The sequence below is a fragment of the Manacus candei genome, unplaced genomic scaffold (assembly GCF_025592945.1).
Source record: "Manacus candei isolate 608988 ecotype Guabito, Panama unplaced genomic scaffold, ASM2559294v1 h1tg000048l, whole genome shotgun sequence".
In the NCBI taxonomy this organism is placed as follows: domain Eukaryota; kingdom Metazoa; phylum Chordata; class Aves; order Passeriformes; family Pipridae; genus Manacus; species Manacus candei.
This window is the reverse complement of record NW_026138096.1, coordinates 14,586,238-14,727,746: the sequence shown is the minus strand read 5'-3', so window position 1 is coordinate 14,727,746 and position 141,509 is coordinate 14,586,238. Positions and strand designations below refer to the sequence as shown.

The following is a 141,509-nucleotide window of genomic DNA, read 5'->3' as shown; positions in this document are numbered from 1 at the left end:
TTAAGCTCCTAATTAGCTGCAGGACACCCCAATTCCCGTTCTGGCTTCAAACCAAGAGGGTTGTTTGTCTTCTCCAGGCTCTTTTTGCCCAGCTGGATGTGGTCTCACGGCCTGGGCAGGTTTTTTTTTAGGGCAAGAAGAGGCTTTCCAGGTGCTCAGGGAGGTGTGATGGGATAACAAGGTGTGTCAGGGAGGTGTGCTGGGGACACACGTCCCAAATGAGATGCAAACATCAACCTGAGAGAGAGCCTTGCAATCAGATAAAGGTACTCATTAACAATCCATTGGAATAAAATCCCTTTTAGAGAAGGGTAGGTGAGGAAAGCTAAGCTGGGAGAGGGAGGAGGGTGTTTCCTTGCCCCAGGAAAGGAAGAGAGCCTCCAGGTTGCTTTGTCTCCACCCATCCCTCCCTTCCCAGGCAGCAGGATAGTTTGGAGATCTGGTTTTCCAATGCCCATGGGGATTGCTGGGCACTGGGGTAGACCCTGGGAATGGGCAGGGGGTTGCCTTGAAAGGCTCAAGGAAGGTTGTGCCAGGTCCTGCACATGGGTCACAACATCCACATGGAGCTCCCTGGGCTGGAGGAGGAGTGGCTGGAAAGCTGGGAAAGGACCTGGAGATGCTGGTGGCAGGGGCTGGATCTGATCCCAGGTGTGTCCAGGAGGGCAAGAAAGCCAAGGGCACTTGGTTTGTGTCAAAAATAGTGTGTCACAGGCCCAGGGCAGGGATTGTCCCCAGTGCTGGCACTGCTGGGGCACCTCCAGCCCTGGGGGCAGTTCTGGGACCCTCAGACAGGAGAGACATGGAGGGGCTGGAGCGTGTGCAGGGAAGGGAACGGAGCTGGGAAGGGGCTGGAGCAGCAGGAGGGGCTGAGGGAGCTGGGGGGGCTCAGCCTAGAGAAAAGAAGGCTCAGGGGGGACCTTCTGGCTCTGCAACTCCCTGACAGGAGGGGGGAGCCGGGGGGGGGTCGGGCTCTGCTCCCAGGGAACAAGGGACAGGAGGAGAGGGAACGGCCTCCAGCTGTGCCAGGGCAGGTTTAGATTTGATATTGGCAAAATTTCCTCATGGAATGGCAGGGGTGGAGTCCCCATCCCTGGAGGGATTTCAAATCCCTGTGGATGTGGCACTTGGGGACAGGGGTCAGTGGTGGCCTTGGGGGAATGGTTGGACCTGATGACCTCAGAGGGCTTTTCCAACCTAAACAATCGAGTGATTCCATGTTTTTGTGTCCAGTGGTGCCATCCAACCCCTGTGACTGCAAAGAGGGGGACACCCCTGGCCTGGTGCCTGCTCGGAGATGAATTCATCCAGCAGCTTTTCATTTGTGAGTGTTATTTGCTTCCTTGACCAGCTCATTGCTCCTTCTCAGGAAAGCTTCCAAGACTGTGGAGAGACTCTCTCCAGAATCATTAATCAGAGCAGTATGAAGATTTATTAACTCTCCTCTCCTTGCAATAAAACCATCAGCCTCCAAACTCTGCTTTCTGTGCCATCAATTCTTCCTCCCAAGTAAATTTAAAGGCTGCCAAAGAAGGCAAATCCATCTCCTCAGTCCTCATTTATTGCCCTGTCGTTGCAGTATCGTGATCTCGACTCATCTCCAAAATCCAGGAGTGAAATTATACCAGTCCTTTATTTTTTTTTAGGATTAATTATGTTAATAAAGCTCAGTGATATTCATGGCAAAGGTTGGAAGTGTGTGAAAATTCGTGGAACTTCAAATTAACTGCTTTGGTGGCTCGGGCTGTCATTAGGAAAACTATTAGATATAGTGTGGTGTGTAAGTGAATACAAATTGTACCTATTACACAGCTCAGCTCTGAGAGGAGCAGAATTTGCCATCTCACTCCCAGGAATCCGGCTGCCAAGCCAGGTAAAAATGGGAAAAGTGCCATGGGCAGGGACACCTTCCACTAGCCCAGGGTGCTCCAAGCCCCGTCCAACCTGGCCTTGGACACTTATCAAAGAATCCTGGAATATCCTGAGCTGGAAGGGACCCACAAGGACCATCCAGTCCAAGTCCTGGCCCTGCTCAGACACCCCAACAATCCCACCCTGTCCCTCAGGGTGTTGTCCAAACCCTCCTGGAGCTCTGTCAGCCTTGGGGCTGTGCCCACTGCCCTGGGGAGCCTGGGCAGTGCCCAACCAGCCTCTGGGGGAAGAACCTTTGCCTGAGATCCAACCTGAGCCTCTCCTGGCAACTTCAGGACATTCACTCAGGTCCTGTCACTGCTCACAGAGGGCAGTGCCACATCAACAGGGATTTTAAGTCCCTGCAGGGATGGGGACTCCAACACTGCCCTGGGCAGCTGTGCCAGGGCTGGACAGCCCTTTCCAGGAAGGAATTTTTCTTAATATCCAACCTAAACCTCCCCTGAGGCCGTTCCCTCTCCTCCTGTCCCTTGTTCCCTGGGAGCAGAGCCCGACCCTCCCCAGCTCCCCCCTCCTGTCAGGGGGTTGCAGAGCCAGAAGGTCCCCCCTGAGCCTCCTTTTCTCCAGGCTGAGCCCTCCCAGCTCCCTCAGCTGCCCCTCCCAGGACTGTGGGACAGGGACAGGTTTCCATCCAGCTGCTCTTCCAGGACTCTCTTTGCACAAGACTTGGCCAAGAGCTGCAAAGAACTGAACAAACCCTACAAGACTCAGCAGAAAACAACCTCTTTGTCTCTTTGCTCAGCGTCTGGGGCTCTGCCTGATGGATCCAGTGGGAATCCTGTGTCATTCCACATGGACAGGGCAGGGCTTGGCCCACTGGCTCTGTGACAAAGACACATAAACACAATTGGCTGAAGCATAAAGAGCCTGCCAGGACAGTGCAATGTCTCCATAGAAACCCCTGAGAAGGGAACCTGGCGCTGATTTAACCATGGCTGTAGCCTGTTGAGGCTGGAAACTTCCTCCTCTGAGCTCTCTTTTCCCGTTTTTTCTTTTTGAGGAAAGCACTGGAGACACTGCAGGGGGTGGACAGAGCATCTCTGGTGCTGTGACAGCCAAGGATGACAGACACAGGCTCAGCTCTCCTTTGCTGCTCCAGTTCACAACTAAAAATAAGCAGGAGGAGCTGGGGCTGCTCCAAGGAACTGTGGGGCGATGGATAAATAAAAATAAAAAGTGATGTTCCTGAGAGGAGACATTTCTAAAGCTTGATCAGCCCTTTCAGGGCTGGCCCTTTAAAACTCTGCCCAGGAAAAATCAACAAATCAATGCTTTTTTTTTTTTCTGTGAAAAACAAACATTTCCTTCCTTTCCAGCCAGGAAAAATACCCAGGGATGAGGATTCAGTCAGAACTGTGGACACAAAGTGTTCAGGGAACACGAAGGTGACTCCCCAGATTTGTAGATCTGTATATAGAGAAAAAAAAATCTCATTTCCTTTTTCTTTTTTAATGCTTTCTGCTCTCAGGTCTGACAGCACAGCTCACACTCATCCCTGGCTGCTGTGATTCCCAGAATCTGGGTTAGACTGTACCTCTGCTCCAGACAGAGGTTATATTTGAACTGGGAAACCCTCTGGAAGTCCTGAGTCTCTCCCACTCTCTGGCTCCATCCCAGCCCTTTATCCAGGTGAATCCTGGCCATGCACTGACCTATCCCTCTGCTCCTCTTTATCCCTGAGCCTGGGAGCACCAGGAAGGACATGGATCCACAGGGAGCTCTGACTGAGGAGCTGGGGGATCAGGATCCCACGATAGAAAGTTATCCAGTGAATCCTGTTGCATATTTTGGCCTTTTGAATTCCCACCTGGAATCATCAGCTTTTCCTACAGCAGATTTGAGCTCCAAATCCAATCTGTAATTGCTGGGAGCATCCCTCTCCCATCAGGTCAGGACCTGATGGAGAGGAATACTGTGAGATTTAATTCATTAATGCTTCAGAAGGGTTTTAAAGGGATTATGAGGTGAAAATTCCCTGCCCAGCAGGGGTTTGGCAGGAGGTTGGAACTGGATGATCTTCCAGGTCCATTCCAACCCAAACCATTCCAGGATTCTGTGACTCTGCCCTGCCTCCAAGTTTAAGCAAACACAGACATTTGATGCCATGTACAGTTTAAGGTCTGATTGAATCCTCCTTTCCTCTTTTCCCAGTGAAATAAATGAAGCTGATTCCTCAGGAAATACCCATTTCCTGCATTTCCTGCTTTCTCCTGGGCATATCCAGCTGTTTTCAGGGTCTGAACCCGACCACAAATATTTACTCTTAGCTCTGAAACAACCAATTTTGGTACAGAACACGCAATAGTTTCTATTTTTACTTCCACGTGGCGTTTTCCTCTCGTTTTCCCCCCTCTTTTCAGGCTTCCAATTCCAACACGGATAGTCAAAGCTCTAAAAACCCACAGGGCACTGGAAGCTCGAAGATTTCCAAGGAAGAAACACCGCCTGTGTTTTTCCAGGAGATGAAATGAGGTCACACTTTGCTGTTTTCCCATGAAAGGCTTTGAGGGTGTCACATCACGGGGGGTGATTCGGCACTTTCTCCTCGTTCCCTTGGGTGATTCCAAGCTCTCCTGGCTCCAGCCTCCCCTGCAGTTCATGGAATGAGGGGGGATGAATAATACCTGATGCTTCTCTGATGTGTTCCAGAAATGCCAGCCTGGTTTGCAAATGTCAGGCTCCGGGCCTGGAATGAGCCTGGAATGTTTGTTCCCTGCCCGTCGGGTCTCGCCTCCCCTTTGTCATGTCCAAGCTCATGGAAACTTGGCATTCCACTTCCAATTCCATTGAATCACGGAGCCCTGGAGCCAACAAATTGACTCTCACCGAGGAGCTGACTCATGGAATTGGCTGGTGTTGAGTTGCTCTGCCAGGGAAGACCAAAAGCTGAGGCTTTAACACCCCAGGGATGTGTGAATTCCCATCATGATCTTTGCCAAAACACCTGGATTTGCTTTTCATGGCTCCAGAATCATTGCATTTTCACGACTACAGAATCAATGTATTTTCCTTATTACAGAACAATTTGATTTTCGTTATTACAGAGCAATTTTAATTTCATTATTATAGAATAATTTGATTTTCATTATTATAGGATCAATGTATTTTCATTATTATAGAACCAACGTATTTTCATTGTTTTCTAATAATTGTATTTTTGTTATCATAGAATCATTACATTTTCATTCTCAGAGAGCCATTTTACTTCCAATATTATAGAATCATTGTATTTTCATTGTTACAGATTCATTATGCTTGCAATATCACAGAATCATTATATTTTCAATATTATAGAATAATGGGATGGTTTGGATTGGAAGGAATCTTTAAAGGTTGTTCCAGTCTCCCTGCAATGAACAGGGACATCCTCAACTACATCACCCCAAACTCTTGCTCTATCAGGATAATTTGGAAGGAAAATTAGGAAGTACGTAGGTTAAATGCTTCCTGGGATTCATGTCAGCTCTTGGCACTGGCTGAGAAATTTGCCTGGAGCTCCCACATTCCCAAATTATGCCCTGGAGGCAGCAGAGCACATGTTGATGGTCAGGAGCTGAGAGACTCATCCATGTTCATGGAACATGCCTGAAACTTGCCTTAAATCACACAATCATGGAATGGTTTGGAAGGGACCTTAAATCCCATCTCATTCCCACCCCATGGGCAGGGACACCTTCCACCAGACCAGGTGAACACAAGGAAATAACCAGATTTTCCCAAAGCTGTTTCCCTAAGCCAGTCCAGGTGGATTTTCCTGGGGTAGGTATCTCCAGATTTTATAACATTCCACTTTCTAATCTGGCAAAACACCATTTTTTTCCCTCCCTTCCTCTCCTCATTCCTGAAAAACCACAGAACTGCTTTACCTGCGACTTGATCTCAGCTGGAAAGAGAGACATTTGTCCCGGAAAATTCTCGTCCAAACAATTCCAGTTTGGCAAAAGCTCTGAGCAACTGAAAGGAGGTGTTGGAAAAGGGAAAAACCAGGATGCCTTAATGAACAGAGCAGCTGGAAGCAGCAGCAGATTGTCTGTGCCATGTACAGCTTTGCAGCCGTGGAACAAACTTCATTTTAAACATTTGGCTGCTGGATCAGCAAGATTTGGCCTTTCCCGTGCCTAAAGGAGCTCCAGGAGAGCTGGAGAGGGATGTGGGACAAGGGATGGAGGGACAGGACACAGGGAATGGCTTCCCAGTGCCAGAGGGCAGGGATAGATGGGATATTGGGAAGGAATTCCTGGCTGGGAGGGTGGGGAGGCCCTGGCACAGGTTGGGCTGTGGCTGCCTCTGGATCCCTGGAAGTGTCCAAGGCCAGGTTGGAGCAACCTGGGCTGGTGGAAGGTGTCCCTGCCCATGGCAGGGGGTGGAACTGGATGGTCTTTAATGTTCCTTCCAATCCAAACCATTCCATGATTCCCTGAAGTTCACCTCCCACTTGTCTGCGCTGGGTGGAATTTTGCCTCTCACTTCCTTGATCACTGCCCTGCTCCAAGGCCAAACCCACGGACATTGTGGCCTTTGTGGCTGAATTCCACTTCAGCAGCAAAAGAATCCACAAAGCAGGTGAATTCTCTTCCCAAGGCAGTGGCATTCCAGAGTCTTCTGGAGACCTGTGCTCAGCCAGACCTTTGTTTTACCGTGGAAAATCCCATACTTGGGTCACTCAGACTTTCAAAGGAGCTGCTAAAACCTTAGTAGAGTGGACAACAAACAGCTAAGCCAAGGGTATCTTGATTTCCAGATGGAAGGATACAGAAATCCTGCTGATAAAACCACTGAAAACACCCACAACATAGAGGCCTCTGTATTTTTTTCATTTCCTGTAGCCAAAAATCACAAGTGGAAAAGCAACTGGAGGGGACACAATTCCTTCATTCAGCTCTGTGTCCAAGGATAATGATGTGAGTCTGTTGTGCTGAACCAGCCCCAGTGATTCAGCTGGCAAAAGGGAAGTGTCAGACACTGGGAAAGATGAAGATGGTGGTGGTGGCACATCGTGGGCATGTCCAGGGGAAAGGAAAACCAAATAGGGAAGAGGGTAATGGGATGGAAGAGGAGCTGAGGAGGAGTTGGATGTGGAAAGGGCAACTTCTCAGATAAGGAATGGTCTGGAAGGTGAGAGCAGTGTCAGTCCAGGGTCGTGGATGGGATTTGGGGGAGCCAAGGGTGATGGGCCAAGTCAACAAGGTGGGTAGTGAGGGCTGATGTCCTACAGAGCTGTGGCTCTTAGTTGGGTCTCTCATGTCTTGTAAGGTTCTCATTAACTGACTCCACAAAAATCCTTCCATTCTTGGGACTTTCACAACATCTGGGTCATAAAATCATAGAACATTGGAAGGGACCCCCAAGGACCATCCAGCCCAACCCTCAGCCCTGCACAGGCCCAACCCCAAGGGTCCCCCCCTGTGCCCCAGAGGATCAGCCAAACCCTCCTGGAGCTCTGGCAGCCTTGGGGCTGTGCCCACTGCCCTGGGGAGCCTGGGCAGTGCCCAACCAGCCTCTGGGGGAAGAACCTTTCCCTGAGATCCAACCTGAGCCTGCCCTGGCACAGCTCCAGCCCTTCCCTGGGTGCTGTCCCTGTCACCCAGCACAGAGATTGGAGCTGCCCCCCATGAGGACATTGAAGACCCCAGTGAGGTCTCCCCTCAGTCCCCTCTTCTCCAGGCTGGACAATCCCAGTGCCCTCAGCTGTCCCTCCTATGGCTTCCCCTCTGGACTCTTCCTCATCTTCGTGGCCCTGTGGTTGAAGCTGCTTAGTGGCTCTCACTTTATTCCTTTAAAACGAGGAAAATGAACATTTATTCCTCTAAAAAGAGGAATGCACAGCCACCTAAGCCTTGTTTCCAAGGGAGCCAAGCTCACATAAGCCTGAGATAGCCCAAGGAATTAGGATGGATCTCTTACACCTCTCAGGTGTTGAGTCATAACCCCCACAGTCGGATCGACCTCCCAGACAAAAGTCCACATCACACCTTGTTGGCAGCAGGCTCTGACAACCTGTGTGTGTGTGTGTGTGTGTGAAATACCAGCCTGGAACAGGCATGAAAAGGAATAAAATGCACTTTTTTAAAAAATCAAATCCCCATTTTAGCTTTGTTTCTACATTGAAAGGAGCGGGGGAGAGCAGGAAAAGGTTGAGGCAGCATCACAAAGTGATTCACCAGGGGACTGAGGGTCAACAGGTGGGGATGGACAAAGCCTTGAGTCCCTGCTGGGCTTTCAGGGATGAAAATGAGGAGCTGACACTGCTGGATGTGTGACCCCTCCGAAAGGTTTGCATTTTTGTCTGTGCAACTAAAAATAACAGCTTCAAACCTGAGAAAGAACACGCTTTTGGCTCAGCAAACAGCAGCTGCAGGGGACAATTGCAACTTGTTGGGGGTTTAAAAATAAGTAGCTGAGTCTGTGCTGATGTAAACAGGCCCCGTGTCTGTGGTGCCACACACACCTGATCTGCTCAGGTGGTGGAGGAGGGGAAGGCTGTGGGTGTGTCTGTCTGGACCTCAGCAGAGCCTTGGACACCGTCCCCCATGGCACACTCCTGGAAAAGGCTTGGCCAGGGACACCCTGTGCTGGGTTAGGAACTGGCTGATGGTCAGGCCTGGGGATTGGTGGGGATGGAGCTGCATCCAGGTGGGATCCATCACCAGTGGTGTCCCCAGGGATGAGTGCTGGGCTCAGTCCTGTTTAATGTCTTTATTGATGATTTAGATGAGGGGATCGACTCCACCATCAGCAAATTTGCAGATGACACCAAGCTGGGGGGAGTGTTGATCAGCTGGAAGGCAGGAGGGCTCTGCAGAGGGACCTGGACAGGCTGGGTCCATGGGCTGATTCCAACGGGATGAGGTTCAACCAGGCCAAGGGCCGGGTCCTGCCCTTTGGCCACAACAACCCCCGGCAGCTCCAGGCTGGGCCAGAGGGGCTGGAGAGCAGCCAGGCAGGAAGGGAGCTGGGAGTGGGGATGGACAGGGAGCTGAACAGGAGCCAGAGTGTGCCCAGGGGGACAAGAGGGCCAATGGATCCTGGCCTGGCTCAGGAACAGGGTGGCAAACAGGTCCAAGAAATGATTCTTCCCCTGGACTCAGCACTGGTGAGGCCACCCCTGGAGTGCTGTGTCCAGTTCTGGGCCCTCAGCTCAGGAAGGACATTGAGGGGCTGGAGCAGGTCCAGAGGAGAGCAACGAGGCTGGGGAAGGGACTGGAGCACAAGTGCTGTGAGGAGAGGCTGAGGGAGCTGGGGGGGCTCAGCCTGGAGAAGAGGAGGCTCAGGGGAGACCTCCTCACTCTCTGCAACTCCCTGACAGGAGGGGGGAGCCAGGGGGGGTTGGGCTCTTTTCCCAGGAACCAGCAGTGGGACAAGAAGGCTTGGTCTCAAGTTGTGCCAGGGGAGGTTTAGGTTGGAGATTAGAAAGAATTTCTTTGCAGAGAGGGTGCTCAGCCATTGGAATGGGCTGCCCAGGGAAGGGGTGGATTCTCCATCCCTGGAGGTGTTTAAGGACAGACTGGATGTGGCATCAGTGCCATGGGCTGGGAACCACAGCGGGGTTGGATCAAGGGTTGGTCTTGATGATCTCGGAGGTCTTTTCCAACCTGGTTGATTCTATGATTCTATATTTCAGGGGGTGTGGTTGCTCCCCAGGCTCCACTGCCTGATGTCTGTGAGATATGGGAGCTTGGAGAAATCCAAGTGGGACAGCCACGTGTGGACAAGGAAAATGGGGTCATTTTATGTGCCTGTTCTGTCTCAGCTTAGGCCAAATGACTTGGAGTTGTGTTCCTGTACCTCCAAGCCTGAGGGGAACCATTGCTTTGTTAGACTTTTGCCAGGACCCAAATAATATCAACAATAACTAAAAATACTAATCACAAAGGACTGATCCAGATAACACCACAAGTAGTGATTTTTCAGTCATCACAAGGAATCCAGGACTGAAAATGAGGATTTACTTGATTTGGCTTTAAAGGATTGTCCAAGCTCCCATTTCAGGCTGGTTTCATTTTCCTTGTCCACTCCAGAGGATGGCAGCGGGCAGGAAGGTGATGGATGTGCATGAAGAGACCCCACTCTTTTTTTGGGTTGATGACAGATTTATCACCCAGCACTTCTTCCCAGTTGCCAGTTCTGCCTTTAGACACAAAGCAGGTGGTTACCAAGAGCAGCAGAACCATGGAATGGTTTGGGATGGCAAGGTTGGAAGTGGTCTTAAGGATCAGCTTGTTTCACCTCCCTGCCATGGGCAGGAGCACTTTCCACTAGCCCAGCTTGCTCCAAGCCCCATCCAGTCTGGCCTTGGACACTTCCAGGGATCCAGGGGCAGCCACACCTGGGCCAGGGTCTCCCCCCATCACAGCCAACAATTCCTTCCCATATCCCATCTATCCCTGCCCTCTGGCACTGGGAAGCCATTCCCTGTGTCCTGTCCCTCCATGCCTTGTCCCCAGTCCCTCTCCAGCTCTCCTGGAGCCCCTTTAGGCCCTGCCAGGGGCTCTCAGCTCTCCCTGGAGCCTTCTCTTCTCCAGGGGAACCCCCCCAGCTCTCCCAGCCTGGCTCCAGAGCAGAGGGGCTCCAACCTTTGGAGCACCAGAGCGAGCTCTGAGCGAGATGAAGACAGTTCTGAACATCTCGGAGCAACCACAGCTCTGCCCAACCCGCTCAGGAGAGCCAAGTGTCCCCTCAGAAACTGCTGGATCTGAAGTCTAACCGAAGCAGTGCTGGCAAGAGATGATCCAAACCCTCCTTCCCGCTCCCCTGACCTTGCTCCACACCTGTGTCTCTGCACTCCACGGGGAGGAACTCGCCGGAGCAAAGCGAACTTTGCCTGCAGGGCTGCAGAGCCTGGAGCCAGCTCTGCCAACTTCCCTGCCTGTGGAATGAGGGAGTGATGACAGTGATGTTCGCTGTGGATTCCCATCCACCTCCCATGGCTGTTTTGGGCTTTAATTAATACTTCCAAGCTCCTCAAGAAGCCACATTTCGGAGCTGTTATGTAAGCAGGAGTTATTATTATTATTAAAAAAAAAAAAACACATTACGAGTGCGTTATTAGTCTGACAGATGGAATTATCAGCAGAATTATATTTTTATCAATCATCCTTGCCTTGCCATTCCTCTCCTTTCCTCTCATCTCTCTTTTATCACCCCTCAGCTCTGGGCTGGCAGCCCTAACACCGTCTACGTGGAGCGTTGCATCACCGGATGGCTCTCGATGGCACGGCTGAGTAAACGAGCTCTTCCCAGGCAGGGAAGACTTTCCACGTTGGAAAACTCATCGGAATCCGTCCGTGGGTTGAAAATGGGCACAAAATCATTTAGGGACTGATGGTGGTTGTGGCCCTGCATATCATTTACCTCACCCAGGCTGGCTCCCAGCACGGGCAGAGCGAGCGGCTGCCACCCTCAACCACGGGCTGGCAGGAGGAACCTTGGCAGGAGGCTGGGGACAAAGGGGCTGGAGAGCAGCCAGACAGGAAGGGAGCTGGGAGTGGGGATGGACAGGAAGCTGAACAGGAGCCAGAGTGTGCCAGGGGGACAAGAGGGCCAATGGATCCTGGCCTGGCTCAGGAACAGGGTGGCCAACAGGGCCAGGGAAGTGATTCTGCCCCTGGACTCAGCGCTGGTGAGGCCACCCCTGGAGTGCTGTGTCCAGTTCTGGGCCCTCAGCTCAGGAAGGACATGGAGGGGCTGGAGCAGGTCCAGAGAGAGCAACGAGGCTGGGGAAGGGACTGGAGCATAAGTGCTGTGAGGAGAGGCTGAGGGAGCTGGGGCTGTTCAGCCTGGAGAAGAGGAGGCTCAGGGGAGACCTCCTCACTCTCTGCAACTCCCTGACAGGAGGGGGGAGCCAGCTGGGGGTTGGGCTCTTTTCCCAGGCAACCATCAGCAAGACAAGAGGGCTGGGTCTTGAGCTGTGCCAGGGGAGGGTCAGGCTGGTGTCATGGTTTGAAAGCCCCAAAAATCTAATTCCCTAGTCCAAACCCCCTCCCACATCTCAACCCAGTGTGAGATGGTTTCCAGACACCACACAAGACTCAAAATGGGGGAAAGGGAATATATTACCATGACTCTACAAATAAATACTACAATACATTATATACAAACTTAATTATCTCTACCATGACATAAGTATTTACAATGGATCAAATCTCATCTCCCCTCCAAATGAAAGTCCAGGAGGGAAGAAGGAAAGATCCTTTTCCACTCTCAGAGCAGCAATGTCTCTAAGGCAGTTGGATATTAGAAAGAATTTCTTTGCAGAGAGGGTGCTCAGCCATTGGAATGGGCTGCCCAGGGAAGGGGTGGATTCTCCATCCCTGGAGGTGTTTAAGGTCAGACTGGATGTGGCATCAGTGCCATGGGCTGGGAACCACAGTGGGGTTGGATCAAGGGTTGGACTTGATGATCTTGAGGGTCCCTTCCAACCCAGCTGATTCTGTGATTCTGTGATTCTATAATGGGAAACATTCACAATTCCCCAGCAGGAATTATTCTCCATCAGAACTGGCAAACTGCTGGGATGGGGAAGGGTAATTTTCTCTCTTGTCTTCTCAAGAAGTTAATGGCACTATCACATAAATGTGCTTTCATGAGAGCTACAGATCTGCAGCTTCCTCGGGAGGGGCAGAGGAGGGGCAGGAACTGAGCTCTGCTCTGCGGGGAACAGGGACAGAACCCAGGGCATGGGGAGGGTCAGGTTGGATCTCAGGAAAAGGTTCTTCCCCCAGAGGGTGGTTGGGCACTGCCCAGGCTCCCCAGGGCAGTGGGCACAGCCCCAAGGCTGCCAGAGCTCCAGGAGGGTTTGGACAACGCTCTGAGGGACAGGGTGGGATTGTTGGGGTGTCTGTGCAGGGCCAGGACTTGGACTGGATGGTCCTTGTGTGTCCCTTTCAGCTCAGGATATTCCATGATTTTATGACCCAAATGTTGTGAAAGTCCCAAGAATGGAAGGATTTTTTTGGAGTCTGTTAATTAGAGCCTTATAAGACATCAGGGACCCAACTAAGAGCCACAGCTCTGTAGGACATCAGCCCTCACTGCCCACCTTGTTGACTTGGCCCATCACCCTTGGCTCCCCCAAATCCCATCCACGACCCTGGACTGACACTGCTCTCACCTTCCAGACTATTCCTTATCTGAAAATGTTCTTCCCCCAGAGGCTGGTTGGGCACTGCCCAGGCTCCCCAGGGCAGTGGGCACAGCCCCAAGGCTGCCAGAGCTCCAGGAGGGTTTGGCTGATCCTCTGGGGCACAGGGTGGGACTCTTGGGAATGGGCCTGTGCAGGGCTGAGGGTTGGACTGGATGATCCTCGTGGGTCACTTCCAACTCAGGATATTCTGGGATACTGTGATTGGTGCTGCCTTCAAGGCAGGTTTAGGTATGACAGGAGAACAGCACAAGGTGAGGCTCCAAGTCCCTGTGCTCTGTTCCATCCTCCAGGAGAACCTGATGTCTCCAATGCACTGGTGAGGAGCTGGGGACAGAATTTGTGAGGATGATTGGGAGGATGAACTGAAGGAGGGCAGATATTACAAAGAGGTTCTTCCCTGTGAGGGTGGGGAGGCCCTGGCACAGGTTGCCCAGAGAAGCTGTGGCTGCCCCTGGATCCCTGGAAGTGTCCAAGGCCAGGTTGGACGGGGCTTGGAGCAACCTGGGATGGTGGGAGGTGCCCCGTCCACAGTGGGTGGAACGAGATGGTCTTTAAGGTCCCTTCCAACCCAAGCTGTTCCACGATTTTATAATCAGGAAGAGCTCAAACTGCTCTCACAGTGGGAGTTTGTTTCTCATAGAAAAGGTACTTCCAGTAGGTCAGTGGTGAAGCAAAACTTCACATGAGTTTTCCCACAGCCAAAGCCCCCAGGGGGACGACCTTCCACACCACAGGGCAGTTTGGGAAGTTAATTCTTGCCTCAGTCTTTGGTGGGTAACTCTGTACATCAAAAATCTCCTTCCTGCCCCTGGACAGTGCCTGGCACTTTGTTTCTGCCCGAGGCTTTTATAATCACGAGGTATAAATATATCTTTTTATCATTAGATTTCTGTGGAGTGAATCTGTATCCAGAACTGGAAAAATCTCTGGGGTAAATGTTATAAAACCAGAGGATTTTAGAATGGGTTGGGTTGGAAAAGACCTTAAAGATCATCCAGTCCCACCCCCTGCCATGGTCAGGGACACCTCCCACTAGCCCAGCTTGCTCCAGCCTGGCCTTGGACACTTCCAGGGATCCAGGGGCAGCCACAGCTTCTCTGGGCAACCTGTGCCAGGGCCTCCCCACCCTCCCAGCCAGGAATTCCTTCCCAATATCCCATCTAAACCTTCCCACTTTAGTTTAAAGTCATTACCCCTTCCAGACTAAAAAAAAAAAAAAAAGGAGTCCATGTATAAACATCACCTGATAACATAATTCTAATTTTAATGCAAGGAAGTCCCATTTCCTTCTTGCCTGTACAAGGAATGACCAACTGGGACAACTGGGATCCTATAAAATACATTCCTGGGTCTCTCTTGCTTTGATACCATTCTCCCTCTGCCAAACCATCCCACCTTCATGTGTTTATTATTTGCCACACATTTTCTTTTAATTGCTGTGTTAATTTATGATGCTGTTGCAGTTTAAAATAGAGAACCTGCTTGGCAGCCTGCATTCCCAAAATAATCAACTTCATTAATATGATTAAGAGCAAAATCTTTTACTGCTTCTGGTGCTGGGTATTAAACTGAAGAATGAGCATTTAAACAGTTTCTCACGCAGGTCTCTTATTTTTACAAAGTATAAAAACCCAGCCAATTTTAAGGCTTTATATCCCAAAATAGGACTGTACTGTATTTTAATACTAAAGCAATAAAAAAAAGACCTTTTTCCATGAAATAAGAAAGAAACACAATGTAAAATATTATAAGTTCCCAGACCTCCAGTGCATGACTAATACTGGGATGATGGTTTTTGACTGGTCAGAAACCATGAAATAATAAGAAAATGATGGTGCAGTGAACATGGGGCGATGGTTTATGATTCGTGGGATTTGAGTTACCAGGCTAAATTTAAACCCTTAATTTGCCTAAATGAAAATTGCTCAGTCTGGTTACAGCCTTTTCTCAGCCAAGTCTGAAAATGAGCTGCAGTTGCATGTTACTAGTCTTACTTTGGAGGTTTATAATTATAACTACAGTAATTTAGGGATGATCAGATGGTTAAAACTGAGGTAGGCACTTGTTTCCCCCCAAGGAGGATTTGGGGAGGTCAAGCCTTGTACAAATTCAAGGCTTCTCTTCTTTCTCATGAGAGACGAAGGCCGGGCAACATTTCTGTGAATTCAATAAAAAGAACTATTATTTGTATATAAACTACATAAAAACCCAGTTTATTTTACGGAATATTTATCATTAAAGTGTCTTTTAAGCCCTGCTCACACACCAGGGCGCAGGAATGAAAAGGACACAGGAATAAAAAGGACAGTCTGTGTCTCGCAGAGGTCTGAGGAGCCGGGAAGAAAGAACAGATGGAATCAGACAGATGGAGGAAAGCAAGAAAACAATGATCCAATGTCAGCCGGCGTGACGGGAAGGCAGCTCAGCCCCCCAGGAGGCTGCTGGGCAGTTTTCTGCAGGAATCACAGCAAAAAGCAGGGAATGGCCTGGGAAAGGGTGTGAAGGTGATGGTTTGCACTCCAGCAGCGAGGGACTGGGGGCTGGCGCTGCCGGCAGGGAGCGTGTCCTGAGATGTGGAATCATGGAATGGTTTGGGTTGGAAGGGACATTAAAGATCATCTTGTACCAACCCCCTGCCATGGGCAGGGACACCTTCCACTAGCCCAGGTTGCTCCAAGTCGTCTCCAACCCAGCCTTGGACACTTCCAGGGATCCAGGGGCAGCCACAGCTTCTCTGCCCAACCTGGGACAGGGCCTCCTCACCCTCCCAGCCAGGAATTCCTTCCCAATATCCTACCCAAATCTCCCCTTAATCCATTTCCTCTTGTCCTGTCCCTCCCTGCCTTGTCCCCAGTCCCTCTCCAGCTCTCCTGGAGCCCCTTCAGGCCCTGCCAGGGGCTCTCAGCTCTCCCTGGAGCCTTCTCTTCTCCAGGGGAACCTCCCCAGCTCTCCCAGCCTGGCTCCAGAGCAGAGGGGCTCCAGCCCTGGCAGCAGCTCCGGGGCCTCCTCTGGACTCTCTCCAGCAGCTCCACATCCTTGTGCTGTTGTTCCCAGGGCTGGAGCAGCTCTGCAGGGGGGTCCCACCTCAGACAGGGGCAGAGGGGCAGAATCCCCCCCTGCCCTGCTGCCCACGCTGGGGGACCAGCCCAGGGCACGGGGGAGTCTGGGTTGAGGCATCTCCAGCCTCTCCCCCACCTCACAAAGGAGAGAGAAATATCCTCCAAACTCCACATTGAAGGAGCCACTGGAGAAATAGGAAGATTCCAGAGAAAACCAAGACTTCAAGATCAGTGTAAGTTCTGGAAGTGCTTGATGGGTCAGGGAAGATGAGGATGAACCATTGGTTTTGAGATTTAATTTATTAACATTTTGTTCATTTAACTTTCATGAGAGATTCTGGGATGACCATTTCTTGGGTATTGAAAGAGATGGACACTGGAAGAATCCAGGATAGGCTTGGTATGTCCATCCTCAGAGATATTCAGAATTTCACTGGACAAAATCCTGAGCAACCTCATCCAGTTGGATCCAGCAAGTCCCTTCCAAACTTAAAGAGGGAATTGTTCAATGTGTTCAGTGACCTTAGAGACGGAGAGACAGTCAAGGCTGGGCAGGAATGGAGGTATCAAATGGCTTTCAGAGTGGAGGTTTTTGGGCATAAGAGAACTTAAAGTGGATTATGAGGAGAAATGAGCAGGATGAGGGTGTGAGGGCAGAGCAGGGAAAGGGATAACTGAGTGCAAAGGAGACAGAGTGAGATATTTGGGGTAAGTGTGGAGATGATCAAGAAAATCCTACACTGGTGAGTACAGAGAAGAATGAAAGGCAGGTGGAGGGCAGGGAAGCTCAGGAGGCAGGGAAGGGCCACAACACATGCTGACCATGAATTCTTGGGAATATTAGGCAAGATCCTCTCCCTGGAAAGAGGCAGAGCAAAGAAGACAGGGAACATCAAGGAGTGAAGTGTATTAGGCAGGTAGCAGAAGTTGAGACTGAGTGAATCCATCCAAAGGAGGAATTTATAAAGGATGAAGTCACCCTTTCCCTTCATTGCTGCGATTCATCAGACCAAAGATAGACTTCCAGAGCTCAGATACCTTCATTTCAGCAAGTCACCTTTATAGCTGACACAGAAGAACAGAAGATTTGAGGACTTGCTTCATCTCCTCCTAAAATAGAGACCTAAAAGAGATCAGCTGACTCATGTCCTAAAAGAGTCGGATTTTCCCCCACAGATTACAAAGGGAGCTCACACCCCAGGGCTCAGGTTGGCCTGTGCTGTTGGAATTTCAGTTTTGATAATCCACCCCAAATCCTCTGCACCCCGACCATGGGGCACAGAGCTGGGTTCAGGGATGAGCCCAAATTTGCAGATGACACTAAACTGGGGGGAGTGTTGATCAGCTGGAAGGCAGGAGGGCTCTGCAGAGGGACCTGGACAGGCTGGATCCATGGGCTGATTCCAACGGGATGAGGTTCAAGCAGGCCAAGGGCCGGGTCCTGCCCTTTGGCCACAACAACCCCCGGCAGCTCCAGGCTGGGCCAGAGGGGCTGGAGAGCAGCCAGGCAGGAAGGGAGCTGGGAGTGGGGATGGACAGGGAGCTGAACAGGAGCCAGAGTGTGCCCAGGGGGACAAGAGGGCCAATGGATCCTGGCCTGGCTCAGGAACAGGGTGGCCAACAGGGCCAGGGAAGTGATTCTGCCCCTGGACTCAGCACTGGTGAGGCCACCCCTGGAGTGCTGTGTCCAGTTCTGGGCCCTCAGCTCAGGAAGGACATGGAGGGGCTGGAGCAGGTCCGGAGGAGAGCAACGAGGCTGGGGAAGGGACTGGAGCACAAGTGCTGGGAGGAGAGGCTGAGGGAGCTGGGGCTGTTCAACCTGGAGAAGAGGAGGCTCAGGGGAGACCTCCTCACTCTCTGCAACTCCCTGACAGGAGGGGGGAGCCAGCTGGGGGTTGGGCTCTTTTCCCAGGCAACCATCAGCAAGACAAGAGGGCTGGGTCTTCAGCTGTGCCGGGGGAGGGTTAGGTTGGAGATTAGAAAGAATTTCTTTGCAGAGAGGGTGCTCAGCCATTGGAATGGGCTGCCCAGGGAAGGGGTGGATTCTCCATCCCTGGAGGTGTTTAAGGACAGACTGGATGTGGCATCAGTGCCATGGGCTGGGAACCACAGTGGGGTTGGATCAAGGGTTGGACTTGATGATCTCAGAGGTCCCTTCCAACCCAGCTGATTCTCTGATTCTATTATTAATCCTGGTCATCTGGACATCATGGAAACACTGACTGTGGGTTTATGGTCAACGAGGAAAGAGAGCAGGTTGTTTCAAAAATCACAGTCAGGGAAAACACGTTGCAAATATCGAGTATTTGGCTCCTCTCAAGAGCGCAAAAAGAAGTTACAAGGCTGGAGCTCCTGAAACAGGAGCAGGTGAACATGGGAACACCTGACCTGCATCTGAATGAGGTGTCTGAGCTCCCTTTAGGGTCAATTAAAGTCTGAGGCTCAGCTCTGTTGCCCACACAGAGGCACCAGGTGCTACTTGAGATGCCAGAGGTATCACATCTCCACTTCCACAAGGGCACAGGTCTCCCATAGGTCTGGTGTTGGATTTACTGGCTCTGGATGGATGCCTTGGGCACTCTGCTGCATCTCAGGTGGCTCTGGATGTCTCTGGGTGGGAAACAAGAGCTGATCCCAGTGAATTATAGGAGTGATTCAACTGACCCTGCAGCAGATTCCCACATTTCAGGAGTTTAATGCCTGAGGAATCACTGAAAGCTGCTATTGCAGGAGAATGAAGGACTTGCCCTCCCCTCCAACTTCAGGAAGATTTGGAAGCGCCTTGGACTCAATCACCTGCTAATTTTAGGCAACTGGATCCCATCCTGCATTGCAGAGGGTTTAAACACACAATGCACAGGTAGGAAACTCAGTGTAAAGATGGAAATTCAGGTTTAAGCCACCTGTCAGCTCTATTTGACCCACAATTCAGATACCCTGAATGCCAAGGCATGAGGGCACTGGTGTGATGGGCAGAGTTGTGAGTCTGCAGTCGAAGAAGATGCTGAAAACTTAAGATTTCTCAACTTTTCAGGCATAAACCAAGTGCCTGGGCTTCCACAGGCACAGCCTCAGAGCCCTGATGCTGCTGCAGATTTGGAGATCAGCCTGAAGGAACAGGCAGTCCTGGCACAAAGTGCCTAAAAGCAACTAGAAAAATTATAAAATCATAGAATGGTTCGGGTTGGGAGGGAGCTTAAGGATCATCCAGTTCTAACCCCTGCCATGGGCAGGGACACCTTCCACCAGCCCATGTTGCTCCAAGCCCCGTCCAACCTTGCCTTGGACACTTCCAGGGATCCAGAGGCAGCCACAGCTTCTCTGCCCAACCTGGGACAGGGCCTCCCCACTCTCATAGACAACAATTCCTTCCCAATATTCCACCCAAATCTTCACTTTTACAGTTTGAAGCCATTCCCTGTGTCCTGTCCCTCCACTCCTTGTCCCCAGTCCCTCTCCAGCTCTCCTGGAGCCCCTTTAGGCCCTGCCAGGGGCTCTCAGCTCTCCCTGGAGCCTTCTCTTCTCCAGGGGAACCCCCCCAGCTCTCCCAGCCTGGCTCCAGAGCAGAGGGGCCTCCCCACCCTCCCAGTCAATCAGGAGAATGTGTCTCTGGAACCCTGTGTAGCACAGGAAGCAAGGAATGAATGGGTGATGGAGCACAAACAATCCCACTGTCAGAGCAGCAGCAGCTGAAGGGATGGCACAGACAGAAAATGTTCTGCAGGAGCTGCTCTGCACCTGAGGCTGAAAGAAAACCTCCAGTTTTCCAGCACTGCCAGTTTGTCATTTCTCATCACCGCTAAATTCACTCATTTTCCCGTTTTTAAACTTAGCACAGAGCTCAAGGAACGCAGTGTTTTAAGCCTGACAAGTGGTTTATTCAAGGCAGCTGATTTACCAATTCAAAGGCTACTCCCTGCAGACTCCTACCAGCAATGTTCAGTCGTCAAGCTCGGCTTTAATTAAAGAAAGACCTTCAGACATTATCACAGCTGGAAGATCCATAACGAGCCGTGCATTTTTCTGAGGGAACTTTTTCCCCCCCGATCCGCCCGAAAACCCGGGGAAGGGCTCCACAGATCCATCATAATTCCCTGCCACTTTTCAGCTCAGGCATTAGAGACGCTGTGTGGGCAGATTTAATAGGTTCTCTCTGGCTTCCTGGGGAGGAGAAGGATTGCATAAGATGTGAGTCAAGACACCAGCCCCGGAGCTGTGCCAGTGGTGGTTGCAGGAGCTGCCCTGTCTGTCCAGGGGGATGTCACAGCCGGCACATTTCGGAGCAGGGATCAGCCCACTTTTGGTCACTGGAGAAAGGTTGTCCCAAATGTTCTCCTTTCACCTGAAATCAGGGCTCAGCATCACCCAGGAAGGCACTGGAGTTCCTTTTCTCATCCCAAATGACACTTTCCCGCTCCAAACTGCATCCCGACCCCCAAGAAAAAAACCTTTATTTGGTGACAAGTCCTCTTGATCCCTCTCTTGGGCTCCCTGTTTTTTCCCAGTAACCTCCTTGAGGTTGTTTGCCACCCAGATCCAGAGCTTCCCAACGCAGGGTTTTCAGCACTGTGTATGGAATAAAATTTTAAACAACCAAAGCACCACGGACAGGAAGAAATTCCAGGCTTTCTCTAGGTTCAGGTTCTCAAAGCTTGGGTCTATTAAACCTGATTTTTGACATCCTCCAGGGTACTTAAAGCAGCTGTTTGGTTTTCCTTCTGGGGTCACTGGAAGGAAATGTGTCCCCTCAGGGAGGGGGTTCTTGAGTCATTTTTTACCCTGAGGGTGGGGAGGCCCTGGCACAGGTTGCCCAGAGAAGCTGTGGCTGCCCCTGGATCCCTGGAAGTGTCCAAGGCCAGGTTGGATGGGGCTTGGAGCAACCTGGGCTAGTGAAAGGTGTCCCTGCCCATGGCAGGGGGTGGTTTTTAAGGTCTTTTCCAACCCAAACCATTCCATGTTCCTATCTGTCACTGTGGGCTGTGAGGCAGCCACCATTCCAATTTAAATATCCCAGTCAGGTGCCCGAGGTTTGGCAGAGGGATGCTGAGCCAGAATCCCTCAGATCACTTCATCCCATTAAACTGTTTTCTGGGCTTAATCCTGATTTTCTCTTTTCTGATCAGAAACAGCCTTTAAGCCCTGAATCTGTTTATCCCTCAATCTGATTTAGCCAGAATCAGCTAATAAACCTCCTGTTTTCTCCGACAGGATCCCAGCAATCCCGGAACATCGTCAGTGCCACTGCAGCCAGCAAGGAGAAAAACACATTCCCAGCTTTTCCTCCTTCCCACCCTGGTTCTGTCCCATCCCTTCCATCCTAGTAAACCATGGCCCAGCCTCCCCATTCATACATTTGTTCCCGTGTTCCCCGAGCAGCTCCGACTCCTCAGTGCCCGCGCTCCGCTCTCGGGGAGCTCTACCTCGTTATTATCCTCGTTATCCTAATTCCCGGTTTCATGGCCTGCAGCCACAGCCTGAACTCCTTCCCTTGCACTAATAATACACCTTTCAGCTCCTGTTTTAGCAGAGCACTCCCACTGTCCCTCACTAATTGACTCACCTGCCTAATCACTCTTCTGGTGTGTCAGCACTTTCTCTCTCCTTGCTGCCCACCCCTCTGCCCACTGACACATTTTATCTTCATTTCCTTGCTTTTTTCCCCCCTCTTTTTTTAAAACTGAGACTCTGTAGAGATCACCTGGATCTCTCCCATTAAATCACATCGTTTTTTTCCCCATCACAAACCAGGAAGAAAAAGCTTAGTCAGGTGGCCGTGTCCTTGAGTTGCCTGACACTGGAAGGCACAAACACTATAACAGCTGAGGTTTATTTTCCAGAACAGCTGAACAATCCTGTGGATCAGATCCCAAGAATTATGAGTTTCCAGCTACCTTAGTGCATATAAATCCAACAGCCTGGAAACCCAATTAGATCTGGAACAGGCAGCCCAGAGAGGTTGTGGATGCCCCAATCCCTGGAAGTGTTCAAAGCCAGGTTTTGGATGAGGTTTGGAGCAACCTGGGACAGTGGATGGTGTCTGTGCCCACAGCAGGGGGTGGGAACTGGATAGTTTTCCAAAGCCAAACCATTCCAGGATTTTATGACCTTGTCACTGTTTGTCCTCTCAGGCTGCCTGGTGCCATCAGGTGTGGGGAGGGACACAGATTATTAATTAAGAGGTTGTAACAGTCACAGTTCCAGCTATCTCTGTTATTAATCACTTCCACTGAGTTCACATTCAGAGTCCTCTGTCACGTGGATCCAAGATAGAAAGAATTCCCACGTCGAAAACTTGGCAATTAGCACGTCATTGGCACCAGCCACGACCTGATGTTTAAATATTCATTTTTTCCAAGATCTCTGCAGTCACCAGGAACACCTGTACTTTACATTCTCCTCTGCAATTAGCACATTAATCAGTCCTATATCTTAATACCTCAAAGTTCACCTTTAAAAGCCCTCGGGGTTGACAGAATTTTGGGGGAAGCTGAACCAGGCAGGTCCGTCTCTCTCCAAAAATCCCACTCCCAAGCAATGGCCTTTTTAAAAATTCCCCTCCAATCCTTCATTTCGAGTGACATTTTACTGGAGAGGCTTTTAGCACATTAAACCTCCGCCTGAGTAAGTCTCTGGATATTGTTAGAAAATTAATAAGGAACGTGAACGGCTTCCTGTGCGATGTGTAAGCGATAAACAGGCAGCAAAGCCGCCCTCCTCCCCTCCCTGCCTGCCAATTGCTCGGCTAAAAATAAAGGGAATGACAGAGAATTTCGGGATTGTGTGACAAGAGGAGCCCTTCAGTCACTTTGCAGCCGAGAAAAGCAAATGGCAAGTTTTTCCTCACCGATGACATTTGGATCCGTTATTAGAGCTCCTTGGATTAGTGGAGAACGGCACTGAAATCAGGCAGGCTGCTCCTTGTGCTTCCAGGGAAAGCAAGCATGGAATTGCTGCTGCTTGCTGTGGGATTTACTCTTTTATTCCTGCCTTTTCCTCACCCAGCACCTCATCCCCTCACCTCGTGACGTGTTGTTGTCTTCGAGCCTCGCTCATAAATCACCGGGCGCCGATTTTTAGGGATGTGGTTAAACAAGGACTGGGGAAGGCTGAGCCCGACAAATTTAATTGCATTGGTAACGGGAGATGGGTTTGGATATCAAGCTGCATTCTCCCTGTCAGCATTTTAATTATTTTAAGGAATGTTTGCCTTGACGTCCTCGAGCGCTCGGATTCATCGAGTGCTGAAAAATAACACCCAAATCACCACGGAACCAACGCAGGCTCTGCCTTTTGGGAGATGTTACATGGCAGAGAAACGCTCCGAGCAGAATAAATAACTCAGGAGCCAGGAAATGTGATGGAGGCACCTTTATTTTTCAGTCTAATTCAGCTTAGCTATTAGTAGAGAATAAAAACCGGTGCAGTTATTTATTGTCTGATATCACTGGGCAGTCTGGAGGTATATCCATATGGACAGCTGGATATATTGCTAATACCCACACCAGAAAGGCTTTAATTGCCTTTGAGATGGAGCTCAATAACTTTATGAAAGATTAAACGAGGTTCTGCCTGTAAAACATGGCTCGTGGAGCTGCAGTCGATGACCCTGGAGATTCCTCTCCCTCCTCCACAGTTCTTGATCCATGAGGGAAGGACTGTCAGTGCCGTGTCAGATCAGTGAGCTGCATCTTCTGCTGCTCCAGCTTCAGCTGTCACCTCCTCCTGGAGCTTTAGAGGAAGCAAATGAAATAAGTAAATAAATAAAAAATCGGGATTTTAAGGGGAAATTCCTGCCTTGCCCTTGCTGACAACCAGCTGAAACGTGGAATGTTAAGCAGGGCTTGTAGGGAATGCCTCAGGGAGAGTGTTATCATGGAATGATTTGGGTTGGAAGGGACCTTAAAGCTCATCTTGTTCCAACCCCCTGCCTTGGGCAGGGACACCTTCCACTAGTCCAGGTTCTGGCTGTGCCAGGGGAAAGTGGAGCTCCTCATTCCCTCCTGGCACCTGAAGGGGAGCAACGGAGGATTGCAGGGATCAGGAAGTGATGGAGGATTGCAGGGAGCCCACTGACACCCAGATCTAAAGGTGTTTATACAGAGATTCAGCTCAACTTCTCCACCTGCCCAGGCTGCAGAGCATCTCCTCAAACTCCAGGCTTCTCCTTTTGTCAGCTCTAGTGGGAAAACAGTCCCTGAGAGTCCAGAACTGACCATCTCCCCTGCTGGAGATTCGGAGTGAACTGAATGGATTTCCCTCCTCGGAAAATCGTTTTAATTCCCTGGTAACAACAGCACTGTCTCAAAATGCCTGCTGCGAGATTTCAAAGGATGTCCATCACCAAGCCCCAAAGCTCGGGAATTCAGGGATCTCTGAGTGAGCTGGGACAGAAGAGAAGGGAAATGGTTCCTTGTCACAGGACAAGCTCATGGCCACCAAGCTCATTTGGAAAACCACTAATTTTATAGGAATTTCCTCTCAGTGTGCACCTGCTGAGAACCCCTGGGAGCTGCCTCCAGCCCTGGGAACAACAGCACAAGGACGCGGAGCTGCTGGAGAGAGTCCAGAGGAGGCCCCGGAGCTGCTGCCAGGGCTGGAGCCCCTCTGCTCTGGAGCCAGGCTGGGAGAGCTGGGGGGGTTCCCCTGGAGAAGAGAAGGCTCCAGGGAGAGCTGAGAGCCCCTGGCAGGGCCTGAAGGGGCTCCAGGAGAGCTGGAGAGGGACTGGGGACAAGGCATGGAGGGACAGGACACAGGGAATGGCTTCCCACTGCCAGAGGACAGGGATAGGACAAGAGGACAGTGGTCTTAAGCGACACCAGGGGAGGTTTAGGTTGGACACGAAGAAGAACTTCACAGAAAGGGTGATTCGACATTGGAAGGGGCTGCCCAGGGAGATGGTGGAATCCCCAGCCCTGGAGGTGCCCAAGGGACGACTGGATGTGGCACTTGGTGACCGGGTGACCTGGTGCTGGGTGACAAGGTGGTGCTGGGTCAAACGTTGGACTCGATGACCTCAGAGGTCTTTTCCAACCTAAATGATCCCATGATTCTGTTAAATGGGATATTGGGAAGAAATTCCTCCCTGCGAGGGTGGTGAGGGACTGGAACGGAATTCCCAGAGAAGCTGTGGCTGCCCCTGGATCCCTGGAAGTGTCCAAGGTCAGGTTGGAGCAACCGGGGATGGTGGGAGGTGTCCCTGCCCATGGGAGGGGGTGGAACTGGATGATCCTTAAGCTCCCTCCCAAGGCGAACCATTCCATGACTCCCTAATTACGCTTCCTTAGGACGGGATGGACCCGCTCCCCCCCCCCCCCGCTCCATCCGGGCATTTCCGCCCTCCCCGCCCGCCAAAACCACCACCCGCGCGCGCGCCCTCCCTCACCCGCCCGGCCCCGCCCATCTCCCCCTTTTCCCCCGCCCCCTTTCCCTCTCTCCACCAATCAGCGCGCCGGAGGCCGCCCCCCGCGCCCCGCCCCCTCTCTTCCCTCGGCCAATAGCGGCGCGGCGAAGGGGCGGTCCCCGCGCGTGCGCGTGCGCGTGTGCGCGCGCGGCGGGCGCGAGTCCTTGGCGACGGGGCGGCTCCGGCGCGGCCGCGCTGGGGGGACACCGGGACCGGGAACGGGAACGGGAACGGGAACACCGGGACCGACCCGCCCATGGGGCCGGGACAGGACGAGGAGGAGCAGGAGGAAGAAGAAGAACAGGAGCGGGTCCCGGTGAGTACGGCTTCTTGGAGGCGGGAGCAGCTCCTGCCCGGCCCGAGCTGGGGGGCGGTGGTGGGGGTGTGACAGGCTGGTTCCAACTCGTGTTCCTCCTTATGCTGGTGGGATAAGTGGGCTGAACGCACCTTCTGCCCCATGAAGGGGCTTTTAGCAGGTCGGTCTTCCATCCCAGAGCAAAGGGGGGACGCGGCTGAGCTGAGCCCGCCCTTCCCCTCCTGCTCCAGGGGGGCTGTGACCGGGCTGGTCCTTCCGTGCTCTGCGCTCTTCCCTGGGAGAAGGGTGGACCCTCCTCCCCTCCTGGGAAAAGGGCGTTTGTGTTCTGTTATTACCCTAGTTACGATTTAATAACTTTAAATTAGCAGTTATTCTGTTCTCTTGTTGTGCCCTGGGCAGGGGTGGGTGTTGCTGGCTGGGTCAGTGACCCTTCTGGGAATGCAGGGACAGAGGGGCTGGAATCATGGAATAGTTTATGTTGGAGAGACCTTAAACCCATCCAGTGCCACCCCCTGCTGTGGGCAGGGACGCCTTCCACTATTCCAGGTTGCTCCAACCTGGTCTTGGACACTTCCAGGGATGGGGCAGCCACAGCTTCCTTGGGAATTCCATTCCATTCCAGTCCCTCACCACTCTCCCAGCGAAGAATTTCTTCTTAACATCTAATCTAAATCTCTCCACTTTAAATTTAACTGTGTTTCCCCTTGTCCTGTGTGAAAAGTTGCTGCTCCCCATTTTTCATAAGCCCCCTTTAAGTACTGGAAGGTCCTGGAGCAGTGGAAGGTGCTGGAGGTCTCCCTGAAGCTTTTCCTTCTCCAGGCTGAGCTGGAGTGGCCCCTTGGAGCCTCTCATTCCCTGGAAAGGCTCACACACAGCCCTGTGCACTTTGCTGTGCTCACATCAGTGCTGGAGGCAGGGAAGAGATCTCTGGAGCTCGTGTCCCATCACATCCTGCCCCCCCTGTGCTCTGGAATCAGTGTCTTCCTGCACTTCCCTCTCATGAGAGCATTGGGAAGATCCTTCCCGTGGAGTTGCACTTCTCTGGCACCTGGAGTTGTGTCCTGCTGTTCCCAGGGTGGTTCCCAGAGGTGTGAAGGGCTTGGGGCACCTGCTCAGTGTCCTTGAACACTTGGGGCTGGGGATGTTTGTGGATGTCACATCCATCCTTCTGTGCCAGGGAAGGTGCAAGAGGACAACCCAAAATGCAAATGAGCCTCTCAGAACTTTCAGCCCAGAGCTCTCAAGGAACTCAAGAGGTGCCACAGCCACGTGGTGCCACATCAGCTCTTAGAAACCTTCCTGGGAAGAGCCAGGCACTGGGAGAGGTTCAGTCCTACCAGGGAAAATAACAAAGAGTGGAAAGGCCTTGGGAATAAATCTGATGTGTTAAAGGCAAGTCTGACTTTAAGGAGCATGGGAATTGAGTGCAGAAGGACTTGCCCTGTGTGTTTTCAGGAAGGATAATTTGCCCCAGGACAGCAGGGATGGTTCTTGCTCTAATACTTATTCTTCTATATATTTAGATAGAAATGAAGTTCCTTTAAGTGCTGCTTTACAGACAAATTTCAACTTCATGATTCTAAGCTGAGTGTGATGTTATAAACCAGTGGATTTACCTCCTGCTGCTTGTTTTATCCATCACAAATTGAGTGGTTTTGCTCCTTTTTGGGTGTCAGGTTCTGTTGTGGTTTTTTTTTTTTGGAGGCTGTTGCTTCCTCCTCTGGGTTTGTTTTGCTCTGGGCTTTAAGTGCTGCTCTGACAACCTGAGCTTGGCTCTGGGAATTCCAGGTGGGAGCTGAGCCAAGCTTGTTCCTCCCTGGCTGCTCCTCTGGGGCCAGGGGGTGCAGGAGCAGAGGAACCCAAAAGAATCTTCTGCCTGTTTATAAATTTCAGTTTTATCAGAGAAAACATTTTGCCTGTTCCTTCTTTCAGTTTATTATTGATCATGAGGATGACTTAATGCAAGTTTTTGACTTTTGCATTGAGCTAAACATAAATAATACAAATCAGATCCAGGAGGATCGAGCTTTGGGTTTTCATTCTTAAATGCTGCAAATTGGTGGCTTCATTCCAGAATGTTCATTATTCCTTGGAAATTTTATTTGTTCTAATTGGAAATTAAGCTTGATCAAGGTTCCCTCTCCCAGGAGAGTTTGGACCAAGTGATCTTTGGGGGTCCCTCTTCTTTGACACCCAAAATAATTTGTTGAGAATTAACAAAAAGAGCTTGAATTGCAAAGATGTAATGTGGAAAATTCCAATGGTGATTTAATGTGGAAAAGATAAAAGAATGTACATTTTCTTAACTATAATTTGTGTGATACAAATTGTATGATTTTAAAAAAGAATAAATTAAAAATCAAGGGGTACTCAGAGCTTTCTCAGTGTTCCAAAGCTGAGGATGTGAAGAAATAGTTGAGCTTCTCATTGTATAAAATAATTCAGGAGCACTGTGAAATGCTGATATTGGAGGTGGGATTTGGACAGCAAGGAATTAAGGGATTTTTTGCACAAGAATGCAAATGAAATGGGTGAAACTAAATTTAATTTACAATAAGCAGAGAAGAGGTTGATGCTTGTTACTGGCTTTGATTGTTGGGGTTGTTGAGGTGGCTGTAAGAGTGTTAATTGTTGTAATTGGAAATTAAGCTTGATTAAGGCTCCCTTTTCCAAGAGAGCTTGGACCAGGTGATTTTTGGAGGTGCCTGTTCTTTGACACCCAAAATAAGTAGCTGAGAATTAACAGAAAGAACTTCACTTGGAAAGATTTAATGTGGAAAATTCCAATGGTGATTTAATATGGAAAAGATAAACAAATGTGCATTTTCTTAACTACAATTTGTGTGATACAGATTGTGTGATTTAAAAAACCCTATAAATTAAAAATCAGGCAATACCCAGAGCTTTCTCAGTGTTCCAAAGCTGAGGATGTGAAGAAATAGTTGAGCTTCTCCTTGTATAAAATAATTCAGGAGCACTCTTAAATGTTCATATTGGAGGTGGGATTTGGACAGCAAAAATGGTTCTTGGGGGAGAGTTACTGGCTTTGGTGATTGATTTTTGGTTTGCTGAGGTGGCCTGAACTGTTCTAATTGGAGATTAGGCTTGATCAAGGTTCCCTTTCCCAGGAGAGCTTGGACTGGGTGATTTTTGGAGTTGCCTGTTCTTTGAGACCCAAAATAATTAGTTGGGAATTAACAGAAAGAGCTTGAATTGCAAAGAAATGGGCTGAGCCAGAAGTTCCTTTGGAAGTTCCCCCTCCCCCCTGGGGCACAGGCTGCCATCCACAGGGACCTTGGCAGCGGGATTAATGTTCCCAGAGGAATCTCCTGAGCTTTGGCTGTGGAAAAAGCAGAGTTTTTTCTCCCCGAGGGATGAAATCCCTGCAGGTCAGTGGGGTCTGGTGGCCCCTGGGAGCAGAGCCTGAGGTGCTGGTGGGCAGCAGGGGCAGGGGGGGTTGGCAGTGCCCTCCCTGCAGCAGCCAGGCTGAGTTCATGAGAGCAAGGCTGGCAGCTGGAGGGGAAAGGTTCCTTCCCTCCTTGGCCACAGCTGGATCCTCTGCCCTGGGTTGGGGCTGCCAGGACAAGGGAGGGGCCAGCAAAGGGGCCCCAGGCTGGTGGAGACCACCAGGACAGGCAGGGACTGGGGGGCAGGAGGGGGGTGGGCTGGGGAGGAGGAGGAGGAAGAGGAGGAAGGTGGTGAAGGGGAGGAGGAGGAAGGCAAGGAGAAGAAAGAGGATGAGGAAGGTGAGGAGAGGAGGAAGGTGAGGAGAGGAGGAAGGTGAGGAGAGGAGGAAGGTGAGGAGGAGGAGGAAGGTGAGGAGGAGGAGGAGGGTGAGGAGGAGGAGGAGGGTGAGGAGGAGGAGGAGGGTGAGGAGGAGGAGGAGGGTGAGGAGGAGGAGGAGGGGGAGGAGGAGGAGGAGGGGGAGGAGGAGGAGGAGGGGGAGGAGGAGGAGGAGGGGGAGGAGGAGGAGGAGGGGGAGGAGGAGGAGGAGGGGGAGGAGGAGGAGGAGGGGGAGGAGGAGGAGGAGGGGGAGGAGGAGGAGGAGGGGGAGGAGGAGGAGGAAGGTGAGGAGGAGGAGGAAGGTGAGGAGGAGGAGGAAGGTGAGGAGGAGGAGGAAGGTGAGGAGGAGGAGGAAGGTGAGGAGGAGGAGGAAGGTGAGGAGGAGGAGGAAGGTGAGGAGGAGGAGGAAGGTGAGGAGGAGGAGGAAGGTGAGGAGGAGGAGGAAGGTGAGGAGGAGGAGGAAGGTGAGGAGGAGGAGGAAGGTGAGGAGGAGGAGGAAGGTGAGGAGGAGGAGGAAGGTGAGGAGGAGGAGGAAGGTGAGGAGGAGGAGGAAGGTGAGGAGGAGGAGGAAGGTGAGGAGGAGGAGGAAGGTGAGGAGGAGGAGGAAGGTGAGGAGGAGGAGGAAGGTGAGGAGGAGGAGGAAGGTGAGGAGGAGGAGGAAGGTGAGGAGGAGGAGGAGAAGGAGGAGGAACGTGGTGAAGGGGAGGAGGAAGCGGTGGTGCTTCCCTGCTGGAACAGGGGTGGGAGGAGGCAGAGGAAGGCTCTTGGTGTGCACAGTGATGGGCTGAGCAGCCGTGGGGAGGGGGGACAACAGCAGGAATTCTGAGTGGAGACAAGGAAATCACCTTTTAATGAGGATGGGGAAGTGCTGGGCCAGGACCCACGGCAGGGACACCTCCCACTAGCCCAGGTCGCTCCATCCTGGCCTTGGACACTTCCAGGGATCCAGGGGCAGTCACACCTTCTCTGCCCAACCTGTGCCAGGGCCTCCCCACCCTCCCAGGCAGAAATTTCTCCTTAGTATCCCATTTAACAGAATCACAGAATCACTGAAGTTGAGCCTGAATCCTTGGAAGTGGCCACAAATTGAAGGGATGATCCTAAACACCCCGATCCACCTTGGAATTAGTCCTGCTTCCAGCAGGAGCTTGGCCCAGGTGGCCTCCAGAGGTGCCTGGAAACCTCAGTTACTCTGTGATTACGTGAATAAAACTTGTACTTTGGGCATTAATGTTCATTACAGTGATCAGCTTTGTGTTCCCTGGCTGTGAACAGGGAATTCTGTCCCCCTTTCTTTCCTTGGAAAACCAGGCAGCCTTGCTGCAGGTCAGCATTGCCTAATTCCCACTTACTTTGGGCCACTCCATAAATCTGTTCATGTCTCAAACTCAGCAGTGGAAACTTAAATATTTCAGAAAATCAGAATGTTGTGCTGACTGACCAGTGTCAGTGGATATTGTGTAAAAATCCAGCTTCACCTTCCTTGGAATGTTTTCAGCACATCCCTGGCAGTTTATTGTGTTATTAATCAGCATTTGAGATCTGATCTCTCATGGATTCAAAAGCCCAATAACTTTGGACCAAATAAACCAGGTCAGAATTTACCTGATCTGCTGGTTGGAGGTGCCTTTGTGCCAGGAGGGAATGGTTTGGGTCTGGAAAATACTGGGATTTTACTGAAAAAAACCAAGATACAGCTTAAATAGAACCATAGAATCACAGAATCAGCTGGGCTGGAAGGGACCTCCGAGATCATCCAGTCCAACCCTTGATCCAACCCCGCTGTGGTTCCCAGCCCATGGCACTGATGCCACATCCAGTCTGTCCTTAAACACCTCCAGGGATGGAGAATCCACCCCTTCCCTGGGCAGCCCATTCCAATGGCTGAGCACCCTCTCTGCAAAGAAATTCTTTCTAATCTCCAACCTAACCCTCCCCTGGCACAGCTCAAGACCCAGCCCTCTTGTCTTGCTGATGGTTGCCTGGGAAAAGAGCCCAACCCCCCCTGGCTCCCCCCTCCTGTCAGGGAGTTGCAGAGAGTGAGGAGGTCTCCCCTGAGCCTCCTCTTCTCCAGGCTGAGCCCCCCCAGCTCCCTCAGCCTCTCCTCACAGCACTTGTGCTCCAGTCCCTTCCCCAGCCTCGTTGCTCTCCTCTGGACCTGCTCCAGGACCTCCATGTCCTTCCTGAGCTGAGGGCCCAGAACTGGACACAGCACTCCAGGGGTGGCCTCACCAGTGCTGAGTCCAGGGGCAGAATCACTTCCCTGACCCTGTTGGCCACCCTGTTCCTGAGCCAGGCCAGGATCCATTGGCCTTCTTGTCCCCCTGGGCACACTCTGGCTCCTGTTCAGCTCCCTGTCCATCCCCACTCCCAGCTCCCTTCCTGCCTGGCTGCTCTCCAGCCCCTCTGGCCCAGCCTGGAGCTGCCGGGGGTTGTTGTGGCCAAAGGGCAGGACCCGGCCCTTGGCCTGGTTGAACCTCATCCCGTTGGAATCAGCCCATGGATCCAGCCTGTCCAGGTCCCTCTGCAGAGCCCTCCTGCCTTCCAGCTGATCAACACTCCCCCCAGCTTGGTGTCACCTGCAGATTTGCTGATGGTTCACTCAATCCCCTCATCTAAATCATCAATAAAGACATTAAACAGGACTGGGCCCAGCACTGATCCCTGGGGACACCACTGGTGATGGATCCCATCTGGATGCAGCTCCATTTCCCACCAATCTCCAGGCCTGACCATCAGCCAGTTCCTAACCCAGCACAGAGTGTCCCTGTCCAAGCCTTTTCCAGGGATGTGCCATGGGGGAAGGTGTCCAAGGCTTTACTGAATTCCAGACAGACACACCCACAGCCTTCCCCTCCTCCACCAGGCAGGTCACTGTGTCATAGAAGGAGCTGAGGTTGGTCAGACAGGACCTGCCCCTCCTCACTCTGTGCTGACTGAGTCTGATCCCAAAATAATCCCAAAATAATCCCAAAATAATCCCAAAATAATCCCAAAATAATCCCAAAATAATCCCAAAATAATCCCAAAATAATCCCAAAATAATCCCAAAATAATCCCAAAATAATCCCAAAATAATCCCAAAATAATCCCAAAATAATCCCAAAACAATCCCAAAACAATCCCAAAACAATCCCAAAACAATCCCAAAATAATCCCAAAATAATCCCAAAATAATCCCAAAACAATCCCAAAACAATCCCAAAACAATCCCAAAACAATCCCAAAACAATCCCAAAACAATCCCAAAACAATCCCAAAACAATCCCAAAACAATCCCAAAACAATCCCAAAACAATCCCAAAACAATCCCAAAACAATCCCAAAACAATCCCAAAACAATCCCAAAACAATCCCAAAACAATCCCAAAATAATCCCAAAATAATCCCAAAATAATCCCAAAATAATCAGTGTTTCTCAGCCCTGACTGCACCAAATCCTTGTTACGTTTCTCTGACTGATATTTTTGAAATCTTTTCCTGTATTTTCCCCGATGAACTTCTGGTGCTGAACTGTTTGCAGACAAGAGGATTTTGTTACTCATTTCAGTAGCTGGACTTAAATGCTGATGATTTTCATCCAATTTGTTTTACTGGGCTTCTGGCCAAAAAAAAGAAGAGATGTAAAACCTCATTCTGTACTTGAATAAGACTCGTTTTTTTTTTTTACTCTCTGTTCTGACACACCAGACAGGGTTGATATGGGCTATAAAGCTGGAAATAAATGAAATTATCGGGTTATTATGAAATCCAGTTGCATTTTTGTGGGAGTTTTGGGTTTGTGTGTGGCCTCTGAAGGGCTTTTGCACTGCAGTGGGTTTGCTTTTCCTTGGTTTTTCCTTCCAAGCTGATGATTGCTCCATGAAATGAGCAGGTTGGGATGAGACAACCTGACCTACATTCCCTGTGTTCTGGCTAAATAACATCTTTAATCTTCAGGGACGGGGTGGCCAATTCCCTGTTTTAAGAGGGAAATGGGTTCCTGTTTTTCCATGTTCCTTCATTCCTTGCCCTCAGCTGTGGGCTGGTGACTCCAAGTGGCCCAGGGCTCACACTGCACTGGGGACAGGCCATGGAGGAGCTCACACCTTCCCTGCTCCTGCTTCCAGAGGCTTCCCAGGCCAGGGGGAAAGCCTGGAAAACTGGAATTAGGTATTATTTGTGATAAATGATATATAGTTTCTGAATGATCACCACGTGCAGTTTGAACATAAACTAATGGACAACTGAAAACCAGAGTTTCTTCTCCCAGGGAACAGGAGACAGGACAAGAGGAAACAGCCCCAAGTTGTGCCAGGGGAGGTTTGGATTGGACATTAGGAATAATTTATTCCCTGGAAGGTTTGTCAGGCATTGGCACAGCTGCCCAGGGAAGGGGTGGAATCACCATCCCTGGAAGGGTTCTAAAAACACGTGGATGTGGCACTTGGGGCCGTGGTTTAGTGGTGGATCTGTCAGTGAATGGTTGGGCTTTTCCAACCTTTAATGATTCCATGAAACCACTTGAAATACAATGTTAGGAGAATATTGAGTGTTGAGAATGTTGAAGATTGATTTCAAACCCATTTAATTACCATCTTTTAGAGGGTAAGGATTGTAGGAGCTAAAGGGGTGCTGGACTTGGTTTGTAATGTGACCTCAGAAGGGTTTTTCATCTTGGCATGAACTGGGAAAGACATTCCAGGTTTTGGTGGCTTTTTTTTCCTTGTTCCCATAAAGAATTTTCACTGATGAATCCTGTGAATAGTGAATAATAAGACCTAGAAAATAAACACATAAAGCTGTGCCAGGGGAAGTGATAAATGCTCTGGGAAGTGCTGTCAGAACTGGGAATGTTCTTGGCAAAATAGGGAAAAATAAGTCCTGAATTGTCAAGGTGAAATCTGCCTCGGTCACTGTTACTTGGTCACCTTAATTTGGGGTAAAAACTCCCTGATGTTGGAAAAATTGGTCCTGAACTCCACTGCCTGTTTTTCCAGGGCTCCTAATTCTGCAGCTGCATTTTCAGCTGGATTAGGGAACTGAAACACAGGTTTATATTGAATTAATCCGGCCCTTTAGTCCTGATTTTTTAGGAAGGAGAAAAGAGCTGAAGCCTTTGGAAGAAATTATAGAATATTTCTGATCTTTTGGGAAGATCAGATTGTTGGAGTTAATCATCTTGGAAGTTCTCTTCCCCATGTCTCTAGAAATCTTCTTTTTTTCCTTTGTTCTCCTCGGTTCTATTGTGTGATATTTTTACTGGGATATTTTAGTGGGCTGGGGGGGCAGAATAAAGGAGAACTAACCTGGATGTTTAAACTTTGAGGAGTTCAAAACCAAACATTGTTCATATTTCACAGTCAGAGATCCAAACAGGAGCTGCTGCTCCCACTGTTTAATTCCCTGGCACTGTGTGGGGGAGTGGTTGTGGTTCGTTCAGCTTTATTTTTGTCTTTTATCCCCTCTTTTATGTGTTTAATAGCAAAACTGAACTTTTGAGGTGTTGGATTTCAGGGAAAAAAAGCTTACTGAGTTTCCTTCATTTGGGTTTAATTACATGGAAGCCCTCAGAGATGATTATACTAATTTACTAAATTTTTACTTCTTGCTTGCAACAGCTTCATTAAATACCTGTACCCTGGTACACACAGTGCAGATTCCTGCCATTGTGTTATTTCTTGGATATTCCTCTTTGGAATGAGGATTAAAAATGAAATCCTGAAGCAGAATGTGCTGTTGCCTCTTTGCTTCCTTCCAGCCGCTCCCTCAGGAGATCCCTTGGAAAGGAGGGATTATTTTCTTTTGCTGGTGGGAGCTGCCACTTGGAGCTTTGGGCTTTTGCTTGGGAAAACACAAATTAACTCAGGACCAGCAGGAGAATCCTGCTTGTGTGGGAAGTATTTGACTTCAGGAAGTGATTATCTTTCCTTAAGGATCTGTTTTGGTGGATTCCCCATCCCTGGAGGTGTCCAGGGAAGGCCTGGATGTGGCTCTCAGTGCTCTGGGCTGGGGACAAGGAGGGGATCAAGCACAGGGTGGCCTTGATGACTTTGGAGATCTTTTCCAACCTCAGTGATTCCATGATTCTGTTACTTCAGTCTCTCAAGTGTGGATGGTTTTTGACCCTTTTCAGAGCATAAAATGTGGATGTAAAGGCAGCTGTGGATGTAAAGGCAGTGTTCAGGCTTGTACTCTGGTCTCATATATTCAAACTGCTTTTATATTTCACTGCTATTTATAGGATTTCTTTATAGTCAGATAATCTCCAAATACAGTTTTAAAAGGTTTTCAGTAGCCCTTTACAAAGGTATCTGCTAAGTGTTCTTTAATTATTCTCTCAAGATAAGAGGAAAGACTGAGGAATTATAGGTTAAATGTTGTACTATTTCAAGATTTCACCCCAACTGTGCAGTGAAAGGGACTTTCCTGTGTGGATGTGATGTTATCAGAGACAAATGGAAAGGGATAGGGGATAAATACTTATACAATGTCTAAAAAATTGATGTTTACTCACTTTTGCTGGGCTGGGGCTTTGCTGTACCTGCTGGCCTCTGTTCTGCTGCTTAAACATGAGTTTATCCCCACCTTCTTCCTCCATTCCCATTGATTTTATCATCTTATTTACAATTCCTTACATTTCTCTTTGGATCTGGACAAAACCCAAATTGGAATGTACCACATTAATGTGGATATTCAGAGAGTGATGGAATGGTTTGGGTGGGAAGGGACCTTAAAGCTCATCCAGTGCCACCCCCTGCCATGGGCAGGGACACCTTCCACTAGCCCAGGTTGCTCCAACCTGGCCTTGGACACTTCCAGGGATCCAGGGGCAGCCACAGCTTCTCTGGGAATTCCATGTGGATGGAAATGCAGCTGTGGATATAAATGCAGCTGTGGATATAAATGCAGTTGTGGATGGAAATGCAACTCAGGAGGTAAAGGCAGCTGTGGAGGTAAATGCAGCTGTGGAGATAAAAGCAGTTGTGAAAAAATGCAACTATGGAAGGAAATGCAGCTGTGGAAGTAAATTCAACTGTGGAGGTAAAGGCAGCTGTGAAAAAATGCAGTTGTGGATGTAAATGCAGTTGTGGATGTTGTGGATGTAAATATAATTGTGGAATTAAATGCAGCTGTGGAATTAAATGCAGCTGTGGAATTAAATGCAGCTGTGGAATTAAATGCAGCTGTGGAATTAAATGCAGCTGTGGAATTAAATGCAGCTGTGAAAAATGCAGCTGTGGATGGAAGTGCAACTGTGGAAGTAAAGGCAGTTGTGGATATCCATTAAAACAGGGTTTGGGTCTGGACTTTTCTCTCCTTCATCCTGGGAAATCCTTTTCTCCGTCTCTGACCTTTTACTTTTGCCCCTCCCATGTGAATTCCCACTCTGTGGATCACTGTAACTCCACCAGGCAGTGGATCCATAATTCCTGGTGCAGGTGACAGGGAGCATTTTTGTGTTCCTGGAATACCTGTTTTCCCAGTGGTAATCCTAATAAACCTGCCTGGCTGTGCTGTCTGGGAAAAGCTGTTCCAGCCTCTGTGGCCTCAGGAATGGGATGTCCTAGAGGAGAAATTTCATTCTGAGTTCAGGAACAGCTTCCTCTGGTGCCTCATGGGGAAGAAAAATGATGTTACAGCTGCTTTTCTAGGCAGGAATCCAAGTTAATTTCAATTTCTGCCCTCCAAGTATTGCCTGATTATAATATAGAAGTTAACTGGGCTTGCTTGAAGTTATTTGCATAAGATGGCTTTTAAAATGTAATTTATAACATTGATATAAGTAAGAACATCATTTTAATGAAATAACAAATATTACAATATTGTCATATAAAAATATGTATAAATAAATAAGTAAATATATATATATATATATATATATATATATATAAATATTAGAAACCCAACAACCATTGAATGAACACAGGACAAATGTCAGACTCTGATCAAGGTGATGAATAGTTTTGGTGTTTTGTGATTTATGTGGATTTGGGAACGTGAAATAAATGCCTCAAATGATTGGCTGATGTGCACAAAATCAGGCTCAGATTTTTGGGATCTAAAATGGGGAAGGAGCTGCCCCTTTTAGCAAAGTTTAGGAATCTGGATGGAATTTTAGGCAGCGCCTGAGGATGGGGAGGACCCGATTTTTGGCCTTTGGGGATGACTTGAATGTTTTATGTATTTCATAAGGAGTAAATAAACACACACACACTGAAATGGAAAAAATAACGTGTTTTTAATCAGCAATTAATGCCTTGTAGCCCATTGCCACAACTCCCCCACGCCGGCGCCGGAGGGAGGAGTCCTGGAGCCGAAGCAGCAGCAGCGAAACCCAGGGATCAGCGGCCAGTGGGATCTCCCTGGGAGAAGCAATCCGGAGGAAAACTGCTGCTCATTGGGTATTTGTGCTGAGCTTTGCTGGGCTTGGGGCTGGAAGGTTAATTATGGGATGGAAATGATCATCACAGAATCATGGAATCAGCTGGGTTGGAAGGGACCTCTGAGATCATCCAGTCCAACCCTTGATCCAACCCCGCTGTGGTTCCCAGCCCATGGCACTGATGCCACATCCAGTCTGTCCTTAAACACCTCCAGGGATGGAGAATCCACCCCTTCCCTGGGCAGCCCATTCCAATGGCTGAGCACCCTCTCTGCAAAGAAATTCTTTCTAATCTCCAACCTAAACCTCCCCTGGCACAGCTCAAGACCCAGCCCTCTTGTCTTGCTGATGGTTGCCTGGGAAAAGAGACCAACCCCCAGCTGGCTCCCCCCTCCTGTCAGGGAGTTGCAGAGTGAGGAGGTCTCCCCTGAGCCTCCTCTTCTCCAGGCTGAGCCCCCCCAGCTCCCTCAGCCTCTCCTCCCAGCACTTGTGCTCCAGTCCCTTCCCCAGCCTCGTTGCTCTCCTCTGGACCTGCTCCAGCCCCTCCATGTCCTTCCTGAGCTGAGGGCCCAGAACTGGACACAGCACTCCAGGGGTGGCCTCACCAGTGCTGAGTCCAGGGGCAGAATCACTTCCCTGGACCTGTTGGCCACCCTGTTCCTGAGCCAGGCCAGGATCCATTGGCCCTCTTGTCCCCCTGGGCACACTCTGGCTCCTGTTCAGCTTTCTGTCCATCCAAACTCCCTCATGAAGTGCTTTCTCTGCCTTAATTGAGATCCCACATCCCGACCACTCCCGTCTGCCGGATGTGCTGCCAAATGTTTAATTGCTCCGAGGATTCCAGGAGCTCACAGGTGGTTTGGAAGGACTGAGCTGATCAAGAGTTGTGTTTGTGAACGATTGGAAGAACCTTGTGCAAAACCTGGGGCTCCCACAGCAAAATTCTGGTGTGGAAAAGAGCTTTAAATACCTTCATAGCGTTTCAGACTTTCAGGTATTAAACAGGGGTTGTGCTGGACTTTGATCATTCACTGGGGTATTTTATTGCTTTTATTAGTTTATAATTTTTTTTTACATTAAAAACTGAGTATTTGTATAAGAAATACAACTTAGAATCAGTAATTATGTTGTTTCAGTACTTAGTAATTATTTCCTTTGGAAATTATTTCCTCTTATAAAACTTCCTTGCTGCTGGAGCACTTTTTTCTCCTGTTGTGTTTTTTAGGGAACTGAGCCATGGTTCCAGCTTCCAGCAGAAGTAGATTCCAGCTGTTTAACTGCTGCCTCAGAGATGAAGCTTGGCCTGACTTGTGAGAGGAATGACCTGTCAGAATTCCCTACTCTGGAGGAAGGAATGTTGTCTTTAGGAGAAGCATCCAGAAGACTTTTTCCTGGAGAGCCAGCCCAGGGCTCACTGCTGGGTATGTTCACAGTGACCTTTTTTTAACTGCTCAACAATTAAGATTTTACTGTTAAATCAATCCCTAACCTGGATGTGATTTCTTTGTGTTTCCAAACTCCTTTTGGTGTAATTTTATTGTCCAAACCCACCTCCCAAACGAGACAGAGGGTTTGTCCCTCCCCTGGAACTTCTCTAACAGATTATTTTTGTCTCGGGTAAAACTGAAAATCTTGTTTCTTCCTTTAGAATTAATGGCAAACCTGAGTAAAGTTTGCCATTTTTCAGGTCCTCTCTGACTGAGATGATAGTTCTCTGTATTCTTAAAATCTGTATTCATTCATGAGTCAAAAATCCTTATTTATTCCAAAATGGTAAGTATAATAATAAAGTAGATGTATTTGCATTTATAACATGAAAAACTGTTTGTGTGTTCAGGCTTATACCTTGGTCTCATATATTCAAGCTGCTTTTATATTTCACTGCTCCTTATAGGATTTCTTTATAGTCAAATAATTTCCAAATACAGTTTTAAAAGGTTTTCAGTAACCCTTTACAAAGGTATCTGCTAAATGTTCTTTAATTATTCTCTCAAGATAAGAGGAAAGACTGAGGAATTATAGGTTAAATGTTGTCCTATTACAAGATTTCACCCCAACTGTGCAGTGAAAGGGACTTTCCTGTGTGGATGTGATGTTATCAGAGACAAATGGAAAGGGATAGGGGATAATTACTTATAAAATGTCTAAAAAATTGATATTTACTCACTTTTCCTGGGCTGGGGCTTTGCTGTACCTGCTGGCCTCTGTTCTGCTGCTTAAACACGAGTTTGTACCCACCTTCTTCTTCCATTCCCGTTGATTTTATCGACTTAGTTACAATTCCTTACGTTTCTCTTTGGGTCTGGACAAAACCCAAATTGGAATGTACCACATTAATGTGGATATTCAGAGAGTGATGGAATGGTTTGGGTGGGAAGGGACCTTAAAGCTCATCCGTTTCCACCCCCTGCCATGGGCAGTGACACCTTCCACCATCCCAGGTTGCTCCAAGCCCCATCCAACCTGGCCTTGGACACTTCCAGGGATCCAGGGGCAGCCACAGCTTCTCTACCCAACCTGTGCCAGGGCCTCCCCACCCTCACAGCCAAGAATTCCTTCCCAATATCCCATCTATCCCTGCCCTCTGGCACTGGGAAGCCATTCCCTGTGTGCTGTCCCTCCATGCCTTGTCCCCAGTCCCTCTCCAGCTCTCCTGGAGCCCCTTTAGGCCCTGCCAGGGGCTCTCAGCTCTCCCTGGAGCCTTCTCTTCTCCAGGGGAACCCCCCCAGCTCTCCCAGCCTGGCTCCAGAGCAGAGGGGCTCCAGAATCCTGGAATGATCTGGGTTGAGAGTGACCTTAAATCTTCATCTCCTTCCACCCCCTGCCATGGGCAGGCACACCTTCCACTAGCCCAGGGTACTCCAACCTGGCCTTGGACACTTCCAGGGATCCAGGGGCAGCCACAGCTTCTCTGGGCAACCTGGGCCAGGGCTGTGCTGATTCCCAGTGATGTGTCCGTTCATCCATGGCGAGGTTTTATCCCAGGAATAACCTGATTGAACCCAGGTAGGCATCTTTTCCAAATGTCAGTGTTTTCAATAATGTTGTGCTGCTGCTGAACCTTCCCCAAATCTTCCTTTAATCATGGAATCCCGGAATGGTTTGGGTGGGAAGGGACCTTAAAGACCATCCAGTTCCACCCCCTGCCATGGGCAAGGACACCTTCCACTAGCCCAGGTTGCTCCAACCTGGCCTTGGACACTTCCAGGGATCCAGGGGCAGCCACAGCTTCTCTGGGAATTCCATTCCAGTCCTTCACCACCCTCCTGCTTTGTCCTTGCCTCCCTCCTTTTGTAGGATTGTTTTATTTAATATATTTTGTAGCATTTTTCTCTTCATTATTATCATTTGCAGAACTGTTTAATCCATAAAAACTTCCTGATATTTATCAGGGTTTGTGTTTTCAGTGCAACTGGAATTAAGGAGAAAACATGAAACTTTTATTATGACATATTTTTAATACGATATATATTAATATATGTTTTTAATATGAAATATTTTAATTTGATATATTTAAAATATATCTTAATGTGATGTTTTAATACGATATATTTTAATATGAAATGGTGTAATATGACATATTTTTAATATGATATATCAAATATATTTAAATGATATATTTTTAATATTAATTTTTTAACATATATATTTTAATATGATGTATTTTAGTATTAAAATCTAAAAATGATATATTAATGTAAATTTTTCAAAATATATGTTTTTAATCTGACGTATTTTAGTATTAACTTTGAAAAATATGATAGATTTTCAATATATATTTTAACTATTAAATTTTTAAAATATGATATTTTAATATGACACTTTAATATCATATACTTTTAAGGTTATTTTTAATATGATTTTTTAATATCATATACTTTTAAGGTTTTTTTATATGATATTTTAATATCATATACTTTTAAGGTTATTTTTAATATGATTTTTTAATATCATATACGTTTAAGGTTATTTTTAATATGATTTTTTAATATCATATACTTTTAAGGTTATTTTTAATATGACATTTTAATGTGATATTTTAACATGATGTTTAATATGACATTTTAACATGATGTTTAATATGACATTTTAATATGATTTTTAATACGATTTTTAATACAATTTTTAATATGATCTATTTTTTATGGTATATTTTTTATGGTATATTTTTTTATAGTATTTTTAATGGTACATTTTTTAATGGTATATTTTTTAACGGTATATTTTTTACTGATATATTTTTTATCATGATATAAAGACACAAGAATTCCCTCTCCTGCTGCTGCTTCATTTCTTCCTCTTTAGAGCTGTCCCGGGAGCTCCAGGCTTTTTGTACATGCATTTAATTCCCAAGTATGGGAGGAAAGGTGAGAGGGAAGGAAAAATTAACCTCCAACATCATTTATTTCTCCTCCTCTTCAAACCCATCCCGAATTTCCCTGCAGGAAAGGAGCCTCCCGTGGCACAGCTTGACGAAGGCACCGAGGTTTTGTTTGTGTTTTGCCTTTCCTTTTTTTTTTACCTCCCCCAAATGGCAGCTTGACAGTGGCATTTGGAATTTTCGGCAGGCTGGGAAAGAGAGGGAACATTCCCAGCTCTGCCTGCTCGCTCAACTCGCCTGTGAGGGAGCTTTTGACCTTCAGGAGAGATCCGTGTTTTGACACGAGAGGGATGGGCTGACGTCACTGGCTGCTTTCAGCTCGGAGCAGCTGCTCCTGTGCCTGCAAAAACCCGCCTTGTGGCTCAGCAGAAGGAGCCCCTAAATCATCCCCAGCATCCCAAACGGGGATCACGGGGATCTTTTCTGCCTCCCCCGAGGGGAACGAGTTGCTGAAAGCGAACGCGCGAAGGTCGCGTGCTGGGAGATGGGGGGAAAAAGCTGGAGGAGAAATGTGGGGCATGGCTGGGTTTGGGGGTTATAATATAGGATCAGGGGATCAGACCCAGCCAGCACGGGGTTTAGGAAGGGCAGGTCCTGTCTGACCAACCTGAGTTCCTTTTATGGTCAGGTGACCCACCTGGTGGATGAGGGGAAGGTGTGGATGTGTCTGTCAACTTCAGCAAGGCCTTTGACGCCGTCTCCCACAGCACACTCCTGAAAAAGCTGCAGCCACAGCTTGGCCAGGGGCACTCCCTGCTGGGTCAGGAACTGGCTGGAGGGCCGGGCCCAGAGAGTGGTGGGGATGGAGCTGCATCCAGGTGGGATCCATCACCAGTGGTGTCCTCAGGGATCAGTGCTGGGCTCAGTCCTGTTTAATGTCTTTATTGATGATTTAGATGAGGGGATTGAGTGAACCATCAGCAAATTTGCAGGTGACACCAAACTGGGGGGAGTGTTGATCTGCTGGAAGGCAGGAGGGCTCTGCAGAGGGACCTGGACAGGCTGGATCCATGGGCTGATTCCAAGGGGATGAGGTTCAACCAGGCCAAGTGCCGGGTCCTGCCCTTTGGCCACAACAACCCCCGGCAGCTCCAGGCTGGGCCAGAGGGGCTGGAGAGCAGCCAGGCAGGAAGGGAGCTGGGAGTGGGGATGGACAGGGAGCTGAACAGGAGCCAGAGTGTGCCCAGGGGGACAAGAAGGCCAATGGATCCTGGCCTGGCTCAGGAACAGGGTGGCCAACAGGGCCAGGGAAGTGATTCTGCCCCTGGACTCAGCACTGGTGAGGCCACCCCTGGAGTGCTGTGTCCAGTTCTGGGCCCTCAGCTCAGGAAGGACATGGAGGTCCTGGAGCAGGTCCAGAGGAGAGCAACGAGGCTGGGGAAGGGACTGGAGCACAAGTGCTGTGAGGAGAGGCTGAGGGAGCTGGGGCTGTTCAGCCTGGAGAAGAGGAGGCTCAGGGGAGACCTCCTCACTCTCTGCAACTCCCTGACAGGAGGGGGGAGCCAGGGGGTGTTGGTCTCTTTTCCCAGGCAACTCTCAGCAAGACAAGAGGGCTGGGTCTTGAGCTGTGCCAGGGGAAGTTTAGGTTGGAGATTAGAAAGAATTTCTTTGCAGAGAGGGTGCTCAGCCATTGGAATGGGCTGCCCAGGGAAGGGGTGGATTCTCCATCCCTGGAGGTGTTTAAGGACAGACTGGATGTGGCATCAGTGCCATGGGCTGGGAACCACAGCGGGGTTGGATCAAGGGTTGGACTTGATGATCTCGGAGGTCCCTTCCAACCCAGCTGATTCTATGATTCTATGATAGGAAATAAAATCAGGATCGTAGCGCCTCTTAAATGGAATTTATTGAGCTCCCGGAGGTGCTTCTGCAGGTCATCCCTGCGGCTTCCTACAGGGAGCAAGTGGATTTCCACCGAGAATGGAGCTGCAGGGAATCTCAACTTTCCTCTCTCTTCCTTGGTTTTATGTTCCCTTTTTTCCTCACGCTCCTCTCCTGGCCTTGTCAGTCCTCTGCTGCTTCAAGTCAGTGATCCCCAGCATGGTTCCTCCGAGTGGGAACCTCTGGGGAAGGTGGGAACTGTCAGCCTGAGGCAGATTTATGGCTCAGCGGAATGGGAATGCTCCTGGGAGAAGCCAGGGGAGCGAGTTCCTGAAGGATCTCAGTGTGAGGGGACAACTCTGCACATTCAATCAGCTGAAATCTCCTACTGAAAAGGAAGAGTTTGTTTTTTTCCTTGTCCTGCTTTTCCTGTTAAACCCACTCTGTGAGTCAGGTCACCTTGTTCCTGGAATGTGATGGTTGGATTGGAAATGGTTTGGGTTGGGAGGGACCTTAAAGACCACCCAGTTCCACCCCCTGCCATGGGCAGGGACACCTTCCACCATCCCATGTTGCTCCAACCTGGCCTTGGACACTTCCAGGGATCCAGGGGCAGCCACAGCTTCTCTGGGCAACCTGTGCCAGGGCCTCCCCACTCTCACAGAGAGGAATTTCTCCCCAGTCTAGTTTTCCTAATATAATTGGAGAAAGGCTTATTGGTTCTCTTCTGTGGAACCCATGGATGGTCCACCTGAACTCTCTGGCACGTTCTGTAGGGCCCCATGTGGGTTGGATCCCACGGGTTGGATCCCGTTGATGCCCTCAGGAGGGTCTGATTTGTCCCCAGGTTTGCAGAGCTTTGGTGTTTGATGTTGGATCCTTGTTTGATGGGACCTGAAATGCTCTGAGTGCCCAAATCCCTTCGTGCCCACCTCCATCCAAATGGAATCAAGGCTCCTCAGACTTCTTGGTTGCACTCAACTGATTTAGTTCCAGAAGGTTCTGGTGATGGGAAACGTGTTTGTTCGACCTTCCAGCTGTGTGATCCTCCTGGAACATTTAGAAATAGGGAATTGTGGTCCCCAGAACCTGCAAACACCATTTAACAGCAGAACCAGAAAATCATGGAATGATTTGGGTTGGGAAGGGACCTTAAAGCTCATCCAGTGCCACCCCCTGCCATGGGCAGGGACACCTTCCCCTATCCCAGGTTGCTCCAAGCCCCATCCAACCTGGCCTTGGACACTTCCAGGGATTCCCTGCCCTGTATGGATGCTCTGTGCACTATTTCTTGGCAAACATCTGCCTCATCCATGGGCCTTCTCTGGAAGAATTTAGGAATTTCTGGAGTTTCCCATAGGGCAGGGCCAAGAAGGCTCTGGAAGGGAGTTGATGCAGTGAGAATTCCCCGTTTCCAGCTCTGCTTGGAGAACCCTTAAATCACTTTTTCATCTGTTTGACTTTCTTTTTTTTTTAATACGATATATTGATTTATCAACCAAGTATTGTGACTTATGTTCTGTGTATTTATATATATATATGTGTGTGTATGTGGACATTTATTTTATCAATATACGTCTAGATATATTACAAAAAATAGTCTGGTTTTGGCAGCTTTTTTCCTGTTATTTCCTGATCCTTCCCTCAGTCCTTTTTGTCTCTTCATTCTCAAAGCACACCCAGTTTTTATTGTCTGGAAAAGCCTTTTCTTTAATGGCTCCTGATTTTTGCTTTAGCTGGAAAAATACGTTTTCAAAGTGAAGAAATGGAGCTTAAAATCAGGCAAACTTACTTATTTTCCTTCTATTGTTTAAATCAAATTAAGATGCCAGTTGTGCAAACATGAAATTGGAGTTACAAGAGGAATTTGAGAACTCCAAATAATATTATTTTGTTTTATTATTTTAAATATGAAACAAGAGTTAGGAGGGGGAAAAATCCATCCAACAGGGCTAAAATAATTTAGATTCCAACTTGCTTAAAGTTTTCCCCTCTCCTTATTTTTTTTCCCCACATTCCATGTGTGCCATAATTAATTTTGTCATCCAGCTTTGCTTACCTTGGAACCCTTTGGAATTCCTCTTCTTCTCACATAACTCAGGAGTAGCTGTTTATACCTATTTTTAAAATATATATATCTACATCCCTTTTTCCCTTCCTTCCCCCCTTTCCCTTCCTTCCCCCCTTTCCCTTCCTTCCCCCCTTTCCCTTCCTTCCCCCCTTTCCCTTCCTTCCCCCCTTTTTCCTTCCTTCCCCCCTTTATCCTTTCCTTCCCCCTTTTTCCTTCCCTCCTTTTTCCTTTCCTTCCCTCCTTTCTCTTCCTTCCCCCTTTCTCTTCCTTCCCCCTTTTTCTTTCCTTCCCCCTCTTTCCTTCTTTTCTTCCCCCTTTTTCCTTTTCCTTTTCCTTTTCCTTTTCCTTTTCCTTTTCCTTTTCCTTTTCCTTTTCCTTTTCCTTTTCCTTTTCCTTTTCCTTTTCCTTTTCTTCCCCCTTTTCCCTTCCTTCCCCCCTTTCTCTTCCTTTTCCTCTTTCCCTCCTTTTCCTTCCTTCCTCCCTTTTTCCTTTCCCCCTTTTTCCCTCCCTCCTTTTTCCATTTCTTCCCCTTCCTCCTTCCAGAAAACCATTTTAATCCACATTTAACCAAAACGAATTAAGTCAATTTTAAAATTCAGTTAACTTTAAACTAAAGTTTTATTGTTAAAGTTATTCCTTGAAGTTTTATTATTCCTTGAAATTTTATTGTCCCTTGAAGTTTTATTTTTCCTTGAAATTTTATTGTCCCTTGAAGTTTTATTGTTCCTTTATCTTGAATCCCGAAAGAAATTCCTTTATCTTGAATCCCTAAACAAAATAATCCCGTGTAGCCTTTACTGTAATGGAAATTTATGGAAAAATGGAGACTGGGAAAGTGGATCAGTGGGGTCTCCTGGTTTTTAAGGAAGTAGGAGGTGATGTGGACATTCTCCATGGAAATCAGGATGGGAGGGGCTGACCAGGAGTGGGAAAAGATGGGAATGTGCACAAGAGGAAGTTTCTGGATTAAGAAAGGAAGTTTATGGATAAGTTAGACATATCAGTGCCATGGAATGTTTGGAGATGGATGAGAAGAAACCTGATTTTGCTCCATGACAAGAAACCTGAATTTCCTCCCTGAGAGAACCTGCTCCAGCAGAGGGATCAAGGGATGGCATTCCATCATTTCCCTGCACTTGGAATGGGGTTGGGATGGGAAGGAAAAGCTCTTATTGCTCTTTTATCCTTCTTCTTTCCCCAGAAATCCAGGAAAGTCGATTCTCTCCGTGTCTCCCACTCCTGAGGTGCTCAACAGGAGGCCCAAAGATCCTGGAGGAGTCGCTCTTCCAACCCTCGGGAATGGATTTTATTCCCTTGAGGTGGGAGAAAATGCCATTTATTTCTTTATTTCACCAATAACACCCCGTCAGTAAAAAATACTTGAATCCTAAATAGGCTGAAAAATAGTGACATACTAAGAAGAAACTAATATTCTTATTGTATTTCTTTTTATTATGTATTTTTATTTATTTTATTTAATTTTTATTCTTTTGTGACTGTATAGTTTAGTATATAGTTTACATATACTTTATACATATAATATATGTACTTATTATAATATCTATGTGTAATAATATTTATTACCTATAAATATTATATTTTTATTTTAAAAATATTTATACAAATATATTATAATGTTAACACAGTATTTTACAATCAGTTATAAAATTATCAATTACTGAATAAAATGTATTTTCTAATTAGTTATAATGTTTTAGAAATAAATATGTATATAAAATTATCAGTTATTGAATAAAATTGGAGTATTTTGTAATTAATTATAAAATTAATATAATGTTTTATAAATAAATATTATATGTATATAAAATTTTAAATTATTGAATAAAATATGACTATTTTCTAAATAATTATACCACCAATCTCATGTTTTATAAATATTATATGTATATGAAATTATCAATTATTGAATAAAACAGGAGTATTTTCTAATTAATTAATTATACAATTAATAGAATGTTTTATAAATAAATATATTATGTTTTATAGATATGCATTTTATAAACCTTTTAAAAAATCTATTATTATTTTATAGGGCATTTTTGATATTTCTTTTTTTCCCATTTCTTCAGACTTTGGGCCATTTAGGGGATGTTTTTTTGTGTATTTTGCTAAACTCCAGGTGTTTTTTTTTTAATTCAATAATTGATAATGTTATAACTGATTGTAAAATATTGTGCTAACATTATTTATAATGTATATAAATATACTTTAAAACAAAAATATAATATTTATAGGTAATAAATATTATTACACATAAATATTATAATAATGTTAATAATATTTTACAATTAGTTATAAAATCATCAATTATTGAATAAAATATGAATATTTCCTAATTAATTATAGCATCCATATAATGTTTTATAAATAAATATTAGATGTATATAAATATGCATTTTATAAACATTTAAAAAAATTTATTATTAATTTATAGGGCATTTTTGATATTTCTTTTTTTTCCCATTTCTTGAGGTTTTGGGCCATTTAGGGGATTTTTTTGGTGTATTTTGCTAAACTTCAGGTATTTTTATTATTTTATTAGATGTATATGAATATGCATTTATTAAACATTTAAAAAAATTTATTATTATTTTATAGGGCATTTTTGATATTTCTTTTTTTTCCCATTTCTTGAGGTTTTGGGCCATTCAGGGGATTTTTTTTTGTGTATTTTGCTAAACCCCAGGTATTTGCTTAAGGGAAGTTCTGCTTTTCCCTGTGATATTAGAGCAGAAAATCAGGATATTTGGATAAAAAGGATAATGAGAAATTCACTTCCTTTTCTTACCTCTTCCAGAGGAATTCCTGATGTTTCTGGAGTGTCCCAGGAGCCTTCCCACATCCATGAATGTGCATCCCTGAGTGACACAACCCCTCCCTTGGATGCTCCCAGTGGCTGCTCCTTGTCCCAACATCCCCTTCCATCCGGATGCGCCGCCGATCCCGGAGATGCCAATTTGCCTTCCCAAAACTCCTCATCTGGACAACTCGGGAACCAGGAGGCCAATAAATCCTGGAAAACTGATGAGGAGGCATCAAGTCCCCAAAGGAGTGAAGATCCCACAAACTCGACTCCGGAAAAGAGGCCGAACCAAGCGGGAGCTTCTCTCCCACCGGAGCCCCGGAGCACGTCTGGGAATGATGGACATTCCCCCGGTGCCAACGATGGTCCAGCTGCTGGTGTGGAGCTTCCAGGGAAAGAGAAGGAGTTCCTGAGGCAGGAGGAGTTCTCATCTTCAGGGAATTCCTCCTACAAAACGGCCCTGACGGAAAAAAGCGAGAGGGAGACGCAAAAGGAAAAGGTGAAAGCGGTTGGGAGCGGGGGAGGAGTCCTGGAAAAGCTGGAAAAGAAGGTCCCTGAGCTTGATTTGTCCAATAATTCGTCTGGTGGCTCGAGGAACGACCACTTTAAAAATCCAGGTGCTCCTGATGTTCTTTCTGCCAAGACTTCTGAGCCAGGGCAAGGAATGTCGAAGGGACATGGAGTGGATTTAAACGGCTCCGGAAGCTTGAACTTTGTTCCTGAGGAACTCCTGGATCGTCAGTGCAAACAACCCCCTCCTGCAGTGGGATTTGGGAAAGAGGAGTCACTCCCTGCTGTGATGAACCCCAGGGACTGTGCACCTGGACAACCAGTTGCTGACATGGAGATGCCTCCGTGCAATGAGGAATCTCCGGCGGGAGCGGATCCCGGAGGGAGCGGGAATGAATTAACTGCTTCGGATTTTTCCATACAAAGGGGCCATAAAGTCACAGACATTTCCCCTTCCTTCAACCTTGGAGTTGATGCCTCGTTCTCCCTGCGCTTGGCTCATCCCATCTTTCAGTCCACTCCAGGGATGCTCCTGAAGAAGAATGTGAAGGCGGAAGAACTCGGTGTCCCGGTGAGCCAGTCGGATCTCCAGGTCTCTCCATCATGTTCTGATGTTCCTTCAGGGAACTCACCCCTGTCCCCTGGGAAGCAACATTCGCCCCGACGTGCTCCGAAGGAAAACAAGGAACATTTGGAGCCCTTCCAATGGAAATATCCCCACACTGGAAGAATCCAGTCCCTCCCATCCCTTAGTTTCATGGAGAAGGTTGGATCTTGGAACGTGAGCCAGCCAGAGGAGGTTCCTCATGCTGGGATTCCTAGTGGATTTTCTCCTGGAAGAAAAGCCTCCAGTGCCGTTGCCATTCCCTCCAGCCACGTTTTGTCCCTCCAGAAGAGCAGCAGAGATCCCGAGGATTTTGCTGCTGCTCCCCCTAGGGAGGCAGGTTCTCTGGGAAGTTTGCACTTCCCAAGTAAAAACTTCCTGCTTGTCCCCCCTCTTACGAGATCCCAGTCGGACAACGCCGTGAACGTTTCCAGCAGGAAACGTTCCTTGGCTGGAGTTATTCCACCAGCAAATTCCACAGAGGCACTGCAGTTTCCAGAAGAAAAAAACCATGTTTTAGGAGTGTTGGACAATAATTTAGGAGGCTCCACGATCCAGAAGGTTGTTTCTGGATCCAGTGGTGAAGACGCGGAAAATAACAACACGGGACAAAGCTCAGATCCCGATGTTTTGGTTTCCAGTGTTGCTCAGCTCCTTAAAAAGGATGGAAACTCTCCAGCTGGTGATGGGAAGAATTGGGATGCTCCCGAAAATCGGTCTCTCAGCCTGAATATTCCTGCTGGTCCTGTCATCCTGGACAACTCGGGGGCAATTTCCCCGGATAGTTTGAACGTTCCCGTTAGTTCTGGGGGGAGCAGCCAGGGGGGTTTGGGATCCACTCTGAACTCTGGGGGGGTCTCCAGCCACTTCCCCAGTGCAGGAGGTGATAACTTCCTCCCTGGTGGAGCAACTCCTTTGGAAACTCCGAAGAAACAAGAGTTGGATATTGAAGAAAGGATCCCAGTAAGTGTGGTTTTGGTTTAACCTCTGGTGTCGGAGTTATCCCTTTATTTTTTCAGAGTTATCCATTTTTTTTAGAGTTATCTCTTTTTCCAGCCGTTTCCAGTGCCTAAAGGGGCTCCAGGAGAGCTGGAGAGGGACTTGGAACAAGGGATGGAGGGACAGGACGAGGGGGAATGGCTTCATAGTGGAAAAGGGGAGATTTAGGTGGGATATTGGGAAGGAATTCTTGGCTGTGAGGGTGGGCAGGCCCTGGCCCAGGTTGGGCAGAGAAGCTGTGGCTGCCCCTGGATCCCTGGAAGTATCCAAGGCCAGGTTGGAACAACCTGGAATAGTGAAAGGTGTCCCTGCCCATGGCAGGAGGTTGGAATGAGATGATCCTTAAGTTCCCTTCCAAGCCAAACCATTTCATGTTTCCATGATAGTGATAAAAAAGTGAAATCTTGTGAATAATTTGGTTGTAGCTCTTCCAGCAGATCCCTGATGTGCCATTCCTGAGCTTCCAGCTCCTTTCAGAAGCTCAGGTTATAATTATCCAAACAGGAGGCTGAGACTCGAGTGCTGAGTAAGGAAAGGCAGGAGAACTGAACTCCACACCCCCAAAGCTCTGCAGGAATAGCAAACCCACCCCAGAAATCCTTGGGAATGAAATCTCTTTTGATTTGCTATAAATACCCATTTTTGCTTGTTCACTTTGTTCCACTTTCTAAGGCCCTAAACTCTTTAATTCTTTCCATATTGCTCCTAAAAGACATTCAGAGCCACTTCATACCTTCCCTCCTTTCTGCCTTCCTTTCCTAATCCAGATTTCTTCCCTGCTTTGGGAAGGTGGGAGAGGCTGGAGAAGCAGCCCTGTTAACTCTGCTAATGGCTCTTGAGTGGTGGAGAAAATGAGATGCAGATTTATGCTAATGAGAAACGTGTCATTATCCCCCGAGGGAGAGGCTGCTCCTCTCACAGGGTGACTCCCATAATAATCAGCTCTTTGGGGCTGGGTTTTAAAAGCTTTTTTCTTTTTTTTGCTCTGTTTGCAAAGAAGTGTTGAAACAAATATAAATATTGTAGGGGTGGTGTTTGAAACCAAATTCAGGAGGTACAAAGGTGATTTATGTTTCTGATTGTGATTAGGCCTAGTTTGGAGCCCTGTTTCTGAGGAATTCTGCTCCCAGAAATCACAAGGTAAAGGAGATCAGGTCACTTCTGTGGCTGTTAATATGTAGGTTTAGCATAAAATCAGAGGAAGTAGAGTTGGCCACCATCCATGAAGTAATTAATCTCATTTTCTTGGCATGTTTAGGACGTAGGATGGATGAGTTGAAATGAATTTGCTTCTGCAGAGGATTAAATCCAAGAAAATTTTGGGTTCTTTTTTGAGGCAGATGATTTCTGTATGTAAACTTAGAAAAATTGCTTCCTCAGAAGGTCCTAAACTACCTTTAGTAGGTTCTTAAACCTCCATGAGACTCCTTCAAAATCCATTAATTCAGGGAATGCTGCTGTGTGTGTCTGACTTGACAATCTCCTGGTGTTTTCCCGGGAAAGTTGAGAGTAGGTTTAGGATGGATATGAGGAAGGAATTCCTGGCTGTGAGGGTGGGGAGGCCCTGGCACAGGTTGGGCAGAGAAGCTGTGGCTGCCCCTGGATCCCTGGAAGTGTCCAAGGCCAGGTTGGACAGGGCTTGGATCAACCTGGGCTAGTGGAAGGTGTCCCTGCCCATGGCAGGGGGTGGAACTGGATGTTCTTGAAGCTCCCTCCCAACCCAAACCCCATTCCCTGATTCTCTGATTCCCCACAAAAGCTGGTTCATGATGGTTTTTAACCAGCTCTGACAAAACTGTTCCCAACTATTTACCTCAGACAAACTTATCCTCTAAAAAGAGGAGCTTCCCTGCCTCGAATTTCCAAGTCTAATCCAGTTTTCTGTGCTGTTTGGGGAGGAAAAAAGGTTTTTAACCCAAACCTTTGTGTTCTCCTTCCAGCTGAGAAATGTCATTTTAAACAGGTGAGGCTGAAGTTCCCCAACCTCCCCTGAGTTATCCAACTCCTGCAACGTCCAGAGCACTGGAATAAAAAAATCCTACAACTCCAGAATCCATCCCCATTCTCCAAGTGTTTCTTATTCCTTCTTTTACCAGATATATCTCCGTAACCTTGGCATTGAGCAATCCCCTGGGACCATTTTGGCTCCTTTTCTCCCTCGAGGACCCATCAGGGAAGTTGAGTTTTCCCCCTCAGAGCTCAGGACACTGAAGGGCTCCGTGGACACCCTGGCCAGGATCCCTCCAAAGGCACAAGGTATGGGAAAGGGACACCTTGGAGAACGTGGGAATTCACTCACCTGGCAAGTTACTCTTGGCCTGGTGGTGTCAAAGTGTGTTTTTTCTCTTCCATTCCTGTGAGTTGATCTTCTCCCGTGTCAAATGTGAGATATTTGGTGTTGGGAAAGTACTAAAACCTTGGAAAACCTGCCTCCTCCCTGAGGAATTATGGCCATGGGCCAGGGCAGTGACACTGGATCTTCTTTTCCCCTTTATTTCCCTTTTCCACCTTATTTCCCTTTCCCCCTTTATTTCCCTTCTCCCCCTTTATTTTTCTTCCAGGAAGAAATTTTCCCTATTATCCAATCTAAACCTTCTCTGGTGCAACTTGAGGCCGTTTCCTCTCCTCCTGTCCCTTGTTCCCTGGGAGCAGAGTCCGACTCTCCCCAGCTCCAACCTCTTTTCCCTATTTAACTGGGCTCTGGATAACTTATTGTACTTGAAACTATTAGGACCTTCCTAACCAGTAGTGGGAAACAAACTTATCCATGGTGTGTGCTTTGCCATTTTCCAGAAGGATATTTTGGAAGTACTTCCCCCCCCAGCCCTCCTGTTTTATTCAGGGGTGGTTTTCTAACCCGGGTGTGCATTTGGACATTCAAGCACCACTCTGTCATTTATCTAAGAACATTTATTTCAAATCTAGTCTAAGCATTTATTTAAAAAGAAGTGATTTAAGTCAAGTTCTGTAGTTTCTTTGATATTCATCCAAAACAGTCTAAGAGGTTTCTTCCAGTAGAACAATTCTCATGGAAGTCTGAGCTCAAATCTCATTCTAAAAATGAGGGAAAATTCCAGTATTTGAATTCTTCCCTCTCTCTTTCCAAACCCTTTAGTACAAGAAAAATCAGTCTTTGCTGATGCAGTAAATTAGTTAATGAATGTCCTGTGCCTTTGCAGGTAAATTGTTGCCAGCATTTGAGGTGGTGCCAACGGGTTTTGACTCCGACACTTCCGCTCTCAGCATTTCCATTCCCGTGGAGTCGGAGGTTGGCTCTGATGTTCTGTCACCCCAGGAGCTCTCTCCCAGCTTCCCAAAATTTTTTGGAGACAACCCAGCGAGCCAGTGCAGTGTGTCATGCCACCAGCTGGAGGTGGATGCTCCGATTTCCACACAAGATCCAGAGTGTCCTGCTGTCTCCAGACTTGTTGGAGCGAAGCGGGATCCACTCGACTGCTCTTCTGACACGGAGAGTCCCCTCCTTGTTCCGACCAGCACTCAGGATCTTGCTAAAAACGAGTCCAAAATTTTGGACAGCAGCCTGCAGAGATGGGCTGCTGGTGTTTTGGCTGGAGCTCAAGATGGAGTGGAAGCTGACAGAGGATCCCAGACCTCCAGTGTGGGAAGTGAGAGAAATAAGGAGCAAGGAGGTGATTCTTTGCTGGGGTTGGGTGTGTTGAAGGACATCTGGGAGCTCCTGGCAAAGGCAGAGGATTTGAGTGCCAGGTGGTGTCCTCCTGCCTTTTCCATGGCCTCTTGTAGAGAAACTGGGGAGTCTTCCCTGGTGCTGCTGAGACAGGAGGATGATCCCAAAGATCCCAGGTGGGCGAAGGACAGAACCCCTCAGTTCCAGAAGAGACCGTCGTGGGATGAGGCTGCGACCCGGCCAAGTGTGCGAGAAGAAGGCTTGGGAATAAACCCTTGGAATTCTGACACGTGTAACTTAAGGTGGGAGAACCCTTTGGACATCAACTTGCACCGCAGCGAAGGGATGAAGGAAATATCCCAGGAGTTCAGGGCGGGAAAATCGGCGGGAAGGTCGGAGCCGGAGGGTTGTAGCAGCGTCACCACGGACAGGAACCAACGTGCCCTGGTGGGCCTGGCACAGAGCAGTGCCAGCAGTGAGGGCAGCACCGGGGCAGCCTCAGAGCTGGGCAATCCTCCTTCCTCAGAGCCCCCTGGAAGCATCACTGATATCCCAGGAGCCTTCCAGAGCACGTCCCAATCTGGTGGAGCTGGAAGCAAAGCCGGCGGCACCCGGGAGAGCGACGAGAGCAGCAGCGGAGATTCCCTGGCTGCCCGTGTCAGGAACCTCCTGGGGAATCCTCCCCCCTCATCAGAGCATCCCCGTGGCACAGGAGGATTCCAGAGCATCCTGAGTGGAGTTGGTGGTGCCAGGATCAAGGGAGGAGGGCTGGGGGGCAGCGGCAGCAGCAGCAGTGGGGATTCCCTGGCTGCCCGTGTCCGGACCCTCCTGAGGAGTGGATCCCCTGGGATAGAGGCAGCCCGAATCCTCAGGAATGCAGAGGAGCAGGAGAGGAAAATCCGAGGTGAGAAAACGTCTCTGTTGTGTTTTATTTGTTATATTTTATTATTAAAACGACAAATCTTTATTTAGGTTCATGTTTAAGGGGTCACTTTGATGTGGATATGAAGGGATCTGTGTCTGCTCCCCTGATTTTGGAGGTGATTATATCATATTATAACAATCAGCTTTAATAGGACAGGGCTTAAATGATGGATATTTTTTAGTACTCCTATGTAAAATGGGATAGAATTGGGCTTTTCCACTCGGAAAACCTTTTGCCTGGCATTGATATTTTATTAGCTCGAGAATTCGGGACGGGATTGTGTGGGTGAGTTTTGATTTATGGCTGAGACTACAGGAGGAAGATCCTGGATCCATCTCTCCAAAGAAATGTTCCAAAATCCCATTGTATTCCTGGTCATTTACATTGTAGTTACAAATACATTTACATTGTATTCCTGGTCACTCCAGGAGCTCTGGAATTCCACAGTGGGGCTTTGTTCCCTCGGTTGTGGGAACCTAGAAATGATTTTAAGTTATCAAACTGTTTTCATTCCACAAAATGGGAAAGGAAAACTCTTCCTGGTTTGTTTTGTTTTGACAGCCTGGGTGAAGCTGAGACTGGCCAACAGATCCCAGGAATCTCTGCCAGACTGGGATGAGGAGACCCAGCAAAGAATCGAGGAAATCAAGGCAGAGCTGCTCCTGAGGGCCAAGAAATCCGTGCAGGCCAAGGTACAAACCAGCTTTTCCACATGTTCCTGTGAGGGTTTTTTTAATTGTTTTCCCCAAGTAGGAGTTGGAATCTTGAGGGAGGAGCTGTCTGGGATGTGAGGAGGGGACACAGAGCCGAGGATGTTCCAAAGGAAGGTCTGGAGGGCACGGATGTGCTGGGAAAATTCGTGTTATTGTGACAAAGTTCCTGCAGATTCTGCTCCTGGAGTGGCTCGAGGAGCTCTTTTCCCAAAATATTTATGCAGGTGCTGGTTGTGCCTTGGAAACTCCTCCTCCAGGGAAGGAGCTCCCTGGACAATGGAATATCCTCTGGGCAAGGGGAGTTTTTGTTGTCTTAATTCCCGTGAGATCCTTGGTTTTCAAAGGATCTTCAGGGAAGGAGGGAGGGAATTATTCCTGCTCTGTGTTGATCAGAGGGAAGGGGCTTTTCCAGTTCCTGTTGGAATCCAAACTCCTTCAAGGTAAGGAAAATTCTGGAATGGTAATCACTGGATGTTCTTAAAAGCTTGGGAAGTATCTGTAGGATAATCCAAAGCTGAGCTTCCAGTCTTTTGCAACTCTGTTTTCCTGGGAAAACCTGCCATGTAATTGTCATGTTTTGTGTATCTCCTTGGGAACATTTCTAGTCCATATATTAACATAAATATCCACACTGGAATTTTTCTAACCAGGAGTATTTTACCTTCTTTTTTTCCCCCTTTAAATATCTTTTTTATTTTGGCATTGTCCAGTGTGATTATGGAAATCCCAGGATTTCCAGGGACTGGTGTTTCAGACAAGTGTCCTGAGCTTTAGGAAGAACTTCTTTTCTTTTTTCCCTTTCTTTTTTCCCTTTCTTTTTTCCCTTTCTTTTTTCCCTTTCTTTTTTCCCTTTCTTTTTTCCCTTTCTTTTTCCCCTTTCTTTTTTTCCCTTTCTTTTTTCCCTTTCTTTTTTCCCTTTCTTTTTTCCCTTTCTTTTTTCCCTTTCTTTTTCCCCTTTCTTTTTCCCCTTTCTTTTTCCCCCTTTCTTTTTCCCCTTCCTTTTTCCCCTTTCTTTTTCCCCTTCCTTTTTCCCCTTCCTTTTTCCCCTTCCTTTTTCCCCTTCCTTTTTCCCCTTCCTTTTTTTCCCCTTCCTTTTTCCCCTTCCTTTTTTTTCCCTTTCTTTTTCCCCTTCTTTTTTTTCCCCTTTCTTTTTCCCCTTTCTTTTTTTCCCTTTCTTTTTTTCCCCTTTCTTTTCTCCCCCTTTCTTTTTTTCCCCTTTCCCCTTTTCCCTTCCCCTTTTCCCTTCCCCTTTTCCCTTCCCCTTTTCCCTTCCCCTTTTCCCTTCCCCTTTTCCCTTCCCCTTTTCCCTTCCCCTTTTCCCTTCCCCTTTTCCCTTCCCCTTTTCCCTTCCCCTTTTCCCTTCCCCTTTTCCCTTCCCCTTTTCCCTTCCCCTTTTCCCTTCCCCTTTTCCCTTCCCCTTTTCCCTTCCCCTTTTCCCTTCCCCTTTTCCCTTCCCCTTTTCCCTGCCAGGAGAAGCAGCAGGGGTTGGATTGTTTGTTTTAATTACAAGCCTTGCATTATTAAGAGTGAAAATTAGTGTTTTAAGAGTACTCTGTGTCTGTGTTTATAATTATTTGGCATCAACAGTGTTGGTAAGTGGGACATCAACTTCCAAAAACCATCAGACCAAAATTCCCAGGTATTCCATGTATTGATGGAATCTTTGTCTGGGAAGCTGGGGGGAAAAAAGGACTAATTTACTTATTTTTAGAAATTTACATTTCCTAAAATTCACCTTTCCTGAAGTTTACCTTTCCTAAAATTCACATTCCTTAAAAAAATTCACATTTCTTAGAAAATTCACCTTTCCTGAAGTTCACCTTTCCTAAAATTCACATTCCTTAAAAAAATTCACATTTCTTAGAAAATTCACCTTTCCTGAAGTTCACCTTTCCTAAAATTCACATTCCTTAAAAAAATTCACATTTCTTAGAAAATTCACCTTTCCTGAAGTTCACCTTTCCTAAAATTCACATTCCTTAAAAAAATTCACATTTCTTAGAAAATTCACCTTTCCTGAAGTTCACCTTTCCTAAAATTCACATTCCTTAAAAAAATTCACATTTCTTAGAAAATTCACCTTTCCTGAAGTTCACCTTTCCTAAAATTCACATTCCTTAAAAAAATTCACATTTCTTAGAAAATTCACCTTTCCTGAAGTTCACCTTTCCTAAAATTCACATTCCTTAAAAAAATTCACATTTCTTAGAAAATTCACCTTTCCTAAATTCACCTTTCCTAAAATCCACATTTCTTAAAAAATCCACATTTCTTAAAAAATCCACATTTCTTAAAAAATCCACATTTCTTAAAAAATCCACATTTCTTAAAAAATCCACATTTCTTAAAAAATCCACATTTCTTAAAAAATCCACATTTCTTAAAAAATCCACATTTCTTAAAAAATCCACATTTCTTAAAAAATCCACATTTCTTAAAAAATCCACATTTCTTAAAAAATCCACATTTCTTAAAAAATCCACATTTCTTAAAAAATCCACATTTCTTAAAAAATCCACATTTCTTAAAAAATCCACATTTCTTAAAAAATTCTCCTTTCCTAAAATCCGTGTTTCTTAAAAAAAAATCCACATTTCTTAAAAAATTCTCCTTTCCTCAAATTCACATTTCCTAAAACTCACATTTCTTAAAAAATTCACATTCCTTAAAATTCGCCTTTCTTAAAAAAAATCTACCTTTCCTAAAATCCGCCTTTCCTAAAAAATCCACATTTCTTGAAAAATCCACCTTTCCTAAAATCCACCTTTCCTAAAATTCACTTTTCTTAAAAAATTCATGTTTCCTAAAGTTCACATTTCCTAAAAAATCCACCTTTCCTAAAATCCACCTTTTCTAAAAAATTCACATTTCTTAAAAAATCCTCATTTCCTAAAATTCTCATTTCCTAAAACTCACATTTCTTAAAAAATTCACGTTGCTTAAAATTCACCTTTCTTAAAAAATCTACCTTTCCTAAAATCCACCTTTCCTAAAAATCCACATTTCTTAAAATTCATATTTCTTAAAGTTTACATTTCTTAAAAAATCCACCTTTCCTTAAAAAATCCACCTTTCCTAAAATCCACATTTCTTGAAAAATCCACCTTTCCTTAAAAAATCCACCTTTCCTAAAATCCACATTTCTTGAAAAATCCACCTTTCCTTAAAAAATCCACCTTTCCTTAAAAAATCCACCTTTCCTAAAATCCACATTTCTTGAAAAATCCACCTTTCCTTAAAAAATTCACCAAACCACAAATAAAAATCTGGAGACCTCAAACCTTTTCTTTCCCCACCCCCAACTTTCAGCTTTTGTTTGATGCCAATTTTGGCCCTCAAATGAACTTGTTGCAGTCCAATATTTCCTTTGATGTGACTCAGTGTCAGCTGGGAATTGTTTTATCCCGATTTAGAGAAGGAAAATATTCACCACAGTTTTGCATTTCCAAGAAATCAGTTCAGCAGCACCTTGTGCTTTGATCTCAAAAACATTTTTTCTCTGCAGTGGTTTTAATTTGAGATAAAAAACAGTTTAAATTCAGAGTAAAGGTGACTGAGGTGGGTGGGGTTTTTTTGTTATACTTCAGATAAATATATTTTTTCCCCTCCAAGCAAAACAACACGTGAAAAATACAGATTGTTAAAAACCATTTCACTGGAAACAAAACAAAAAAAATGCAGCCAGAGACAAAATAATCTCCTTTAAATTGAAATTGGAAAGGGGTGTTTAAAATACCTGTTGGATTTCTGGAGCCAAACTGCTGCTTGAAAGAACAAAGATTATGAGAAGATGTTTTCCTTCTATGAAACTTTTTAAGGCTGAGAAAGACAAACTGTTCCCAGCACTCCAACAAACAATTCCTCCAGCGGAATAAAATCTGTTATTTAAGGTGCTGGATGTTCTTTGGGAGAGTTCAAACTCTCGTTTTTTATGGGGCACAGCTCGAGAAATCTCATGTGATATTTTAGTGATATTTTAGTGTTGGAGCTCGTCTGTGAAAAGGGGAAGGAGCAGGACAGCTGGGAAAATTCTTCCCTGGAATCTTTTGCTTGTTGGGATTTTCCATCTTGAGGATTTTCCTGCTTGTCTTGAGGCAGTTGAGGATCTCTGGGAGATGTTTGTGATAAATGCCTGGAAAAGTAGCTTTGTCTGGAATTCTCCAGTTCTGGCTGAGAGGAGTGTTCAGGGAGGGGACGGGGACATGTGCAGGGAAAGGGGCTGCAAATGTGTCCTCAAGCGGCTCAAAAAACATGGAATGTTTGATAGGAACAGGCTGGGAGAGCTGGGGGGGTTCCCCTGGAGAAGAGAAGGCTCCAGGGAGAGCTGAGAGCCCCTGGCAGGGCCTGAAGGGGCTCCAGGAGAGCTGGAGAGGGACTGGGGACAAGGGATGGAGGGACAGGACACAGGGAATGGCTTCCCACTGCCAGAGGGCAGGGATAGATGGGATATTGGGAAGGAATTCTTGGCTGGGAGGGTGGGGATGCCATGTCCCAGATTGGGCAGAGAAGCTGTGGCTGCCCCTGGATCCCTGGAAGTGTCCAAGGCCAGGTTGGAGCAACCTGGTCTAGTGGGAGGTGTCCCTGGTGGAACTGGATGGTCTTTAAGGTCCTTTCCGACCCAAACCATTCCATGATTCCATGAAATACTCTGCTCATGCTCTTACACTTTTCTAATAACTTAAACTTGGTAGAAATGCTTGGGAATAAAAGGCAAACCTGGAACTCTTGACATAGAGGGTTTTTTTCCTGAATTTCCTGCTGACTCTTCCTACAGACCTGAGTTGGCCATTCATGGAAGGAGAAAGTGCCTTGGGCTTCCTCAGGGGGAAAAGGAGCCCAAAGCTGTGGATTTATTAACTACAAATACAATAACTACAATGCTTTGGGATTGTCCTCAGGTGGGTCTTGGGAAACTAAAGAGCAACTGTGTCCTATAAACCTGTTGGTGATGGAGGGAGAGGGTGCCAAGACATTCCTGTGGATTGGAAGCTGTGAGGGTGGGGAGGCCCTGGCAGAGGTTTCCCAGAGAAGCCGTGGTTGCCCCTGGATCCCTGAAAGTGTCCAAGGCCAGGTTGGAGCAACCTGGGCTAGTGGAAGGTGTCCCTGCCCATGGCAGGGGGTTGGAACAAGAGGATCTTTAAGGACCCTTCCAACCCAAACCATTCCATGACTCTATGATTTGGTTGGGAGTGGGTTGAATCCCAGTGGATCTCATTTCTGGGGTTCCTGGTTTTGCAGATCCCTGCCAAGGATTCAGGGAGAGTGTCCCCTCAGTCAGTGTCCTCTGGCATGTGGGTCTGAGGTGCTGAATAATTGCAGGAGGGTGTTTGGCTCCTGTTCTGAGGTGGAGGGAAAGGAGGGATGAAACTCCTATGAGGAAAGGGTGAGAGAATTGGGATTGTGGATTGGAAGCTGTGAGGGTGGTGAGACCCTGTCCCAGGTTGCCCAGAGAAGCTGTGGCTGCCCCTGGATCCCTGGAAGTGTCCAAGGCCAGATGGAAGGTGTCCCTGGGCTAGTGGAAGGTGTCCCTGCCCATGGGTTTTGAGCTGCTAAGAATTAAACCTCCGAATTAAACCTCAGAATTTCCCTCCTAAATTCAGGACTCTGAATTACCCCACCTCTATTTCCTTGGTGCCAAATGCTCCCCGTTGCCTTTCCCTCTCTGCACCCCCCCTTGTTTTCTTCCACTCTCTGCTGTATTTTTCCACTCCTTGTGCTTTCTCACTTCTTCAGGAAGTTCAAGGAGTTGTAGCTCTAAATTTGCACTGCAAACTCCTGTGGATCATATGCCACCCGGCTCATTTTTGGAAGGATGACACATAACAGGCACAATAAAACATGTGAAAGGCTCGGGGAGATGAGTTTAGAGCAACTTCTGTGCTTGCTTTCGGCTGTGGGAGTTGCTCTGTGTTACTTGAGGCCGTTGAACTGGCACGTGGTTTAGGGAAGGGATGTCTTGGGATCATCCCTGTGCTTGGAACAGCTCTGCTTCCATGTCCTTCTGTTCTCCCACAAGCCCTTCTTGTCCATCTCCAGGAAATTCAGGCAGCCAAATAAACTGATTGACAGGTTTAACATAGATAAGGGCACCAAAAAGTGGAATAATGATCCGGCCTTGGCTGGAATAGTTTGCTGCTGGAATGGCATCTGGGATGTGGAAAGGCTGGAAAATCCTGGTGTGGAATTCTTGTTTATTTAGAGGAATGTGTTTGGCTGATTTTTTTATTGCCAAATCCCAGCTAGTTGATGAGGATAAAAGCATCCAGGGAGCTATGTTATTAATGGAATACACTCTTGCTGTTGTTGCAATCTCTAGGAAAAATAAATAAAGCCTAAATTTTGTTGCTTTTTTTTTAGAAAAAAATGAGCTTATCTGGCCCATCTCCCTGGCAGCACATTTATCTCAGATTTGCACCTCAATGGAAGTGCTGGGATTTTAAATGACACTTAAACTGAGAAAATTGTGTCCACGCTTAAAATCCTGGAATCCTTGAGGTTGGAAAAGATCTTTAAGATCATCAAGCCCAACCATCAGCCAGCACCCCTGTGTTCACCACTAAACCATGTCCTCAAGTGCCACACCCACGTGTTTTTTGAACACTTCCAGGGATGGGAACTCCACCACATCCCTGTTCCAGTGCTTGATAACCCTTTCCATGAAGAAATTTTTCCTAATATCCCAACTAAACCTTCTCTGGTGGAAGTGGAGGCCACTTAAGAGGTTCCCTCGTGCTTCCTGGCATGGAGTGTGCAGGATAGTGTGGAATTTTGTGTCAGGGATGGGAATAACTGTGATACCTGTTTAATTAGTGCATGTCCAAGTGAGGGGAAGCTCAGTTCAGGTGAGTCATTCCCTGAATTTGCTCCAGGGCAGCACCAGTTGTGGTTTTTGGATCAATTCTGACATTGATAAATTGCTGTCAGTGGTAACTTCAGGTTTTCTCACATTTATTCCCAGTTTTTCTCTTTATACTCTGAGAGTGGCAGGATTTCTGCATGTCTGGGGTGTGGTTTTCTATTCCCTTTTTTGGAGTGTGGCCTTTAATCTGGAGATATTTGCATTTCTTCTCTTCCAAACCTCTTCCCCTCACCCCAGGCAGGTGAGGTGCTGCAGAGATCCACTGCCAGCACTTCGGAGCTTCTGTTGGAATTAGAAAAGGCTTGGAAGCAAAAGTGCTGTCCATCCCTCCCTGCTGATCCCTTCATGTGGGATTTCAGAATGTAGGGAAGCTCCACATGTACTGCCATCCCAAAAAACCCCTCTGGCCTGGGCTGATCCCCCAGTGTGGGCAGCAGGGCAGGGGGGGATTCTACCCCTCTGCCCCTGTCTCAGCTGAGACCCCCCTGCAGAGCTGCTCCAGCCCTGGGAACAACAGCACAAGGACGTGGAGCTGCTGGAGAGAGTCCAGAGGAGGCCCCGGAGCTGCTGCCAGGGCTGGAGCCCCTCTGCTCTGGAGCCAGGCTGGGAGAGCTGGGGGGGTTCCCCTGGAGAAGAGAAGGCTCCAGGGAGAGCTGAGAGCCCCTGGCAGGGCCTAAAGGGGCTCCAGGAGAGCTGGAGAGGGACTGGGGACAAGGCATGGAGGGATAGGACACAGGGAATGGCTTCCCAGTGCCAGAGGGCAGGGCTAGATGGGATATTGGGAAGGAATTCCTGGCTGAGAGGGTGGGGAGACCCTGTCCCAGGTTGGTCAGAGAAGCTGTGGCTGCCCCTGGATCCCTGGAAGTGTCCAAGGCCAGGTTGGAGCAACGTGGTCTAGTGGAAGGTGTCCCTGCCCATGGCAGGGGGTGGAACTGGATGGTCTTTAAGATCCCTTCCCACCCAAACCATTCCACAGTTCCATGTTTGTAACAACCATCAGCAAAACCCACATGAGCTGATTTGTCACTGAAATGATGATAAATGTTTAATTAGTCCCTCAGCAGATGAATCCCATCCCTTCCTGATGACAGGCTGCATTACTGACAGCTCTCCTCTTCCTCAGAATTCTCCCATCCAGATTTTGGAGAGGGTGGGAAGTTTTCCACACAACCTCTGTGAGCTGTTCTCTGTTTTCCAGGATCCCTGGGTTTGTGGTTTGGGAGCTGCCTCTGAGTGTCTCCATAACCAGGATCAGGACACAGAGCATTTCAAAGCTCCAGGATTCCCAAGTGTCAGACCCCCCCAACCCACCAGGACTCGGGAGCTTTCAGAGCCCAGCTCAGGACAAGCTGTGCTGTTCCATAGATCCCATCCCTCCGATCGCTGCCTGCTGAGGGACATGCAACTGAAATCCTGGAATGCTGCTCCTGGAATGCCTGTGTGCAACCAACACCCAACAGCTGCACCAGGCCATTCCCACAGCGTGGCTGAACTTCACCCACCACTGGAATGGGATCCCTGCGCAACGGGGTCTGAGGTACAAACAGAATTCCTTGTGCCGGCTCCGAAGGTGCTGCCGGTGGAGAAGAGCTCGGAAGGGATGGGAAAGCCGAGCACTTCCATCACCTTCTCATCCCAGGGATGCCTCCAGTCCCCACTGGGTTCCCAGGCACTGGGCAGCAGCCTCTCCAGGGATGGGTTTGATGGGATCACACCTTTGGATGTTGACTCTGCTGCCACTGGGGAACAGAGCCATGACACACAACACTGGGAAGGATCCGGGACTTGTCCTGCAAGTCCAGTGCTGGCTGGCTCCATGTTCCAGGAGGTTAATCCTGCAGATCAAGGCAGGGTTCATCCCATCTCTGCTGACAGGGACAGAGCTGGAATTTATCAGGACACAGACTCTTCGTCAGCTCAGGATTCTGGGATTGTCCATGCTGGGAAAAGACAGACTCCCAGCGCAGAAAAATGTGATTTTTTGGCCCAGGATGTGGGTGAGTTGGGCAGGCAGAGGGACATGGGGTTCAGTCAGGAAAGAAATCCATTCATTGAACCCCATTCCCTGAGCTCTTCCCAGCAGGAGAAGAGCAGCTCTGGCCACATCCAGCTCAGTGAGAGCTTGGAAAGTTCAGCTCCAGCAGAACAAATGGATTTGCTCCAGGGTCGGAGCGAGCTGGGAGGAGAGAGGAAAAGTCCTGCTGAACCACCTCTCATTCCAACAGAGGTTGGGAGGGACCAAGTGGAGGCATCTCACCATTCACCCCCAGAGGAGGTTTTATCCACCACATCTGCAGCTCCCCCTTCACCAACCAAGAAATTCCTGTCCTGTGTCCACATCACCCTCTCCTCCAAGGTCCGTCACGTGGAGCTGCTGAACGTGGACGCGGAAAACGGGGTGAAGGTGGAGGATAAACCCGAAGTTCAGACTCAATTGAAAGCTCCAGAAGATTTAAGAGAAGCTGCTCCTGAATTCCCACCTGCTGACCTTATTCCAGAAGGTCCAAGATCACCTTTCCCAGTGGCTTCAGCAGATCCCAGCCGGGTGTTTCCCTCTGGGCAAGAGCTGGTGCAGCAAAGCAGTGAGAGACCTCAAGTACCTGCTCTGGGATCAGGGGGGGTTATTCCCAAGGATCTCTCCAGCTCTGTGTTTCCTGCAAAACCTGGGAGGAGGACTTCAGATGCTGCCACTCAGATCACCACAGAAGGTCCTGAAAAAACCACCTTTTCAGCAGAAATTTATGTTCATCCCCAAGAGGATGAAGGTGCTGCCCAGAAACCACCTGAACTTCCCAAAGTTACATCCCATAACGAGATTCCCCCCTTCCCAAGGCAGCCTGGTGAGCAAATTCCTGTCTTTTTTATATATATATACTTTAATCTACTCAAGTTCAAGACATTTATAGGTATTAAAAACCAAAAATAAACTCATTTTTTGGTGGAAGTAACGTTTTTGAGATATTTTGGATATATAAAGTTGCTCGTATGGGGGGAAAAAACCCAACCCTTAAACTTGGGTTTTTCAGTTTTGTGGGAAGGGATTTGTATGGATAAAGTTGTGATTCAGATCAGGTTTATCTAGAACTGAGTTTAGTGTGTCCTATAACCTCAGTTTTTTAATTAAATCTGATTTAGTGATTAAATTCTCTGACGTTTGTGTGGAGATAATTTGATTTGAATCACTGCTTGGAGTTTATCAAGAGATAAATCTAATTACTGGTTTGCTCTCTAGTCAAGGTAATACAAAAAATAAGAAGAAAATATGCACAGTCCTGCTTTTAATAAAAAATAGAAAAATAATAGAACAATTTTAATAAAAGAATTAATAAAATAGAAAAATATGCAGCGTTTTTAATCCCTGTGGACAGAGGAATGTGGATGTTGCTCAGTGGTTTTCCACACCAGTGGGAGCTGAGACTGATGTCTCAGCACATTGATTTTATTGACTTGAGAGACAAATCCATGCTCCTTTAAATTTATTTCCTTAACCATGGATCAGCTGGGAGCTGTGTGGGTACAGGAGGTATTTTTTTAAGTCACAAATTTCATATTGAACAGGTAAGAAAGCTGTTTTTTTCGAGGTTAGTGATGGTCAACCTCCTACCTTTGAGTGGGTATTAAATAATTCAATTAATTAGATAATTCAATGAAATAATTTCTCCCCACAGCTCAGCCCTTGCTGGTGCCATACAAACCTTCTGGAAGCACTGGGATGTATTATGTTCCTTTCCTAAAAGGAGGAGCCAAAATGCCTCCAGTGGAGTCAGAAACCAGTGGTGGGAGCTCTCACTCAGGTACTTATTTATCTTGGATTTTCCATGTGTCTGTAATCCATGGATATAACCCCAAGGTGCACAATTCCTGCCTGCTTTGGTTCCCATTCCTTGGATGAAAGGGATGTTATTGCTCCATTCTGGCAGTGGGGAAAAAAACAACCAACAAAGCTTAATATTTTAGCTTGATAATCCTTTCTTTTCCTCTGGGAATTACTGCTCAGTTTGGATTCTTCCCAATCCCTGCCAGTTCTCCCGGATCACTTGGGCATTACAGGTTTTATTTGCAGGTTGTTTTCACTCAGAGCTTTTGAAATATCCAAAGTTATTTGATCCAAATAATATTCAGAGTTCATCTTGGAGATGTCTAGTTCCTGAATTCCTGACAGCTGGAGCCCAAGGGAGTAGGTTGAGACAACATTCCAGCCACAAATCAGGATTGGGATGGTTCAGGTGTCTGTGCTCTTGATCTTTTCCAAGTTTATCTGGTGACACATGTCCAAAATGAGAGAAACAAATGTGATGCAAATCTGTTGTTTTGCAGAAACGAGGATGCCAGATATAAAAATGCCACATGCAAATGAAGCAGTGGAAGGTTCTAGGAAAGTGGAGGGCAGGATTACAAAATAAAACTTGTTTTTCCACCTCCCTGCTGCACTCGGGGTTCTCAACTCGGGAGCAGGAGAGGAAGGAATGGAGGGGAATAAATCCCACCTGCTGGGATTGACAAGGATGAGGAATCAGGGAGGGCAGTTTTAGGTTTCTAACATTATGAGACAGTGATAAAATCATGGAATTGTGGAATGGTTTGGGTTTAAATACCATCTAATTCACCCTCTACCATAGGCAGGGACACCTTCCACTAGCCCAGGTTGCTCCAGCCTGACTTTGGACACTTCCAGGGATCGAGGGGCAGCCACAGCTTCTCTGGGCAACCTGGGCCAGGGCCTCCCCACCCTCACAGTCAGGAATTCCTTCCCAATAACCCACCTAAATTTCCCGTTTTCCACTATGAAACCATTCCCCCTTGGCCTGTCCCTCCATGCCTTGTCCCAAATCCCTCTCCATCTTCCTTGTTGACCCTTCAGCCTCCTCTTCTCCAGGCTTGAAAAATCCCAATTCCCTGAGCCTTTCCTCTTAGGAACCATCCCCTTCCACTATCCCAGGTTGCTCCAAGCCCCATCCAACCAGGCCTTGGACACTTCCAAGGCTGGGGACTTCACAACCTCTGGGCAATGATGTCAGGAAAGCTCTGCTGCTGCTGCTCTCCTGAATTCCTGTCTCGGGGGTTACACAGACCTATTCCAGTCTCCCAGTTGTTCTCCATTGCCATTCTGAGCTGGGAAAACAGACATTTACATCAGGCAGTGGAAATGGCTGGAATTTTCATGGGAGCAGGAGGGAGTCCGGACATTCCAAGTCCTGTGTCTGCTTCCAAGCAGACTTGTTACAACTCATTTTTTTTCTGTTCTTCTCTAAGTACAAAAGGTAAAATCTATCTACTTCTCAGGGAAGAATTTTGTCTCCAAAACCAATGTGAGGCAATCCCTGCTGCTGCTGTGAGTCACTAGGGATCATCATGGAATCATGGAATGGCTGGGTGGGAATGCACCCATTTCATCCCACCCCCTGCCATGGGCAGGGACACCTTCCACTATCCCAGGTTGTTCCAAACTCCATCCAAGCTGGCCTTGGGCACTTCCAGGGATCAGGATTGTTGGTTAGGTGTGGAATTTCTGTCTCTTGTTTTTCCAGCTTCCTGTTTTTCCTCATCACTTTTGCTCTTTCTCTGCAGGGTCCAACGATGCTCCTCCTCCAAGGTTTCTGAGCCACGTGCCTGGTTTGAGGGATGAGAATCCTCCAGGAAATGCAGCTCTCCAGCAGAAAGAAGGATACCACAGTAAGAGGGCCAAGCCTAAGCTGACCTGGGCTGAGGAGCAAAGGATACCCCTGGAAGATTCTGCAGGTACTTCAAGTGTGGTTTTAATTTCACATCTGTTTTCGTGCACGAGAAAGAAATGGGAACTAAACAATTACATTTCAGGATTTGTGATTTCTGATCCTGGGATATTCCTGATGGGCTGCCAGGAAGTACTAAATTTGACTCAGTTTTCTCTTCCTCATCTTTCTGCTTCTCCCTGACTCCCAAAATACAGGTAACACAGAGGGATTGTGGATTTTCCATTCCTGGAAGTGTCCAAGGCCAGGTTGGAGCAACCTGGGCTAGTGGAAGGTGTCCCTGCCCACGGCAGGGCTGGAACTGGATGATCCTTAGGATCCCTTCCATCCCATGATTCCATGAAATACTTGACCATTAGTATTTGTCAGCATTCCAGTGTCTCCAGGGCTTATTGGAGCCCGTGTAAAAAATTCCAAGAATTCCCTGGTAAATAAAATCAGGGATGAATCCATGTTGGGATGGGGGTTGTGTTCCTGCCCACAGGCATCTGATGCCTTGTGATGTCCTGTCAGGAATCTCTGTCACCTTGGTGTTTGCCTGAATTTTAACTGGATTTTCTGCTCTCTGTTCCATCCTTCCATCCATTAACCTTACTGGATGATATTCCTGAGGGATGAAGGTCAGGATTTTCCTCTGGAGTGGCCACTTTATGTGTTGGGAATGCTGACAAAATGGAATTAGTCTGAGCTGACTGGTGGGTTTGACATTTTTATCTCATGACAGCAGCTCAAATTAGTCCTCATGGACACTCTTTTTGTACTAAACCTCAGTTTTGAGTGGCTGATAAAATTCCTGGAATCTGAGCAGGGATGAGGATTTTTATTCCTGGACAGAGAATTGCTGAGTGATTCCTCAAAGCAGCTTTTAATTCCTCAGTGATGATGTTTGTTGCCTGGCACAGCATTTTGATTTTAATTCTTTAATGACTTTGATCATTTTAATGCTTCTCTTCAAGGAGGGGTTTTTTCTTCAGAGCTTTCCTTTTCAGCGTGGAGGGATTTTAGTTTTTCCAAGGATAATTTTTATTTGCAGCAGAAAATTTCCAATAAGGCTGCAACACCAATAGCCTGGAGAAAAATGAAAGGGGGGATGAAGATGCTCCTATAAAATTAAGTAATGTTAATTTTCTGCATTTTTAATGATTAAAAAATATTTTACATTTTTCTTACTTGATGGTCTAAAAGCCCAGGTAAGAAAAGAACTGTAAGGAGAAATAATATTTGATTTAAACCAACCAGTGCAGTTGGAACTTAAAACAGGTTTTCAAAAGACTTGAATGTCTTAAATCTTCCCTGAACTTCTTCAACTGTATTTTTAGATGGTCTAATAAAAGATTACCTCAACCCACAGAGCTTGTCTAGAGCTTAAAATTATCCAAGTTATGTGTTGTTTTTTTTTTTTTTTAAATAAAGTTTCTCTGTATAAACTTCTTTTTATTTTTTGCCTGTTTACATTCCTTCCAGTCGGTTGGGAACTTTGCAGAAGTCCAGGAATAGCAGAATTCTGCCTGGTATTCCCAAGCCTGAGCTCATTTGTCAGGAGGGTTGTGAGGGAAGCTCTTACACAAGTCCATAAACACTGACCTTGTATGGGAAAACAAATTCCAGCGATTCCAGACTTGGTGGGATTGGGAATGGGAACGTTGTCCACGATCTTGACGTTGCACCAGAGTCTCTGTTGGGAAGGGAAGGGATTTTATAATTCACTCCCTTAGACAAAGAACATAAAACACCTTTTTAAACTTTATTTTTTTTATATATTTTATTAAAAATGACTTTTTTTGGAGCATAATGCTGTGTATTCCCAGAGAAGCTGTGGCTGCCCCATCCCTGGAAGTGTCCAAGGCTGAGTTGGAGCAACCTGGGATAGTGGAAAATGTCCCTGCCCGTGGCAGGAGGGTTGGAATTAGATGGTCTTTAAGTTCCCTTCCAACCCAACCCATTCCATGATTCTAAATAAACCCATTTAGTTTCTAAATAAACCCATTTAAAATGTGGCTCAGGGAAATTTCCTGAGGTGTGATGAGATTCCTCCTTTGGATTCTCTTGGATATAATATTCTCTTGTTGAATATTTTATATTCCATTCTATATTCTGCCATTGAAAATGATAAAAAAAAATCATTTATGTGCTTTTAACAATGCTGAAACCTAATTTCTAAGTTTGTTGCACTTCAGGAATGGTTCAGTGATCCTGCTATTAATCCTTTGGATCCATTGGAAAGTTTTAGGATGAAAATCATCCCGTTTAAGACTTGATTACTCCTGGTAATCTATCTGCTTCCAGATCCTGGATCTGCTTCCTGGTCACCTGCAGATCTGGGATTTAGCAATCCCAGGGATGCTGGTGTGGATTTGACTGGATATCGTTCCCGAAATATCTCTGGGGAAGGATAAATACAATTATTATTGGAATTTTCTGGCTGTTTGTCCAGTTTAAATGCTGGAATTATTTGGAATTTTGGGGATTATTTGGTCTGGCTGAGTGTTAGTGGTAAACTGCTTCAATTTAATTAGTTTTCGACTTATCTAAAACCTGAGAATTCCAGGTGAAAACTGGAATTTTAAAGGAGAGAAAAGAATTCCTTCATTGAATTTGGCCATTGCCCTTGGAAGAAGGAATGAAAATATCCTTAAAGAGGGATTTGATGTGGATTTGGTGTAAAATTCCAGAGTTTTGGGGTTCTATAATAGCCTTTAATGCTAAAATATTCAGGAATAAATGAGATTTCTTTGCAAAGAAACAAAGAATTTAAGTGGTTTTTTTTCTCTTTTAGAGCACAGAGACCATTCCAAACCTGGAAAATCCACTCATTCCACCTTCAAATCCACACGGTTCTACCTCCACCATCCCGTACCCACGTGTGACACCAGCGAGTTCTCCGAGGACAGTTCCGGAGTGGGAATTCCTCCCCCTTCCTCCAGCGGTGCCTGGAAAAAACCACACCGGCATCAACGGGTGTTCTCTGCCCATCACAGGAAAAGTGGGACAAGGGAGTTCTTTGCACTCACTGCAGAAGCAGATGAGAGTAAAAACGAGGATCTGAGCGTTGGGAATGAGACGTCGGGGATGGAGCGAGAAGCAGAACAAGGAGCAGCTGGGAATTCTGCTTTGCCACGGAGCCAAACAACTCTCCGGGATGGGAACGTGGAGGAACCACCAAGGCAGAGAACCCACTGCAGTGGGAGCTTGGATGAGCTGTGGGTTAAGTTTCTGGAGAGGCAGAGGAGGCACCAGCAGTGCGGTTTGAGGAGTACCGGGGAGCTGTCCCTGGTGGAACGCCTGGATCGGCTGGCCAGGGTCCTGCAGAACCCCATCCAGCACACCCTGATCCCGGCAAAAGCCGGGAGGAACGTTCCCGAAAGGAAGATCAGGGGAAGGGAGCAGACAAAAACAGGATTGGGAGAGAACAACGCATCCGGGAGCGTTGTCGGAGAAAGAGCGCGGGACGACACCGGGATGGCGGAGCTCAGGGAAAACGGGATGGGAGACACAACCATCCTGGAGGAGCAGCAACACCGTTGGGAATCTCCCAGCGACAGTTCCTCGGAGACGAGGCTGAGCGGAGAGCACGGCACCACCACCACCACCACCACTTCCAGCGGCTGGGAGTGGGACACGCCGACGGAGCCGGGAAGCGCGACGGAGCGGAGCAGCTCCGTGTCCACCATCGACACGGCCAGGCTGCTCCGGGCCTTTGGGCACCACAGGGTCACCCTGTTCCCCGGGGTGTCTCCCAGGGGGTCTCCCAGGGTGTCTCCCAGGCTTTCCCAGCTCTATTCCGCCATCGGCCTCCAGAAGAGCCGCTCGGAAAAGCGGGATGAGGGAAGTGGCGAAGCGGCGGGAGCGGAATATCCGAAGGTCGGCGCTGAGAGAAGCAGGAGGAGGAAGGAGACCCAGGTATGGATCAGTTAAACTAAAGCTCGGGTTTAAATAGTTCTCTAGTCTTAGTTTATTTGGGAATCCTGTAAAAATTCCCAGAGAGTGTCGTTTGTATGGAAAGCTGCTTCTCATCCAAGGAGCACCAACAAATGTCTTCGCTTTTCCGGGAATCAGGAAAAGCAAAATATCTTAAAATGACAATTGTGGGGGTTTTCCCTTTGTTTTTCTTGGCTTTTTTTCCTCTTCCTTTATTTCCCATGGGAAGCAAGATCCTGGAATCTGCTTCCTGATCCTGGTAATCTGCTTCCTGATCCTGGTAATCTGCTTCCTGATCCTGGTAATCTACTTCCTGATCCTGATAATCTTCCTGATCCTGATAATCTGCTTCCTGATCCTGGTATCTGCTTCCTGATCCCTGATCCTGGATCTGCTTCCAGGTCACCTGCAGCTCTGGGATTTAGCAATCCCAGGGATGCTGGTGTGGATTTGACTGGATATCGTTCCTGAAATATCTCTGGGCAAGGATAAATACAATTATTATTGGAATTTTCTGGCTGTTTGTCCAGTTTAAATGCTGGAATTATTTGGAATTTTTGGAATTCTTTGGAATTTTTTGGGATTATTTGGTCTGGCTGAGTGTTAGTGGTAAACTGCTTCAGTTTAATTAGTTTTAGACTTATTTAAAACCTGAGAATTCCAGGTGAAAACTGGAATTTTAAAGGAGAGAAAAGAATTCCTTCATTGAATTTGGCCATTGCCATTGGGAGGAGGACTGAAAATATCCTTAAAGAGGGATTTGACGTGGATTTGGTGTAAAAATTCCAGAGTTTTGGGGTTCTGTAATAGCCTTTAATGCTAAAAAGTTCAGGAACAAATGAGAAATATGAAAATATTTCTTTATTTTTTTTTATTACCAGCAGAAAGTGGTTTTGTCATCATTATTAGTAGCTTGAATTGAAATGAATTATTCCATTTTTATAGGAATAAAATAGGAATAAAAGATCAAAGTCTGGGTGGTAAATGATGAAAACGATTTGAAAATAATTTGGAATGAAAATAACTTAAAAAATAACGCAAATACTTAAATTTTTCCAGGTCAAAAAAATGCCTTAAAAATATTTGAATTAATATTTTTATGACATTTATTTAAAGGTAAAAATAAAGCTGACCTAATTAATATTTTTATTTATGACATTTATCTAAAGGTAAAACGAAACTGCCTTAATTAATATTTGTATTTATAACATTTACTTAAAGGTAAAATGAAACTGCCCTAATGAATATTTTTATTTAGGACATTTATTTAAAGGTAAAATAAAAATGCCTTAAGACCATTCACACTGACCATCCAACAATTAAATTATCCAACATTTCTGGCCTGATTATAATATTCAGGAAATTATTTCATTCCACATTCCATTCATAAAATTAATATTTCAAGGTCTGTTTGCACCTTAAACCTAAATCTGATCTTTTTCTTGTGAGAAAATAAATTGAATTTATACTTCAAAAATAAGGGCTCATTAAAGGCATTGAACCCCCGTGGATTTAGAAAGTCAGATTTTTGTTATCTCCTGGTGGAAAATTAGTTTAAAAAATCCCTATAAAGACCCATGTGACCCAGGAGTGAGAGAAAATACAAGAAAAAATAAGAAAAAAGTAAGAAAAATAAGAAAAAGTAAGAAAAATAAGGAAAAAATAAGAGGAAAAAATAAGGAGTGAGAGAAAATAGATGGAAACCCAGCGAATTTAATTTAAAATGCAAATTTTTCTCATTTCTCTGCCACTTGGCTGGAAAAAAAATCGAATTTTATTCGTATTTTTAGCTGCAAATCTTTGTGTTTTGGAGGCAGAGAACCTTTCCCTGCTCCCAGAGAAATTCCTGCACCGGTTTTTTAGGGAATTGCTGCATTTTGGAGCTGAGTTTTTTGGTTTTGGTTTGTTTTTGGGGTTTTTTTTTTGACAGCCCATTGTCAGCTTTGCTTTTTTTATTTATTTATAGCAGGCAAAGGCAGCCCAGAAGGTTTTTATCTCTCCCAGTTTCTGCCATCTGGTAGCAGGTCCAGAGCCTAAGGTTGTGCTGAAATCATGGAATATTCTCCTCCAAACGGGAATATTCCTGTCAATATTCAGGATTTAATGGCTGCAGGTAAATGGGATATTTGGGATTTTTTTTCTCCCTTATTTTTTTTTACTCCTTTTTTTTTTTTCCCTCTGAGAAAATATTCAATTTTGGTTTTATTTTATAAAAAAAATAATCCATATCCAAGACGTCTCTGGTGCATCTCCCAGAGCTGGGATTGTTTTATGAAATTTTAAATCCTCCAGATTTATTGGAGGAAAAATTTAGGAGATTTCAAAAAAAAAATCCAGGTTTATGAGAGTAAAAATGTAGGAAATTTCAAAAAAATCCGGGTTTATGAGAGTAAAAATTGAGGAAATTTCAAAAAAATCCTGGATTTAATAGGAATAAAAATTAATGAAATTAAAAAAATCCCTGGTTTATAGGAGTAAAAGTTTATGGAATTGAAAAAAATCCCGGATTTATAGGAGTAAAAATTTATGGAATTTAAAAAATCTCAGGTTTATAGGAGTGAAAATTTATGGACATTTAAAAAAAACAGGTTTATGAGAGTAAAAATTTAGGAAATTTTAAAAAAATCCCGAATTTAATAGGACTAGAAATTCATGAAATTAAAAAAATTCCTGGTTTATAGGAGTAAAAAGTTATGAAATTTAAAAAAATCCAGGGTTTAGAGGAGTAAAAATTAATGAAATTTTAAAAAATCCAGCGTTTATAAAAGTAAAAATTTATGGAATTTAAAAAAATCCAAAATTTATAGGAGCGAAAATTAATGAAATTAAAAAAAAAATCCAGGGTTTATAGGGGTAAAAATTTATGAAATTGAAAAAAATCCTGGGTTTATAGGAGTAAAAATTTATGGAATTAAAAATCCCCCGGATTTATTGGAGTAAAAATTTAGGAGATTTCAAAAAAAAAAATCCAGGTTTATGAGAGTAAAAATTGAGGAAATTTCAAAAAAATCTGGGTTTATGAGAGTAAAAATTGAGGAAATTTTAAAAAAATCCCGGATTTAATAGGACTAGAAATTCATGAAATTAAAAAAATTCCTGGTTTATAGGAGTAAAAAGTTATGAAATTTAAAAAAATCCAGGGTTTAGAGGAGTAAAAATTAATGAAATTTTAAAAAATCCAGCGTTTAGAAAAGTAAAAATTTATGGAATTTAAAAAAATCCAAAATTTATAGGAGTGAAAATAAATGAAATTAAAAAAAAAATCCAGGGTTTATAGGGGTAAAAATTTATGAAATTGAAAAAAATCCTGGGTTTATAGGAGTAAAAATTTATGGAATTAAAAATCCCCCAGATTTATTGGAGTAAAAATTTAGGAGATTTCAAAAAAAAAAATCCTGGTTTATGAGAGTAAAAATTGAGGAAATTTTAAAAAAATCCAGGTTTATGAGAGTAAAAATTTAGGAAATTTCAAAAAAATCCAGGTTTATGAGAGTAAAAATTGAGGAAATTTGAAAAAAATCCCGGATTTAATAGGAATAAAAATTCACGAAATTAAAAAAATCTGAGGTTTAGAGGAGTAAAAATTGATGAAATTAAAAAAAAATCCAGGGTTTATAGGGGTAAAAATTTATGATATTGAAAAAAACCCTGGGTTTATAGGAGTAAAAATTTATGGAATTAAAAATCCCCCGGATTTATTGGAGTAAAAATTTAGGAAATTTCAAAAAAATCCAGGTTTATGAGAGTAAAAATTGAGGAAATTTCAAAAAAATCCTGGATTTAATAGGAATAAAAATTCATGAAATTAAAAAAATCCAGGGTTTATAGGAGTAAAAGTTTATGGAATTGAAAAAACCCCCGGATTTATAGGAGTAAAAATTTATGGAATATAAAAATCCCAGGTTTATAGGAGTGAAAATTTATGGAATTAAAAATCCCTCAGATTTATTGGAGTAAAAATTTAGAAAATTTCAAAAAAATCCAGGTTTATGAGAGTAAAAATTTAGGAAATTTTAAAAAAATCCCCAATTTAATAGGAATAAAAATTTCATGAAATTAAAAAAAATCCTGAATTTATAGGAGTAAAAATTTATGGAATTTAAAAAATCCCAGGTTTATAGGAGTAAAAATTTATGACACTAACAAAATTGTCGGTTTATAGGAGTAAAAATTTATGAAATTGAAAAAATCCTGGGTTTTTAGGAGTAAAAATTTATGGAATTTAAAAAAATCTCAGGTTCATAGGAATAAAAATTTATGACATTAAAAAAAATCCAGGATTTGTAGGAGTAAAAATTTATGGAATTTAAAAAATCCCAAGTTAATAGGAGTAAAAATTTATGAAATTAAAAAAAAATCCGGATTTATGGGAGTAAAAAGTTATGAAATTAAAAAAAATCCTGAATTTATAGGAATAAAAATACATTAAATAATAAAATAAAATAAATTAAAAATAATAAAATAAATTTAAAAAATCCCTGGTTTATAGGAGTAAAAATTTATGGAATTTAAAAATCCCAGGTTTATAGGAGTGAAAATTTATGGAATTAAAAATCCCTCCGATTTATCGGAGTAAAAATTTAGAAAATTAAAAAAAATCCAGGTTTATGAGAGTAAAAATTTAGGAAATTTTAAAAAAATCCCCAATTTAATAGGAAAAAAATTTCATGAAATTAAAAAAAATCCTGAATTTATAGGAGTAAAAATTTATGGAATTTAAAAAATCCCAGGTTTATAGGAGTAAAAATTTATGACACTAAAAAAATCGTGGGTTTATAGGAGTAAAAATTTATGAAATTGAAAAAATCCTGGGTTTTTAGGAGTAAAAATTTATGGAATTTAAAAAAATCTCATGTTTATATGAGTAAAAATTTATGACATTAAAAAAAATCCTGAGTTTATAGAAGTAAAAATATATGAAATTTAAAAAATCTCAGGTTTATAGAGTAAAAATTTATGACATTAAAAAAAATCCTGGGTTTGTAGGAGTAAAAATTTATGGAATTAAAAAAATCCTGAGTTTATAGGAGTAAAAATTTATGACATTAAAAAAAATCCTGGGTTTGTAGGAGTAAAAATTTATGGAATTAAAAAATTCCCGGATTTATAGGACTAAAAAATTATGAAATTAAAAAAAAACCAACTGGGTTTACAAGAGTAAAAATTTGTGAAATTAAAAAAACCCTGAGCTTATGAGAGTAAAAATTTATGAAATTAAAAGAATCTCAGTTTTATAGGAGTAAAAATTTGTGAAATTAAAAAAAAAAACAGGTTTATGAGAGTAAAAATTTATGAAATTAAAAGAATCCCAGATTTATAGGAGTAAAAATTTATTCAATTCACAAAAAACCAGATTTATGAGAGTAAAAATTTACAAAATTAAAAAAAAAAAAGGGTTTTTAGGGTCAAATTTGCCTCCTTTTAATATTGCAATAAAATACTGTTTAGCATCGAAGTGGTCCCAGTAAAACCCCAATAAAAGGGTGATAAAGAATCCTCTGTTCCTTTCCATGGAATTAGGAATTACCCCCAGGATCCTAATGGGATCAAGTGGGAAAAAATTCAGTGCCATAACTAAAACTGAAGTTGGCTTTGAAGCCTGGGGAGTTGCTGCCTGTTAATTACTGTTAATTAATTAAACCCCGACCCTCTCCATGATTTATAGACCGGAAAGGTTGGCCACCAAATTCCTGCTTTTTTGAAACGGCTTTATTAATTAGAATTAATTAGAATCAATTCATTTTATCCATTTCACCTCTCTGCTTTCCCTGAGGTTTGAAGGTGTGAAATTCCTGTTTGGCCTCAGCCCTGCTCATTCCACGCTCCTGTTATTCCATGGATTTTTTGGGTTTGATTTTCCCCCACCTTGGAGAACTTGAGAGGGTGGAACTTGTTTCATAAAAACACAGAAACCCTTTCAAAACATGGAATGTTTGGATGCCAACGATCCAGAACTGGAATTCGTTGGGAATTTACAAAGCTACCCTTGGATCTTCCAAGGCAGTTTGTCCCTTTGGAAAAACCTGGCAACCTTGGGAAGGCCTTTGGTTGGAGAGGCCACGGATCCAGGATTCAGTTCAGGTGTTTGTTCTCCCTCTTTCCAAAGCAGGAATATTCCATGGAAGTGCAACAAGTGGTTTGGCCACAGGGAAGGGGTTTTGTTCCTCTGTTGTCCCGTTGACTTTGGACAAGGAATCCTGGAATGGTTTGGGTTGGAAGGGACCTTAAAGATCATCTTGTTCCACCCCCTGTCATGGGCAGGGACACCTTCCACCATCCCAGGTTGCTCCAACCTGGCCTTGGACACTTCCAGGGATCCAGGGGCAGCCACAGCTTCTCTGGGCAACCTGTGCCAGGGCCTCCCCACCCTCCCAACCAGGAATTCCTTCCCAATATCCCATCTCTATATTTATATATCTATTTATATATTTACAATATATATTTAATAGATTTGATACAAAACCACTGCCAAAAATATTTATATATCTATTTATATATTTACAATATATATTTAATCAATAAATTTGGTACAGACCCACTGGCACTGCTGTGGTTTAAAGCCACAAGTGGCACCTGAGCCCTGCTGGCTCCATCCCAGTGGGATTTGGGACAGAGTGGGAAGGGTAGAAGTGAGGGAACCATTGGATTGAGATCCAGGCAGTTTAACAGGGAAAGGAAAAACCACATAAGCAAAACAAGGGATTCACTCCCCAGTTCCAGAATTCTGGAATGGTTTGAGTTGGAAGGGATCCCAAATATAATCTTGTTCCACCCCCTGCCATGGGCAGGGACACCTTCCACCATCCCAGGTTGCTCCAACCTGGCCTTGGACACTTCCAGGGATCCAGGGGCAGCCACAGCTTCTCTGCCCAACCTGTACCAGGGCCTCCCCACTCTCCCAGCCAGGAATTCCTTCCCAATATCCCATCTATATATTTATATATATATTTATATATTTACAATATGTATTTAATAGATTTGATACAAAACCACTGCCAAAAATATTTATATATCTATTTATATATTTACAATATATATTTAATCAATAAATTTGGTACAGACCCACTGGCACTTCTGTGGTTTAAAGCCACAAGTGGCACCTGAGCCCTGCTGGCTCCATCCCAGTGGGATTTGGGACAGAGTGGGAAGGGTAGAAGTGAGGGAACCATTGGATTGAGATCCAGGCAGTTTAACAGGGAAAGGAAAAACCACATAAGCAAAACAAGGGATTCACTCCCCAGTTCCAGAATTCTGGAATGGTTTGAGTTGGAAGGGATCCCAAATATAATCTTGTTCCACCCCCTGCCATGGGCAGGGACACCTTCCACCATCCCAGGTTGCTCCAACCTGGCCTTGGACACTTCCAGGGATCCAGGGGCAGCCACAGCTTCTCTGCCCAACCTGTACCAGGGCCTCCCCACTCTCCCAGCCAGGAATTCCTTCCCAATATCCCATCTATATATTTATATATATATTTATATATTTACAATATGTATTTAATAGATTTGATACAAAACCACTGCCAAAAATATTTATATATCTATTTATATATTTACAATATATATTTAATCAATAAATTTGGTACAGACCCACTGGCACTTCTGTGGTTTAAAGCCACAAGTGGCACCTGAGCCCTGCTGGCTCCATCCCAGTGGGATTTGGGACAGAGTGGGAAGGGTAGAAGTGAGGGAACCATTGGATTGAGATCCAGGCAGTTTAACAGGGAAAGGAAAAACCACATAAGCAAAACAAGGGATTCACTCCCCAGTTCCAGAATCCTGGAATGGTTTGAGTTGGAAGGGATCCCAAAGACCATCCAGTTCCACCCCCTGCCATGGGCAGGGACACCTTCCACTAGCCCAGGTTGCTCCAACCTGGCCTTGGACACTTCCAGGGATCCAGGGGCAGCCACAGCTTCTCTGCCCAACCTGTGCCAGGGCCTCCCCACCCTCCCAGCCAGGAATTCCTTCCCAAATCCCATCTAAATCTCCCCTTTTCCATTGTGAAGCCATTCCCTGTGTCCTGTCCCTCCACCCCTTGTCCCCAGTCCCTCTCCAGCTCTCCTGGAGCCCCTTCAGGCCCTGGAAGGTTTCCCTGGAGCCTTCTCTTCTCCAGACACAACATCCCATATGAGTTGGAGGATCTCAGCACTCGGAGTCTGATCCCAGGCAGGCTCTTCCCTCCAAGAAATAACATCCTTTTCCCTATAAAATGGGCTGCTGGAAGTGCCTTGGTGCACGAGGATGAATCTAAGGAGCCCCTGATCAACACCTGGATAACAACAGGATCAGCCACAACAAGGAAAAAAACCACAACCATCGCTTTTTTTTGCTGTTTAAAACTCACTTTCTGATCCTTTGGGTCGGAATTTCAGGAATTTCCCATCTCTTTCCTCTGGTTTTCCTAGAGCACCATCACCTTCTCCTCGGATTCCACCTGGGCCAGCAGCACCTCTTGGGGTCCCAGCTCTGCCCTCAGCACCAAGAGACGGATCCGGATGTTGAACAAAGGGATCCAGGCGGGTGAGTCCCTGAATTCCCAAATTCCCAGACTTTGGCCAGGTTTTCCTCCTGCCCTTCCTCTCTTTGGAAAACCACTCTCCAAAGTCTGGATGTTTCTGGGGATGGGTCTGTACAAGCAGCACCCTTCAAATTCCCTTTTATTTTAAATTTGCACATATAATCCTTTCTCTAAACTGTTTATTTTCCATCCTTGCTGTGCTTTAATACCCAATTTTCTCACTTTTAAACTCATTAACCTCAGCTTTGGAGCCATTTCAACAACAAAGGTGAACCAACTGTCTGTTTTAAATATTGGTTTTTTTTTTTCCTCAAGACTTCTGTTGCTCCCAGAATGGGTTTTGCTATTTCAGTGTTCCATGTTCTTCCTGCTAATATTTGGGATGGTAAATTCTATTTAAAGCTGATCCTGGCCCTGTGCAGTTCTGCATTTGGGGGTGGGTTTTTTTTGGTGCCAATTATCAGTTTCTTCACTGCTTTCATTTACACACCAACTCTCCATCATCACATTGAGGCATGGCCTTGTTTTATTCATCAAATGTATCAGCTATTTATTTTTTACTGTCTTTTTTTCCCCCCTCTTTGCAAGTGGATTGAATCAGAAAAATATTTTCACGGACCATAGTTTGGATTGAATCCGAAAAGCGTTTTCCTGGCCCGTGGTTTGCTCAAGTTAAATTCCCACTCCCCCATATAAATATATATTTTGCTTTGGGTTATATATATATATATAAGAATATATATAAATAAATATAAATAAATAAAAATAAATATATAAGTAAATATATATAAATAAATATATAAAATAAATATAAATAAAGAGAAAAATAAATAAATAAAAATATATAAATAAATATATAAGTAAATATATAAAAATAAATATAAATAAATAGATAAAAATATATAAATAAATATATAAATATAAATAAATAAAAATATATAAATAAATATATATAAATAAATATAAATAAATATAAATATATAAGTAAATATATATAAATAAAAATAAGTAAATATATAAAAATATATAAATATTTATAAATATATAAAATTATATAAAATAAATATAAATAAATATTAATAAGTAAATATATATAAATAAATATATAAAATATATAAATAAATATATAAAATATATATATTAAAAATATAAAAATAAATATATAAAAATAAATATAAATAAATAAATAAAAATAAATATAAATAAATATATATATATATTTGGGTTACAACACTTTGATTTTACTCTGATTATCCCCCCATAACAATCCCGAGTCACTGGAAACTCTCCTTGAGTTGGAAGTGGGAATATAAAACATTTTGACTTTTGAAGGTGGGAGGGAGGAAAATCAAATTATTGTTCAGCTTCTAATTAAAATTAAGGGTCATCCCCCCCCTCCAAGCGCTTTGTGTGGCGCTTCCAGCTGCTGTTGGGATAAAAAATTCCTGCTTTTTTTTTGGAATTCCAGGAGACCTGGAGATTGTGAGCAGCGCGACCAAGAGGAACACCCGAGATGTTGGATTGACTTTTCCAACGCCAAGATCCCTCCAGGCAAACCAGAGGCCTCGGGAATGCTGGCATGGTGTCCATGGTAATTTTGGGAGCTCAGATGATCCAATCCCAATATATGTTTAATCAATAAATTTGATACAAAACCTCTGGCACTGCTGTGGTTTAAGCCACAAGTGGCACCTGAGCCCTGCTGGCTCCATCCCAGTGGGATTTGGGATAGAATGGGAAGGGTAGAAGTGAGGGAACCATTGGATTGAGATCCAGGCAGTTTAACAGGGAAAGGAAAAGCCACATAAGGAAAGCAAAACAAGGGATTCACTCCCCAGTTCCAGAATCCTGGAATGTTTTGAGTTGGAAGGGATCTTAAAGATCAACTTGTTCCACCCCCTGCCATGGGCAGGGACACCTTCCACCATCCCAGGTTGCTCCAACCTGGCCTTGGACACTTCCAGGGATCCAGGGGCAGCCACAGCTTCTCTGCCCAACCTGTGCCACGGCCTCTCCACCCTCCCAGCCAGGAATTCCTTCCCAATATCCCACCTAAATCTCCCCTTTTCCATTGTGAAACCATTCCCTATGTCCTGTCCCTCCACCCCTTGTCCCAGTCCCTCTCCAGCTCTCCTGGACCCCTTTTAGGCACTGGAAGGATCCTTTCAGGTGCAGATGAAGACTTGCCTGATTTCCCATTCCCAGGAAAGCTGGACTCCCATCATGCCTCGTGGTGACTTGGGAGGGAGAAACACCATCACTCCAAGTGTCCCCCTTCCTTCTTCCCTCAGCTCTGTCAGCTGCTATCCCATAGTCTGGGATATCCTGTGGATCAGTTGGGATGGGCTGTCCCAGCTGTGTCCTTTCCCAGCTCCTTGTGCCCTCCCAGCCTCCTGGGATTCCTTCAGGAAAAGGACCATAGATGGGGATGGATGTTGCACGTGTTTGTCTCCCAATCTTTGTTCTCTCCTGTGCTCTTTCAACAGGGACCTCGTGGTTTGTCCAAGGAGACAACTTGAAATCTGAATCTAGGAAAGAAAACCATTCCAGTGCCATTTCTGGTCCTGGGCCATCCTGGTTTGAGCCCTGGACCAGCACGAAGCCTTGGAGGGAACCTCTCCGAGAGAAAAACTGGGAAGAGCAGCAGCACCACGTGGTTCCAGCAGCAGCTCCAGACAGAGGTGCTGGGAAGGGGCCTGTGCTGCCCTTTGTGAAGCTCACGCTGCAGGTGAGGGCACCTTCCACTGTGGGACTGCTGAGATCTCCCTGGATTTAGAATCCTGGAATGGTTTGGGACCTTAAAACCCATCCAGTTCCACCCCTTGCCACGGGCAGGGACACCTTCCACTAGCCCAGGTTGTTCCAGCCTGGCCTTGGACACTTCCAGGGATCCAGGGGCAGCCACAGCTTCTCTGCCCAACCTGGGCCAGCAGGATTGAGGATTAGGGATCAGGATTTAGGATTCAGGATATGTCACTGGGGAATGGGGGCAGTTTTCTCACGCTGAGTCACAGACCTGGACACACCTTTTTGGTTATTAAACATCAAAACCTGGGTTGGTTCAGGAGCCATTGGGGGCAGAACTGGTGCCTTCAATCTCTGCAGAACTTCCCAGCACAAAGCACTGGAATTATTTCAGGAGTCCCTGGAGTCCAGAGGGAACATGGGCAGCTCCCCCTGCACTGTCCCACATGACTGCAGGCAGTGAGGAGCACGGCTGCAGGTGCCAAGACAGGTTTGGGGACAGCAAACATGAGCTCTTTGGCTTCAGGAACCAGCAGAAATGGAACTGGCGTGACAGCAAGTCGTGACTTGTTTCCATGCAGAAATAATCCTGTGGTCTACAGAATATTTTTTATTTATTTTAGTTTAGTTTTGTTTCATTTTACTTTTCCCTCCCGTATCCTCCCTTTCCCCCCTTTTCCCCCTTTCTCCCTTCTTCTCCCCCTTTTGCTTTCCCCTTTCCTGTCCCTTTCCCTTCCCTTTTCCCTTTCCCTTTTCCCTTTCCCTTTTCCCTTTCTCTTTTCCCTTCCCTTTTTCCTCTCCCTTTTTCCTCTCCCTTTTTCCTCTCCCTTTTTCCTCTCCCTTTTTCCTCTCCCTTTTTCCTCTCCCTTTTTCCTCTCCCTTTTTCCTCTCCCTTTTTCCTCTCCCTTTTTCCTCTCCCTTTTCTCTTTCCCCTCTCCCTTTTCCCTTTCCTCTCTTCCTTTCCCTTTCCCTTTTCCCCTTTCCTTTTCCTTTCCCCTTCCCTTTTTCCCTTTTCCCTCTTTCCCTTTCCCCCTTTCCTTTTCCTTTCCCCTTCCCTTTTTCCCTTTTTCCCTTTTTCCCTTTTTCCCTTTTTCCCTTTTTCCCTTTTTCCCTTTTTCCCTTTTCCCCTTTTCCCCTTTTCCCCTTTTCCCTTTTTCCCCTTTTCCCTTTTTCCCTTTTTCCCTTTTTTTCCCCTTTTTCCCTTTTTCCTCTTTCCCTTTCCCTTTCCCTTTTCCCTTTTCCATTGCCCTTTCCCTTTTCCTTCCCCTTTTCCCCTTTCCCCTCTCCCTTTTCCCTTTCCCCTTTCCTTATTATTATTATTTTATTCCTCTTTTCCCTTTCTTTTCTTTCCAGCCCCTTAATTTCCCGTTTGTCCCCAAATCATAATCTCCGAGACCACAAGATTTCCCACATCCCACCAACTATTCCCACGGGATTCTTTTCCCACCCTTTGGAATTTGTGGGGATATTTGGGACCCTTTGGGCCCCTGAGGGTGTGTTTTGTCCCCCCTCAGGAGGCTCTGGCCGTTCATCGCCCCGATTTCATCTCCCGCTCCGGGGAGCGAGTGAAGCACCTCAAGCTGGTCATGGAGGAGAGGAGGATCCAGAGGGGGCTGCAATCCCAGCAGGAAGAGCTTGGGAATCCCCCCGGGAAGAGGAAGGGCTGCAGGAGTGCCAGTCACCTGCTGGCTGACACAGGTACCGTCAGGAGGCTTTAAAGTAATTAATTCCACTTTTAATTTTAATTTTTTTTGTTCATTTAAACTCATTTAATGAGATTTTAATTCATTAATTCAATTTTAATTCTAAATTTTAACCCATTTGAACTCTAATGAATTGTTAATTAATTCAGTTTTCCATTCTAAATTTGAATACATTTACCTCATTAATGAATTTTAAATTCATTAATTCACTGATTTTAAATTCATTAATTAAGTTTTTAATTTTAAATTTCAATTCAGGTCGTTAATTTAATGAAATTTTAACTCATTCAATCTTTAAATTTCAGTTAGTTTCAATTCATTAATGAAGTTTTAATTCAATTTGAATTCATTTGAACTCTAATGAATTGTTAATTAATTTGGTTTTCCATTCTAAATTTGAATTCATTTTATCTCACTGAATTTTAAATTCATTAATTCTGTTTTTAATTTTAAATTTCAATTCATTAATGTAATGAAATTTTAATTCATTAATTCCATTTTAATTCTAAATTTTAATCCGTTTGAACTCTAATGAATTGGTAATTAATTCGGTTTTCCGTTCTAAATTTGAATTTATTTACCTCATTAATGAATGTTAAATTCATTAATTCAGGTTTTAATTTTAAATTTCAATTCAGGTTGTTAATTTAATTCAATTTGAACTCATTCAATCTTTAAGTTTCAATTAGTTTTAATTCATTATTTTAATGACAGTTTAATTCATTAATTCCATTTTAGTTCTAAATTTTAATCCATTTGAACTCTAATGAATTGTTAATTAATTTGGTTTTCAATTCTGAATTGGAATTCATTTTACCTCATTAATGAATTTTAAATTCATTAATTCAGTTTTTAATTTTAAATTTCAATACACTTTCATTAATTTAACGAAATTTTGACTCATTCAGTTTTTAACTTTAAATTTCTGTTACTTTCAACTCCTTAATATAATGAAATTTTAGTTAATTAATTCAGTTTTAATTTATTTGAACTCTAATGAATAATTCAGTTTTTAATTCTAAATTTAAATTCATTTTACCTCATTAACGAATTTTAAATTCATTAATTCTGTTTTTAACTTTAAATTTCAATTCATTTTAATTCATTAATTTGATGAAATTTCAATTCATTAATTCAGTTTTACTTCTAAATTTGAAATCATTTGAACTCAATGAATTTTTAATTCATTCAGTTTTTAATTTTAAATTTCAATTCATTTTAATTCATGAATTTAATGAAATTTTAATTCATGAATTTAATGAAATTTTAATTCATTAATTCAGTTTTACTTCTAAATTTGAAATCATTTGAACTCAATGAATTTTAAATTTCAATTAATTTTAATTCATTAATATAATGAAACTTTCACTAATTCATTTTTTTATTTCAGGTTTTATTGATTTTGATTCAATAATGTAATGAAATTTCAATTCATTAATTCAGTTTTAAATTCCAATTCATCGTAATTCACTAATTTAATGAAATTTTAATTCATTAATTCAGTTTTTAATTTTAAATGTTCTGTCATTCCAAACCATTCATTCAATTATTAATTTAAATTTTAATTCGTGTTAAGTCATTAATTTAATGAATTTCCACACGGTACTTGTGTTTTTAATTGAAGTGCTACTATTACTGAACTTTAATGTCTATAAAACTCTTAAAAAAATTCTTATAAAGAATTTTTTATAAAAAGTCTTCATAAAAGAATTTTTTATAAAAATTTTAGAAAGAGTTTTAACAAAGGGTTTTTTTTAAATAAAGATTTTTATAAAACTTATAAAGGACTCGGCGATCAGTGAATTTGTTCATCGCTCCCTTAATTCCCAATTTTCCATGCAGGTTTTCCAATGAGGGAAAAAAGAAGAGCGATTCCCAAGAGTGAAATGGTTCAAAGGTCTAAAAGGTAAATTTCAGGAGATTTAATTCCAGGTGGGAAAAGAAAATCAGTGGGATCCCACCTGGAATAATCCATCTGGTTCCGGGGCCTCCTGCGTAAGGAGGACGTGGAATTGTTGGAGCAAGTCCAGAGGAGGCCACGAGGTTGATAAAGGGACTGGAGCCCCTTCCCTATGGAGACAGGCTGGGAAAGCTGGGAATGTTCAGCTGGAGGGGGGAGAAGGTTCTGGGAAGATATTCCAGCAATTTCCAGTGTGTGGAGGGGATCCAAGGAAGCTGGAGAGAGACCCTTCCTCTGGAAGTGTACTGACAGGACAATGGGAATGGCTTCAGACTGAAAGAGGGGAAATTTGGGTTGGATATTGGGAAGGAATTCTTCCCTGGGAGGGTGGGGAGGGGCTGGGATGGAATTCCCAGAGAAACTGTGGCTGCCCCTGGATCCCTGGATGTGTCCAAGGCCAGGTTGGAGCAACCTGGGCTGGTGGAAGGTGTCCCTGCCCATGGCAGGGGTTGGAATGAGATGGGCTTTAAGGTCCCTCCCAAGCCAAACCATTCCAGGATTCCGTGATTAAAGGAAGATTTGGGGAATGGGATGGGCTTTAAGGTCCCTTCCAACCCAAACCATTCCAGGATTCCATGATTAAAGGAAGATTTGGGAAGGTTCAGCAGCAGCACAACATTATTGAAAACACTGGAAAAACTGCCTAACTAGCTTCAATCAGGTTATTCCTGGGATAAAATCCTACCATGGATGAACAGACACATCACTGGGAATCAGCAAAACCAGTGTGACAAATCCCTGGAATTATTCTGTCTGGAAGATATTGAGGCTCTGCCTGTTTCAACTGGGTGACTATCAGCTGCAGGATCATTTTAATGTCATAAATATTGCTGTTGGGAGGTGCTGCTTGGAAGAGGAAGACTTTATGGGATGTGGGAATTTCCTGTCTCACAGCTCTGTATTCCACATTTTCCCCTGGAAACCCTCAAACAGATTTTTCAGGCATGTGCTTGGCCAGGAGCCTTTAACAGAACATGAACATAAAACACAGGTTTTTTTAATATCATTAAGTCCCAAATCACTATTTATGGCTTTTTTTTTCCCCCCCTTTACCTTTCAGGATCTATGAGCAGCTTCCAGAGGTGAGGAAGAAGAGGGAGGAAGAGAAGAGGAGGCTGGAATACAACTCGTACCGCCTGAAAGCACAGCTCTACAAAACAGTGGGTGTTCTGCTCCGGGACATTCCAGGGTGTTCTTCCCAGAACTCACAAATAGAGAGGAATATTTGCTAAGTGGGAATTTGGAATTTTGAGGGGTTAGGCTGTACTGGGATTTAATCAGGGTCAGAGAAGCCAAGCTTAGGAAAACGTGGAATATCAATTCCCCTACGTAACCCAAAATCCTAAAATAAGCAGAGGAGCCTCATTTGGCCCCTTGGAGAAGGGAATCTCCAAAAATGACCATCCATGAGCTTCGTCTTCCTCTTAATAAGACCTGATCATGGAATCATGGAATGGTTTGGGTTGGAAGGGACCTTAAAGGTCATCCAGTGCCACCCCCTGCCCTGGGCAGGGACACCTTCCACCAGCCCAGGTCGCTCCAACCTGGCCTTGGACACTTCCAAGGGATGGAACAGCCACAGCTTCCCTGGGAATTCCATCCCAGCCCCTCACCACCCTCCCAGGGAACAATTTCTTCCCAGTATCCACCCTAAATTTCCCGTCTTTCAGTCTGAAGCCATTCCCCCTTGTCCTGTCCCTCCATCCCTTGTCCAAAGTCTCTCTCCATCTTTCTTGTCGCTCCTTCAGGTCCTGGAAGGTCACAATCAGGTCACCTCAGAGCCTTCTCTTTTCCAGGCTGAACAATCCCAGTTCTCCCAGTGTTTCCTCACAGCAGAGCTGTTCCATCCCTGTCATCTGGGCTCCTCTGGGCTCACTCCAACAGCTCCATGTCCTCCCTGTGCTGGAGACCCAAAAGATGAGGAACCACAAACTCTTTGTAGGACAAACACTGAGCTTTAAACCTGACTTATTTCACTTTTAGCATTATGACTCTTTCCTGGCTGAGTTATTCCAGCCAGAGCCTGGGAAATTAGTTATTCCTACCAGAGCTGGAATAATAATTTTGTTGGGAACAGCAGTAATTGGATTTTAAAAGTCAGGGCTTGTAACTCAATGTATTATCCAGAACACATTCCCAATGTGATTGTGGGGATTCTCCACCAGAAACACTTGGATTTGATGCTGTATTTTTTACAGGGTATTTTCAGGACATATTTTTGTCAGCAGCCTGAAAATTCCAGGTGCTGGTACAGTAAAGTTTGAGGAGTTAATGAATGCTGGAAGTCATTGACTTGGAATTGCAGAGTCAGCTGGAAGCAGAGAGGGAATAGGATCAGAAGTTTTGGATATCAATGTGGTTTTGATTGGAAGATGCTGAGTCATGGCAGTAAATAATTGGAATATTGTACTTGCTGATGCAGAAGAACTGCCATGAGCAGCTGCAAATACAGGGAATGGTTTGTTTGGGATGTGGTTGATGTGTTTGTGAGAGCACCAATTCCATGCATGGATTGTTCATGAGATAAAGAATCACAGATTTTGTGGACTGACTCCAGAAATGAAGCAGGGAATTAGAGAGAGAAAAGAGGTGGTACCAAAAATACACAAGGAATGTGTGTGATCTGGGATTTTGTGGGATTTAGGGATCCACTGTGCCCAAAGTATGGTCTGAGGGTCTCTCTGGGAATGTAGAACAGCAGGTCTGGGCTCTGGAGCAGAGCTGGCTCTTGTTTTAATTCCTGTCACCTGGAAGAACCCTTTGTGCCTCAGTCCAACCCAGCAGGGGACAGTTCCTTTGGGATATATCCAGAGAAAGTCTGGGAAGGCAGAGGGAAAGGCACAGTCAGGTTAGTGTGGGGTCAGTGCTGGAGCTGGGCACGGTCCTTGTGTTCTCTGTCTACCTGGGAAATGCTCAGTGACAGGAGCTGTCCCTAAAATCAGAGAATCATGGAATCACTCAGGTTGGAAAAGGCTTCTAAGATCATCCAGTCCAACCATCCCCCAGCACTGCCAAGGCCACCACTGACCTGTGTCCCCAAGTGCCACATCCACGTGTTTTGGGAACACTTCCAGGGGTGGGGACTCCACCACTGCCCTGGGCAGCCCATTCCAAGGCCTGACAACCCTTTCCATGAAGAATTTTTTCCTAATATCCAACCTGACCCTCCCCTGGCACAACTTGAGGCCGTTCCCTCTCCTCCTGTCCCTTGTTTTTTGGGACCCCCCCCTGGCTCCCCCTCCTGTCAGGGAATTGCAGAGCCAGAAGGTCCCCCCTGAGCCTCCTTTTCTCCAGGCTGAGCCCCCCCAGCTCCCTCAACCTCTCCTGCTGCTCCAAGAGTGGGATTCTCCAGCATTCCAGAGGGTGTGTCATCTCTACAGGGCCTTGAGGGCTCACAGGGGGGGATTAAAATTTGGGGGAGGAAGCAATGAATTAATCTCATTCCAACCCCCTGCCATGGGGACACCTTCCACTATCCCAGGTTGCTCCAAGCTCCATCCAGCCTGGCCTTGGAGACTTCTTGGGAATAACAAACTTAATGTCCAGGTTGAGGGATGAGCTGAAACTGAGTTTGTTTGACTCCAAGAGCCCAAATTAGTGAATACATATGAACAAAGTTTGCTTACTTTTTGTAAAGCCCGAGTGAAAATATTCCCACGGGACACCTGGGAAAGTTTAAAGCTCTCAGGGCTTGTTTTAAGGCATTTCTGTGACAATTTTAAGGCATTTCTGACTCAGAGGGAGGTGAAGAGAGAATAAAAAACCAGTTTTGTTGGCCCTGAGTGAGGATGGGATCATTGGGCTCACACAGAACTGGAGACATCAAAATTCCTGGGCTGGAAAGTGGCTCAGACATTCTTAATTTCTGAAATTGTGAAATAATTATCTTTATTAAGATAGCAGAGTTATTTTTGTCACAGGGTGCACGTGGATCTGGGCTGATGTTCTGCCCCAGCATCCCTTTGCTTTTGTACTTTGAATTTCAAATAAAATCATCCCAGTCAGAGCAGGGAATGGGCCTTAAATTTGGAAAACTCTGGAGTGGGAACGGATTCCTGATCTGATGGTGGCAGAAATCAGAACTCTCTGAGCCCCAGTGAAGCAAAAATGGATTTTATAAGTTTATCAGATACAAATTTTATCCATAACTGAGCCTTTTCCACTAGAATGGAGCGAGTTTGTAATTTTAATAAATAGGGAATATTGGAAAAGCCTCCAATTGATTTCTGTGCTTCCCTCTATCCCTTAAAAAAAGAACCACAATATTAGCATTGAGGAACCTTATTTTATTTAAGAAAGGGACCACAAGGTGTCACTGCCCCAAAGGGAAAAGCACTTTGTTCTGGAGCTGGGAGACAATTCCACAGCAGATTTGGGAAGATTTGGGAGCTCTGAGGAGTAATGGGAGGTGTAAGGGGAAAAATCGTGGAATCACAGCCTGGTTTGGGTTGGAAGGGACCTTAAAGCCCATCCAGCTCCACCCCTCCACCAAATATTCCGTGTTTGTTTGTTCTTTTCAAATTTATTACCTTTTTCTTTTGAAGCTTATTTTTGGAAGAGTTTGGAAATAACTTTTCACCTTCAGGATTGTACAAGACTTCCATCTCCTCCCCTTCATCCTTCCCAGCAGATTCCAAATTTACTCCACTGTTTGTTGTAGAAAACACTTTCTGTAACTTCCACTGCCCTTGTTGCTCTTCTCCCAGGTCCTTTCCTAAATACATCACAAATTTGGGAACAGGTGACTCCCAGGAGTTTCTACTCAGCAGGTGAAGGGAAGACATGATCCCGGATATTCAGCTAATTCCAAGATATTTTATATCTCTTTAGGCTTGTTCCTGACCATTCCCACAGCAGCCAGCATGGGATTATCCTGCTTTTTTTTCATGGGAATGAGTGAGTAACAACTGGGCTGCTTTAGGTGTCCTGAAAGATGTAAATAAATCCTCATTTCGTAGTGTTTTATTACCCTTTAATGCCCAGGTTGGAGCATCCTGGTCTAGTGGAAGGTGTCCCATGGCAGGGGGTTGGAACTGGATGGGCTTGAAAGTCCCTTCCAACCCAAACCATTCCTTGATTCTGTGATATTCTGTTCAGAAAACTGAGGAATATCTCCCTGCTCAGCATTTGGAACCTTCAAAGCACCAAAACTCATCTCTTGTCTCTCTTGTTTTTCCCTGCAGAAAATCACCAACCGTGTCTTAGGGAAGAAGGTGCCTTGGAACTGATGGAATGATCCCTTCAAACCAGCCTGGGGTGTTCCAGCACATGATGGGGAAGAGACAAAAATGCAGGGAAATGCTTCCACAGCTCCAATTTTTGTGGTATTGGGTCGCTTTTGTACTGATCTAATCTTGCCCTATTTAAGAATCAGTGATTTGGGATGAATGTCAGGGTTTTAAACAAATGCCTGGGGGGGTTTTGTAGTGGTTTTAAGCACTTCCAAAGTCAACACAGTCTGGAAAAACTCAGTTCATAATATATTTCTAGCTCCCTGATTGGAATAGAAGCTTTATATATTTATTTTCAATGGGTTTGAACAATGATTTTTTTTTTTATTATTATTATTATTATTTTTTTAATTCCTGTCTTGTAGAAAATTTACTTGTTTTGTACCGCAAAAAAACCCCTCAATAAAACACCTGAGTTGTAGTAACTGTTGCAGCTTGTCTGGGTATGAAGCTGGAGAGTCTAATCAGGGATATTTTTGAGGATTTGGGGAATTTTTTAGACCTTTCCTGGGAGAATCACCTCCACTTGATGAGCTGGTTGTGTCCTGCTTGGTTGTACCTTTAACCAGCATCACTTCAAAGATAAAATACAGAGGTTGTGGTTCTTGGTGATAAAATCTTAATGATTTTTTTTTTTTGTCACTGTGGAGTTCAGGTGATGGATAAACAGGAAAACACATCTGAGGCAGAACAAAGTGGGTGTGAGCTGTGGTTTCCTATTTTCTCTGCTTCAGATGTTCTCAGTAATTCAGTTCAAGAGGAGCAGTTTTGAGGAAACACCCAATTCTGTGGAAACTGAGGCACAACTCGGGGATTAAAGGCTCTGGAGAGACCTTCCAGGGCCTGAAGGGGCTCCAGGAGAGCTGGAGAGGGACTTGGAACAAGGGATGGAGGGACAGGACACAGGGAACGGCTTCATAGTGGAAAAGGGGAGATTTAGGTTGGATATTGGGAAGGAATTGTTGGCTGTGAGGGTGGGGAGGCCCTGGCCCAGGTTGGGCAGAGAAGCTGTGGCTGCCCCTGGATCCCTGGAAGTGTCCAAGTCCAGGTTGGAGCAACCTGGGCTAGTGGAAGGTGTCCCTGCCCATGGCAGGGGGTGGAATGAGATGGTCTTGAAGGTCCCTTCCAACCCAAACCAGTCTGGGATTCTGTGATGAACAGGTCAAAAAAAAAATGTTGGGAAGTGGGAAGATCTCCTTTCATGGAGGTGATGGAACCTGCACAGCCCCTCCAGGGTGGGCTTTAAGCCTCAGGGAGACCTGTTGCTGTGCAGAGAGTGACCCAGAAAGGGAGAAGATCATGGAATCTGGGCTGGAAGGGACCTTCAAGCCCCTCCAGTTCTACCCCCTCCAGAGACACCTTCTACTATCCCAGGTTGCTCCAAGCCCTGTCCAACCCGGCCTTGAGCTTGAATTTTCTCCTTCCCCTTCTCCTTGGGATCAGTCTGGGTTGCTGCTTTGCCTTTGGGAGTCTCTTCCAGGGTTAGAAAGCAACTTTCCGTGTTCCTGAAGAAGGTGCTGAAACTTGTTGGTGCTGGATTCTCTGCTACAGGGATGGACTTGTTCCCTGGGACAAGAAGTTGGGATGTCCTGGAGTCCTGACGAGATCTCACCTCACTCTGAGCTCCTTTAAGGCCACTCAGCTGCTTAATTCTGCTTTTAGCTTTGGAATGATGAAAAATCAAGGGAGCTGAAGGGCTTTGATGATGGAAAAGCCTTCTGAGGTCGAGTCCAAGCATTCCCAGCACTGCCAAGGCCACCCCTGACCCATGTCCCCAAGTGCCACATCCACAGGGCTTTGAAATCCCTCCAGGGATGGGGATCCACCCCTGGACCAGGGCTCGTTTCATCACCCTTTGGGTGCTGAAATCTTCCCCCAAAATTGGGGGGGGGGGGGAGTGTTATCATCCATCCTTCCCTTGATTTCCCTCCCTCAGGGATTCTGGTGAGGGTGACTCACCCCCATTCCATTGCCATTGGATAAACCTCGTGCTGGATGCAGAACATCCAGTGTTTACAGTGCTGGGCAAGGAGACTGTTGACATTTGGAGTTGCTGCTTCCAACCCTCCAAACTCCATTCCAGAAACTCAGGAAATTGTGCTTGGCCTGTGTTGATTCCAGAGTGGAGTCATCCCTTCTTAACCCGCTGTACACAAAGACTTTTGGGGGAAGTTCTGCAAATTTTGGGGGGCTCAGTGAGGCCAGAATGATTTTTTTTGACCCCTGCAGGAACAGATTTTTGCTCTTAAGTAGTCAGGAACGTTCTTGGATCAGCACCTCCCCTCACAGTGATTGTTGTGTGTCCACAACCTCACCTGGAGGTGGGAAATCTCATGGATGAGGTGGACAAACAAGGAACTGGAAAAGAGGTATAAAAAATCCACCTTGTGCTCTGAAACTTTAAAATAAGAGGCTTTTTTTTTCCCTTCTGGAGCATCTTCCACTTCCTCTTCCATGACCATTTCCACGAGTTCTCCCTGTTGTGCTGTAAATTCCATCCTGAGGGACTCAGTCCTGATCCTTTTGGAGTAACATGGTCAGTCCTCTGGTTTTTGGTGGGTGTTTTTGGAGTCCTTCCTATGGAGAACTACTCAAATTTGTTTGGATGTTTTTGGAATCCTTCCTAGGGAGAACCACTCTCCATTTGGTTTGGATATTTTTGGAATCCTTCCTATGGAGAACCAGTCTCCAGTGGGTTTGGATGTTTCTGGGAATCCTTTTCATGGAGACCATTCTCCAATGGGTTTGGATATTTTTGGAGTCCTTCCTAGGGAGAACCACTCTCCAATTGGTTTGGATATTTTTGGAATCCTTTCCATGGAGAACCACTCTCCAGTTGGTTTGGAATTTTTTGAAATCCTTTCCATAGAGAACCACTCTCCAATTGGTTTGGATACTTTTGGAATCCTTTCCATGGAGAACCACTCTCCAGTTGGTTTAGATATTTTTGGAATCCTTTCCATGGAGAACCCTTCTCACATCAGGCACTGCTGGGGCTTGAGTGGAGGTTTGGGACACGTTCTCTTATTGCTGGTAACGAGAAAGAATTCCTTGGAAATCTTTTGGAATGAGGATGTAAAATTAGAGCTGGAGTGCCCGATTTCCTTGGAAAAGGAAGTTCCTCTCAGAATTTAATCATGTTACCAGACATCTGCCTGGATGTGGCCTGGTCCAGTGTGGTGGCTGCTGGAGGACTCTTCCCAGAAGGAATTCCAGTGGTAAATTTGTAGGAGAACACAATGGGACGACTTGGAAGAGAAGGAGACAGGGAAGGATTTTCCCTGTGGAACAGCAGGTGAGGAAATCACTTCCTCTTCTAGAATTCCAGGAGATTTGGACTGGAAGGGGCCTTAAAGACCATCTAATTCCAACCCCCTTCCATGCTCATCTAAAATGAGATGAATTATAGACTTTATAGACCTTTGATCAGACCTCCCATAACTCCATCCAATTTTTTCTGCGAGCGCATCCTGGTTTATAATTCCCTTTTCCTGAAACCATTCCCTGATGAAGACATGACTTCCTGGCTGGCTGTTCATTAGTGCAGATCAAGCTTTTAATCCAGTAAAGCAGATCTTAATATATTGTTTCCTTCCTGCTGCACTTACGAGCCGGGCGACCGTGAAGTCATCGGGCGACCGTCGTCGGCTCGGGGCGGGAATTCTTCCCAGCCTCTGGAAATGGGAAAGGCTCAACTCTTTTCACACGAGCAGGGTTTGAAAGTCAAGCTTTTATTAATATTTCTCTCCCTACATCAGCAGATAAACCGAATTCCCCGGGTCAAAGGAGCCCCTGAGGGCGGGTGAAGGACCCCGGCGTGACAAATGGAAGCCGCGGTGATTAATGCGCTCCTGGAAGGCGCTCAAATTCCACGGGGATGAGGACACTTGGGAGAGGTCTCCCTAGGAAAAAGGGGATTTTTTTTTAATCCAGTCCAACTTTATCCATGTGTCCGTGTGCTGCAGCCCTGTTGCTTCATCAGAAGCTGCTTCAGACTTGTCTTCGTGATGTAGAAGAGACTCCAGAAGTTGTGGTTTCCCTACCTGAGGTGGATTCGGTGCATTCCATGAATCCCCCTGCTGGTCCCAGCTAAGCCTCCCTGAGTCATCTGCTGAGGAGCCAGCCCTGACCTTCCTCTGGACAGGGATGAGCCCCCTGAGACTTCCCAGTTGGATCTGGAGGAGATGACACTCCAGCTGTGGGCTCCTCAGTGCCCACTCGAGTTCCTGTGACATGACGTGTGGATGGAACTGTCATTTTAAAGGATTGTGTGAATTTTGGTCTGAAGAGACTTTTTTGGGGGGGGTCTGTCAGGGCTAAAGTTTTTATGAGCAGCAGAAAGGTGTTTTACTAGGGAAGGGAACGGAGCTGGAGAAGGTTCTGGAGCAGCTGGGGGGGCTCAGCCTGGAGAAAAGGAGGCTCAGGGGGGACCTTCTGGCTCTGCAACTCCCTGACAGGAGGGGGGAGCCAGGGGGGGTCGGGCTCTGCTCCCAGGGAACAAGGGACAGGAGGAGAGGGAACGACCTCCAGCTGTGCCAGGGGAGGGTCAGGTTGGACATCAGGAGGAATTTCTTCATGGAAAGGCCTCGGGAGTGTTGGAGTCCCCATCCCTGGAGGTGTCCCAGGAAGGCCTGGCCGTGGCACTCAGTGCTCTGGACTGGGGGACAAGGTGGGCATTGGGCACAGGGTGGACTCCATGACCTTGGAGGTCTTTTCCAACCTCAGCAATTCCATGATTCCGGGATTCTGTGTCACGACTGAGCGTGTCCTTTGTGACAGGTGAAGAGTGAAGTTGTCTGAGCTGATGGATCAGTGAAGCCCCAAAATGTGGGTGCCCAGGATCACCCCTCCCATGCTGTGTGTCCCTGTCCTGGCTGCCTCTGTCATGACTATGGAGGAATTCCTGGGAGCACCCTGAAAACGGATACCAAGAGCCTCTCCTTGTCTGTAATTCCCTGGTTGTGAGTGATTCCCAGCCCTGCTTCCCATGTGCTGCTCTTGGCTCGCTCCAGGCTGCAGGAATCCCCCAATTTGGGCTCAGCTGCCAGGCTGTGACCCAGCTGCAGGTCCTGGTCGGGTGCCACAGCTTCTGTTGGCTTTTGTCAGCAGGGATATCAAGTGATCCAGGCTGGAGGCACGGGAACGACGCCTGTTCCTCCGCACAAAAAGGCTTTTATAGGGCCTGGATCACCCCCAGCTGCTGCCCCAGCCCCGTGTAGGGCCCATGGGCTTCACATCCCAAGCTCTGCTCACATTCCCTGTGCTGGTGGGAAGCAGAGAAATTTCTGCCTGGTTGAGGAAGTGGAGGAATGAGGAAAAATGTCCCGTGTCGTGGAGCAACGGTGAGGCCACGCCAGAGCCTGTTGGCTGCCCTGGGTTTCCTTCTTCCTGCTCCTTCCCACCCCTGGCTCACCCCTCCTGGAAAGCCCTTCCCAACTCCCTGCCTCGTCCCTCTGGACCTTGATGGTTTCCTGATGGCCAAGAGCCCTTTCCTGCCTTGGAATCTCTCCCGGTTCTGTGCCAGGCTGAGGATTTACGGCTGCTCTGCTGAACCCCCCGTGAGCTGCTGAGTCTGTGGTGCCCTCGGGTGCTCCCTGCACTTCCAGGGATTTATTCTTTGGATAGACTGGGTTTTTGCTGCCTTTTTCCTTTCCTGGAGGTGGTGGGACCTTCCCAGCCCCTCCACGGGGAACTTTGAGCTTCAGGGAGAGCTGTTGCTGTGCAGGAAGGGCAGAAGATCGTGGAATCACAGGATGGTTTGGGTTGGGAGGGATCTTAAGGATCTTCCAGTCCCACCCCCTGCCACAGGCAGGGGCACCTTCCACTATTCCAGGTTGCTCCAAACCCCGTCCAACCTGGCCTTGGACACTTCCAGGGATCCAGGGGCAGCCACAGCTTCTCTGCCCAACCTGGGCCAGGACCCCACCACCCTCACAGGGAATTCTTATTCCTTCCCCCCCAAAAGTCCACTGTGCCTTCCTGTCCCCAAATGTCACCTTGGGCCTGGAGCACTCGGGGTGAGGGTGCCTGGAACTGTCCCCGTTTTCAGAGTGAAATCGTTTGCAAAGCTTTAATTACTGCTGTTAATCAATATCACTGGTAGGGCTTTGATAACTGTTGATGAACCCTTGCCCTGACCAGGGGGAGGGAGGGTTGAGTGACTCCAAGGAAGGATCCAGAGGGGCTGGGAATGTGTGTGTGTGTGTATAAGGAAGGGAAGTGAACATTCCCTCATCCCCACACTCACTGTCCCACCACTGGTTTGATGGGATTGGTTGGATGATACTGATAATATCCATCCCTGGAAGTGTCCAAGGCCAGGTTGGAGCAACCTGGGCTAGTGGAAGGTGTCCCTGCCCATGGCAGGGGGTGGAACTGGGTGGTCTTTAAGGTCCCTTCCAACCCAAACCATTCTGTGATTGTATTATTGATATAATCAATACTATTAATTAATAGTACAAATATTAATGTTAATAATCAATAAAAGTAATATTAATAATAACAACAACTGTGGAGTGGATTGAGGGTCTATAGTGGAATGGATGGAGTTATTTAATAACTTGATTTTGTTTTATTTTATTTTATATTTTATTTTATCTAATTTTATTTTATCTTATTTTATTTTATCATATTTTATCTTATTTTCTTGTATCTTATTTTATTTATTTTATTTAATCTTATTTTATCTTATTTCATTTTATCATATTTTATTTTCTTGTATCTTATTTTATTTTGTTTATTTTATTTTGTTTTTTTATTTTATCTTATTTTATCTTATTTCATTTCATCTTATTTCATTTTTTTATGTTATCTTATCCTATCTTATTTCCTTTTATTTCCTTTTATTTTATTTCCTTTTTTATCTGTTTATTTTTTTATTACTTGTATTTAATAATTTTCTTTTATCGCGCTTTTTTCCCCCATCCCTTCCTCGCGCAGGCAGCCTATGGGGACCCCCCTCCCTCCCTCCCTCCCCCCTTTCCCAGGACAGAAACGGGGCGAAGCAGCAGCGGGAACCCCCCCCCGGGTGGAGATGGAGCGATGGACAGACGGACGGACGGACGGATGGATGGGTGGAAGGCGCGGGGGGAGCCTGGGAGCCTCCGAGCCACCGGCTCTGGTTCTCATTAAGCGGCCAAAACTCGCAGCCATAAATTAGGGGCGGACAAAGCCACCCCCTCCCCTTCCCCTTCCCCTCCCCGCCGCCCCCCGGCCGGGCCGGGCAGCGCTCGGAGGGCGGCGGGCGGAGGGAGGGACCCGCCGGCATAAGAAGGGGAGGTTCGGGGCGGAGGCGGTGACACGGTGACAGCCCCGGCGGCGGCGGCATGGCCGGCCCGGGCCCCCCCCCGGGCTGGGGGCACCGCCTCGTCCTCCTGGGGGTCCTGCTGGGGGTCCCCCCGCCGGGGACGGCAGGTAAGGGGGTCCCGGAGGGGGTGTTGGGGGGGAAATTCGGGGGAGTCGGAGGGTCCGCGGGATGGATGGATGGGGAGGAGGGATGATGGGGAGAGCGGGATCTCTGCCATCCCACCGCCCGCTCGGGGGGATCCCCCCCCCAAATCCCCGTTCTCCCGCCCCAGCCCGGCGCTCGCCGCTGTGACTCTCTATGGTCCTGTTGGGATGGGATCAGGCGACCCCCAGGGAGAGGGGGGGTTCGGCTTTCACCCCCCAAAGCGGCTCAGACCCCCCCCATCCCGTCCCCATCCCATTCCCGTCCCGTCCCGATCCCGTCCCGGCTCCGGGAAGGAGCTCCGGGGCTCGTGCAGCTGCTCCGTGTTTTTTGGGCTGAAACGTGGCTTTTTCGGTCGTTGAGGAAATACATTTTTCTCCCCGGAGGTTCTCGGAGGAGAGCGAGGGGGGGACACACACACACACTCACCAGTTTCACTTCAGCCTCTCCCGCAGCTTCTTCCCCATCCCTAATTCCTTCCCCAACCCCACCGGGAACTCAGGGCCGAGGCGTCTCCACCCAAAGCACATTTTTTTGTTGTTGTTGTTATTTTTTTTTTTAACTTCTGAGCTTTGCCGGGTTCTCGGCGGCTGCTGAAAGTTTTCCAGCAGCTCCGAGAGGGCTGGGAGAGCAACGGGGAGGGTGGTGGGAGCCAGGAATCTCTGTTTGGATAAAGAGTGGAGCTGGGAAAGCTGCCTGCTCCGGTGGGATTTGGGCTCTGCAGGGCTCGCTCGGGGCTCCCCATCCCCAAAATATAGGGTGCCAACATCCCCAAACGCCAAAGCAGTGCTGTTCCCCACACAGCATTCCCAAATAGGGCTGGGAATGTGTGTGTGTTCTCCAGGAAATAAAGAGAAGGGGGGTGTGGGAAACCCCCTCTGTGCTGGACTTGGGTTTATTTGAGTTAGATTTTTTTAAGGCCCCGTCTCCTGCTCGGAGTCTCTGAGATTCCCAGAAAAAGCCACAGACAAAACAGCGAGAAATTTCAAATATCGTATCTTAGATCTCATAACTAAGGGATTTTGGCAACGGGGCCCAAAGCCCAGCCCAGTAATCCCAGGAAAGCGGCCGCCCCTCGTGTCCCATCCTCTCCCCAGACAGCGTGGGAGAGACTGCAGGAGCAGGAGAGGCAGAGAATTCCTGCCCTTCTCCCTTTGGGAATTAAAATTCGAGGGGTTTTATTCCTTGTCTCTGCCCTGGGAAGGCGGCAGTGGCTGAATCCCAGCGGAGTATTTCAGGAATATTCAGGAATACTCCCAGAACCAGAGGCCTGTGTGTGGCTGGGGGTTGGAGGGCCTGGCTCCTGCTCTGGGAGGAGGTGAGGAGAGGGAATTTGGGATTGTGCCACCACCTTATCTGCAGTTATTCCTGGAATCTGATAGCAGGCTAAATATAATGGGAGCTGATTAAATACCACACTGAGATAGTGCTGGGGGGACAGGGGTGGCCAGGCTGGGTGGCTCCATCCCATTAAACACCCATCTGCAATTCCCAACCCAGAACTCCACCTTTTTTTTTGTTGTTTTTTTTCCCTTTGTCTTTTCAATAACTTCATCTTTCCTCTGGCCAAACCACCCCCCCATCACTGCACAGGGCACCAAAACAACCCTATAAAATTATTAAACCCTAAGCCTTGTTATTCCACTCCCTGAGTAAATAACTTTGCTGGGGAACATTATTCCATCCAAGTTCTCCCTGGCAACGTTTGGCTTGGCAAGGTGACCCCAAATCCTTGACATTTTTGTTTGACCCCGACCCCTCTCTGCAGCATCCTCAGGTTGGAATTTTTGGTTCCGTTGTCATCCAGGCTTAAGTCACCCGTGGCTGCTCCCACTGCTGCAATCAAATCCAGCCACATTGTTTAGGAACAAAATAATCTTAGAAAGTCTGTCTGACTCTGGATGGAGCCAAGGAATTGCTTGTGCTGCTCCACCCCAGGGGGGAGCTGGGATGGCTCAGAGAAACCAGGAATGTGCTGCAGTTATTTCGGCTCCTCCGCTCCCTCCTCAAGCCCAGCTCGGGCTGGAAAGATGTTAAGTCCATTTTGGGGGGATGGAACCACACTTGCCCATCCCATAAATTATGGAATCATGGAATGGTTGGGGTTGGAAGGGACCTTGAAGGTCATCCAGTTCCACCCCCTGCCATGGGCAGGGACACCTTCCACTAGTCCAGGTTGTTCCAAGCCCCGTCCAACCTGGCCTTGGACACTTCCAGGGATGGCACCCATGTGCCAGCTGCTTCTCCAGGGTGGGATTCAGGGGATTAAGGCCACTAGTTTGGGACTTGGGAGGCTTCCAGGATTAAGGCTGGGCCAGAAATGAGGGTGCTGAGCTGGGAAAGGGGCGATGCTTTGGCTTCATTCCAGTGTCCCTTCCCAGAAACATCCCTGAGAGGAGGCTCTGGATGTTCCCGAGTTCCCTCTGGATGTGGCTGTGGAGGAGCTCCAGCTCCCAGGGTCTGGCAGGGTCTGTTCACCAGGACTTCTCCTCCCCAGGGCCACCGTCCCACGGAGAACGTGTCACCCCACAGTGGCTCCTGGGGGGCCGCAGCAGACGAGCCGTGAGCCTGCAGGAACAGGTAAGGGCTGGAGCCTCCTCCTTCCTTCCCTCCCTCCCTCCCTCCCTCCAGCTTCCCTCTGCCTGCAGGGCTCTGTGGGGGCACTGGGATGGAGATGTGGAGTTTGCAGGATCCATGGGCAAGATGTGGAATTTGTAGGACCCATGAGGACGTGGAATTTGCAGGATCCATGAGCAGGACATGGAGTTTTTAGGATCCATGAGCAGGATGAGGAGTTTTCAGGATCCATGAGCAGGGTGTGGAGTTTGCAGGATCCATGAGGATGTGGAGTTTGCAGGATCCATGAACAGGACAAGGAGTTTTTAGGATCCATGAGGTGGATGTGGAGTTTGTAGGATCCATGAGCAGGGTATGGAGTTTGCAGGATCCATGAGCAGGACATGGAGTTTTTGGGATCCATGAGCAGGATGAGGAGTTTTCAGGACCCATGAGGATGTGGAGTTTGCAGGATCCATGAGCTGGATGTGAAGTTTTTAGGATCTATGAACAGGACACGGAGTTTTTAGGATCCATGAGCAGAGTGTGGAGTTTGCAGGATCCATGAGCAGGACATGGAGTTTTTGGGATCCATGCATAGGTTGTGGAGTTTTCAGGATCCATGAACAGGACATGGAGTTTTTGGGATCCATGAGCAGGATGAGGAGTTTTCAGGATCCATGAGGATGTGGAGTTTTTAGGATCTATGAGTAGGGTGTGGAGTTTGCAGGATCCATGAGCAGGGTGTGGAGTTTTTAGGATCCATAAGCAGGACATGGAGTTTTTAGGATCTATGAGCAGGGTGTGGAGTTTTCAGGACCCATGAGGATGTGGAGTTCCCTCTGGGGGAAGAACCTTTTCCAGATATCCAACCTAAACCTGCCCTGTCCCAGCTCCAGCCATTCCCAGGGGTCCTATCCCTGATCACCACAGAGAAGGGAGTCCTTGGAAGCCTGTGGGGAGGAGAGCATATCAGGACATCTCTTCCCAGGGCTGCTCTGCCGGCTGTCACACCCCCCTGCCACCCCCACCATCCCCAAATCCACTTTCTGAGCTGCCTGTGGTCACCCTCTCCCGGGTTTGGCCCCTTTCCTGGCTCTGGGATCAGCTGGATTGGCAGCTGCCCCTCAGCAGCTGGGCCTCCTACCCGGAATCCAGGGGGGTCTGGGGGCTGTGCTTTCCTTCTGGATCCTTCTGGATCCATCCAAACCCCTTCCCAGCGCTGGTGCAGAGGGTTCTGAGGAGCTCTTCTGGCTGGGGGTGGAGCAGATTCCCTGCTGGGAGGTGACTTTCCCTGCTGGCTTTCCCTGCTTCCAAGTGAGACCTCCTTGCTCCAGGTGGAAGAGCCTTTGGAGAAGGGGTTTGTGCTTGGAGGGGCTGGATGGTGCCTTTTCCCGGGGGATTCAGTGCTGGCTGCTCCTCCAGGAGCTAAAATAGCCCGTGTGGGTGCTGTGGTGAGCCTGGAGAACCATCCCCTCCCTGCCAGGCAGCCCCGGATCCATCTATATTTAAATTGGAAGGCACTTGGGATGGGCAAGATGTGGCAACAGGAGGTTTATTTATGCTCCTGCCAACACCCAAAATGATCCTTTTGGGGGTGGTGGTGTGTGTGAAATCGCAGCCATGTGATTTTGGGGGGGTTCAGGAATCACTGGGGGGCTCCAGGGCAGGTCCTGGAGTATTTCCTGGCATCTGCTCTGCCTCCAGCTCCAGCCAGCCCGAAACAAGGAGGCTCCTGTTCCTGGAGCAGGGGGAAGGAGGGGAGAGGGAGGGTGGTCGTGGCCGGGAGGCTTCGTGGGGAGGAACAACGGGGACAAGCAGGCACAGCCCCAACCCGGCCCTTTTCGCTGCTGACTTTCGTGTTTTCAGGCTCAATTTAGCCCGTCCCGTCCCCACCCCGGCTCCTCCCGCCCTCCAGCAAAGATCCTGGAAATAAATGCGGCTTTGGGAACGCTGCCAGCCCCGCTCTGTGCGTCCAGGAGTCTGTGAGGAGGCAAAATCTGGGTCCACGAAATGATGGGTTGGAGTTTGGTGACACCCCCCACCACCCCCTCCCTTCCCGAGACTCCTTCATCCCTTCCCTGGGGGCTGCTCCTGGTGCAGCAGGTGGGATGGATGCCACATTCCCCTCTTCCTGGAGGAAGGAGGTGGATCCAGGGGGTAAAAAGGAGGCTGGTGGTGGTGGCCCACCGTGGGCGGGCTGGCACTGGCGCTGGCACGGCGCTGGGTGGGCTGGACCTTCCTCCCCATCCACCCTCCCCTCCTCTCTCCCATTGTTCAGGGCTCAACTCCCCGAGGGCTCCAGAGCTCCCAGCACACATGGAAGTGATTTTGGAGAGGCCTGGGATGGGAGGGGGTCGTGGGGACCCAGATTGCAAACAGCTCCCCCCGGTCGTGCTGGCTGCGGTGGGATCCTGTCCTGGCATCCTCCTGTCCTGGCATCCTCCTCCTCCTCCTCCTCCTCCTCCTCCTGCTCCTGCCCCTTCCCCCGGGCTTGGGATGTGGAGGGAAGGTGCCAGAGCTGACCTTGGGCTTTTCCAGCCCCTCGCAGATGGAAGTGGAGGTTGTATCCAGCATCCTGACCTGGGTGTCCCACTGGTTATCCAGCCCTGAGGAATGGGAGTCTCCCGTCCCCTCCCTGGGGACTCACCCAGCCTTTCCTGCTGCCCCTGGAGTTCCTGCCTCTTTCCTTTCCCTTTGGAATTGCTTTTTCCCAAATGTGGTTTCTTGCTGCAGTGGTTTTAAACTGCCAGAGGGCAGGGATAGGTGGGATATTGGGATGAAGTTCTTGGCTGTGAGGGTGGGGAGGCCCTGGCATAGGTTGGGCAGAGAAGCTGTGGCTGCCCCTGGATCCCTGGAAGTGTCCAAGGCCAGACTGGAGCACCCTGGGATAGTGGAAGGTGACCCTGCCCATGGCAAGGGGTGCAACTGGATGATCTTGAAGGTCCCTTCCATCCCAAACCATTCTGGGATCTTAAGGGAGCAGGAGAGCTCCTCACCTTCCCTCTGTGTCTCTCCTGGTGCCCCATCCCTGTCTGGGAAAGCCCCTTGGCACTGTGGGAACATCCTTCCACCCTTTGCTTCCCCTCACACTGCAGGATCATTCCCTGGGGCCCTGGAGCAGCCAGTGTCTCCCTGGCCTGGGATGGGATGTGGCCATTCCCTTCATTCCCTTCATCCTCCCCGAGGAACTCGGATGCAAACTTGGAGCATCCTGTCCGGTCCCAGGATGGGATCCCTGAACCTCAGGCCCCTCCCTGGGGAGCTCTGGCTACACACTGGGCTCATGGCCCTGCTCCAGAGGAGGAAGGAGGGAGGAGAGGACTGCCTGTGGTTTGGGATGTGCTGCAGGTGCCGAGGACACACTCCTGCCCATCTGCTTCCCGCTGGGAAACCCTTTTCCCTGTGTGAGGTGTGGCAGGACTGAGCAACCCCTGCTGTGCTCCCTGTTTGCTTTGAAACAACCCCAACCCTGCCTGGATTGCCTTGCTTCCCTTGGCTCCCTGGGATGCTTTTCCAACGAGCAGCTGGAGCCAGAGGCTTGTCCTTGAGGTCTTGGATCCTGATCCCTGTGTGGATGTTGGACAAGGTGATGCAATTCCCAGGCTGTGCTGCTCAAACCTCGCTGGGATCCAGCTGCCTGGGGAGGACCTGGCTCAGCTGTGCTGCTCCAGCTGGAAAACCCATCTCCAAATCGTCCCTGGAGCATCTCCTGGTAGCTCGGATCCCCGTTTTCCCCGGCACATCCGGGCCTGCCTGTGCTCATTTAGAAAATCAGGACTTGTGGGACCTGCCTGAGCAGATGGATTGGTTGGGATTTGGACGTGGATTTTTGGTTTAACCACTGATTTCCCGAGGAGCTCGGTGCTCCTTGAGCTTCCCAGCAGGAATGGAGGAGGAAGCCTGGGAGAGCAGGATGTCTGGGAGCTGTGGGAAGAGCAACTCAACCCCCTTGGCCTCGGCTCCTGTGGAAACATCCTGTGGTTTTCCTGATCAATGGAGGGAAAAAGTAAACCAGACTTGAGCTGGGCCACTCATGGACTGGGACATGAGCTGACATTCCAGCCTCTCCCAGCCCAGCCCCTGGTGGGATTGGCTTTGCTGGGATGTCCTGGAGAGGGACCACCACTTCCACATCCAGCCAGGGCTGAGGGAAAGTGGATCCTGCAGCCCCTGGCAAGGACTGGGGGATTCTTTTCGTGGTTATTGGAGAAAGGAGGTGGAGGAGGAAGATTCCAGAGCCTGGGAATATGCTGGAGCCCAGGATTGTATTGGAACCTGTGAAGACTGCTGGATCCCAGAAGGATGCTGGAGCTTGGAATGTGCTGGATCCCAGAAGGATGCTGGAGCTTGGAATGTGCTGGATCCCAGGAAGATGCTGAGCCCAGGGTGGTGGTGGAGCCCAGGAGGACACTGGAAGTTGGGATGTTGCTGGAGCTTGGAATGTGCTGGAACCTGGGACAATGCTGGAGCCTGGGAAAATGATGAAGTGTGGGATCATACTGGAGCTCAGTGGGAAGATGCTGGAGCCCAGGAGGATGCTGGAGCCTGGGGTGATGCTGGAGCCTGATAAGTTGCTGGAACCCAGGATGACATTGGAGCCTGGGATGATACTGGAACCTGGGATGGTGCTGGAACCCGGGATGGCGCTGAATCCTGGGATAATGGAGCCCAGGGCAATGCTGGAGCCCAGGATTATATTGGAACCTGGGGAGATGATGGAGCTTGGAATGATACTGGAACCCAGGATGATGCTGAAACCCAGAATGATGCTGGAGCCCGGGATGGTGCTGGAGCCTGGAATGATGTTGGAGCCCAGGAGGATATTGGAGCCTGGAATGATGTTGGAGCCTGGAATGATGTTGGAGCCTGGGACAGTGCTGGACCCAGGAGGATATTGGAACCTAGGATGATGATGGAGCTTGGAATGATGCTGGAGCCCAGGAAGAATCTAATCCCTGCTCATTCCTGGTGTGCAGCATCTTGGCAGGCCCTGCTCCCTGCCAGGCTCAAGGCAAAATTACCAGTGTTTAATTGATTAATTAATTAATTAATCCCCTTTCCTGGCCTCAGAGCTGGGTGATTTGGCTCCTGCCTGGCACAAGTGCTGCTCCCATTCCCATTCTCCCTCTTTTTGCTGCTCTGGATCTCTCCAGGGGCTGAGCTGGCCCCATCCCAGCTGGAATAGGGATCCATCCCCTCCTGGATTCCTCAGATTCCTCGAGGGAAACTGAGGCACCGGGAAGGGAAGAGCTTGTGGTGCATCACCTGGCAGGGATGGGGGACAGATCCCAGCGGCAGCCGTTGGTTTTCCAGCCTTTGGAATTGGGGCAGGGAGCTGTAAGCGCCGGGATAACCCTGGACAAAGACATGGCCCTTTAAGACGGCAGCTGGGAAAAAGAGCTTTTTGCCAGGAAGGGCCCTTAAGTCGAGGCAGGGAGTAATTGCTGGGGAATTCAAAACCGGGAAGGAGCCGGCAGGGACTTTGGGGGGGAAAGAGGAGGAGGAGATGGAAAGGGCTGCGGGGAGCGGGCGATGGGGAGATCAGAGAGGGAAAAAAAAAAAGGGGGAGGGCGAGAAGGAGGGGGAAAGAAGGGAAACGGCAAGAAAAATGTCCAGACCATGTTTGGCCGGGGAGTGATGTTTGGATAAGATCATGTTCCAAAAATACAGCCCGTTCCCACCAGCGCCGAAGGAGGGGAGGGGGGGGGAGGGGGTCCCGTGGCCCCCCCCGGGTTCCTCCTGCGGCTCCACGCGGGGCCCCGCGCCGGGATTTGGGATCCGTGCCGGGATTTGGATCCCGTGGCTGTGCCGTGGTGGTGCCGAAAGGAATTGTCGGAGCCCCGCAGCCGCCTGGCTTCGCTCTGGGCTTTGTTTTTTTAAGGCACCGCGTCCGCTCGCCTTTTTTGGAGCTGGGAAGACTTTGCTGGAGGAGAAAGGGAGGGGGGGGGATGCTCAGCCAGCCCGGCTCCATCATCGCATCCCGACGGCGGGGGGAGCGGGACACCTCCGTGTCCTCGGGAATTGGGGCCATCGGGACTCTTCTTGGAGCAGGGATCGGTCCCACGGCCGGTTGGAGCAGCTGGAGGGGGTGTCCCCACTGCCAGAGCTCGGGCTGGGATGGATCTGCGGGAATATCCATCCCGGGAGCACAGATCCCATGTCCTGAGGTCTGGCAGCTGTGGGGCCCCACATCCCAAAATGCTCTGTCCCATCCTTTTTAAGGATGATGGTCCCCAGGAGGGGGAGGCTGCCAGGCTGGGGGTCCCCCAGTATCCCCACTTCCCAGGCAAAGCCTTATCCATAGGGATCAGGGAACAGCAGGATTTAACCTCTGTTTCATCCTAAACTGTGAATCACCCAGCTTTACCCACTCCTTACTGCATTCCCAGTTTTCCAACTGCAAAATCCCAAGTTCTGAATCACCCAGTTTCACCCCCTCCCTGCTGCATTCCTGGTTTTCCAGCTGCAAAATCCCAAGTTCTGAATCACCCAGTTTTACCCCCTCCCTGCTGCATTCCTGGTTTTCCAGCTGCAAAGCCCCATAATGCCAAGAGCAGCTGAAGCCAGAGCCTTGCAGAGATGGCTCCTTGCTCTTCCCTTGCCCTCCAGAACTGGGAAAACCTCACCATGGATCCTCATGGATGGGGAGGGACTGGTGGGGTCCCATGGAGGATTCCAAGGGCTCCCTGCATCCCTCATGGATGGGAGGGACTGATGGGCTCCTGTGGGTTATCCCAAGGGTTCCCTGCATCCCTCAGGGACAGGAGGGACTGATGGGATTCTATGGAGAATCCCAGGGGTTCCCTGCATCCCCCATGGGTGGGAGGGACTGATGGGATTCTCTGGAGGATCCTGAGGTCTCCCTGTATCCATCAAAGATCGGGTCCCACGGGGGATCCCTGAGAGCTCCCTGTATCCATCATGGATGGGGAGGGACTGATGGGGTCCTGTGTGAGATTCCAAGGGTTCCCTGCATCCCTCAGGGACAGGAGGGACTGATGGGGTCCTGTGGGGTATCCCAAGGGCTCCCTGCATCCATTATGGATGAGGTCCCATGGGGGATCCCTGAGAGCTCTCTGTATCCATCATGCATGGGGAGGGACTGATGGGGTCCTGTGTGAGATTCCAAGGGCTCCCTGCATCCTTCATGGATGGGGAGGGACTGATGGGGTCCTGTGGGGGATCCCAAGGGTTCCCTGTATCCACCATGGATGGAGAGAGACAGAGTGAGGGAGGCAGAGCCACATCCAGGCCACAGCCAAGAGCCAGGTGATGTTTTCAGTGTCCCCAGCTGGGAATGGGCTGTGGGGACATCAGGGAAGGGCAGCATTTTGGGCTCCAGCCCATCCTGTCACGTGCTGGGTTGGATCCAAAGGTCAGATTCCCATTTAACACCTTCCAAAAGCGAGGGAGTGAGTAAATCCAGCGGCATCCTGGGGAAGCTGAGTCACTCCCTCCCTTTTGCTGCTCCCGGTGTTTTTATCCGATCCATTATCCCGGTGGTTGGTGGTTATTTCCACACCCTGCAGGGGCACAGACCCACCCAGGGGTGAGGCCCTTTTCCCCTGGATCAGGATCTCTGGTGGGATGGAGCACAGGGAGACCCCGCTCCCCATCCCGTGTCCCATCCTGGTTCTCCCCTCTGCCTTTCCCAGGGGAAGCTGCCACCAGGGTTGGGATTTGCTGCCTCACCCCCATCCCTGCGGGGTCAATCCCAGTGGGAATCCTCTGTTATCCCCGTGCTGGGCTGGGAATTCTCAGGAAATCAGGAGTTGTTTCTCACCTTCCACAGGGTTGTAGCAGGGGATGGAGTGGATGGAGCAGAACCAGGGAGGAGAGGCCGGGATGTGGCCTGGGCTGGGGAGCAGAGGGAGGTGCTGGGGACAGGGATGTGTTTCCTGATCCCATTCCCTCTTTCCCTTTCCAAGTGCCCTAAGCTGGAGAGCAGAGGGGAAGTGCTTGAGGACAGGGATGTGTTTCCTGATCCCATTCCCTCTTTCCCTTTCCAAGTGCCCTAAGCTGGAGAGCAGAGGGAGGTGCTGGGGACAAGAATGTCTTTTTTGATCCCATTCCCTCTTTCCCTTTCCAAGTTCCCTGATCTTGGAGAGCAAATGGAGGTGCTGGGGACAGGGATGTGTTTCCTGATCCCATTCCCTCTCTCCCTTTCCAGGTGCCCTGATCTCGGAGAGCAGAGGGAGGTGCTGGGGACAGGGATGTCCTTTCTGATCCCATTCCATCCTTTCCTTTCCAGGTGCCGGCGCCTGCCCAGGCAGAGGTGGCTGTGAAGGCTGAGGGCAAAGAGCTCATCCTGGTGCTGGAGAGGAACCAGTAAGTGCTGGGATGGGGCTGGGAAAGTGGCGTGGGGTGTTTGGGGCTGGAGATGTCCCTCTGCCCTCACGGCATTTCATGGAATCATGGAATGGTTTGGGTTGGAAGGGACCTTAGAGGCCATCCAGTCCCTCCATGGGCAGGGGCACCTTGCACCATCCCAGGTTGCTCCAACCTGGCCTTGGACACTCCCAGGGATCCAGGGGCAGCCACAGCTTCTCTGCCCCTTGGTGGGTTCCTGTCCCTGTGGAGAGAGTTGTTCTCTGCAGGAGGAGCTTCTGCTTCCACTTCTTCTTCCCACCAACCTGTCCTGGCAGAATCCTCTTCCTGCTGCTGTTTGGGTGAAAAATCAGCCACCACAATGTCCCCAGAACCCTCCAGAGACCTGCAGAGGAGCTTCTGGTGTGCAGGAAGGAGAACTGGGGGATCCCCCTGCACGTTTTTGGGTCAGTGGGGGGGTTGTCGTGGAGGTTGGAAGCTCCTGAGCTAAGCTGAGCCTGGGGTCTCGCTGGGGCTCCAGGCCTGGAGAGCTTTGGGTGTCCTCCCATGACCCCAGTCCTGGCTTGGGGGTGGCCAGGAGGGGGGAGGAGCATCCCTGGGGGCTGTGGGGCCTCTGGAAGGAGCAGGGAGGAGTGGGGAACTGCGGGATGGGGGCACAGGGAAACAGGGGAGGGGGTGGGTGGCAGCAAAAGGGAACTGGGCAGCCAGGGCAGCCCAGGGCACCCAGGACCATCTGTAATACCTGGGAACATCCATAGCACTTGGGATCATCCATGAGACCTGGGATCATCCATAATGCTTGGGAACATCCATGGCACCCTGGACCATCCATGGTACCTGGGATCATCCATAATACCTGGAATCATCCATGATATCCAGAATCATCCATGGCACTTGAGATCATCCAGGATACCTGGGATCATCCATGGCACCCAGGACAATCCATGGCACTTGAGATCATCCAGGATACCTGGGATCATCCATGGCACCCAGGACAATCCATGGCACTTGGGATCATCCATGGCACCTGGGATCATCCGTAGTACCTGGAGTCATCTGTAGTACCTGGGATCATTCATGGCACCCAGGGCAATTCACGGCACCTGGGAACATCCATGACACCTGGGATCATCCATGGCACTCGGGATCATCCATGGCACCTGGTATTATCCATAGTATCTGGAATCATCCATGGCACCATCATCCATGGGAATCCTCCATAGTACCTGGAATCATCCATGGCACCCAGGATCATCCATGGCACTTGGGATTATCCATAGTACCTGGAATCATCCATAGTATCTGGAGTCACCCATAGTACCTGGGATCATCCATGGCACCTGGAATCATCCATGGCAGTTGGGATCATCCATGGCACCTGAGACCATACGTAGTACCTGGAATCATCCATAGTACCTTGAGTCATTCATAGTGCCCAGGATCATCCATGACACCCAGGACAATCCATGGCACCCAGGACAATCCATGGCACCTGGGATCATCCATGGCACTTGGGATCATCTATGTTACCTGGGATCATCCATGGCATGCAAGAAAATCCATGGCACTCAGGATTATTCATGGCACCTGGTATTGTCCAAAGTACCTGGAATCATCCATAGTATCTGGAGTAATCCACAGTACCCGGGATCATCCATGGCACCTGGGATCATCCATGGCACCTGGTATTATCCATAGTACTTGGAATCATCCATAGTACCTGGAGTCACCCATAGTACTCGGGATCATCCGTGGCACCCTCCATGGCACCCAGGACAATCCATGGTACTTGGGATCATCCGTGGCACACAGGACAGTCTGTGGCATCCAAAAGCGTCTGTGTCACCCAGGACAGTCCATGGCACCCAGGACAATCTGTGACACCCGAGACATGACACCCAAGAACTTCCCTGGCACCCAAGAACTTCCAGAAACCAAGAACTTCTCTGATCCCGGGACCATCTGTTGCACCCAAGTCAGTCCACAGCACCCAAGACACCCAAGGCTGGCTGTGGGGACAGTGTGGGGACACCAAAGCAGCCCTGGCCACCTAAACTGCTCCCCTGGGGGCAGGTGACAGGGCCACCTTAGCCCTGGGAGCCCGTGGAGGCCGGGCTGGATCTCCCATCTTCTCTCTCCTGGTGCTGGGACATTGGTTGGTCTCCAAACCCACCCCGTGGGGGGTTTTCCTTCCCGTGTGCTGCAGGAGAAGACACATCTCTCCCCTCCTTTCCTGGGTGCCTGGAGAGGACATCCCAGTGCTCTGAGTCCCAGATCCCTGGGTCAGCCATCCCAGTTCTCCTGTTCTCCAAGCACAATACAGAGGCTCCTGCCTCTCCTGTGTCCTCAGCCCACCTGTCCCTCTCCCTGTCCCCAACCTGGGGGGACAATCTTGTCTTGCCCAACCACCCACATGTCCCCTTCCAGGAACCAGCTCGGAGCTCCTGTCTCATTTCTGGGCTGGAAGTGGAGCCCCTGGTGCCAGGCACCCACTCACGGGCGGGCAGGAAAGCCACAACTGTGCCCACAGAGTCATTTCTGGGACCCGAGTGGGTGTAAAATCAAGAGCAGGAGGTGGGAGGGCTGTTCCAACACTGCCTGCCTGTTATTTTCTCCTTCTGCAGAAAAAAACCCTCTGGGACGGGGCCAAACCTCAACAATCGAGGGCTGAACTGACCTCAGGGGCAAACCTGGACCTCCTTCTCCTTCCCTTCTTCTCCTTTCCTCCTTCTCCTTCTCCTTCTCCTTCTCCTTCTCCTTCTCCTTCTCCTTCTCCTTCTCCTTCTCCTTCTCCTTCTCCTTATCCTTCTCCTTCCCTTCCCAAACCTTTCCTTTCCTTTCCTTCCCTTCCCAAACCTTTCCTTTCCTTTCCTTTCCTTTCCTTTCCTTTCCTTTCCTTTCCTTTCCTTTCCTTTCCTTTCCTTTCCTTTCCTTTCCTTTCCTTTTCCTTTCCTTTCCTTTCCTTTCCTTTCCTTTCCTTTCCTTTCCTTTCCTTTCCTTTCCTTTCCTTTCCTTTCCTTTCCTTTCCCTTTCCCTTTCCCTTTCCCTTTCCCTTTCCCTTTCCCTTTCCCTTTCCCTTTCCCTTTCCCTTTCCCTTTCCCTTTCCCTTTCCCTTTCCCTTTCCCTTTCCCTTTCCCTTTCCCTTTCCCTTTCCCTTTCCCTTTCCCTTTCCCTTTTTCCCTTTCCCCCTTTCCCTTTCTCCTTTTCCCTTTCCCTTTCCCTTTCCCTTTCCCTTTCCCTTTCCCTTTCCCTTTCCCTTTCCCTTTCCCTTTCCCTTTCCCTTTCCCTTTCCTTCCCAATCCTTCCCCTTTCTCCTTTTTTCCCCCTTTTCCCCCTTCCTTTCTCCAACAACCCAGGGGGTCATTCCAGCCCCAGATCCCCCTTTCTCCAGCCTTGCACCCCCATCCCAGCGTGTTCCTGACTGTGAGCTCAGCCCTGGCTCTTCCCTGCGGCAGGAAGCCGTTTGTCAGCGTGGGATGGGCTGGGATTGGGATGTGTCACTCCTGGATCAGCCTCGGGAATGGGGGGCAGATGTCCGGCAGCTGCAGGGGGGCAGCCGAGGCACGTGGGGTGAAGGCAGGGCGGGGGAGCAGCTTCCTAAAAGCAGCCTGAGCTTTCTTACAATCCTCTCGGGATTTTCGGGAAGCCCCCCCTCGCTCTTCCCGGGGTCTTTCCTCGGGATTACCACCCTGGCGGTGCCGGGAGTGACACCAAGTGACATTCCTGGGGTTGGAGACCCCAAACCTCCCCCATCCTCAGCCGGTCCCTGAGCACGGGGTCGATCCTCTCTTCTCCCAGCAGGAAGTTTCCTCCAGGGGGGGTTTTATCCCAAGGAGAATTTGTTCCCTGTGGAGAAGCCGCCACCCTGCCCGGCTGTTGGAGGTGACCGGGTGGCCCTCGAGGTGCCCGGGGTGGGCACTTGGGCTCCCCCCCATCCCAGCCCAGGATCCCAAAGCGGTTTTGGGGGCAGCCCTTTCCTGTCCCTCTTGTGTCCCCACGGGTTGGGGGCTGTGCCCCAAGCCCTGCGAGGGGGGTCTGAGGGGGGGACAGGGATGGCTCAACCGGGTCGGGACACGGCAGGAATTGGAATGGGCTGCCCAGGGAAGTGATTCTGCCCCTGGACTGGGCACTGGCGAGGCCACACCTCGAGTGCTGTGCTCGGTTCTGGGCCTCTCAGTTTAGGAAGGGTATTTAGGGGCTGGAGCATGTGCAGGGAAGGAGCTGGGAAAGGGTCTGGAGCACCCGGGGGGGGCTCATCCTGAAGAAAAGGAGGCTCAGGGGGGACCTTCTGGCTCTGCAACTCCCTGACAGGAGAGGGGAACCGGGGGTGGTCGGGCTCTGCTGCCAGGGAACCAGCAGTAGGACAAGAGGGCACAGCCTCAAGTTGTGCCGGGGGAGGTTCAGGTTGGACATCGGGAAGAAGGTTTTTACAGAGAGTGATGAGAATGGGCTGCCCAGGGAGGTGGTGGAGTCACTTCCCTGGACACGCTGGACGTGGCACTCGGTACCATGGTCTGGGTGACAAGGTGGGGTTGGGTCACAGGTTGGACTCGATGGTCTCAGAGGTCTTTTCCGAGCTAAACGACTCTGCGTGATTCGCTGTGTCCCTGTGCTGGGACACCCGGAGCAGCTCCAGGCTGCTCATCCCTCCTCTCTCCGCAGGCTGCTGGCTCCGGGATACTCGGAGACTCACTACAGTGGGGACGGACAGCCCGTGACCGTGACCCCCAACCACACGGTGGGTGCTGGGGGGGGTGGGTGGGTGGGTGCAGGTCACCTCTGGTTTTTGGGATGAAGCCAAAGCCGTCCCGGGGTGGGGCGGGGCGCTGCGTTTTCCCCTGGCAGCATCCCCGGCGCCTGTGGCAGCAGGAATGCGGCCGCACGCGGCTCCTGTATCTCTTGGCCGCGGTTCAGCACCTCGGGACGTAAACACAGGGCAGCACCAGGCCCTCCCCGATGTCCCCCCACCGGCCTTTTGTCGCCCTTCCAGCGCGCCGGGCCCGGCTGTGTCCCGGGCTGAACTCCGGCTCTCCCGCCTCACTCCCGGCTCTTCCCGACGTGGAGGGACGCGGCTCCCCTGGCCGGGAAATGGGTTTTGGTGGGGTTTTTTTTTGGGATCAGCACGCGGGGTTTGTTGCTGCCCAGCCCTGCTGAGGGACCCCACTGAGGGTCTCCATCCCCTCTCTCCAGGAGCACTGTCACTACCACGGCCACGTCCGCGGCTACGGCGGCTCCTGGGTTGTCCTCAGCACCTGCTCGGGAATACGGTATGGAAAAACGCAGGGTGGGGGCGTTGTGGGACTGGCAGAGGGTGGGAGGGACCCACTGCTCCTTCCTCCCTGCAGAGATCCTCCTCTGGAGCAGCACCGATGCTCCTCCATCTCGGCTCCAGACGGTTCACGGGGCTGATTTTTCCACTGCTCCCATCCCATCCTTCTCCTCCCTTTTCCCATCCTTTGCCCAACCCCAGGAGCAGGCAGGTGAGGGGAGAAAGAACAGTTTTCTGGCAGGATTGGCTTCCTTCAAGGAAATTCATCCCTAGAGGGGGCAAGACCCTCAGAACTGAGCTTTGTTCACGTGGTCTGATGGTTTTGGTGCTGAGGGTGTATTCACTCCCGGGGCTGTTTGGACAAAGACCCCCATCCCTGATCCCTGCTCCCACCCTGGATGTGGACCAAGCTGAGGTGCCATGAGTTTGTGGGGCCTCAGGGACTGAGGGAACCACAGGGGAAGCACTGCAGGAGCCACCAGGGGCTGTTCTCCTCTTCCAGGGGTCTCATAGTGCTGAGCAGCAACACCAGCTACTACCTGAGCCCCCTGGACCCCCCCGAGCTGGGGCACCACATCATCCACAAAGCAGAGCACCTGCCCCTCCCAGCTGGCACCTGTGGGCACGGGGATGATTTTGGGAGCACCGTGGCCGACATTGCCCAGCTCTTCCAGCCGGGGCACCGCCGGGTAAATCCACCCTGGGGTCTCTTGGGAAGGGGCAGAGGGTTGGGAGCGGGGCTGTCTGCACCTCTCCTGATGCCCTGTGCCCATCCCCTTGGCACCTGGGCAGGGCTCTGCAGGCAGGTGGGACATGAGGGGGCTGTGTGGGTGATTTACCTGGTCTGAGTTTGGGCAGGAGAGCCCCAGAGAGAGGATGTGTGGGTTGGGCACTGGTGCTGGGACTTCCTGTGGGACATGAGATCATTTGGAGACACCCAAATGTTCCTTGTCACCTCACACCTCAGCTTCCCCTCCCAGCTGTCCCTCCTGAGCAACTCTGAGGTGTGTGAGGTGGAAGATGCCCAGAGCCATGGGCTGGCCCTTCCTTGGCCCCTCTGAGCCTTGTGTGTGTGTCCTGCAGGTGAGGAGAGATGCCTGGAGGACCATGAAGTACATGGAGCTCTTCATCGTTGCCGATCACACACTGGTGAGCGCTGAGGGGGGGACAGAAACCTGGTCCCCTGCCAAAAAAAACAGGTCCCCTCATTGTGTCCCTTCCTGATTTTCCTCTGGTGACCTTTCCCCATCCCCACATTTCTGCAGTACAGGAACCAGAACCTCAACCTGGGTCAGACCAAGCAGCGCATCGTGGAGATCGCCAACTACGTGGACAAGGTGAGGGACCTGCCAGGCCCTTTTGGCCACCCCTGTCACTCCCAGGGCCTGTGAGAGCACCTGATCTTGGTGCCAACCTGGTGGTGGCCCTCAGGGACAGTCCTCGTGTCACTAGGGCGAGGAATCATGGAATTACAGAATCATTTATGTTGGGAAAGACCTCCAAGTCCATCAAGTCCAACCACTCCCAGCACTGCCAAGGCTGCCATCAAACCACGTCCCCAAGTGCCACATCCACACGGCTTTTAAATCCCTCCAGGGGTGGGGACTCCACCACTGCTCTGGGCAGCTGTGCCAGGGCTGGAAAACCCATCAAGGAATTTGTGGGTTGGGATGAACGTGGTGGGAATCGCTTTTTTGGGCCGGGCTGCAGCGAAGTCCTGCCCTGGCATCAGTGCCGGCTTCCTTGGCACAGGAGGGATACACGAAGGTGTTGCCAGCCCGTGGTTGGCATCACGCCACCCTGCTTGGCTCCTGTGCCCGTAGAGCCCGTGCTTGCAGGTGGATTTGGGAGAAATGTGTCCCGGAGTCACCCGGCTGGAGGGACACGCCGAGACCCACTGGCAGGGATGGAGGATTCCCGGCGAATCCCGCCTCCATCCCTTCCATCCCTGCCTCCCCTGCAGTTTTACAGGCTGCTGAACATCAAGGTGGCCCTGATCGGGCTGGAGGTGTGGACGGAGCGGGACCACTGCGCCGTCACCAGCGACGCCAACGCCACGCTCTGGGCCTTCCTGCAGTGGAAGAAGTCGCTGAGGTCCCGCAAGAAGCACGACAACGCCCAGCTCCTCACGTGAGCACCCCCCTGCCCGCTGTCCCCGGGCCCAGCTGGCACCAGGGTGCCCAAAGCACCCTGGGGGGGGCTGAATTCCCGCTCTGTTCTCCTTCCCGGGCAGAGGGAAGACGTTCGGAGGGACGACCATCGGAATGGCCCCGCTGGAGGGGATGTGCAGCATGGATAACTCCGGAGGTGTCAGCGTGGTAAGAAGGTTGTGAGGGGTCCCCGCTGCTTCTCCCAGCTGGAGAACCTCATTGCCACTTGGAGGAACTCTCCATGGACTGGGAGGATCAACCATCTGGGGTTGGTCCTCGGATGCAACCTGGGAGTGAGTGAGGATGTTGGTGGCTCCTTGTCCCTCTCAGATGTTGACCAGGTACTAAGGAGGGTGAGAAGGGGCTGGTTTAAAGGTCTCCCACCCCATGTGCACCCCCAGACTCCAGCAGCGCTGGGATCTCCTGCGGTGCTGCTGCCCCTCACCTTGAGGAGCCCCTGCTTGTGCTCCCTGGTGTTGTGGGGTCATCTCTGCCCAGACGACTCTGATCCTCCTCCTCATGGTCCTGGTGGTGATGGTGGTGGCCATGGTGACCTGTGACCCCTGGGCAGAGTGGTGGGGCCCACCCAGGGTGCTGGTTTTTGGGATGTGCTCCAGCAAAAGATCTTCCCAACAGTCCCACGTGGGACTTCCCGGAGAACAAACCCCACTTGTGCTGTGAACCTTCCTCCAACCCCCTCCGTGTTCATCCCACGGGATCCAGCTGCAGTCCCGGGGATGTAGTGGTCCCTCCAGTAGCCCAGCCCCATTCCCAGCTGTGGGATCACCCCTGTCCCTCCCTCCCTGCTGACCCGTCCCCCCTCCCCATGCAGGACCACGCGGAGCAGCCCATCGGAGCCGCCGCCACCATGGCCCACGAGATCGGCCACAACTTCGGGATGGTCCACGACACCCAGGGCTGCTGTGTGGAGGCCACCCCAGAGCAAGGGGGCTGTGTCATGGCAGCAGCCACGGGGTAAGAGCTGCTGGGGGTGGGATGTGTCCCCAAAACCCCCCCAGTAGAGCGTGGGTGCTGTTTGCAGCCGGGTGGGATGGGAGTGGGGAGGGAATCTCGACATCTCTGGGCTGGGAGAGCTGGGGGGGTTCCCCTGGAGAAGAGAAGGCTCCAGGGAGAGCTGAGAACCCCTTGCAGAGCCTAACAGGGCTCCAGGAGAGCTGGAGAGGGACTTGGGACAAGGGATGGAGGGACAGGACAAGGGGACAAGAGGGAATGGCTTCACGTTCACAGAAGGGTTAGACGGGATATTGGGAAGGAATTCTTTACTCAGAGGGTGGGGAGGCCCTGGCACAGGTCGCCCAGAGAAGCTGTGGCTGCCCCTGGATCCCTGGAAGTGTCCAAGGCCAGGTTGGACAGGGCTTGGAGCAACCTGGCCTAGTGGAAGGTGTCCCTGCCCATGGCAGGGGGTGGAACTGGATGGTCTTTAAGGTCCCTCCCAACCCAAACCACTCTGTGACTATTCTCTGATTCCCTGGAGTGAACACATCCCAGGTTCCAGGTTTGAGCAGCGCTGGTGGTCTCAAAGGGCAGCAGAGGAGTAGCAGCCCCATCCCAAAATAGCTAAGGATGGAAGCAGATGGATGTTTTCTGGCACACACATCCCAGGAATCCAAGGCGTTTTCCTGCTCTATCCCACACCTCAGCTCAAAGGAATTACCCTTTATTGTAAGACCAGAGGGCCAAGGGGTGCCCAGTCCCCCATCATTCCCGTGGGGAATCGTGGCACTGCAGGGCTGGGGTGGGATGAGCTCACATCCCTCGCCCCAACATTCCTAAATCTGGATGCAGGATGTCCAGGGTGTCAGGCATTAGTTTTCCTGCTCTTTGGAATCCATCTAGGACTTGTTTTCTTTACTTTTACCCTTTAACTCAGGCCAAAACTGTGTCAGATCCATCTGGTTGGTGCCACTTCCGGCTCCAAAGTCCTCCTCTTTTTGGGTTTTCCATCTCCTGACAACACACTCATCCCAGATATCCCTGCACTGCAGAAAAGCAGTTTTATTCCCTGTTATTTGATCCTACCTGCTCTTCCAAGCAATAAAGATCATGGAAACCCCCCAGTGTTGTTTCAGGGTGGGGCTCTCAGGGCTGTCAGACTCCAACACTGATCCCATGGGATTTAACCTCTCCCTGAGGGGATTTTGGTGGGGAAAAGGGTATTTTTGACTGTCTTCAACCTGTCCCTATTTGCAAATTGATCAATATTGTGTATATTGCCTTTCTCACCCCCCAGAACTTGTAGGGACTTAGAACTTCCCCAGATTTCCCTCAGGTTTCAAAAACGCTTTTACAAAACATCCTTCTGTGTCATCTCAAAGAACGAGGTGTCCTGACACGAAATAAAACTGCTTTTTCAGGGTTAGGAGGAAATGAAACCATTAGTAAGAAGGAGGAAATGATTCTTCATAAATCACACAAATAACCCACAAACTTTGCAAAAACACAGAAGAACCAAGCTCCGAGTTCCTCTAGAAAACCAGTTTCTCTCCAGCTCCTCAGGCTGGTTGGGCTGTTGGAAAAATAACCTTACACTTTGTTAGGCTCTAATTATTTCTTCTGCTGTTCTGTGGGATTTTTTTGGTGATCCTTTCCCGTATTTCTTTAATTTTTTCAATGATTTTCACCCATCACAACCCCAGAGGTGTTTGAAGAGCCCCAGAGGGTTATTTCCCCTCGGCGGTTCAGAGATAACATCTTTTTAACTGACATCCTGAGCAGATGTGGGGACCTGCCCTGTGGTTATTTTGGGGGGGGGTTGTGGTGTCCCAGGTGCAGGGGCACAGAGGTGGCATCTGCACCAGCCTGGAGCTCACAGAGCCTGCAGGGGTTGGTGCTCCTGGGCTTGCAGGGTCTCACCACGAGGGCCTCCATCTCCAAGAGGTTTCATGCTGGAGGGTTGATGCTCCAAGGGTGGCTTTACCTGTCCCCTCCATCCCATTCCTGAGGATTTGGGGTTCAGGGAGTGCCCCCTGGTTGTTGTTCTGGTGCTCACCCCATGCCACTTGGGGTGGGAGAAGTTCATGGACTTGCTGAGCAATTGTGGCTTTGCCCTTGGAAGGCTTTGTGCCAGTTTGTCCATGTCCTTAATTCCCAGCTCTGACTGGTTTTCCACCTTCTCCTGGTCCTGATCACCCCGTTTCCCATCCCTCCTGGAAGGATTTGTGCCAAATGTGCTTGATTCCCAGTTCTGACTGTGGTTTTCCACCTTCTCCTGGTCCTGATCACCCCATTTCCCATCTCTCCTGGAAGGGTTCATGCCAAATGTGCTTGATTCCCATTTCTGACTGTGGTTTTCCATCTTCTTCTAGTCCTGATCTCCCTGTTTCCCATCCCTCCCTCTCTGTCCCGTGCACAGACACCCCTTCCCTCGCGTGTTCAGCTCCTGCAGCAAGAGGCAGCTGGAAAACTACTTCCAGAAGGGAGGTGGGATGTGCCTCTTCAACCTGCCTGACACCAAGGACCTGGTGGTGGGACGGAAATGTGGCAACGGCTTTCGGGAGGAAGGAGAAGACTGTGACTGTGGGGAAGTGGAGGTAGGAGCTGCTGGTTTTGCATCCCTTCCCTGCAGAGGCCAAAAAAGACCACGTGGAGAGGGGTGTTTCCAAGGGAAGAAGGTTTGCTGGTCACCTCAGGGACTCCATCCCAGTCCCACCTTCCTAAATCCATTTAACCCAGTCCTGGCTTCCTTCTCGACTTCCCTCCCGAGTGCTCGGTTCCTCCTCATCCCCTCCGTGCCTCGGTTTCCCTGTTGGCAAAATGAGAAGGGCAGTGATGTGAGGGGTGGAAAAGGGGCTGGGGGAAGGGATAGGGAAGGGATGGGATCACAGTCATGGAACCATGACCACGGTGTTGCCTTCTCCTCCCGCGCAGGAGTGCACCAACCCCTGCTGCAACGCTCACAACTGCACGCTGAAGGAGGGGGCCCAGTGTGCCCACGGGGACTGCTGCCACAACTGCAAGGTGAGACCCCCACCGTGCCCCCACCGTGCCCCCAACATGTCCCCTCCGTGCCCATGGGATGAGCATGGACACACGGCCCCGCCGTTCCCTCGGGAATCACGTGCTGCACATCCAAAAGGTCAAACTCTGCCGTGCCAGATGAGGGTTATGTGTCAACTTTTGTCTGCAGGAGAATCATGGAATGGTTGGGGTTGGAGGGGACCTTAAAAATCATCCAGTCCCACCCCCTGCCATGGGCAGTGACACCTTCTTCCACTAGCCCAGGTTGCTCCAAGCCCTGTCCGACCTGGCCTTGGACACTTCCAGGGATCCAGGGGCAGCCACAGCTTCTCTGGACAACCTAAGCCAGGGTCCCACCACCCTCACAGCCAGGAATTCCTTCCCAATATCCCATCTAACCCTGCCCTCTGTCCATGGGAAGCCATTCCCCCTTGACCTGTCCCTCCATGAACTTCCCAAAACTCCCTCTGCAGGAGAATCTCCTCTGGCAGCTTTCTGGCTCTGGTCCAGCCCAGGAATGTATCTCCATACCTTGATGGCCCCATATGGTCCCACAGGGGACATTCCAGCTGGTTCATGTCCCCAAGCTGTGCCAGGAGGCAGCAGCCAATCCCACCTTGTCCCCTTGGCTCAGTTTGTCTCTCCTCCCGTGGCAGCTGAAGGCGGCCGGGACGATGTGCCGGGAAGCAGCAGGATCCTGTGACCTCCCGGAATATTGCACTGGTGCCTCTCCCTACTGCCCAGCCAACGTGTACCTGCTGGATGGCTCCTCCTGTGCCTATGGAGAGGCCTATTGCAACAACGGGATGTGCATGACCCACCACCAGCAGTGTGTCCAGCTCTGGGGACCAGGTGAGTCCCACCAGCTCCGGCCTGGCCTCCTTCCCACCCCTCTCCATGGCATCTACCTGTGGGGTTGGAGGGTATTGGGTGGAGGGGCATTGGCATAGATTGCCCAGAGAAGCTGTGGCTGCCCCTGGATCCCTGGAAGTGTCCAAGGCCAGGTTGGATGGGGCTTGGAGCAACCTGGGCTAATGGAAGGTGTCCCTGCTCATGGCAGGGGGTTGGAGTTGGATGGGCTTTGATCTCTTCCAACCCAAGCCACTCTATGGTTCTATGACCAAAATCCTCTGCAAGACCTCGGAAAAAAGGGAATTTCAACCCTCTTGTGCTGCCCCTGGTCCAGCACCCTCAGCAGCAGCTCTTCAGGAGACTTTTCTGTGGTGTTTTCTCCAGGAACATCCAGCTGCTGCTTCCATGTCCAATACTTTTCCCCACTTCCTGCTATCCCACATCCCATTGGGACCTTTCCTGCCTCCCTGCAGGTGCCTGGCCAGCTCCAGACGCCTGTTTCCAGGACGTGAACATGGCTGGGAACACCTATGGCAACTGTGGCAAGGACAGCCAAGGGCGCTACGTCAAGTGTGACAAGAGGTGGGCGCAGCCCTGGCACCCCTGGGTGCCCCATCTCCTCCTCCTGCACCCACAGCCCCTCTGTACCCACCCCTGGGACAGGGCTGGGAGGCTCCTACCCCAACCTCTGGGGTCAGGCCTGTTTTTCGGGACTGAGGAAGCCACCACATCCTTCTGGACTCTGTTTCCGTCAGTGCCGGGAGGTTGGACTTGATGGTCTTGAGGTTCTTTTCCAACCCAAATGATCCTGTTGTCCCATCAGGCAGCACCTCGTACAGGGAAGATCAAAGACAGCATCAGGGGATGCTGTTTAGGGAGTGTGTGCCCCCGGTATTCCCAGTTTATGGAATCATGGAATATCCTGAGTTGGGAGGGAGCAACTCCGTCGAGTCCAACTTCTGGCCCCGCACAGGACACGCTAAAAATCCCACCATGTGCCTGGGAGTATTCCAGGGATATTAGAAGCCCCCCTGACTGTTCTCTCCACCATTTCTCTGTGCTGTCCATGATTTATCCAAGTCCTTCCCGAACCTGCCGAGTCACAACACGGTGTGGCCACGAATCCCGAGGGAGACGATCCCGCGGGCGTGGGGAGACCGAGGGACTTCCCACCCTCACCTCGGCTCTTCCCCATTCCCAGGGACGCCATGTGTGGAAAGATCCAGTGCCAGAGCTCGGCCAAGAAGCCCCAGGGGACCAACACGGTGTCCATCGACACCACGATCCGCTTCAACGGGCGCGAGGTGAAGTGCAGGGGCACCTACATGTACACGGCCAGGGACGACGAGGACGACCTGTCCGACCCCGGGCTGGTGATGACAGGGACCAAGTGTGGAGATGGGATGGTGAGTGCCCCTTCCCGGGGCTGGGGGCTCCTGCAGGAGACCAGCATCTCCTGGGCTCTTTCCCAGCTCCAGCGTGGACTTTGGGGCTTTGCCGACGGGATGTGGGACATGGTTTCCTTCACGTCTGACCCAGCGACGTCTCGACCGGGGTGTTTCGAGATGTTTGCAGGCCACCAAATTCTCATCTGGGGCATTTCTAGATGTTGCCAGATGTTTGCAGGCCGCCAAATTCTCATCTGGGGCATTTCTAGATGTTGCCAGCTGTTTACAGGCCACCAAATTCTTCTCATCTGGGGAATTTCTAGACATCAGCAAATGTTTGTAGGCCACCAAATTCTCATTTGGGGAATTTCTAAATGTCACCAGATATTTGCAGGCCACCAAATTCTTCTCATCTGGGGCATTTTTAGACATCAGCAAATGTCTGTAGGCCACCAAATTCTCATCTGGGGCATTTCCAGATGTCACTAGATGTTTGCAGGCCACCAAATTCCTCTCATAGAGGATATTTCCAGACATCACCAGATGTCTGTAGGCCACCAAATTCTCATCTGGGGCATTTCTAGACATCACCAGATGTTTGCAGGCCACCAAATTCTTCTCATAGAGGGTATTTCTAGATGTCACCAGATGATTGCAGGCCACCAAATTCTCATCTGGGGCATTTCTAGATGTTGCCAGATGTTTACAGGCCACCAAATTCTTCTCATCTGGGGAATTTCTAGACATCACCAGATGTTTGCAGGCCACCAAATTCCTCTCATAGAGGGTATTTCTAGATGTCACCAGGTGTTTGCAGGCCACCAAATTCTTCTCATCTGGGGCATTTTTAGACATCACCAAATGTCTGTAGGCCTACAAATTCTCATTTGGGGCATTTTTAGACATCAACAGTTGTTTTCAGGCCACCAAATTCTTCTCCCTGGCCTCAAAGCTTTTCTGGTTCAATTCATAGCAGAGCAACCCCAACAAGAATTGCCACAGGATTTTATGGATGAGGCTTCCTCCCACAAATAAATTGTTTCCGGGGGGAAATCCGTGTTAAGAACCAACATGGCAAATCCAAAGCTAACTGGGAATTGGCCTCCTTTGCAGTCCCTTTGAGCTGAGGAAGGGCAGAGGCCTGGTGGAGGACATGGTAGCAGGGATGTCTACCAGAGGGAGCTGACTGTGGAGACACTTCCTTCCCTATTTGGCATTTGAACAGTGGAATTTTCATCCCTGTTTGGGATGGGAGGCCAGAATGTGGCTGGGTTTGAAATCCAGCAGCGTATTTTTTTTTTTGGCCGAGTTTTAAGGCCAGATGGGGAACAGTTTGTCCAGGAGCTGCCAGGTGGGTTGGCAGGGGAGGGGGCTGGGAGTGGTGGTGGCTGGTCCTGGATGTGGGAATGGCAGGGCCAAAAATTGGAGTGAAATCCGTTGACCTGGAACGACGTGATTTATCCCAAGGGCATTTTCCAACGGACAACACCCTGAAGGACAACATCCTTCCAGAGAACCCCCAGGGAAGCCCTCAGAAGATCAGTGTGGTCTCTCCTGGGTCTCTCTCTAACCTCCCTGGCTCTCCCCCAGGTTTGCAAGGACCGCCGGTGCCAGAATGCCTCCCTTTTTGAGCTGGAAAAGTGCGTTTCCCGGTGCAACGGCCACGGGGTGAGTTATGACCCAAGACCTCCAGAAAAATCCCGGGATGAGGAGCGGATTTTTAAGGCAAACCAAGTGTCTCCCCCCCAGGGATGAGCCCTCTGGATTTCTGCCTTTCCTATCTGTCCCAGGCACCAGCTCCAGGTGAGGCTGAGCTGGGATCTTTGCTCACCCGAGTCCGAGTGAGAGGAAGGAAACCATTCCTGATGTAAGAACCATCTGCACAGTTTGGATCAGGGTCCAGTCTGAACTCGAGAGTGTTTAGAGCTCGGAGCAGGTGCCTTTTCCCTCTGAGAGAAAAACAAGGGTTAGAAAGACAACTGGGACTGCAAAAAACCAAGGAAGTACAAAGAGACATTCTTGTCCAAAGCTCAAAGGGTTGCAAGGGTTGGAGCTCTGTGGAATGTGGGGCTTTGTGAGATGAGGCAACAGCAAACTGTGGAAGATCTGCTGGACTGTGTGGAGGGATGTGATTGTGAAACATCCACATTGACCTTTTGTTCTGCTCAGAGAGCTGGGGGGGTTCCCCTGGAGAAGAGAAGGCTCCAGGGAGAGCTGAGAGCCCCTGGCAGGGCCTGAAGGGGCTCCAGGAGAGCTGAAGAGGGACTGGGGACAAGGGATGGAGGGACAGGACACAGGGAATGGCTTCCCACTGGAAAAGGGGAGATTTAAATGGGATATTGAGAAGGAGTTGCTGTCTGTGAAGGTGGGGAGGCCCTGTCCCAGGTTGGGCAGAGAAGCTGTGGCTGCCCCTGGATCCCTGGAAGTGTCCAAGGCCAGGTTGGAGCAACGTGGGCTAGTGGAAGGTGTCCCCGCCCATGGCAGGGGATGGAACTGGATGATCTTTGAAGTCCCTTCCAACCCAGCCCATCCTGTGATTCCCTGATGCTCAAGGGGTGAACACTAACAGGGCTTCAATCTCCTTCAGCCCAAATTCCTGTCACCCACCGCCTACTCTTGTCCCCACCCCACAGGCCATCACTTCCACACCTTCCCTGGTGGTCTCCAGCCCTTCTCCTCTCCCTGCAGGTCTGCAACAGCAACAAGAACTGTCACTGTGATGCTGGCTGGGCTCCCCCCTACTGCCAGGAGCCGGGGCTGGGGGGCAGCGTGGACAGCGGCCCCGTGCAGCCCAACAGTGAGTCCTGACTTCTCCGCTGCTCCTGGGGCTGGAATGATGCCAGGAGAGGGGGAAATGGGGGGGGATAGAGCTGCTGGCAGCCCTGCTCCCTGAGGGGCTGGGTTGGGTCTGTCCAGGCAGTCCCACAGTCCGTGGTCAGTGGTCGTGGTCACCTCAGTTGCTTGGTGGCCACCCGTTGCCATGAGAGGCTGCTGGATGGTCCTACTCCCTTTCCAGAGGTGGGATCAGCAGTGATGTGCCTAGTTTGGGGTGATGGGCAGGTGGGATCAGTGTTCCCCAGCGTCTCCCAGCCCCTCACTGCCCTCTGTGCTTTCCCTGCCAGACCACGAGGTCGCTTTGATCGCCCTCCTCGTCGTCTTCCTCTTCCTCCTCCCGGCCCTGACCATGAGCATCTACTACTGGTACCGCAGGGAGAACTCCCTCCTGAATAAATGGATAAAGGAGATGAGGAAGAGGAGCCAGGAGGCCTACAGGTGGGTGGGGCATCCTAAATCCCTCCTCTCGTGAGGACCCAGCGGGACTCAGGAACCTGGTTTCATCCAGCCTGGTGGGAACGGCTGTGGAGGAGCTGGAGGTGCCCAAGGCCATTTTCAGAGTTTTATGAGACCTGGTTTGAGATCTGAGGAGTTTTCTCCTGGGAAAATTCGAGGCTCTCAGCAATTCCTCGAGCAGAAGAAGAATTCTCTGGACAGGAAAATCCCAAGGTGGTTGGTAGCAGGAGGGTTGAGTTCTCACTCCCAGCAGGTTGCAAGAATTCCAAGGGCTCTTGGAATTTGATAGTCTGGTTATTTCCCCTCCCAGCAGAGGTAGAGACACAAAACCCCGTCAGAGCCCCCAAAATAATTCAAGAGGAAACCCCCAAACCAACCAACCCCTCATTTTCCCCCTTGCCTTGAGACAGACTCATCCAGCAGTGCTGTTAACGGGCTGTTAATTGAGACAGGACCTCCCTGAGGGGCAGAATTTCGGGAGGCAGCTGTTCCTGTAGTGGTTGCTTTATGTTGCCATCCGTGACTGACTTTGGAATTCCCAGCAGGAACAAATCCATCGGTCGGAAGTCGAGCAACGGCCACCCCAAAGCTGCCTTCACCCTGAGGAACATTTCCACCTCCAGCCACACCGATAAAGTAAGTGATAACTCATCAATAAAGTGATAAATCATCAATAAAATAAGTGATCACTTTATTGATAAGTGATAACTCATCAATGAAGTGATAAATCATCAATAAGTGATAACTAATCAATAAAGTAAGGGATAACTCATCAACAAAGTGATAAATCATCAAGAAGTGATAACTAATCAATAAAGTAAATGATAACTCATCAACAAAGTGATAAATCATCAAGAAGTGATAGTTTATCATTAAAGTGATAAATCATCAATAAAGTGATAACTCATCAATAAAATGTGATAAATCATCAATAAAATGATAAATCATCAATAAAATAAGTGATAAATCATCAATAAAATGTGACAACTCATCAATAAAATGTGATAAATCATCAATAAAATGATAAATCATCAATAAAATAAGTGATAATTTATCAATAAAGTGATAAATCATCAATAAAGTGATGAATCATCGATAAAGTAAGTGATAAATCATCAGTAAGTGATAACTTATCATTAAAGTAAGTGATAAATCATCAATAAAGTGATAAATCATCAATAAAATAAGCAATAACTTATCAATAAAGTAAGTGATAAATCATCAATAAAGTAAATGATAAATCATCAATAAAGTAAGTTAAAATTTAGGAAGAATTTAGGAGGAATTCAGGAGGAATTTAGGAAGAAAGGGAGAATTTAGGAAGAATTTAGGAGGAATGTAGGAAGAGTTTAGGAGGAATTTATGAAGAATTTAGGGAGAATTTAGGAGACATTAGGAAGAATTTAGGAAGAACTTAACAGGAATTTAGGAGGAATATAGGGAGAATTTAGGAAGACTTCAGGAGGAATTTATGAAGAATTTAGGCAGAATTTAGGAGAAATTTAGGAAGAATTTAGGAAGAAATTCGGAAGAATTTAGGAAGTATTTACAGAGAATTTAGGGAGAAATTAGGAGGAATTTAGCAAGAAATTAGGAAGTATTTACAGAGAATTTAGGAAGATATTAGGAGGAATTTAGGAGGAATTTAGGAAGAAATTAGGAAGAATTTAGGAAGAAATTAGGAAGAATTTAGGAAGAAATTAGGAAGAATTTAGGAAGTATTTACAGAGAATTTAGGAAGATGTTAGGAGGAATTTAGGAAGAATTTAGGAGGAAATTAAGAGGAATTTAGGAGGAATTTAGGGAGAATTTAGGAAGACTTTAGGAGGAATTTAGGAGACATTTAGGAAGAAATTAGAAAGAATTTAGGAAGTATTTAGAGAGAATTTAGGAAGAATTTAGGAAGAATGTAGGGGGAATTTAGGAAGAATTTAGGGAGAATTTAGAAAGACTTTAGGGAGAATTTAGAAAGACTTTAGGAAGAAATTAGGAGAATTTAGGAAGTATTTACGGAGAATTTAGGAAGAATTTAGGAGACATTTAGTAAGAATTTAGGAAGAAATTAGAAAGAATTTAGGAAGAATTTAGGGAGAATTTAGAAAGACTTTAGGAGGAATTTAGGAGGAGTTTAGGAGGAATTTAGGAAGAATATCCCTGTGTGCTCTCACGTGGTTAGTGAGGGGCAAACACGGAATCTCAGGATCACTGAGGTTGGCAAAGAGCTCTGGGATCGAGTCCAGCCATAAAACATGTCCAGTTTTTGGGGCAGGACGGTAAAAACGAGGGGTAAAAGTGGAATAAAAACCACCGGTGCTCCGCTCCCAGGAAAACCTGCTCCCGGGAAAACCTCCCTAAGGATTCTTCTCCCGCTTTTCCCACCCCGGCAGGCGACCCGGACGGCGTTCCTGCCCAAATCCTGCGCTCACCACCCCGGCTCTCAGCCCGTCAACGTGGTCCATCCTCTGCGCCCGGCCCCGAATTCCGTCCCCCCGCGGCCCAGAGACCCCAAACCCGCCAGGCCACCCCCGCCGGTCACCAGGTCACCCTCAGCGGTCACCAGGTCACCCTCAGCGGTCACCAGGTCACCCCTGGGCCACTCCAAAGCCGGCGGCTCCCAGGCCAAGCTCCCGCCTCCCAGGAAACCTCTTCCCTGCAACCCCGTGAGGACACCGCAGGTGAGCTCCGATTTTCCTTCCAGGCTCGGAAATTCCCGTGGGTTTTTTTCTGGCTGGTTTTTGGGTTGGGATCTCTCGAGGAGCTGTCACACCACCCTGAGAGGTGGATCTGGTGACACAACGAGGAAAGTTCAGTGGATAACGAGAATATTTTAGGGTAGTTTGGGTGCTGTTTATGAGAATATTTTAAGGTAGTTCGTGTGTTTTTGATAAGAATATTTTAGGATGGTTGGAATGTTATTAATGAGAATATTTTAGGGTAGTTCGAGTGTTGCCAATGACAATATATTAAGGTAGTTGGGGTGCTGTTAATGAGAATATTTTAAGGTAGTTTGGGTGTTGAAAATATTTAGGGTAGTTTGAGCGTTGTTAATGACAATATATCACGGTAGTTTGGGTGCTGTTAATGAGAATATTTTAAAGTAGTTTGGGTGTTGCTAATGGGAATAATTTATGGTAGTTGGTGCTGTTGTTAATGAGAATATTTTAGGGTAGTTTGGATGTTGTTAACGACAATATTTTAAGGTAGTTTGTGTGTTTTTTATAAGAATATTTTAGAGTGGTTGGGGTGTTGTTAATGAGAATATTTTAGGATGGTTGGGATGTTGCTAATGAGAATATTTTAGTGTAGTTTGGATGCTGTTAATGAAAATAATTGAGGGTTTTTTGAGTGTTGCTAATGACAATATTTTAGGGTAGTTTGAGTGTTGAGTGTTGTTAATGAGAATATTTTAGTGTCGTTTGGGTGTTGTTAGTGAGAATGTTTTAAGGTAGTTTGGGTGTTAATGAGAATATTTTGGGGTGGTTGGGGTGTTGTTAATGGGAATATTTTAAGATAACTTGGATGCTATTAATAAGAATATTTTAGGGTAGTTTGGGTGCTGTTAATGGGAAGATTTTAGTGTAGTTTGGGTGTTGCTAATGACAATATTTTAAGGTAGTTTGTGTGTTTTTGATAAGAATATTTTAGGATGGCTGGGGCGTTGTTAATGAGAATATTTTGGGGTAGTTTGGGTGCTGTTAATGACAATATTTTAATGTAGTTTAGGTGTTGCTAATGGGAACATTTTATGGTAGTTGGGCTATTGTTAATGACAATATTTTCAGGTAATTTGGGGTGTTGTTAATGGGAATATTTTCAGGTAGTTTGGATGTCGTTAATGAGAATATTTTAGGGTAGTTTGGGTGTTGTCAATGACAATATATTAAGGTAGTTGGGGTGCTGTTAATGAGAATATTTTAAGGTAGTTTGGGTGTAAAAATATTTAGGGTAGTTTGAGTGTTGTTAATGACAATATATTAGGGTAGTTTGGGTGCTGTTAATGAGAATATTTTAAAGTAGTTTGGGTGTTGCTAATGGGAATAATTTATGGTAGTTGGTGCTGTTGTTAATGAGAATATTTTAGGGTAGTTTGGATGTTGTTAACGACAATATTTTAAGGTAGTTTGTGTGTTTTTTATAAGAATATTTTAGAGTGGTTGGGGTGTTGTTAATGAGAATATTTTAGGATGGTTGGGATGTTGCTAATGAGAATATTTTAGTGTAGTTTGGATGCTGTTAATGAAAATAATTGAGGGTTTTTTGAGTGTTGCTAATGACAATATTTTAGGGTAGTTTGAGTGTTGAGTGTTGTTAATGAGAATATTTTAGTGTCGTTTGGGTGTTGTTAGTGAGAATGTTTTAAGGTAGTTTGGGTGTTAATGAGAATATTTTGGGGTGGTTGGGGTGTTGTTAATGGGAATATTTTAAGATAACTTGGATGCTATTAATAAGAATATTTTAGGGTAGTTTGGGTGCTGTTAATGGGAAGATTTTAGTGTAGTTTGGGTGTTGCTAATGACAATATTTTAAGGTAGATTGTGTGTTTTTGATAAGAATATTTTAGGATGGCTGGGGCGTTGTTAATGAGAATATTTTGGGGTAGTTTGGGTGCTGTTAATGACAATATTTTAATGTAGTTTAGGTGTTGTTAATGGGAACATTTTATGGTAGTTGGGCTATTGTTAATGACAATATTTTCAGGTAATTTGGGGTGTTGTTAATGGGAATATTTTCAGGTAGTTTGGATGTCATTAATGATAATATTTTAGGGTAGTTTGAGTGTTGCCAATGACAATATATTAAGGTAGCTGGGGTGCTGTTAATGAGAATATTTTAAGATAGTTTGGGTGTAAAAATATTTAGGGTAGTTTGAGTGTTGTTAATGAGAATATTTTAAAGTAGTTTGAGTGTTGCTAATGGGAATAATTTAGGGTAGTTGGTGTGTTATAAATGGGAATATTTTAGGGTAGTTTGGGTGTTGTTAACGACAATATTTTAAGGTAGTTTGTGTGTTTTTGATAAGAATATTTTAGGGTGGTTGGGGTATTGTTAATGAGAATATTTTAGGATGGTTGGGGTGTTGTTAATGAGAATATTTTAGGGTGGTTGGGGTGTTGTTAATGAGAATATTTTAGGGTGGTTGGGGTGTTGTTAATGAGAATATTTTAGTGTAGTTTGGGTGCTGTTAATGAAAATAATTTAGGGGTTTTTGAGTGTTGCTAATGGCAATATTTTAGAGTAGTTTGAGTGTTGGATGTTGTTAATGAGAATATTTTAGTGTCATTTGGGTGTTGTTAATGGGAATGTTTTAAGGTAGTTTGGGTGTTTTTGATAAGAATATTTTAGAATGGTTGGGGTGTTGTTAATGAGAATATTTTAGGGTAGTTGGGGTGCTCTTAATGAGAATATTTTAAGGTGGTTTGGGTGTTAAAAATATTTAGGGTAGTTTGAGTGTTATTAATGAGAATATTTTAGTGTAACTTGGGTGCTGTTAATGAAAATAATTTAGGTTTTTTTGAGTGTTGTTAATGAGAATATTTTAAAGTAGTTTGGGTGTTGCTAATGGGAATAATTTAGGGTAGTTGGTGTGTTGTTAATGGGAATATTTTAGTGTAGTTGGAGCGTTAATATTTATTGTTAATGGGAATATTTTAGGGTAGTTGGGTTGCTGTTAATGAAAATATTTTAGTGTAGTTTTGGTGTTGTCAATGAGAATATTTGTTGTTAATGAGAATATTTTAGGGTAGTTGTGTGCTGTTAATGGGAATATTTTAAGGTTCCCTGCATGTCATTCCATGCCTGGAAGCATCTCAGCTCTGGGATGGGGGAGGGAGTTTTGCAGGAGGTCACTGGACGCTCCTTGAGGGTGTTTTGTCCCTCCCCACACCCCTCCTGTGACTCCAGGTGGTCCCAAAGCAGCAGCCCCCGCGTCGGCCCCTCCCTGGGAGTCCTCTCCTGGCCAAGGAGCTGCCTCCTGCCCACGGACAGACCCTGCTGGTCATGGTCCCTCCTAGCAACTTCCAGCCAGCGGGGACGAGCGCCACGAGCCACCCCACGAGGCCCCTGAAGTGAGTGGAGTGTCCCTCCCACCACGGGTGGGGGGTCCTGTGGGTTGGGGGCAGTTCAGGGGGGTCACACCCGGGTGGGACATTCCCTGCTCTGCAGGACCTCGCAGGGTCTGGCCAAAATTGGCCAACAGCGACCGAGGTTTGGGGTTTTGAGGTGCTGGGTTAAGGGAGGGGCCATATTTTGGGGGGGGGGAGGTGGTTTCCCATCCCAGGTGTGGAGGGAGCTGTTGGGATTCAGTGAAGGGATGGCCACTAATGTGATGGGATGGCCACTGATGTGAAGGGATGGACACTGATGTGATGGGATGGCCACTGATGTGATGGGATGGCCACTGATGTGAAGGGATGGACACTGATGTGAAGGGATGGACACTGATGTTCTCTCTCCTCTTCCCTCCTTGCAGACCGATGCCACCTCAAAGGTGAGTGAGGGACATCCCACGGACCCCTGGCACTGCTTGTGGGGGGTGGCCTTGGGTTCAGCATCAGACTGGGAACCAGGAGACCTGGGATTAAATTTCCACCTTCCCAGAAGCTCCTGGATGAGCAGGACATAGTCCCTCTGGGTACCCCACCAACAGCAGGGCTTGGGCACCTGTGTCCAAAGGAATGGAGGACATGGGTTTTCCAGTCCAAGTGTTTTCCAATATCACTGCTACTTCCAGCTTTTTCTGTGCTGCCCAATCCTCTGGATAGGGGTCAGTGGAGCCCCAAGGAATTGTGTTTGCATCCATTCCTGCTGCTTGGGCTCATGGGCTGTATCCATCCTTGTATCCATCCATCCACTGTGCTGGAATGAAGTTGTCCCTCATCCCCAGCCAGTCTTCTGTGTTAGTCACTGCTCTGACCCTCTGACACTATTTTGAGTTCTCACTTTGTCGTTGCCACCACAAAGAGTTGACTGTGCCCCAAAATGTCTCCGTGGAACTCAATCCCTGGAGCTCAGCTCTCTGAGGAGATGAAACAGGGCTGGTCTGTGGTTCCTAAAGGGAAGGCTTTGGCACATCCTGGCAGCCAAAATCATCTCCCTCCCCCAAACTGTGGGATTTTGTCTGTGCTGCCCACTGAGAACAATCCTGGAGAGGGACTTAGGACAAGAGATGGGGGGACAGGACAAGAGGGAATGGCTTCTCACTGCCAGAGGGCAGGGATAGATGGGATACTGGGAAGGAATTGTTGGCTGTGAGGGTGGGGAGGCCCTGATACAGGTTGTGCAGAGAAGCTGTGGCTGCCCCTGGATCCCTGGAAGTGTCCAAGGCCAGATTGGAGTAACCTGGTCTGGTGGAAGGTGTCCCTGCCCAGGGCAGGACAAGATGCTCTTTAAGGTCCCTTCCAGCTCAACCATTCCGTGATTCCATGAGTCATGAATCCCCAGGATGGGAAAAGGCTCCATATGGGGTTGGTTGAGTTGGTGATGTCTCTTGGTGGTGCACAAACCACCTTGACTGTTTGTAGGTGTCCCTGGGCAACATCATTCCCACTGCTGGTCACTGCCTGGTGTCACCACATGTCCTGTCAGGGTTCTCGGGGTCCACCAAAGGAAAAACCACCTCAAACCAGTGCAATCTGTGGTTTAACCTTTGCAAGGGGACATGGGTGACCACGGCAGTGCCAGTGCCAGGTGCCCTCTGGTCTCAGGGACAGCAGCTGCTCTGTCTGCCCTGAGCTGTGGGAGGTTGGTTGTGGTGGAGGTGGCGGGTGGTCGATGTTTGCACTCAAAGAGTTGTCTTCTTCTTCTTCTTCTCCTCACTCCAGGCCAGTCCCAGCCATCAAAGTCCAATCAACCTCCTTCCCCTCCAAGAAGTGACAATCCAAGGCCACCTGAAGCCCGTCCTTCCTGAGCTGGCTCTCCTGATTTGCACTGCTCTGCCCACAGGGGTCCTTCATTCCCCTCCTTTTATTTGTCTTTTGATACCAGAGGACTATTTTTATAAGACAGAATTTGTATTCAGCACAAAAACTGGGGATGGTGGGGTGGGGAGGAGAGGGGAAACTGGTACTATGACTTCACTGAAGGTTGGAGGTGGGGTTTCCATGATGGACATTCCATCCTGGCATCGCTTCCCAGCCAATTTGCCTCCCAGCTTTGGTTTCTCCCTGACGTTGCACATGGGCTGGGCTGGGGCGACCCGGGGGGCACGAGGACGTCCAATACTGATGGAAGATGCTGGTGACAGTGTAATGTCCTTCTAGCTACCTCCTCCTTCTCCTCCAGGCCTGGTGACACCCCTCTTCCACCACCACCACCCACTGCCACCAGAGCTCCATGCCGGGGCGTCCTCTCCGGGGAGACATTTGCCACGAGAGAAACACGATTTCCAGCTTGGATTGGGACATTTCCACGAAGGATCCAAGTTCTCGGGCTCCTCCTGCCCCTCCTGTCCGATTGCACGAGGTGACAACCCTGGGGTCACCTGGAAGGAGCAGCCTCCTGGGAAGTGTTTCAATGCCTCAAGTGCTGGTGGCACCAGTGGGTCACCAGGGTGCTTTCAGGGGGCTCAGGAGCCCCCCCTACAAACGCTGCCTGTTCCCTGCTCGTGGGCCAAGCCCAGCAGTGGCTTCTGGAGCTGCTGATACTCTGCTGTCCCAACGGGATGAGGAACAGGAAAACCTCCTGCCCGTGTCATTGGCTTGTCCAGAGGCCTCGGCCGAGCCGCTGCATTTCTCTGTGCCTCAATTCCCCCCGTGTGGAAAGGGGGGGGTGATAACCTACCTCACAGGGGTGTTGTGAGGTTGAACAAACTCATGTCTTGAAAGGGCTTTACAATCCTCAGATCAAAGGTGCTGTTGACCTTGCACAGTTTTGTGCCACTTTTCCTGTGACTTGACACGCAGCTCTATCAGGGTCTGAAACGAGAACAAAGACTTTCTACAGTCCCCTGGCTCCTCTGGCTCTTTTCTTGCTCAGAAGTTCCCTGAACCCTTTAGACACCAAGATCTCCAGGTCTTCCACGACCTACAAACAGATCCCAGGACTCCCTTAAACCTGGGACGGTTCAGTCCATCCCTGTGTCCCATATCAACGACACTGGGATAGTTCCCACCTCACCTGGGACAGATCTCTTGGAGATGTGTCCAGCCATGGGGTAGGTTCAGGGACAACCCTCAAGGGAGGGTTCAGGGACAAGAAACTGTTCTGGTGTTTCATTATCCCCAGGATGGCCCTAAAGGCCACCTTAACCCGAGCTGTCCTTACTCTCATGATCAGGCTTTGCTTTGAAGCCTTTGGTCTTCCTGAAGCATCTTCAGGAAGAATTTCTTCATGGAAAGGGTTGTTAAACATTGGAATGGGCTGCCCAGGGAGGTGGTGGAGCCCCCATCCCAAGGAAGGACAGGCCGTGGCACTCTGGGCTGGGGGACAAGGTGGGCATTGGGCACAGGGACCTTGGAGGGCTTTTCCAGCCTTGGTGATCCTGGGATCTCTGGTGCTTCCATATTTTTCTTGGTTCACGGATGTCCACGTGGGATCTTGGATCCAACATCTCCTCTTCCTTTAATAACAAGTCACAAAATCACAGAGTCATTTGGGTTGAAAGGGACCTCTTGAGTTCGTCCTCACACGAGCTCCAGAGGTGAATGAGCTGATCCCTAAACATTCCCAAGGTCCCGTTGGTTTCAGTGATCTCCCGAGGAATTCTGACACAATCAGAGCCTTTGGATCAGAGCTGGAGAGGGAAAAACCTGCTCCCTTCATGGGCATCCCCTCCCCTTCTGCTGCCCACTGTGCCAGCGGAGGGCCAAACAGCTGGGGAGGGTTTGGAGAAGCCACTGCAGGGATGAAGTGCTTGGAAAAACCTTTTCTCCACGTGTTGGACCCTTTAACTCCATGACAAAGTGAAGGATGACAGGTCAAAAAACCAGCAAGGTTTTTTGGATGGTCTCTCCTCAAGCTGATGCAGAGTTTTGGGTTCTTGCCTATTAATGTCCTGCTTGGCCACCACACTCCCCTTCATCTCCTCCTGCTGCCAGTGGGGAAAGTTCAGCCACTCCATCTGCCCAAACTTCACCAGCAGGGTAGAACTAGGACACACATCTGGGGGGAAATCTGAGATCTTCAGATGAGAAAGGAATTGATAGAAAGGAATTGATAGAAACCCACAGATTTGAACTCAAGGGTGCTGCTAAGATCTGGGGCTCTGCTCAGTGTGACACAATAAGTGCTCAAAGGTGTTTCCACCCTTGTCAAAGAAACCCTTTCTCTGCCTAGGATGTCCTTGAACATCCTTTTTCTTGGGGCAGATTGTGCCGGGCCCTGGTGCAAAAGGATCCACCACGTCCCTTTTCCTCAGGCAGAGAGAGCAGCAGTGCTGGGAACAGCCCTCCCAGTCCCTCCCAGTCCCACCCAGTTCCTTGTTTGGAGCAGGGACATGAGAGGATGGTAATTTGGGGGTGATGCCCGACGGTCTCTTTGCTGGCTTTGTGGAACCCGAGGTGGTCCCAGGATGTGCAGATGGGTGATGTCCACCCCGATGCAGCCACAAATACAAGATGTGGCCCGTGGTTCCACGGGACAGGCAGGATTTGAAGCCTGGTAAGAGAAATTCCTGGATCCAGGGAGGGGTTTTGGGCGTCCAGGTGGCACTAGATGGCAGCAGATAACCACGAATCCTCTGCTCAGCCTCTGCTTGGAATTGCTGGGATTTCCAGGGAGCAGGTCCTCAAGTGTAGCTCTTCTCCTTGGTCTTTCTCCTCTGGCCCATTATCTATAAATCCATTTAAAGCATCAGCTGGATTAAAAGCTGCTGAGTGTTCCTGGGGGGCTCCTTGAGCTTCCACGTGGTTTCCCAGTGAACTTTTCCTTGTCATAAAAGGGAATGTGTGAAAGGCTAAGGGAGCTGGGGGGGTTCCCCTGGAGAAGAGAAGGCTCCAGGGAGAGCTGAGAGCCCCTGGCAGGGCCTGAAGGGGCTCCAGGAGAGCTGGAGAGGGACTGGGGACAAGGGATGGAGGGACAGGACACAGGGAATGGCTTCTCAGTGCCAGAGGGCAGGGATAGATGGGATACTGGGAAGGAATTGTTGGCTGGGAGGGTGTTGAGGCCCTGTCCCAGGTTGGGCAGAGAAACTGTGGTTGCTCCTGGATCCCTGGAAGTGTCCAAGGCCAGGCTGGAGCAACGTGGTCTAGTGGAAGGTGTCCCTGCCCATGGTAGGGGATGGAACTGTATACCCTTTAAGGTCCCTTCATCCCAAACCATTCCATGATTCCATGACTCTGTGACTGCCCCTCTTTGGCCATCTCAGGGGTCACTGTCACCCACCACACCCGGGATGGAGCTGGGAAGATATCCCCGCCCTTGGGCAGGTTCTTGCCTCTGTCTCCATGCCTTGGTTCCCCTCAGCCTGTCCAGTGGAGTCCCCAGTCCTTCCTCTGTCCCCCAGTGCCCTGTCCTGACCCACAGCAGCTCCTGTCCTGACCCACAGCAGCTCCCTGGGCTTCTGACACCCTTGGGCTCCTCAGGGTTTTCCTCGTGGGACGTGGAAGAAGGGCCAAGTGAAGAAGGGAATGTGGTGAGTCCCCAGTGATGGAGTGGCCTCCACGAGCTTCAGAAATGCAGAGGAATTTTCTGGAGCGCAATGGGGAGGTCACCCTGGGAGGGGAACCTGAGTTTTGAGGTGCAGCAGCTTTGTTGGGGGTGTCCTGGCCCCAGACAGGCTCTGTCCCCTGGGATGCAGGACGAGGGGACATTTCTAGACCAAAATGTAAAACCATCTCATAGAATCCTGGAATCTCCTGAGCTGGATCCACAAGGATCAAGTCCAGCTCCTCACAGGACACCCCAACAATCCCCCCCTGTCCCTCAGAGCATTGTCCAAACACTGCTTGGACAATTCCTTTCATTTTTTTCCTCATCCTTTTTAGAATTTATTTGATCTTTTTATTTTCCTTGTTTCTGCTGCATCCTGGAATGGGAGGGATGAGGGGGATGGACACCTGGAATGGCACCACACAGGCAGGTAACACATCCATGGGTGCAGAGAGATGCTGGCAGACAGATCCACGCACAGAGCCAAGGGAAAAAAAAAACCTGGGAAAAAAGGGACAAAAAAGCAATGAAGCAATTAATGAAGAGGTTCCTGCAGCTGAGGAAGTCAAACAATTTATCATCTTCCAGCTCCTGCTCTTTCCTTTTGCCGTTTTTTTCTTTGGCAGATGTGGATCCTTCTCTCCAGCCATCCCTCCCTCCCACCCAGGGCTGAGAGATCCCTTCTTGGAGTCGAGAAGGGGCCTGTTAAAAATGAAAATACAAAGCACAGCTTGACTTTAGTTCTCTGCATCCACTTCTACCCATCCAGAGCGAGGGGGGAAAACACATCAGAGATATTAAACACACCCACACGACGAAGACTGAGGTCCTGGGGAGGCTGTTGCTGAAGTGTTGCCTGGAGCTGATGCCTTATCTCTCTAATTTTCAAGTGTTTCTTCGAGCTGTGAGTGTCTTTCAAGTCTCAGTGCTGTGAAGTTCAAAGTGAGAGTGGGGAAGCAGCACTTCTGTGCCAGCTCTGCCTCCACAACCTCCTCTTCTGGTTCAAATCCTCGCTCGGAGAAGGAAAGGGAGGAATCGGTGAGCTTGGACAACGTTTGGAGCCAGGGCTTCCTGAGGATGTGGAATCTTGGGGGAAAGGAGCAGCTTCTGGAGTCCACAGGGGTTTGGAGAGCAAAGGTGAGTGAAGGCAGGGATGTGCCTGGAGAGCAGAGGGTTCTCTGGAGAGCAGAGGGTTCCCTGGAGAGCAGAGGAGTCCCTGGAGAGCAAAGAGATCCCCAGAGAAGAGAGAGATCCTTGGAGAAAAGAGGGGTCCCTGAAGAGCAGAGATCCCTGGAAAGCAAAGAGGTCCCTGGAGATCAGAGAGATCCCTGGAGAGCAAAGAGGTCCCTGGAGAGCAGAGATCCCTGGAGACAAGAGATCCCTGGAGATCAGAGGGATCCCTGGAGAGCAGAGGGGTCTCTGGAGAACACAGACATTCCCAGAGAGCAGAGGAGTCCCTGGAGACAAAAGATCCCTGGAGAGTAGAGATCCTTGGAGAGCA

At 48.0% G+C, this 141,509-nt stretch overlaps 2 protein-coding genes across 3 annotated transcripts; both read left to right on the top strand.

Annotated features, from left to right (window-relative positions):
• The first annotated feature begins 25,676 nt into the window (after positions 1 to 25,676).
• Positions 25,677 to 93,585, top strand: ALMS1 (ALMS1 centrosome and basal body associated protein). Its single transcript, XM_051798155.1, has 19 exons — positions 25,677 to 25,850; positions 37,880 to 38,017; positions 39,224 to 39,419; positions 47,473 to 47,590; positions 49,090 to 51,172; positions 53,305 to 53,464; positions 54,388 to 55,758; positions 56,341 to 56,471; positions 64,550 to 66,191; positions 67,020 to 67,145; positions 68,920 to 69,090; positions 71,860 to 72,983; positions 81,409 to 81,523; positions 82,990 to 83,112; positions 84,008 to 84,249; positions 85,781 to 85,964; positions 87,812 to 87,875; positions 88,990 to 89,089; positions 93,113 to 93,585. Exons 1-19 carry the CDS (start codon positions 25,791 to 25,793, stop codon positions 93,155 to 93,157), a joined length of 8,193 nt encoding a protein of 2,730 aa, XP_051654115.1. The 5' UTR covers positions 25,677 to 25,790; the 3' UTR covers positions 93,158 to 93,585.
• A 6,475-nt stretch (positions 93,586 to 100,060) lies between these two features.
• On the top strand, positions 100,061 to 137,364 carry ADAM33 (ADAM metallopeptidase domain 33). Of its 2 annotated transcripts, none has more exons than XM_051798166.1 (24): positions 100,061 to 100,573; positions 103,105 to 103,187; positions 111,418 to 111,494; positions 116,157 to 116,232; positions 116,685 to 116,761; positions 117,266 to 117,452; positions 117,847 to 117,912; positions 118,029 to 118,100; positions 118,727 to 118,893; positions 118,997 to 119,081; positions 119,746 to 119,888; positions 122,287 to 122,464; positions 122,802 to 122,891; positions 123,548 to 123,743; positions 124,217 to 124,325; positions 124,945 to 125,149; positions 126,722 to 126,799; positions 127,820 to 127,928; positions 128,254 to 128,404; positions 128,968 to 129,058; positions 130,810 to 131,097; positions 134,324 to 134,487; positions 134,892 to 134,909; positions 136,243 to 137,364. In XM_051798166.1, exons 1-24 carry the CDS (start codon positions 100,486 to 100,488, stop codon positions 136,292 to 136,294), a joined length of 2,850 nt encoding a protein of 949 aa, XP_051654126.1. In that variant the 5' UTR covers positions 100,061 to 100,485; the 3' UTR covers positions 136,295 to 137,364. The 2 variants fall into 2 exon arrangements, with proteins under 2 accessions (XP_051654126.1, XP_051654125.1); XM_051798165.1 differs by having other exon boundaries at positions 128,965 to 129,058.
• Positions 137,365 to 141,509: the final 4,145 nt, after the last annotated feature.

What these genes read in the sequence shown, in the direction of transcription:
- ALMS1 (XM_051798155.1), top strand. Translation starts at nt 25,791, where the DNA reads ATGGGGCCGGGACAGGACGAGGAGGAGCAGGAGGAAGAAGAAGAACAG. An exon ending in ACCCCTGGAAGATTCTGCAG is followed by an intron (nt 69,091 to 71,859) that starts GTACTTCAAGTG and finishes TTTCTCTTTTAG; the next exon opens with AGCACAGAGACCATTCCAAA. An exon ending in TCACCTGCTGGCTGACACAG is followed by an intron (nt 85,965 to 87,811) that starts GTACCGTCAGGA and finishes TTTTCCATGCAG; the next exon opens with GTTTTCCAATGAGGGAAAAA.
- ADAM33 (XM_051798165.1), top strand. Translation starts at nt 100,486, where the DNA reads ATGGCCGGCCCGGGCCCCCCCCCGGGCTGGGGGCACCGCCTCGTCCTC. An exon ending in CCCCCCGCCGGGGACGGCAG is followed by an intron (nt 100,574 to 103,104) that starts GTAAGGGGGTCC and finishes TCTCCTCCCCAG; the next exon opens with GGCCACCGTCCCACGGAGAA. An exon ending in ACCCCGTGAGGACACCGCAG is followed by an intron (nt 131,098 to 134,323) that starts GTGAGCTCCGAT and finishes CTGTGACTCCAG; the next exon opens with GTGGTCCCAAAGCAGCAGCC.